Raw genomic sequence first — 137,811 nt, forward strand, 5'->3', positions numbered from 1 at the left:
TATCACAGCAAGGAAATCCCTCTCTCTGCCATGTGTGTCACTGACAATAATACTAAACACGAAATACCAAAGTTCACGAGTTATCTGGCACTAAAAACTACAACCCCCCCCCCCCCCCCCCCCTTCCTGAATTAAACAGGAACCCAAAATCTGAGACCCAGGACTGAATAACAGATTTCGCACAGCACTGTATCACAATGCGCAGCAAACATTCACAATCAATACATCAATAATTTCAGGTGAAATCATTTCTAGACGTCCATGTAGGTGAAACAATTAAAAAGAAATAAAAAATAATAAGCTTCTTTGACAGAAAGCTAGCCATGTAATTTTTTCATACATTTTTTTTACGAGAAACTGGTAAGTAAATCTGTTTCACACAGAAACACAGAGCTACATGTAGACTACACTAAGTGACTATCAAATATTTCTATATGGATCTACTGTACACGTTTGTAGTACACCTTGTAGGCCTACATATGGTAGTGGTATGACTTGTTTCATTTGCTGGAACGTTTAGAAAACGTATTGTAGGGTCTTATAGACCCTAGGTTTTCTAGATGTATGCAGGGCTGCCAACTCTCAGGCAATTAGCTCGAGACTATTCACAATTTGTCTCACTTTGATGAAAGAATTCTCATGCTAAAGTAAAAAAAAAAGAAATGCCCATTAAATCCCTGATAATCCCACAGACGATACACTTACACTATAAAAATGCATGTGTTGAAATTTTTACTGACGTATGATGCACCAGAGTGCACCATTTATCCTGTTGAAGACAAGATGACTTTGCCATACATGTAAGGGCCTACTTTTTTTATGCAAAAACAAGCATTTCCCATCTCACACATCTGCAGTCTCCGGGCTAGTCTTCCAACAGTTTAAAATGTAAAACTACAAAGCTCCCTCTGGTGGAAGGGGGGGGGGGGAAGAGAGACACAACCCTACATCATCCCCATCCCATCCACCCCCACCCCCATCAATGTCATCACTTCAATTCCTAATGCCTCAGCTCAAGTTTGGTTGCTCATTGATCACTCCCAAAGTGTCTCACTCCAAACTCTCATTCTAGGTTGGCAGCCCTGTACAGTGCATGTCTACTGTCATTCCGAGTACTGAAGTTTAGTGTCTGAATGAACATGACAATGTAGATAAGATTTTTTACTATTTTTTCCTGTGACAATGACATCTAAGTAAAGTTCTAAACTCTAGTTTTCTGTATCGTGCTGTTTATTGGATGTGTGAGAAGCTATTCATGTTTAATCTTGACAGAAGCAAAACCACCGGAGAGACTGAACAGCTGCTGTAAAATGACCAAATAAAAGGAGTTACTATATAAACAAACACAAAAAGGGGGCAAAAGGGGTCAAAAGTGGTGCTGGTGGTTATCTAATGCTGCCATGATAAACAGAGTTGAAGAGGCCAAGATTTAATTTATTCATAAAAATAAAATTATGGATGGATATGATGTCAATAAATCCTGACCACACAATTTCAAGTGGGTATTATAAAGCAACCTGGCTCAAATATACATAAGGATTAACTTGTGTTTGCTTGCTAAATGTAAGAATGGATGCTACAAGAGCAACACACGATGACATCGACAAGGGGTAGGCAAGGCCCTGTGTCTGTCTGTAGTGTACGTGTCTCGTCAGGGGTATATCGTCGCCAGTGCACCACACAGCACAGATACCGCAGATCACGGTGAGATACATAGCCACGGAGCTGGAGGGTGCCAGTGAAGAACAGAAACCAACATCTTTCATCAGTTATTCTTTGGTATTTACACTTAACGTTAGACAGCTCTCGCTCTCTACAGCAAAACTCTCCTGTATTTAACATGAACAACAGTCAAGGACCACTTACCCAAGATGTCAATTTCTTTAAGAGCTATAATAGGGCCTCGACTACATGAATCCCTGCAAAATGTCTTGACGAACATGAGAACGTATTGAGGATACCCTAGTCACCAGTGGTGGCCGCCCTAAACGCAGCGTCCGGTACTACGAAGACGTTCTTGCTATTTGGATCCGACACTCCACTGGCCGACCCTACGATTTCGTGCAGATTGTAGATGGAGTGCACGATTCAATCGAAACAATGAAGAGAGGCCTTGGCGCTTGCTGCTAGCTCAACATGGATAATGTATTCCGCGTATTGGCTTATTGGGCAGGTAAAGTTGCGCCAACGAACACCCCCATGCACGAAGGAGGCCGAGGAGATTCATAGGTAATAATATACTTGTACGTGCTGATGATTACCCCCACCAAAGTATATGCTGTACTGTGGTATTCGCTAAAACGATCAGCCGTGCCGCCTCTCTCGGCCGAATCCCAGCGTGTGTACAGTTGCGATCGTGTGTGTGTGGGTACCGGGTGGATGATGTGCGTGTATAAAGCATGGAGGTACATCCATGGTGTAAAGTATTCGCTTGACTGAATCCGCACGCTGCGTACTTCTGATCGATGGGGGCAGGCTAGGCCACGGAGGAATGTCATGCATGGGGATGGGCGGGGTTACAGAGAGAACAGCCGATCCTCATGCCTGCACCTATGGCCATGGGATGAAATCGATTGAAATCTATCAGGCAACTCTCGATATAATGATCAACATTGACATTGCGCAGGAATCCTCTCCTCACCCCGCACCCCTCGTAACATCACAGAGCAGAAGTCGTTCAACTTTACGAATCTCTATATAGGCCCTACTTTCATTACCCTTATCTTGAAAGAAGAAAAACAGACCAACAAACAAATAGCAAGCATGAGGGATCAAATTCTACCAACTATAATTATGTCGCATTTTCGTTTAGTTTTATTATTCTTATGCTCATATGAAGAAATGACAATTCCCATGATATACTAATATCGGTCGAAGCAAAGTAAAAAGGCGAAAACTTCATACAGAAAGTGCATTGCCATGTTAAAGTGCTTGTTTTTTTTTCGCGTTTTTTTTTTCAAGTTTATAACTGCATATATATCCAAGCAGGCTGGTAAGATTCATGAAGTATACCTAAATGTCTTTGCATATCCCTAAACAAACTTTTAAAAATCTGTCAGCACCCGCACTCATATCTTCTTCTCTTCCCCCCTATTTTTCTATTTTTTGTTTTAATTTTGGTTATTGGAATTGTAATGACATTATTTTGAATTAATATTCAATCAGCACCCAGTAAATTTACAATTGTTATTCTGACAATCTCTTAAATTTCAATGTATGTATGTTCTGAATCAATTTGTAATAAAGCATGCTAAGCCTTATTCATCTTGTAATAATCCTCAAAATGTATGAATTCCGTTGGTAAGCGTGATTTAACAAAAGCAGAAATAAAACCAAACGAACAAATTTATGTAATCATGTTTACTTTGGATTTTAATTTTAACCAAGCGGCTTCTTTTCTTCTCCAACTGTACTGTATACCACCAACTCTAATGTCCTTTTCAATACAGCACTCAACGAAACATTACTAAAATCATGCTATTCCATAAACTTAATTACCAGTAAGGCTAGACATTCTGGACCGAGGTCTGAGAGCGACGCGATGATGAATTTCATCTGCAGATATCACGCCGCTCTCGGTGTTTCCATTCAGGGTCATTGCCCATGGATGCTGAGCAGCGAGACGAAAGTAACGTAGATGGCGCAAGACTTCTATTATCGTTCTGTCAAGTAGTTCGTGCGTGACTTTTTTTTTTTTTTGGGGGGGGGGGGGTGGGGAATGGGAGGTAAACTCATGATGGTAACCATGACACATGTGTAAGTTTTATGACGCGAGGATAAATTCTCTCCACTTGTCTTTCATTGACTTACATGCAAATTTTCAGTAAATTACATTCTTTTGAAAATGATATAACATGCGTAATACAAGGAAAACTATAATGATTACTACATCTTAATAACAAAACAGTTATAAAGTAATTTTGGTGTGATAACTTTGTGGGGGTATAGTTGATATAGATTATTGACTCCCAAGCATTGGAGTTCGGAGACGGCATAATTCACTCTAATTGCATTAATTTTATCATACAATGACAGCCTATATAGTCCGGGAGCCAGCGGGGGTCAGCCTAGCTGAAAAGGTTACCAATTTTTATGTGTATAGCAATTTAGTACATATGCCCCTGAGTATGGAAATGCACGTCTGGCTGGTCATCGGTGGTGGGTGTGGCCAGGAGGGCCACAAAAAGGACCCCCCAAAATTAGGCTAGCCTAGCTGGAAAAGTAACCCCATGAAAACAACTGGAACTTGTTCGTTACACTTACAGGATAAATGAATGACCATTGCCAGACGTTTTAAGTGGTGGGGGGTAGCCGCCAGACGCTCTTAAAGGCCCAACTCCAGCTAGGCTAGCCTAGCTGAAAAAGTAACCTCATGAAAACCACTGGAACTTGTTCGTTACACTTACAGGATAAATGAATGACCATTGCCAGACGTTTTAAGTGGTGGGGGGTAGCCGCCAGACGCCCTAAAAGACCCAAAAATTTCCAGCTAGGCTAGCCTAGCTGAAAAAGTAACCTCATGAAACCTACTGGAACTTGTTCGTTACACTTACAGGATAAATGAATGACCATTGCCAGACGTTTTAAGTGGTGGGGGGTAGCCGCCAGACGCCCTTAAAGACCCAAATTTTTCCAGCTAGGCTAGCCTAGCTGAAAAAGTAACCTAATGTAACCCACTGGAACTTGTTCGTTACACTTACAGGATAAATGAATGACCATTGCCAGACGTTTTAAGTGGTGGTGGGGGGGGGGGGGTATAGCTGCCAGACGTTTTAAAGGACAAGTTCACCTTCATAAACATAAGGATTGAGAAAATGCAACAATATTAGTAGAACACATCAGTGAAAGTTTTAGGAAAATTGGACAATCGATGCAAAAGTTATGAAATTTTTAAATTTTTGTGTTGGAACCGCTGGATGAGGAGACTACGACAACTTGTGAGTCATATGCGTACAACAGTATAAAGAAAATGTAAAAGAAAATTCAACATATTTTCACTTTTTTCGCATAATAAAAGAGCACTTGACTTGCCTCTTTCTAAAGGCAGGGGGAATAATATTACCCATAACATGTGTCGGTAAGGAGTCAGGGGAATGTGTACTTTTTTCAAAAGATGGAATTTTGTGAAATTCTCTTTATATTTTCCTTATATTGTTGTACGCATGTGACATCTAAGTTATTCATACACAGCAGTAGTCTTCTCATCCAGCGGGTACTGCACAAAAACTTCAAAAATTCATAACTTTTGAACGGATCGTCTGATTTTCCTCAAACTTTCAATGATGTGTTCTACTAATATTGCTACATTTTCTCAATCCTTATGTTTATGAAGGTGAACTTGTCCTTTAAGTGGTGGGGGTAGCCGCCAGACGCCCTTAAAGACCCAACTTTTTCCAGCTAGGCTTGCCTAGCTGAACAAGTAACCTTGTGACACCCATTGGAACTTGTTCTTTACACTTACAGGATATATGCATGACCGTTGCCAGACGTTTTAAATGGTGGTGGTGGGGGGGGGGGGGTGGGCAGATGCTCTCAAAGACCCAATTTTTCCAGCTAGACTAGCCTATATAATTATAGCTGGAAAAATAACCTCCTGAAACCCACTGGAACTTGTTCTTGTGATACACTCAAAGGATAATTGAATGATTGTTGCCAGACAATAGCCGCCAGACGCCCCAAATTTTACCAGCTACAAGGTTCACATATTTCAGAAATGATAGCAGTGTAATTCCATAACAATACCGCTTGCTTGCGAGTTCACCTGTCTATAATCTATGCATGCCTTATTCTTTTGTTCTGCTTCCTTGAGCCCCAACTCATGCATTCTTATGGTGACTCTCCCATGTCATCATCCTTGTTCATTGCAATTTGTTCTATTTTTTGAAAATATTCTTATTCTTCATCCCAATTATCACAAATTCTGAAACTTTGTCCTGAGTATAACTAATTCATAGTTGTACAAATGTAAAAATCTGAGAATCACCCGGAGGTCTCCTTTAATGGGGGAGTTTCTTGAGCGCACAGAGAAACATGCTTTGAAATATCAATAGGGCAAGTGTTGAGACGAAATACTGTAGAAATATGAGAATATACAGTGCTGTGGTTTTGGTAGAAGAAATAGGGTATCTGTATTTGTCCTCAGTGTTAACCAAAAAACTTATTAGGAAAAAATAATAGACATCAAAAAAGAATTGCCCAATCAAACATGTCGGGATTTTTCTCAAACATCAGTGTTCTCATTTTCTTTGCAGTGTAAAACAAAAAAAAACAAAAAAACAAAAACAAAAAAACAGGGCCGGGTACAGTATCCGGATGGAAATTGGTGGGATGGGCGTAAACCCGCGGGTATTACAACATACTGACGTGAAAAAAAGACCAAAAACTACTTTCTTTCTGTGCCCTGGGGAGAAATATTCATCAATTGCATTTTGGAAATGTTGAAAATCACAACTTTTGATGAAATTGTCAGTATCTCTTCTTATATGAAGGCTTTTTTATAATTTTCTTTCCTCTATGACCATGATAAAACAAATCCCTGATGATTAAAACAAAAGACAATCAAAACTTGGCAAATGAACTCTTTGGACATTAGCAAAAGGGAATACATTAACAGTTTTTGCAAACACTTTATACAATTGTCTAATACTCCATCAAGCTCATAAAAAATACAATTCTACTGCAACAAGAAATCCATTCTGTAAGACTCGTCCTCGGTGTACATAGCTTAAAATGCGAACTTTTTAAAAATAATTCCCCAGCTCTTAAATTTACTTTAAAAAGGGGAAGTAAAGCTCAACACCTTTGGCCTATGACTTTTTAGGTACCGTATCACCTTACGGTTGAGGAGATGGGTAAAGAAAAATTATTAACGAAACAAAACTTATAGGAACATGCTTCACATGACCTCACCGTTTTCTTCTCTTAAGAAAGAAACGAAATCTGAAAATTGTTCAAGAGTGTTTTTGAACATAGTACATTGCAAAAGCAGAAAAAATCAGTGTTTTTAAGAAACATAACTCACAACAACAAGGAATTCCTGTCGTGTCTAGTATTGCACGTTTTTGGTTTGGAGGGTTTTGGATGCTAATATTTCAAGACAAGTTTATGCTCCGGCACTTCAATGAACTTAAATGTAAAGTAATGATCAACCTCTCTTGCCAATAAACTAAACATTTGCTGTTCTTCAGTAAAGCATATGACAGAAACATATGAGAAACATGTCTAAAATTCATATGAATAAGCTCACAGCAACAACAAAAATATTATGTTATCTATAAACTTATACTGCATGTTTTAGTTTCGAGGGATTAAGATGCAAAATGTTATGACAAAAGCCCCTACGTGGCTACCAGCAATTAAACATCCTTCAACGTCTTTAGCAAATGAGCTCATGTGTATCATCTTCTTGTTGAGAAGACGAAGATGAGTAATGATAAAATAACCAAACTATCAACTTTCCTTAACATGTTTTACATGAAATCATTATTGCCTTCTCGTAACGAAATTGAAAAAACCAGAACATCTGAAATTGTTCAAAATCGCTTCTTGATAACGATGAAAGCAAAGGAAACTTAGTGTTTGTAACCACTATGACACGTGTCTACAGATCTGTCATGCTCATAACTCACAGGAATATAATTTTATACAGTAAGTACTTGGTTTGGAGGACATTTAGATGCCAACTTTTCAAGAATAATACACCAGCACTGACATTAATTGATGAAAAAAAAGGAATGCTCAGCTTCTTTATCCAATTAGCTCATAGGTAATTCCTTGTAGTTGAAAAAAAAAACGAGTACACATAAAAATATAGACTTTCCGTAACATATTGTATCACAGGTCATGATCTCCACATTTGCTCCTCTTAACTTAAAAGAAATAAATATATATTTAAATTTGTTTTAAATGACCTTTAAACAATATGAAGAAAAAAATTCTGTGTCTGCAAAGGCTTGACACGTGTCTAATGCTGGGTCACGCTCATATTAACCGTAGCTCACAGGAACAAGGAATTCACGTGTGTATAAAATAATACTGCAGAGAGGGTGCAAAGTTGAACCCTTTATTGAGGGTGCGAAAATGTTCCCTTGGGTACATCTTTCCACCCACACTAAGTGGTGCTAGATTGCACCTCTTCTTGAGGGTGCATCTTTCCACCCACACTAAGTGGTGCTAAGTTGCACCTTTCTTGAGGGTGCGATCTTGCACCCTTTACCTTTCGGCGCACCTTTGCACCCCGTGTAGCCTTTACATCTTGGTGCAACTTTACATCTTTTCGTGAGGGTGCAAGGAAACACCCAAAGTTCCAAGATTGTGCCTTGTTTTGAGGGTGCAATCTTGGAACTTTGGGTGCTACTTTGTACCCGTAAGAAAGGGTGAAAGTTACACCCTCGGGAGCAACTTTGCCCCCTTGAAAAAGGCGCAACCTCGTACCTTTAGGTGCAACTTTACGCCCGAAGGATGCAAGAATGTACCCTCTCTTGAGGGTGCATTCTTGTGCCTTATTGGTATGATGTTGCACCTATGTGGTGCTTATTTGCTCCATGACTGCTGCAAAATTGCTCCTTTAAAGGAGCAAGTCAGTGTCACTGCCTGCTCCTTTATAGGGACAATATTGCCCATCATCTCAAGGTGCAACTTAGCATCACATAATCGGGTACGATTTAGTTCCTTAACTACTCTAAACCTTGAATAGTGCGAACTGATGTAAGCCTATTTGCTCAGTATATAACTTATGTTGTTGTTGCACTCTGCAAAGTAAATAGGATTAGTGTAACTTGAATCTTGAGAATCATGAAATGTGTGTGCGTGTGGAATTTGTGAGTTGTGAAAATGTTCATGTAAAAGTTAACTTAGTTGTGTTTGAATATTATACTGAAACCAAAAATTTACCCAATCACCTTTTCAATAAGGTGAGCACTATATCTATCAAACAGTTAACCTTCTCAGCAAGAGTATACATCTGCATGAAGGAAGAGGTGAAAATATGATATGCAGTAGTCTGGATACGTTTTATTCAAAACGTTCTTGAATGCGTACTTATTCACATAATATATAAGAATAACATATGCTTCTTACCAGTAGTCAAAGCCTCTAAAACAAGAGCATGCTTCTTACACTTCTAAAGTATACACCATTATCTTAAAAACAAAATGTAAGAGGATTTAAGAAGATGTTTGTATACATTCAAACGAATCCATATTTCTATCTAAAATCTAAAACGTGTCTTGTAAAATGGGAATTCGTTTTATAATGACGATGCCAATTGTTTTAAAGTCCTTATCACGACATGTCTTGGAGTTCACGCTTATTGAAAACATGAGATTCTTGGCACGTAGATTACAACTATGGTTTAAAGAGTTAACTGAGATACGCATACCGTATACGGGTATTTCGATGAAAACATTTAAATACAAGGTACTGTAAATAATATGAAAATCAAACTTGATACCAGCCCTTATCGGCAACCAATACAGACTATGGAGGACTGCAGTTATAATTGTGTTATTGTTTTGGGTGATACACGCATGCCGACTGATTTGGGATCAATTCGAGTCCCTCGAGCTGAGATTCCGGAACTGCAATGAGCAAACCATCATTATGCATAACAAAGTGACTGAGAATAATGCATGCACCAGTTTCTGTTTCGTTGTTCTATACACAGAAAGTTGTTTCGTTTTCCAATCCTGTGCAGGCACACAGAGATTTACAGAATTCAATCATCTTTGGCTATAACGCCATGGTCGCGTGCAAAATGAATGCAGCTTATCTCCTGTAGTTACTGAATAGGGGACTACTGTATATTCAATTTATACACTATTAATCGGATGATAGAACCTGTCAAAGAGTAAATTGCGGATATCATATACCATTGTCAAATTCACTTTCTGTTCTATACATAGTATCAATGGAATGTTATGAACCACTTTAGCATTACCAATCATCATAATTATTTTCCTGAAACGGCTGCATTTGTATGAGCGGGAAGAGTTTGGCATCATACATAGCAAGAGTCGTGACTACAAAACTAAATAGGGCCTACATGTATTATACAAGGTTTTAGGACACTTTGAATCATGCCCCCCCCCCAAAAAAAAAAACAACAACAACAACAAACAAACAAACAAACCAACAACTTAGTGAAATGTTGTACAATGTATGCCCTACTTCCATTAACCTATGATCTTTGACCTTTGAATACATGGCCCGCATTTTTTCAACGAATGGGCATTTGGATGCAACGTAGGTATTATATAAAAGAAAAAATGTTTTAGGAAAATACATTTAACCACTTCAGAAAAAATTATGGAACAAATAGCAAAATATTGACACGTTCACTTCTTCCGTAATGACATGACAAAAAACTTTCCTCACCGAATCGTTCTGCCGTAATTCATGAGCAAGTCATGGATATAATTATACTTAGTTCGATTAAAAGTATACATTGAGTCATTGCAAAAGCATTTAATGAAAAGTATGCTTCAGAACTACATCATTGTCATTTATTCTATAACACTAATAATATAGAGCTATTGGTCCGCCATATTGCCTAACAGGTCGTTGTCCTCCTACCACATTTGTTTAGCAAATAAGGCACAGAATTTAATTTTGCACTTGTTGCCAAAGACTCTAATCTTCTTTACCGCTATTCTCAGACATGTATGCTGGTGCTGTATGAATTAGAAACGGAAGCTTACAAATATTCACCATCTAACAAGGCAAAAGCGAAGTGATGTCTCGTCCACGTATATCGACTTTGTGATTACAGAGATTTTCAAATGGAATAGGCCTAGTTCATTGACTTTTTGACTGTTGTCGTAGTCGGACTTCACCAATATTAACACTTGACAGCAATCATTAGATGATCTGAGGAGTGAATTTGGTGGTCTAGCTCAAAAGTGTGGAAAGTTATTGAAAGAACACCAGAATACTATGTCGACAGTGTTTATCAGGTGAGATACAAACATAGAACAAGTTCCAGTGGGTTTCAGGAGGTTACTTTTCCAGCTAGGGCTATAGTCTATATAGCTGGTAAAATTGGGTCTTTGAGGGCATCTGGTGGCTACCCCCCCCCCCCCCCACTTCTTAAAACGTCTGGCAACGGCCATGCATATATCCTGTAAGTGTAAATAACAAGTTCCAGTGGGTTTCATTAGGTTATATTTTCATCTATATAGGCTAGCCTAGCTGGAAAAAGTTGGGTCTTTAAGGGCGTCTGGCGGCTACCCCCCACCACTTAAAACGTCTGGCAATGGTCATTCATTTATCCTGTAAGTGTAACGAACAAGTTCCAGTGGGTTTCATTAGGTTACTTTTTCAGCTAGGCTAGCCTAGCTGGAAAAAGTTGGGTCTTTGGGGGCGTCTGGCGGCTACCCCCCACCACTTAAAACGTCTGGCAATGGTCATTCATTTATCCTGTAAGTGTAACGAACAAGTTCCAGTTGGTTTCATGAGGTTACTTTTTCAGCTAGGCTAGCCTAGCTGGAAAAATTTGGGTCTTTAAGGGCGTCTGGCGGCTACCCCCCACCACTTAAAACGTCTGGCAATGGTCATTCATTTATCCTGTAAATGTAACGAACAAGTTCCAGTGGTTTTCATGAGGTTACTTTTTCAGCTAGGCTAGCCTAGCTGGAGTTGGGCCTTTAAAAGCGTCTGGCGGCTACCCCCCACCACTTAAAACGTCTGGCAATGGTCATTTATTTATCCTGTAAGTGTAACGAACAAGTTCCAGTTGTTTTCATGGGGTTACTTTTCCAGCTAGGCTAGCCTAATTTTGAGGGGTCCTTTTTTTGGCCCTCCTGGCCACACCCACCACCGATGACCAGCCAGACGTGCATTTCCATACTTAGGGGCATATGTACTAAATTGCTATATACATAAAAATTGGTAACCTTTTCAGCTAGGCTGACCCCCGCTGGCTCCCGGACTAATAGGACAATCACCGTTTATCAAAACATAATCAACTGTGGGGTTGCTTTGATGTTACCTTGCAATAATTTTTGTATTTGATTTTGGATATGGGAATAAATGAAATGAAAACTAGAATTAAATGGAACTTCTGTATATTTGTTTAGGTCCGTTTGAGGGAGAGAGGGAATTACTACTAGTGTTTGTTTCTCTTTCCCCTTTCCAGCTAATTCAATTTTAAAATTGAGTGATATTACAGTTTAAGCATTATTTAATTTCCTTTGTCAAAATTCTCAGCAATCGTCAAAATCCGCGCACGAGACTCTTTGATATAATGTTACATTATCAATTATGATATAATATACCAGAATGATACATACTACAACAGGATGTAGTATACCTTTTCATCATGCACATTAAGAAGGAAATAAATATTATTTTAAGTAACTAATGAAGAGAAAATTCAGGTTTCAACCATTAAAACACCGGACCGTGTCATGGTACTGATAATGACAATGATGAGGATGACAACGAATAGGGAATTCTCTTCAGAATCAGACTCTAGGTAAAATGGTGTCAAACTTTTAGTTTCATTGTGTTTGCACATCATCATAACTACAGTTTCTTTAATGTGATCAATATTATCATCATGGCACTATTGTTCTTATTCCTTTTCTTATGATCTTTATCATTTCACTATTATATTGTTACACGCAAGGTGTCAGTGAGACATCTTAGAAGAAGGAATAGTTATAGTCATAAAGAATTATGACGTATAATACCTTTCACGGTTCGGTAAATTACAAAGAGATATTAAGTGAAACAAGCGGTGTCGTTCAAGGGAAATGGATAAAAAGTTATGACTGGTTATAGTTATGTCAATGCCATAGCAGTATGATTTCTCCAGATGGGCACTCTACAACAATACGTGATATATACAGTAGTAGAATGATATTATCGAGAAAATGTAACAACGATACTCACAAAACAGTGTTACGAATAATCATCGAAAGAACTCTTTGGCCTCGCTCCTTCAGAAAGTGCCTGCCTGAACATACCATCTCAGTAACAGGTTCGACTTATATTCATAATGTATCATGATTTAATCGATATTCTCTTGCTTTTTGTGTATTTATTTCCGTATTAAGAAATCATGAGGTTTGGATGCCAGTGAGATAAGACGTTTTACATAGAAGGAACAATTAAAGAGAGAAAAATACAGTGGGCTGTATAGCAAGCCGATAAAGAAATCAACGACTGCTACTTCTGGCCCTTCCGTGCGTAGGGCCAGGTTTTAAAAATTATCAGTACACTCGTTGAACATGTTGAATAGAAAGTGTATGAGAATAGAAATTAAATACGACATAATGATGAGTGGAATGGAATATAAAGCATTTATGAAATTAGATGAACTTACTAGCTTTAGTGAGAGAGAGAGATAGAAAGAGAGATACTCCTGGAAAAACATGGAAACGTGAAAAATAAATACGTAAACTCATAGGCTTATATGCAAAGCGCAGACATTGGCAGTGCAGTACACAATTTATTATGTTATTTAACTTAACTTCATCTATATAGTTAAGCATAATTATGACGAAAAATAAGAAAAAAAAACCAAGAATACAGTCTTATTCGCATTAAGAAAAAAAAACTTGGCGTATTTATATCTGCATGCATCACAGAGTATGATTTGAAATATAAAATGAAATGACACAAATCAAACACGTATACGATTGAAAGGATAGTTTATGATTCCATATTTCATTTCTTTAGAAGTCAATATTGACGATTATACCAGATCGTTCAAACAATCAGTTTACATACTTGGACGATAGCAGCTGACCAACTGCACAAGCCTTTTGATCACAAGCAAAAGTGACTGATTTTCGGAGAATTAGCATGATTGGGGAAAAAACACAAATGTATGGGCACTTGCGTGAACCAGATAGACAACATCTATTGGAAGTTTTCAGAGAAACAAAAGTGAGTCAGATCATCCTGTAAACTTTCTGCTAGGAGGGTGGGATTTCACGGAGCACGCGAACGATTTGCGAAGGACGCGAATGGCAAAATCCAGCATTCGTATTTTAGTCTGCAAAAGATCGCCAAACGAACGTGATGGTTCGGAAGCGTCGTCAATTGTTCGCAAATGTCGTTTTTACTTCGGCGAGAATTTCAAAAAAGTTTGAAATTTTTTGCGAACCTTTTCCGCACACTTGGTCGTGATTTACTCGTGAAATGTTCTCGAAATTGTCTTTAAAGCCTCGTCATATGCGCAAGATCTTCGCAAGACACGCGCGATGTTCGCAAAATGTTCGTGAAACCCCAAACAGACTCCGAAACTTTGGAGAATGTCTTGCGTATGTTACGCGAAATCTGCAAAGTTTTTCCGATCATTTTACGACGTAAAGGCAAACTGTTCGCGTACATTTTGAGACATTCTCGCGAACGTTTAGCGCACGTTTGGGGGATGTACGACCTATATGTTTTCTACAAATAAAAATCGTAGCATACATCTAAACATCAAACAATTATTAACAACTATAGTAACAAAAGAAATTAAAGACTGGCAAAGAGAAAGAAATGTTTGATATACCAAAAAAAAAAAAATCGCAGAATACACTTAAAATTAATCTAAAGTATGTTAAATTTCATTTGAACTATAGAGATTATGTGTTGGAGGAACTGCAAAAAAAAAATCAAATGCTTTACTAGTGGAGATAGGTCCTAGGAAAAAAATGTAGGCAAGCACACGATAGAGAAATGAGAGAAAAAGAAAGGAGAAATAGTGGAAAGAAAAAAAATCAACTCAAAACAGCTTCCACCTCTCCTTGAGTGGAGATAGGTCCTAGGAAAAAAATGTAGGCAAGCACACGATAGAGAAATGAGAGAAAAAGAAAGGAGAAATAGTGGAAAGAAAAAAAATCAACTCAAAACAGCTTCCACCTCTCCTTGGGTACATTTTCTCCCATGATTATTGAAAATTTTTCGTTGTTCGCATTTCCATCGCGTGTTCTTCGTGTACCTAAACATGCTGTACTTTAGCAATGATACACACGACATTCGCACATACGTCGTGGAAACTTCGCACAAATTGCGCAAGAATAGTTTTCGGCTTCATTGTCGGAACACATTCGGAGAAAAACTTTTCCGAATGTTGGATTTTGTCATTCGCGTCCTTCGCAAATCGTTCGCGTGCTCCGTGAAATCCCACCCTTACTAAAGGGAAACGCGAACGATTTGCGAAGGACGCAAATGACAAAATCCAACATTCGGAAAAGTTTTACTCCGAATGCGTTTCGTCGCTCAGTAGAGAAGCCGAAAACTATTCTTGCGCAATTTGTGCGAAGTTTCCACGACGTATGTGCGAATGTCGTGTGTATCATTGCTTAAGTACTAGTGAGTACAGCATGTTACTTACACGAAGAACACGCGACGGAAATGCGAACAACGAGAAATTTTCAATAATCATGGGATAAAATGTACCCAAGGAGAGGTGGAAGCTGTCTTAAGTTGAATTTTTTTTCTTTCCTCTAGTTCAAATGAAATCGTACATACTTTAGATTAATTTTAAGTTTATTCTGCGATTTTTTTTTGTATATCAAACATTTCTTTCTCTTTGCTAGTCTTTAATTTATTTTGTTACTATAGTTGTTAATAATTGCTTTATGTTTAGATGTATGCTACGATTTTTATTTGCAGAAAACGTGTAGGTCATACATCCCCCAAACGTGCGCTAAACGTTCGCGAGAATGTCTTAACAGGTACGCGAACAGTTTGCGATTACGTCGTAAAATTATCGGAAAAACTTCGCAGATTTCGCGTAACATACGCGAGACATTCTCCAAAGTTTCGGAGTCTGTTTGGGGTTTCACGAACATTTTGCGAACTTCGCGCGTGTCTTGCGAAGGTCTTGCGCATATGACGAGGCTTTAAAGACACTTTCGAGAACAATTCACGAGTAAATCACGACCAAGTGTGCGGAAAAGGTTCGCAAAAAATTTGACGACGCAATTGACGACGCCTCCGAACCCTCACGTTCGTTTGGCGATCTTTTGCAAACTAAAATACGAATGCTGGATTTTGCCAATCGCGTCCTTCGCAAATCGTTCGCGTGCTCCGTGAAATCCCACCCAAAGTTTCGGAGTCTGTTTGGGGATTTCACGAACATTTTGCGAACATCGCGCGTGTCTTGCGAAGGTCTTGCGCATATGACGAGGCTTTAAAGACACTTTCGAGAACAATTCACGAGCAAATAACGACCAAGTGTGCGGAAAAGGTTCGCAAAAAAAATTTCAAACTTTTTTGAAATTCTCGCCGAAGTAAAAACGACATTTGCGAACAATTGACGACGCTTCCGAACCCTCACGTTCGTTTGGCGATCTTTTGCAGACTAAAATACGAATGCTGGATTTTGCCATTCGCGTCCTTCGCAAATCGTTCGCGTGCCCCGTGAAATCCCACCCTAAATGACTGGACATGAGCTACACTCTGCAAACTCGAATATGGCAAAGGGGCAATATAATTATGGTGTTGACATGCAATTGCATGGCACATAATATACATCATTACTTCTGGAGCCATAACAAATTATCTCCCTTCAGATTTACTCTTAAAGTACATCAGGAAGTCTACATAGAATATAGAGAACAAAAAAGCCGTCCACATGACATTGATTTCCTACTGTTTTATCATCCTGCGCATCTAAGCGCAGAAAACTTTACATTCATTCATTCATTCATTTATTCATTCATTCATTCATTCATTCATTCATTCATTCATTCATTCATTCATTCATTCATTCATGTTCATTCACTCATACATGTAAGGTTACAGTTCGTTATTCCGAAGGTTTGTTCTTCCAAAGATTCATTTGTCCGAAAATGAAGTAAAGGTTCGTGATATTCCGATGGATCGTCACTCAGAAAATGAAAAAGCAAGATTCGTTTATGCGCTCCGTCTTTTGATTTCATTTTTGGATTATCGAAGCTTTGGAGCAACGAACATTATTTTCTTTTCGAAATCAAGAACCTTCGGAATAAGGAACCCTCGGGATGTTCGGATTATAGAAACGTTTTTTTTTTTAATTTTTTTTTTAGGATTAACGAACTTCTAGGTATATCATGGAATTTGTGTGTGTTCGGATTAACAAACCTTCGGAATTACGAGCATCACCCACGTGGGATAATAATGGCCTAATAGCCTTGTGATTTGGCTCAAATTGCAAATATGTATAGCGCCACCTGCGGACCGGGCAGGCCCTGCGAATGACTTGCTCTTCACTGTAATACTACAAGACACGAAGTTATGTTTTATCCGAATCAATCTACTCAAGTTTATCCGTAATATTAACCGACTGAGTCGACATGATAACGTGTGCAGACATAATAGAGATCTATGCACATGAACCCCTTTTATGTGGAAAGCCACCACCCCTCTCACCCCCTCCCCCCCAAAAAATCCACCTCAGTCGTATCTCATCAGAATTACAAAGAATGGTAATAATCACCCAGCCTCTGCATGTTTTGTTTTGTTTCGTTTTTTTTTAAATGCCAATCTAATAAAGGGTATTTTTTCACTTGCTATTCAATGATCAGCACTATCTGACAAGCTTTATCAGAGTCGTCTTTAAGAGGTAAGCTTGGAGGTGTGGCGTCCTGCGAGCAGGAATACAGCTAATCAGGACGAGTAGCACAAACCCTTGGATTGTCTATGAACAAAAGATGATTGTCGTTAGTTTTATTTCATTCAATCTTTTAGGTTTTTGTAACTTTTCCAGGAACCAATCTTACAAAGAATAGGCCAATGTGTATACAAGATATGATGAAAATAAGAGTACAAAATGTGTTGTTTTTGTGATACAAGTTTTTTTTTTATTATCATACATATTTATTATCATTAAAGAGCGATAAAGAATGTGTTACATAATTATAATTATAACGGAATGCACGTGAAATGGGGTTCCTTTTGGTTGAGACAAACAGCTCGGGAGTGTGACAACCTCGGAAGAAATGTAAGTATATGCATCAGGGGGTAGGGGCGGGTCGGGGGAACTTTGTAATGGGTTATAGCAAACTGTACAACATAACTGGAATCTTTATAAAAGGTTTAGGCATGGAATATGATTATGCGAAAATTATAGTCAGTACAAAATAGAAGATCATTAAGATAGTTTATATGTTATATGTATTGATTCAATTACGTCCTAAGGGGCAGAGTGCTTTTGCCTCTTAGTAGAGGAGACAGTATGATTCCACACAACTTTGCCCAGTTAGATTTGGGAATCGAATCCGGGTTCATTGATTCTGGAAGCAGACGCGATACCGGCTGCGCCAAATAACCGTGTTTTATAGAGTATTATCAAGCCATAAACAAAACTACTTCTGTTTACTGTTCCCCAAAAGCGTTTGTAAAATTGTACAACTTTTATCTAGAAATCTTTGCTGTATTTGTTATCTTCCTTATGATCAGTCCAAAAATGATGTTTCTCAGAATACTTTCTGTTTTCAATAGCAGTGCATTCTTTATAAAATGTCTTTATTTCTTCCCTCATAGTTCAAAGATCACAAATTTTCCAGTTCATGCGGAAAGATTAGGCTGATGAAAATAATTCCAACACCCCACAAAGGAGCAAAATATAATCCTTTATGAACGTATGATGGGGCTGTTTGTACATGGTGATCAGTTATTGAAATATACTGCCTGATAGCAAATTGCAGCGGCCCGCTACACCATTTCTTGGTTGTTGTTTTTTTCAGTGAACTTAGACAATTTTCATTAACAATAATACATACAATTCAAGACTTTTGAAAGTGTATTTGAGCAATAAATCTTTTGAAAAGAAAATTGAAAATTAGAATCTGGGGTTTTGTACAGAAGAGTAACTGTTATAAAGGGGAAAAAAGTATTCCAGAAAATGTTGGACATTTTGACATGAAATTTTAGATTATAATGCCATTTATGTATTAATTGACCATAATATTGTTGATTATACAGAGGGTAATTAAGTGTTGTATGTGATATTTCCCACGTTAACGGTATTATCGTTTTCAAAATTTCGATTAATAACAATGGCCAACACTATTTGAGTCACTTAACACTCGGACATCAGATTCACCCGTTTACTGTAAGTTTCCATACAGGGACTGTACAGGGTGCGATACACTACAATTACTGCTATGCACTTATGATTATTATGAAAAACACTGATAACTACGAGTAACGGCATAATGACTATTAATAATGTCCACAACAATAACAGGCCTATGCTAATGACAACAAGCCATCAAGAAAATACTCATTTACAAAAGTGATACGTCTTAAAGCATTAACGAGTATGTAAAAGATGTGAAAGCCAATTTCTATACTTAAACATTTGAAATTATTTTCGACATAAAGAGTTACAACTGTACCATCAGTAACCTAGCTGTATACACAATGCTTAATTATATGGCTTTTCATTTATATTATTCTTATTTATCTGTTTGAAGGAGGTTGATTAAATAATCCATTTCATTTTAGACACCACTTACAGAGAGCATACAAGTTTGCATGAACTATTACATTTTATTCCACCGAAATAGCTCGTGCATATTATTACCCCAACAACAACCTGGTGCACCCTTACCACTCCAGTGTATGTTCTGATTTCGAAAAATGTAATATGATATTTGTGATTGAAAGCCAAATAAATAATAAAAATGATAAACGACGATACGATGAATTCAATCTTTTCTTGTTGAGAACAGTGCACTCTCAAAATACATTTTGTTTATACTTGCCCCAAAAGATGGATTGATTTAGATAATAATTTAAAAGAATTCCCTACATTTACTACATTCAAATACAAGCTTAGAAATATTTACCTTCGAGATATAAAGTGGGATAATTAATTCAGTTATGTGATAATATTTGTTTCCACCTCTCCTGATAATAGAATGGCGTATAAACATTATAATATTATACAGTTCTTATAATCATCCGTCTTTCTTCTCTCTTCTGTCCTTTCTTTTCGTCGTTTTGAAATACCATTGTGCCCTCGTCCTTTGTATGATGTGATTTTTATGATCTGTCAAGCTTATCTCTAGTCAAATTATTGTTTTTATTGTTCGGTTGAACAATATTTCCGCTGTCCGTAATTTATAATTACATTTTCCATACTGTAAGGTGTAAACGTCACGATCGACTCCGTGTCCAATGACTATTACTCTTGGTTCATAATCTGGCTCTGTGTGTGCTGTCGTGGAAACGTGGTGATGACAGTGTTGCATGTGATTAAACTATTGGCAACCATTTTATAAAATCACTTTTTACAAAATCACTTTTAAAATCAATCAATAAGAAAAATAAACTTTATCATAAATATCGCAAAGTACCCACAGTTACAAACAAGTCCAGATATACTCAGTATCGTAATATCCTCACTTCTGCATTACGGTCAGCCAAACGGATGTATTTTATGAATCAATTCGACAAATGTAAATTTGATATGAAGGGTACGTGGAGGGTGATAAACCGAGCGTTGAAACGTAATACTGATAATAACGTGCCTAGTTATATTCAAGAGGATGATGTTCGTATTGATGACCCCATAGATATAGCTGAAGTTTTTAATGATTTTTTTGTAAACATTGGGCCAAATCTGGCTGATAGAATTCCTGAAGCACAGCGAGAATTTCACTCTTTCCTGGGTAGTAGGAATATGGAATCTTTATTTTTTGTCCCAATTGTCGAAGATGAAATAATAAAGATTGTTGATAAGTTAGATAATAAAAAAAGTTCGGGATATGATGGAATCACAAACTTCTTGGTAAAAAATGTGATTCATGAAATAATCTCGCCTCTTACTTATATTTTCAATCAATCTTTGTCTACTGGTAAAGTTCCTCAAAAAATGAAAGTAGCCAGAGTTGTTCCCATTTTTAAAAAAGGGCGAAAAGACCGTGTCAATAATTATCGCCCCATCTCTCTTTTAACTTCTTTTTCAAAGATACTCGAAAGACTTGTGTATAAACGCACCCTTAATTTTTTTCTTCAGGCAAAAATATTTACTGAATCTCAATTTGGATTTCGGAAAAAACATAGTACAACTCACGCATTACTCAAGTTTATTGATAAGATAGCTCATGCTATAGATGATGTTTCTCACACTGTCGGTGTTTTCCTTGACTTCTCCAAGGCATTTGATACAATAGACCATGACATTTTACTTTATAAGTTAAATCATTACGGAATTCGGGGAAGGGCGCTAGAATGGTTCACTGATTATTTAACGAATAGAAAACAATTTGTAAGTATTCACGGTCACGATTCCCAACCAAAACTGATTTCTTGTGGTGTTCCACAGGGTTCCTTGTTAGGCCCACTTCTTTTTATTTTATATATTAATGATATCCAGAACTCCTCTAAGATTCTCTCCTTCGTTTGCTTTGCAGATGATACAAATTTGTTCTTCTCTCATCAAAATCCTGATGCGCTTATAAACATAATAAATAAAGAACTTGTTTCTGTCCAATCTTGGATTTTTGCGAACAAATTATCCTTAAACATTGATAAAACTCAGTATATGTTATTCAGTAATTCGCTACCTGTGTTACCTCTCTCTGTCAAGATAAACAACATTGATCTGTCACAGGTCAACAATACAAAATTTTTGGGTCTTCATATCGATAGTGATTTATCTTGGAGAACCCATGTTAATTATGTAAGCAGAATTATTGCTAGAAATACCGGGGTTCTTAACAAACTTAGCTATTATTTTCCAAGTAATATTCTACAGAGCATATATTCAACTTTGATATCTCCCTATCTCAACTATGGGATTCTGGCGTGGGGAAATGCTTCTAAAAACCTTATCGATTCGTTATTTCTTGTACAAAAACGAGCTGTTAGAATTGTTAACCACACTGGATATTTATCCCACACGAACGAACTTTTTGTAAGTAATAAAATTTTGAAAATTCCCGAGTTATTTTATTACAACGTCGGCCTGTTTATGTTTCAATTTTCAACTGGCCAATTACCAGACGTATTTTCCCAAATGTTTACAAGAAATTATACAGTTCATGATTATCCAACTCGTCAACGTTACGCATATCACCTTCCACGTACCCGAACAATTTTCGCGAAAAAAACCATTATGTTCGCTGGGCCCAAATATTGGAACGAACTCCCTATGGAACTTGTAAGTTGTACCACTGTAACCTCATTCAAACGAAAACTGAAGCAATATCTTCTTAGCAGCTACATTGTACGGCATGCATAGTGTATAGTTCTTGTTGCTCTTTACTGTTACCCCTTGTCTATCCCACCTTAGTCCGGCGGGATCCTAACCATGAACACTATTTTTGAACAGTCTGCCTATTGCGCTGTTCATGCACCTATTGTTCCACTCGGTTATCGAAACTCTCGCGCGTGACAGCTGTCGGTTACTATGGTCACACGGAATGCTTGGTTTTAGGACCCATGCTGGAATGTTACTCCTGAGCTTTCGGTATTGTTTACATTCACGACAAATCTCATTATCCCACCTTCTACTTATGTATTTATGACATACAGTTACGCCATTTTCTATACTCTGCAACACACCCCTTGAATCTCTGCAGTTGTTGTTCACTGCTGCAACATGTGACCTTTCAGCTTTCTGTTTTTCTGTATTTTTATTTAGTGATATATATTTAATTGGATTTTTTGTTTTGTTTGTTTTAATCGGTTTCCCCAGATATAGTTGGTCTTAAAAAACATCCGTACTTTAAACTTCCCCTAATCTGATTACTCACGGGACCTGCGGCTGTACAAGCTAATGCTTTTACGCAGGCCCCATCATATTTTTTTTTTTCGCATTATGACCACAGTGTAATTCGCATGCATACAGACCTCGTGTTTATACCAAATCAAACTTCTGTACATTCTGATGAAGTCTCATCTGAATTATGTTTTGTATAATTTTCGTATTTATATACTTTATTGTGATATATGTGAGAAATATGAAAATAAATTGAAATGAAATGAAATGAAATAAATAAGACTGTGCAGTACAGGCTTCTGTTATAGCCTACATTATATTTCATGACACTTGGTGGTTTGGGATTACTCAAAAAAAAAAAATCACCAATGACATGTTTTCAAACTTGTGGTAAAGTCATGTGTTCAGGACTTATAATGTATTGTTCCCAGATATACATTTTTTTTTAATGAAGAGGAGACCAAAGAAAAATCGTAAATGAACCCTCTATAGATTCCGTACAAAAGACTTCACCCAAATACAACTTGTTACGGCATGGTTCTCAAAGCGCTTTACATACATACATAATGAAACAAAGTTACAACTGAGAAGTGGCAAACCATATATCATAACGGAGAGGAAATCGCACTTAACTGCTTAAAGCGACACCAATGAAATCAATCTCAACACTATTAATCGTGTTGTCTAATTCCAAACTTTTTTATTAAGTGTTTTGAGCAAAGTACAAACAAGATTTCACGGATGACAAAATACAGACGACAATGACGTATAGAAACTGCAATACAAATGTATTGGTGATAAAATTCGACGAATTTATTACAATCGTAGCTGTTAAACAACCTTAAAGGGGAGAGGTAACGTATTTTAGCTTTAAAAATGTAGTCCTAAAATACAGTATTGATTGTCCAAAAGTCCACTGGATAAGTCATACAAAATCTTTAACTGCTGCCTATATGCACTAAGCTATAACATAGTCAAAAATATCTTAAATCATTGAAGTATAAAATGTCCTCGATTGACATGAAATCTAAACTTTGTAACATACTTCTAGAGAATCTTTTGACAAAGAATTATTAACATCTGTCTACATAATCTAAACATAACACCCCCGTCACACACACACACACACAGTCACACACACATCCTCAAACTTGCTCAGATCTCCTCCATATTCAATAGACTCGGTGATCTTTGGGGATAGACTGTTTTCCCAAATTACATTTGTATTCCACAAAAAGTGCGCTTCGTTCTATTTCGATTCTGAAAATGCAAAAGCTCCGCTGTCTGTATCTCTGTGTGTGTGTGGGGGGGGGGGGGATGTTATCCCCTCCCTAACCTCCCCAACCTCCATAACGCACGGTGATGACGAACGTGTTGGACAATAACTGAGAAACTGCTATGAAGTCATTTACATTTTTAATTTTCTCTGAATATTACTTTCTCATATCAGGAAAAAAGTTTCAATTTTTTTTTCAAAAGTGTATACCAGATCGCTGAATTTCAGGTCTGAAAATGCAAAATCTCCCTCGTGTGTGTTGGGAGGGGGGGGGGGGGGGGGGGTAACCACCGCCTAAACCCTCCCCTATTCGGTCGTTCCGCTCGCTCGCAAACAATCAGTTATAATAATCTGAAGTTTCCCCCACCTCAATAGTGAAAACGGGTCGACGCCCCCGTGTATACTTGTCATGATTGATGATACCCGGGGTCCCGTTTCATAAAGCTTGTCATCAGTAACAACTGCCACACTTCTTAGACAACTTGCTCTCAGCCAATCAGATATACAAGGATTTTATTAGCTTATAACAACTACTGTAACTTATTATTGATGACAGGTTTTATGAAACGGGCCTGGATATTCATCTAGTGGCCAAGAATATCATAAAATGTGTCACAATTTTATGACAGTTTTTGTGAATTTCTTCTCAATACTTGCCAACGAACAGTTTTCAAACCAAGATTCTGTCAATCACTGCTAAACTACGATTAACACAAGATAGTTGAAATGCACCTTCAAATTGACTGAGCATAATTTGCTTGTTTCTATGAAGTGTATTTTGATAATCATTGTACAAGTCATATATAGATATATAGATATAAAATGAGAAGTATAGAAGACTTAATTTATTGGATTGCTGTTATATGATGCGTAACATTCAGGACATCGCAGTCCAGTTCATGTGTCACCAATGAGGGCGCTATCATCACATCTGGCATCCTGATCGCACTCACTCATGACAGATGCTGAAGTTGTGGCACCCGAAAATGACTACCTGCAATTGCTATGAACTGTGGCTGTCATCCTTATTCAGATCTGTCGCCTACCAAAAGTGCCTTAACAGGAAGCAGCCTTGTACATGTACCTTCTCCCTGAAGGACTTTTTCACATTGAAGATGAGTGACGTCCACACATAGCCACCGGTATCCTCGCAGCAACTGTCAAACTAAATGTTGTATGTACTCTCTTGTTTGTTTATTTCATTTTCCATTACCGATGATGGCGGGATAGCCCACATTTAGCATGTGTTTAACTGCACTTGCTGGTCTTCCATGGGGTGAAGCTGGATGTGAGGCAGGGCCAATTCACAAAATGGTCACTGGGTGATACACCCTGCATGCTCGTTGCGATGAATAAACGAAGCGGGATCTTTTACGTGCAGGAGTTGTGACTGTCTCACACAAAGGGACCTCCATTTTACGTCCTAAGGGGCAGAGTGCTTTTGCCTCTTAGTAGAGGAGACAGTATGATTCCACACAACTTTGCCCAGTTAGATTTGGGAATCGAATCCGGGTTCATTGATTCTGGAAGCAGACGCGATACCGGCTGCGCCAAATAATCGTGCTTTGTAGAGTATTATCAAGCCATAAACAAAACTACTTCTGTTTACTGTTCCCCAAAAGCGTTTCTAAAATTGTACAACTTTTATCTAGAAATCTTTGCTCTATTTGTTATCTTCCTTATGATCAGTCCCAAAATGATATGTTTCTCAGAATACTTTCTGTTTTCAATAGCAGTGCATTCTTTATAAAATTTCTTTATTTCTCCCCTGATAGTTCAAAGATCACAAATTTTCCAGTTCATGCGGAAAGATTAGGCTGATGAAAATAATTCCAACACCCCACAAAGGAGCAAAATATAATCCTTTATGAACGTATGATGGGGCTGTTTGTACATGGTGATCAGTTATTGAAATATACTGCCTGATAGCAAATTGCAGCGGCCCGCTACACCATTTCTTGGTTGTTGTTGTTGTTTTTTTCAGTGAACTTAGACAATTTTCATTAACAAGGATACATACAATTCAAGACTTTTGAAAGTGTATTTGAGCAATAAATCTTTGGAAAAGAAAATTGAAAATTAGAATCTGGGGTTTTGTACAGAAGAGTAACTGTTATAAAGGGGGAAAAAGTATTCCAGAAAATGTTGGACATTTTGACATGAAATTTTAGATTATAATGCCATTTATGTATTAATTGACCATAACATTGTTGATTATACAGAGGGTAATTAAGTGTTGTATGTAATATTTCCCACGTTAACGGTATTATCGTTTTCAAAATTTCGATTAAACAATGGCCAATACTATTTGAGTCACTTAACACTCGGACATCAGATTCACCCGTTTACTGTAAGTTTCCATACAGGGACTGTACAGGGTGCGATACACTACAATTACTGCTATGCACTTATGATTATGATGAAAAACACTGATAACTACGAGTAACGGCATAATGACTATTAATAATGTCCACAACAATAACAGGCCTATAATAACCCGACTGTGCTAATGACAACAAGCCATCAAGAAAATACTCATTTATGTCTTAAAGCATTAACGAGTATGTGAAAGATGTGAAAGGCCAATTTTTATACTTAAACATTTGAAATTATCTACGACATAAAGAGTTACAACTGTACCATCAGTAACCTGCAACAATGCTTAATTATATGGGAAGTCATTTCATCACGTATAAGATATATTCAATATAATGTTTATAAAATCTTTTTGAACCAAGACGCCACAACTCTAGCATACATATATAAGCAAGCAAAGTAGTACTCTAAGTGATTGGTGGTCGTTTTTGTTGTATGGATTGAACCCTAAAGACATACAAACCTTTTGGACAATAAACACAATTGTATATAAAAAGAATCAACATACTAAAGCAATATTCTATCTTAATTTGTTACAGTTGTTGAAATGCTGCTCCATTATCCATCTTAAGCTCAATAGGATGTTACAAAAATGTATAACGTCAGTCAATTAAGCACGAAGAGGGCATTAACAGACACGCATCTTATAGCGTATCAAGCCACAATTAGCATCTACAAATCAAACATGTCATGATTTTATGGACAATGGCTTTTCATCGTTGTGGACCTCTAGACTGTTATATCCGCCACATCGTCATACAATTCCTCGTCCAAGTCTCGGAAGGACAGGTATTCCTGCAAAGAGAAAAGTAAGCCCATTTGAGTGGAAATATTCTCATTTTGATTTCATGTTACTTTTTTTTGATCTAATGACTTTTGATTTGAGATTACATCACAAACAGTGAAAAAGCAATAAACCGTTCAAACGTTTTTACTGATATGACATACAGGATATTGTTCTGCTGGTATATCGTTTCCGAATTATCTTGTATTTAATTCATCACTGTGTATAATAAATGCCGTCACACATATATGTTAGCTCCTATCAATTTTTACACAAATTATTATTATTATTTGTTGTTGTTTAACTAAACACTTATTTTCCAATATGGGATCTGAAGCACTGTACACATAGAACCTAGCTTGAATTTACATTATTGCACAATTGAACATTCTTTAACAGTATCTTTTTATGACGACTAACTGAAAACGCGCGTTTTGTTATTTGTATATTGGCTGGATTAACATCCATGAACTTTAACACCTGTATATATATATATATATATATATATATATATATATATGTTACGTGTGAATCTTTCTATTATTGATTGAATGGTTGTTTTGATGTTTTTAATTTGTTTTGCCTTGTTACCATGTTCATCATTGGGAAAATTTAATGACCTAGCCATACCTCTTAACCATTTGTGACGTACAATAATTATCAATCTGTAACGGTGAGTATAATTAAAAATGATAAAAAAATATTCAAATTACACAAATATACCTGAAAACGCCCCTACGCACACATACACCTACACGCATACACATACACTGAACATACTCTTTACCTCTTGAGACCAGCAATAGACTTACACCAAAATGAATAAAGGCCGTTGCTTTAAACAAGCGGTCATTTATTGTGATGCAAACCTCTTGATTAGTCGAGTTCTCTCGAGGTTATTTTTTTCTGTCACTTCTTTTCTTTTCTTTTTCTCCACGTAATCAAGACGAAAATGAAATTGAATCGGAGAATGTTTTGTGTTTTCAACAAGATACAACTGCATTTATTAGTAAGTCAAACAGTTCGTCAACTGCTCTGTTTACACTAAAATCACCATTTCATCAGCCTTCTATTATAACTTACTATGTAAGAAATAATTAATGCTATGAGTAGAATCTTTCACTCTGATGCTGAAAGAAATAATATGAATGACACCGATATGATAGCTTACATGATACACCCCCATTGTCGGTTCAAGTTTCTGCAGAATAACGTGATAAGCGCATCTTTCTTCCGGATCCATTTCCCAGCAGCTGGTCATTAAAGAGTACCTATGCGAGGTAAAGTCAACAAACAAGATTTCTTAATAATCTATTGATGTCCATATCGATCTGTCTTTGAAATAGATTTATCCCACAAACAATAATTAGGTAAGTGTGCCATTATCTCACAAGTGTCGCATCTAGTCTGATTCCGTACAGGGCAATAGTCTCAATTTTGAGAGACTGGATAGAAATGGTCATGGTGGAGGAGTTGGGTGTTACGTCAACGGCAAATTTTCATATGTACGAAGAAATGACTTAGAACGAAGCGAGAGTGAGATGTTATGGTTGGAAATAAAGCGTGAAAATAGCAGTTCATTATATATCAGTATTCTTTATAGAAAGCCCGATGCACACAAGTCATTTTTTGCCGCTCTCGAAGAGTCAGTTGACAAGGTATTATCCTTGTCAAATAACGTCATGATATTGGGAGATTTCAATTGTGATATGAGTACGAAAAATAATTTATCAAAGAATATTTTAGAGTTTTGTGCCACTACACAAATGAGACAAATCATCGAAGAAACAACCAGAGTAACACCTCGTAACACCTCTCTGATAGACTTAATACTTACTTCGCACTCAATGAAAATCGTCAAGTCAGGCGTACAGTGTATTGGCTTCATTGATCACTCTTTGATTTTTTTCAGTTATTCAAGGTAAAAGCCGCCCTTTTTCACCAAAGATAAGCAAAATTAGATCGTTTCGTTTCTTTGATGAAGAGATGTTCAAAAAAAGACTTAAATGGCCTGGACTGGAGTTCATTTTACTCAGGAGAAAAATCCGTTCAAGAATTATGGGATATGTTCATATCTATGTTTAGCTCATTGAGCAATAAACACGCTCCGATTATTTCAGTTAGAAGAAAACAAAGAGGAGTCCCTTGGATAACAGAAGAATATATAAAGCTGGCCCGTGAACGTGATTTCTACAGAAAAAAGTTCAGAAAAACTGGTTCCGAATCTGACTGGCAAAAATTTAAGTTTTATCGAAATAGAGCTAATAATTTGAATAAACGTTTAAAACAAGGTTAATATAAAGAAGCATTTTCATCGTGTGGCAATGATGTTCATAGAAATTGGAAGATTTTACGGAATCTCTTGCCAAATAAAAGAAGTGAAACAGAGCTCATGCTCCTCGTAAATGATGAAGTAGTTAATGATGGCAGTACGGTAGTGAATATTCTTAATGAAGCTTTTAATAACGTGTGTGAAAGGTTTAAAAATAACATCAAGTCCTCAGATATAAGTGTCAACACTATGGAAACTTTGGCTCAAGTAAGCACAGAGTTCCAATTCAAAGAAATATCTGTTGAATTTGTAAAAAAATGAACTGCTTAACATTAATTGCAATAAAGCTATGGGTATTGATGGCCTACACCCAAAACTGTTAAAATTGTCAGCTGGTTATATTTGTGAACAGATAACTTTTATATTCAATCGCTCATTACAAACATCTCAAATTCCGGCAGAATTTAGAAAAGCTCGAATTACACCGGTACATAAAGGTGGAACATATGATATTTCTAATTTTCGACCAATATCGATACTTCCCATTTTATCAAAAATATTAGAAAAAGCAGTACATGAACAGTTGTATACTTATCTAAATGAAAATAAATTATTATCTTCACAACAGTCTGGATTTAGGCCATCACATTTGACCGCAACGTGTGTAACTGATATAGTTGATTTTTTGTTAGAAAATATGAACAGGGGACATCTTACAGGGGCAATATTTTTGGATTTGAAAAAAGCGTTTGATGTGATTCCCCATGGTAAGATTCTGGAAAAAAATGACCTATTATGGTATTTCAAGTCGAGAGTATAATTGGTTCAAATGTTATTTTCATGAAAGATTGCAGTGTGTATCTGTGAATGAATATACAAGTGATTATGTAGTTATGAAATCGGGGGTACCCCAGGGGTCCATCCTTGGTCCTCTGATTTTTTGTTTGTATATCAATGATATTTGCAATTTGAAATTTAATGCTTCTACTAAATTGTCCTTACATGTGGACGATACTGCAGTGTTTGATACTAACGGACTCAAGTTTTTACAAATTCAAAAAACTCTCCAAAATGATTTTGACTTAATTACTCTCTAAAAAAATCGAGTGAAAATATTCACTCTTAATTGTGTGAATCATGTTACTACAAATGTATTTGTTGTTTTATTTTGTGTATATACAGGGCGCCATTGTAAAGCAGTTAGCAAACTGAATGTGCCTACCCTGTATTGTTTTTAAAAGAAAACATGAATAAATAATGATACTAAATAAATAAATAATTGGAATCAATGACAACTCTCGTCAATGAAAATAGGCAAACATATCACACAAACACACACACACACACACACACACACACACGCCTTAGCACAAACACACACACGCACACACACATACACACAAACGCACACACACACAAACACGCGCAATCACACATACATCCACCTAAAGGCAAATTTAATGCCAAGGTAAAGTACTCACAATTCTTCAGTACAGTGAGAAGGGCGTGGCATCTTGTAGCCGTTTATGACCAGTTGCTTTACCATGTCCATTGTCATTTTGGGGTATGGTCTTGCTCCTTGAATATAGGTTAACGGCAAATAAGATGAAACTAGTACTTCACTCATGTTTTAATACTATATCTAGATATAAAACAACCATTGTAGTCCCTAATATTATACTCCCTGTTACTAGCCACCACTCAGTTTCGATGTACATAATCACACAGATACGTGTGTTCATGTTTGTGTAATTTCATGGTATGTGTGTGTGTGTGTGTGTGTGTTGAGAGAGAAAGACAGGCAGAGAGAACAGCAGAGAAAGATAAATGATAAAGAAAGATAAACGTGCATTATGACGTGATGTACACTCACACACACACACACACACACACACACACACATATATATATATATATATATATACATATACACTCGGCAAAAAAAGTAAGTTCCCCCCTAGCATTTGTGGATATATCTCAAAAAGTATTCAACCGATTTTCATAATTCAAACGGAAATGGATAAAGAATTTTAGTACTCATAACATGAGTGGCAAATCATTGCCACCAGATATCATTATTGGTGTGAAAAAATGCATTTTATGTCAAAATGCATGGAAACAAAAGTTGCACTTTAATGATTTGCAATGACTTTTACACAAATAATCAAACAATCACTCATGATTCTGAACATTTAAGCATGGGTTATTGCCTATTTCTCTATCTCTTTCTTTTCATGAGCATATAGTGAAGTATGATAATTGATATGTCCACCACCCGCAATGACCAGCCGCCATCTCCTCCTCAAACTGTTAACTAAAGTTTGTACTTGGCGCTGCTCAATGTTGGTCCATGCTCTCTGCAAGATGCGCTGAAATTCTTGCAGTGAAGTGTCATCTTTCAACTTCTTGCTCGCTTTCCACTTAATGATATCCCAAAGATTCTCTGCTGGATTACAGTCAGGGGGTCTTACAGGCCACTCCATACGTTCGATGCCATTTCCCTCAGCAAACTGATCTACAACTTGAGGGCATGATGCAAAATGCCCACAGGCACATTAAAGGACAAGTTCACCTTCATAAACACAAGGATTGAGAGAATGTAGCAATATTAGTAGAACACATCATTGAAAGTTTGAGGAAAATCGGACAATCCGTTCAAAAGTTATGAATTTTTGAAGTTTTTGTGCAGTAACCGCTGGATGAGAAGACTACTGCAGTGTGTAATGTCACATGCGTACAACAATATAAGGATAATATAAAGAGAATTTCACAAAATATCATCTTTTGAAAAAAGTACACATTCCCTTGACTCGTTACCGACATATGTTATGGGTAATATTATTCCCCCTGCCTTTAGAAAGCGGCAAGTCAAGTGCTCTTTTATTATGCGAAAAAAGTGAAAATATGTTGAATTTTCTTTACATTTTTTTATACGGTTGTACGCATATGACATTACAAGCTGTAGTAGTCTCCTCACCCAGCGGCTCCAACACAAAAATTTTAAAAATTAATAACTTTTGCATCGATTGTCCAATTTTCCTCAAACTTTCACTGATGTGTTCTACTAATATTGCTGCATTCTCTCAATCCTTATGTTTATGAAGGTGAACTTGTCCTTTAATGTGATCAACCTGAATTGGAATTACAAATCACATGGCTTCTACCAATATTTTTATATTGAGAAGGCCTATTGTTCAAAAAGTATGCATAACATCTGTTTAATAGGGAAGCACATTGTACCTGAAGAAATTCCTGAGAATTACACAATTTAAAAAGATCATTTGATAACTTACATAGGAAATGTATACAATATGCTCTCTATGGCCTAAAGTGCAACTTTTTTCCCATGCATTTTGACATAAAATGCGATTTTTTACACCAATAATGATATTTGGTGGCAATGATATGCCATTCATGTTATGAGTAATGAAATTCCCTATCCATTCCCGTTCGAATTATGAACATCCGTATAATACTTTTTGAGATATCTCCAAAAATGTTAGGGGGGAACTTACTTTTTTTGCTGAGTGTATATATACATATATATATAGCAATAATAAAGTCACAACAGAGGAATGCAGGGAATGCATTAATAGCCAATCTTGATTTAATGAATAATCCGAATTTTCGAGGAACCTTCCTCTTCTTCAGGGATGACAGTGCGAAGTGATTCGCACTGTCATCCCTGAAGAAGAGGAGGGTTCCTCGAAAATTCGGATTATTCATTAAATCAAGATTGGCTATTAATGCATTCCCTGCATTCCTCTGTTGTGACTTTATTATTGCTATTTCTAGTACTGCCAATACGCGGAACAACTACAATGTTTGATACATACATATATATATATATATATATATATATATGTTCTCTGTTGTTCATACATTATAAAACATGTAAAATAACATTGCCTGGTTTAGACCAACGTTCATAAATTTCGTAATGTTATACGGATATGTTTATCAAACTATATATATATATATATATATATATATATATATATATATAATAAAATATTGGTATACCAAGAGTGACGATCTCCCAAAGAAGGATTCCGTAAGACCAAACATCGCCCTGTAGTGACAAGATGTTATTCTGCATTCCTTCAGGTGAAGTCCAGCGGTTTATTTCCTGCAAAGAATAATAAGCGAAGAAGAAGAAGAAAAAAATCGAGCGGCATATCGCATATACTATGTAGTAGGACCTACAAGAATCTACCTGTTGAATACTGTGTATAGTGTCTTCGTTGTCTTTAAAGTGATGGCCAAATTTTGGTTGAGATGAAGATTCAGCTTTTAACATTTTGCGAGTTACTTAGAAACTAGTTTATGAAATGTTACAGAGCGTATAATTTAAAGAAGAATTCGAGGTTTATTTGATGCAAATTGGTTTTGAAATGGCTGAGATATCCAAGAACAAAGTAACAAATGCGTAAAACAAGCCTATAACAGAGTGTATAATTCAAAGAATACTTCAAAGTTTATTTGATGCAAATTTGTTTTGAAGTGGCTGAGATATCTAGAAACAGAGTAAAACAAAGCGATCCTTATAAAAGGTGCATGGTCCAATCTTTTATTTGGATCACTTTGTTTGGATATCTCAGCCAATTTCAAAACCAATTTTCATCAAATAAACTTTTAATTTCTCTTAGAATGATATGCTCTTTCATATTTCATAAGAGGTTTCTCATTATCTCAAACAAAATCTTCATCAAAAAAGTTGGAAGCCTGAAGCCCCATTTCAACCGAAACTGTATCATCCTTTTAAGCTATAGTCGCAGTTCCTCGGACTTAAAAATAATTCAAATTTATTTCACATGCTAAAAAGAAAACATCACGTTCATCACGTTCACAATAAAAACAGAAGAGAAAATATATACAAACATAGCACGTGAGGGATCAGTAAAGGTCGTATGAAGCCTATCGAGGCCGATTCCCTTACAAACAATAAATAGGACGCAATTTCCATCAAATACAATGTATACATTAAGGAACAAAAACAACAAAGAAGCATCAAAACAATAAAAAAGGGGAAAAAGTAGCAAAATTATTACAATAATTATTCAATTGCACTTCGGATTAAAAACATTATGTATTTACGTTTAAAAGATGACAGTGTTGGATTCTCTTTGATAAAAGTTGGTAACTCATTCCAGCTTAATTAAGAAGAGAACGGAGTAGGCCTATTTCTCTTTTTGTTTTTCGCACAAGCTTGCTTTTTCGCACAAGCTTGCTTTTTCGCACAAGCTTGCTTTTTCGAATGGATTGAGACAGTATGTGGCATCAAAGTGATTCATTCAGGATTTATTTTCTATTATTTATCTTACTTTTTTTCAGGAGAAACATTATTTTTCATAGTTGTGTGTATTTTTCTTATTTATGATTATTTCAGGAAAAAGGAAAGACATCCTTGTTATCTGTGTATCTGTTCACTGTTAGTAATCATGTTCTGAGGAGCATATTATGTGATTCTTTTACTTACATTTCCAGCGGGTAAGATGCATGATGTCATCCCGTAGTCAGAAATCTTGCAGACTCTGTCTTCCGTCATCAGAATAGTGTGTGCACACAGGTTTCCATGGACAATCTAAGGGTGATAGTAAATTTTGATTACTTTGATGAGAAATCTATGAACTACAGACTTTTTTAAAAAAACCTTATTTTCAAAACACTGTCGGAAAGGTCAAAAATAGATAAAATGGGCCAAAGTTACAAGATACTCTGTAATTTGGTCTACAGAGTTATATCTTACGCATCTATGGACGAAAATGTGCGGGGGAATTTAACCTGCAGAGAAGTAGATGCTTGTGGGGGTAGGTTCCAATGATGGGAGTTATATCTGTTCGTGTGTGTGTGTGTGTGCATGTGTGTTCAAGGATAGGTTGTTAGGACTCGACGAATAAAGACAAAAACTGGATTGATGCAAATCTATGAAGGAGACGCGAAATGAGAAACACAAGCTCATCAAAATAGTACACCACGTCTCGTGTATTCACATTAAGTGAATCAATCAAGTCCGCCTCTCTTAACGGCGAAGTTGTCATGCACGATTAAGATCAAGCAAGAATAAAATCTAATCCAGAGAGGGCAATTTTACAAGGCATTTCATGGCATTGGTTAGGGACAAATAATCATGTAGGCCTACACAGAGAGCATATCATATAGGAATTGCAAGATATTTTGACAAATGTTTGGGATTAAAGAAAAAAATCATATTTGATATAGGCCTACTTCAGTACATTGTTTTTTATCTTTGATAATGCAAGGTTGCATTGCTTTTGTGTAATCATAATATTCAAATGCATGTATAATTGCACCTTTGCTTATTAGAAATGAAATAAAATGAAATGAAAAAGAAGAAGAACGAGGTTCAGTCTGGCTTGTTTTAAATCGCTCTGGCACGTAACTTGCGATATATTTTGCCTGTTTTTACTCAACAAAAACAAAAGGCAGAACTATTTCATTCACAATTTCCAATCGCTGGGGTTATGACAACGTCTATAAAGCCGTTAGGGGCCTACGATGGAAGCAAAATAAAAACGTTCACTCATTACACACTCAGAAATAATCGTATAAACAGTTTGTGAGTCTGCATTATATCAAAAAGATTAACGTTTGCCTTTTTTGTGTGTAAAATCACCTTGTTGGACGCAAGAAATTCCATCCCTTTTGCCACTTGCCAGGCGTACTTCAGTAACTGGGATTCATCAAAGCGGGGTCTTGGTCGCTTGATGTTGCCGTACGGAGATTTTGAGGACTGGAGATTAAACTGAAGAAAAGTCAGCAGTGTCCCACCGGAAACAAACTCGTATATGATGGTGCCTGTATGACGTCAGAATATTTGTATTCACATAAATCAATAAGCGAGCTCCCTCGTAGAGACATTATGTTGAATATCTAATAATACCTTTTGATTTGTTTAAGATTTATCATGGTCTGATTTTATGTTAGTATTGCTTGGGGAAAAAATAATTTTTTTAAAATAGCTGCCCATTTTTTGTTCTCTCTTCCTTTCCTTTTCTTTTTAGAACAACGCCTGTTCAGTTTATAAAAAGTTTTAGCTCTTATTTCTTGAATATTACTAACGTAATAAACATGTATGTAGCAAATCAATGACATCTAACGTTATTGTAATTAACTGAATAAAGAAATCAATCTGTTTTAACTGTTTTTTTTTCTAAAAAAACAACAACTGTACAGTGTATCGACTATTCATTCTTAGAAAAAAAAAATTGTGAGGAATGAAATGTAACAACCTGAGTAAATTGTCACTCTTCTCTCTCTTTCTCTCGCGCTCTCTCTCTCTCTCTCTCACACACACACACATACACACACATTTACTCTTTTAATTATTTAGACACAAGTTTGCATCAAATTGTCTTATTACAACGAAAAATATTACTATTGATACGAAATCTTCCGTTCAATCAACGTAAGTGGTATTTCATTGACTTCATTGGCTCAACTGATATTCTAACTCTAGTACAAACAAACAACAGTGAAACAAACAACAGTCAGGTCATCTAAGTATGCGACCATTAACTTGGCGGGAAAAATACGTCAATAATAATGATAGTGTTGTTACAACAATGTATACATTATCATACTGTTTGATTTCAAATTCTTCCTTACTGTTGAAAAAATGTGATTTTTTTTCTCTCATCTTTTTGTTTCATTGTAATGAATATTGTATGTATGTATTATCTTAAACGTTGATTGTATACCACATGTTTTTTTCCTGTATTTGATACGAACTTCCTGAAAGTACAAGAATTTTAACCCGTTTATAAATAAAGCAAACAAGCAAATAATTAAGAGGTAGCATTGGAAAAGTTAGAAAAAACGAACGAACAAAAAACCAAGCAAAACAGAAAAAAAAATGATTTATTCGTCCACGGCCAACTGTGTTCCTGTTTATAACCGCCATACAGGTGTAATTAAGGGTGACGTCCGAAAAATCCACTTGAACTGGCCATAACAGACGGTTTCAAAACGGGTCATTTTATGCTTGTAATCCCAGGTGACTTTTGTCTGTGTGTCTCTATTTATTTGGTGTGATCTGTATTTTTGTGTGTTTTTCTTTTCCATGGAAACATATTAGGAGTACTTACGATATTCGTTACAATATCCCAGACACCTCACAATATAGAGATTGTGTGGGAGTTCTTGCAAATATTTCACCACTTGCATAAGGTCTTGAATATTTTCTGCACAGCGGAAATACGACGAGGTAAAATGTCATTATGATGATTAGATATGCTGCATCAAACTTTCAGAATGAAACAAATATAATTGTTATCTCAAACCACTGTAAGAATGCACTATAACCGGAGAGATTAATATTTAACTCAATCAGAGAAAATAAGATTACTTTTATTATGACAAATTACCACGTTGTCCCTTCCCAACCAGTCGTTCATTTGTTATCTAGAAAATCCAGAACAATAACAATAACAACAATAACAACAAACATCTTCAAAAACATTAGAGGCAGGATGTCTGGAATTCCTCCCATACCCCGCAATCATAGACAATATAAATCTATCTATATATTCAAAAAGAGATTTAGAGATAATGATTATGAAATGGGATGCATGGCTGGCAATTGAATACGTGAATATAAGAACGACCATGTTACATATACATCATGTGCATGTACAGGAAGGAATGCAGTTTAAATAAAACTATTTAATCAATGAAATAAAATATCATGTAATTTCATAAAAGTAGTTATAGTCATAACCTGTGATCTGCCTCAGGGCTACCGAAGTCACTCCCTCTTTTGAGCGCAGTTCACCCTTCCACACGTCGCCGAACTTCCCCGTGCCGATGCAACCAAGCCCAGAAAAGAACGTCAAATTTTCAGATTCTACTGCAGCCGTGCTTGGTGTAAGTTGTTGATACACAGCCCTACCTGTTAATCAAAAACAAATACATCGTCATGTTTCTCTTGACAGTCTATACCTTCTTTTCTTCACTTTTAGTGAATTTGAATGCTCCGATAGTGAATTCGAGTAACCGGATTTTGAATTTGATTGCGGATTCAGTGCTGCGAGCGTGGAATGCTTGAAATCGAACGATGGGAATAACGAACTTGAATGAAAAAAAAAATATGAAATTTTTCGGTAAAACCTTTGTTATTATTCTGAAGGAACAAATACCTGTTTTCACGGATGCATTTTCTTTTTCTGAATCATAAGAAATACCTTGATTACGTTATTGTCTGTGAATTCGTACTAAATCAACACCTTTGCTAATTAGTACATATCAGTATGTATATATATATATATATATATATAGGCCCATTATTGATTTTCTTTCTCTCTCTCTCTCTCTCTCTCTCTCTCTCTTTTTGGCCTGAGTGAGCGTAAGTAAGAGGAGACAGGACGGCTTCGGGGATAATCTCCACTACTTCTTCCAAAAAAAAAAAAAAGGAAAAAATGGACGGCGACGATACAAGTTTTATTTCATGAAGTACTGTAATAACCTGGCACAACAAAATAGTACATATTAAAAGGCAATATATTAAGGAATGATGGGGAATGTTAATAGCAGTTACATTTTCTCTCAAGATCTTACTAGTCTGTAATAACCATGACCGTGCAAATTTTAAGGGAGGGGAGCAAGAATACCTAAAAATGTCGAGAAGTTAACACGCAAACAACGGTGTTTTTGCAATCTAGGAATCGGAGTATACTCGCGCACACTTTTGGCAATTTTTGCACAAACACTCACACATGCACACACAAATAAAGATCTTTAAAGTACCAGGGGGTTAGAGTCGGTAACTTACGCGATAACACATTAGTAACTCCCCTCTCGTATTACTCATTTCTTCATTTTGCTAACATCCGGATACCCTATTCAACTACGCCCTCTTCATTGATTTATTAAATAGATGGCGCTGTTCATTCTGTCGGTCTCGTGAGCCTTCTTTGCCCAGTGTCGTCGGTCTCGTGAACCTCTTTTGCGTGGTGTCGGTCTCGTGGGCTTTGTTTGCGTAGTGTTGGTTTCATGAGCCTCTTTTGCGCAGTGACGGTCTCGAGGGGTCTATTTCAGTATCGAACTCATGGGCTGTAAAACCCGTGGGCTCATTTTACTTGATGTCGAACTCGTAGGCTGTATGACTCGTGGGCTGTATGACTCGTGGGTGTCGGTCTCGTGACGTGTACTCGTGATTTATCATGTGTGTTCAGGGTATGCCAATAAGCACTAGAAACACATACACGTCCACACACACGCACGAATACACACACAAACCCACACTTGTATTATTATGTTAGCTGCAAAGCCAAGAATGATTAGATTTACTGAGAAGAATAATTGGCGCATTTTGTCTTAAATATTTGGTCTCCACTTGATATTGTTATCATGCATGCAAAAATGAAAATCAAATATACATGAACACGATGAAATGATGGCTGATAGCTAAAGAGTTATTGATTTTTATGCCTTCAAAACAACAATATTAATGTGTGTTAAAAGGCGACACTCTACCTTTGGTTCCGCTTTCGATCATCTCATACGTGCTGTTCTCGTTGTCTCCGGATATGCCTGTCCTATAGTACAAACAGGGGCAAAATGGATGAGGTGTGAATATTAGTGTAATTTTGTACTTATACAAGACAAGCGATACTGGAAACGTATGAACTTGATTTTGGAATCAATTGAAAGGAATTATACCGTATGCCATTTGCAGATGAAATAAAAATCAAGCTTTAGTGTTTCAAAATCATTCTAAGTGTGAGTTAGGGATAGAAACAACAAATGTCAAAATATTAATCAGTAAAATCAATGTTAAGTATAATTGCTAAAATGTACAAAATGTGAACCATGGTTATAACATTTTTTTTCTAGAACACTGTAGAATAAACCATCTACAGTTATGGTTTATTGAGAAAAAATAGTGATATACGCCTTATTGAGATTTTTCTGTTTGTAGTATATATGGCAGGGTGTTTCGTGAAGCAATTAACCTTCACATATGCATCAAATGTGATAACTTCCCTTCCTCCAGTTAGATCGCTTCGGTATGAGTACTGTATTGCTTCTCAATAACTTATTCATTATGTCATAATCATGTTCTTTATGTCTTCTTCTATCTTTCCCCGTTCATCCACCTCTCCGCCTTTCTTTCTCTGTCAATCTCTAAGTCTATACCGCGAATATGTAAATATTATGTGTATATAGTTTTATATCAAATATCATATTGTGTAGGTAACCTACGATGTTTATTGTGTATTTATAGAATATTTCCAAAGATACAATTTGACTTCTGATATAAATTGTCTGCAGGGAGAGTTTGATATCGCAATGATCTTTGTTGTGAGATCTTAACTGTCCGATGCGGCCACAGTAATTTGTAAACAATCTATACTCTGTATGACTTGCTATATTCTTTCCATCTCTTCTTGTCTGATTTCAGCAATTCTTAAGCAAATGTTCACGACCATGTCATGGTCCATGTGTTGTTCTTGTTTTAAATATGGATGAAATTGATTTATGTCCACATGAAAATGTCCAATGTCGGTATTATTTACCTGACGAGTTCAATTCAGAATTTAGCAATAATTAACATTCTTTCAGTGTATTACACGTTAATGCTCGCAGTCTTCTAAGAAATTATGAAAATATGCAACTACTGTTATCAGCGATTAATATGAAGTTTTCAGTTATTGGTGTCACAGAAACATGGCTTAACGACAAATCTCCCCCATTATATAACATTGATGGATATTCTGTTGTCCGTTCGGATAGAAAATGCAGACGAGGAGGCGGAGTCGCCCTGTTCCTTTCACACTCTTTATCGTTTAAAGTAAGGCCTGATTTGATATACAACGGAAATGAATTTAGCCGTGATTGCATAAGTGTTGAAAGTAATATGTGCAATAGAAGAAATATAATACTTTGTGTAATATATAGGCCCCCTCACACAGATAGTAATCTATATTTGGAAAATTTTGATGTTTTATTAGAGTTGATCAATCAGGAAAACAAAGATGTATACGTGATCGATTGGCGATTTTAATATTGATCTTTTGAATCAAGATAATAATGTTAAGAACAAATTTTGCAATATTTTGCAAGCAAATTTTTGTAATATCACAATCGATAAGCCCTCAAGAATTACGGTCAACTCATCAACATTGATTGATAATATTTTTACAAATATTGATACAGATTATTCAAAATCTGGTCTTCCGTGTAGTGATATTTCTGATCATTTACCTATATCTTTAATCTGTGACGACACACAATATTCCCATGTCAAGCAAACAGAACGTAAGAAGACGCGCAAATTCACATCAGGAAATATAAATCATTACTAAACGACGATTTAATCACGGGAAAATGGGATGATGTATTACTTTGCACAGACCCAAATATTGCTTTATGATACGTTCTGGAATATATTTCTTTCTTATTTCGACAAAGATATCCCCACAATTGAAAAGAAAAACAATAGAAAAATCAAAAATCCTTGGATAACAAAGGAGATCTGTCGATCAATTAAGAAAAAAAAAATGTATTATATAAATATAGCTTACGGTATTCTAATAATGATATTGTTGATCGATATAGATTATATAGAAATAAATTGACACAAATCATAAGGCTTTCCCGCAGAATGTATTACACGGAAACCTTTAAAAACGCTATTGGAAACATGTCAGCCACGTGGAAAGTTATTAACTAGAGAGGGGCCGTCAAAGGCGGCAGACCCACGCCTAAGTACAAAGTCGGGGTAAACATAATGTGCATTCGGTCATCTACCAGAATTCGGCCACTTAATTGCCAGTGTGCTTTATCACCAGCCAGTGAGTTCTACCAAAGATCGTACACTTCAGTGTACGATCTTTGGTTCTACAGTCACATCACACGCAAATCACATAATTACACATACGGTATTAACACTCATTCACGTACAGGAAAGTCCTTAAGTCTCCTCCAAAAATCCATCAAAAATCCCAAATTCCACCGTCAAAAGTGCAGAATCGGAACTTTTCCAAGCGCGCGCGAATTAAGTCCAGTTTTAAGAGTATTGTCTACGCGACGGGTCGCGGAAAAAGCGCTAAAAATCGAGAAATACGCCGTTTTCTTGCGGGATATTTTAATAGCAAGCCGAGAGTGTGATGATATCAAAGGTCGTATGAGTGTACGATCTTTGATGGTATCCACAAAAGCAAAAAAGAAAAACAAAATTTACGTACCCCCTAGGTCTATGATTAGTGTCTACGGGAATTTTCAAATTATGCGTGTACGGACAACGAGCGCCGCAACGTCCCCGGTGCTTGTGATGATCATTGACTGAGCACGCATAGCAGTGTGACTGCGACCGAGCGTGCAATGTTAATTTATCATTATCAAAGGTCGTATGAGTGTACGATCTTTGATGGTATATTTACGTATAGGCAATTACCCCTATGATTAGTGTCTACGGGTCAATGCTACAAATGTCTAACCAGTATTAGCGCCGACGTCCCCGGTGCAATTTTGCCCACAGTGTAGACAGCATTTTCATTTTTGAGCGCGCATCGTGCATTTAGCAAAATGCTCCTACGAAAAAAACAATCAAATTTGAAAAATCATCAAAATACGGGCCAGTTTGTGATGACGGAGAACGAAATATCTAGAAGGACATTTTAGGCCTAAACCAATTCACGAACATTAGTCGGAGTGAGTTTATCTTCGCAAAGTGAGAAACGGGAAATTTTTGTACCACACTTCAAGGTCATTGAAATCATCGATTCTTTCCTGTCATTATATTCCCTGAACATTTCGTTCCGGTCTTGTTATGATGAAATGCCGAGCGTGGGTAATGAGGTTATTGGTAACGTCTTACGTCTCCTATAGATGTGGCGTGCTATTTTAATGAGTAAATTGTCCTGTCAAGTACAGATTTTTCGCAGTATTTAGGTACGTCAAATGACAGATTACAGTGAGATCTTTGACATTGTACATTCATTGAAATCAAGTTATACACATGATGAAATGAGCACGTAAAGCAAATTGTTGGTACAACTCTCGACTCGACTGGTATATTTCCAAATGCATGTAAAATTGCAAAAGTTATTCCAGTATACAAAAGAGATGACTCCTCTCTTATATCCAATTCCCGTCCTCTCTCTATTCTTCCTAGTCTTTCTAAGGTAATAGAAAGGCTTGTTTATAACAGACTGTATGATTGTTTGATTCAGAATGATATACTTAATCAAGAAAAATACGGTTTCAGGAAATTTCATTCTGGAGATATGGCACTAGCCCAATTGTACAGGATTTGATAGAGTGTCGACTGCCTTAGCTGAACAAAAACATGTCATTGGTGTTTTCATGGGCCTAAGCAAGGCATTCGACACTCTTGACCACACTATCCTTATACGTAAATTGCATTGCTATGAAGTTCGTGGTATTCCACTAGAATGGTTTAAAGATTATTTATCGAATAGAAAGCAATATGTGTACTATGAATATATTAACTCTCAAGTATTACCTATACAATGCGGTGTCCCACAAGAACCCATATTGGGACCGCCACTATTTCTGGTGTATATAAATGATATTTCTAATTGATATAATGTTTGTGTTACTGCTATATAATGTTTACCGATGACACCAACGTATTCTGTTCCAATTCTGATTTTCATTCCCTTCTAAGAACTTTTGCTACTGAATTACCGAAATTATCTACATGGCTTAAGAGTAATAGATTATCATTCAACTGAAAAAAAAAAACAAATTTTATTGATTTTCATAATAAGAAGCATATAAATGAACTGCAACATTTGAATATTATGGTGCATGGTATACCATTGGAACAAAAAGAAAGTATCAAATTTCTCGGAATTTACATAAATGAAAATATGAAATAGAACTCTCATGTGCAATACATCTCTGATAAAGTGTCTCGTAACGTTGGTATACTCCATAAGCTTATAAGTATTATGTCCCTAAGAGTATTTTATTTATGTTATATAACTCGTTGATATTATCGTTCATTTCATATTGTAACATTGTATGGGCAACATCAAAAAGTCACATTGATGATATATTACTTCTACTACAAAAAAGCTATACGTATATGTACCAACTCAGGTTATCGAGACCATTCAAATCCTTTATTCGCAAAATTAAAAACACTCAAGGTAAATGACTTTTTTTTTGTTGCAAAATTCACTCTTTATGTTTCGTTTACATAATGGTCAGTTGCTATCTTCCTTCTTCTCACTATTTCAATCACACAAGGACATACACTCTTATCCCACGAGACAATCTGATAAATTTCATTTATATAATCCTAAAGCAGTGATGGCTCTAAAATCTATCAGCACACCGGACACGATGTTTGGAACTCTCTTCCTTCTGAAATTCGAAGTTTAAAGTCCTTGTATTCTTTTAGGAAAGCTGTAAAAACAATGTTACTTTTTCAGTATCAGTGATTTCGTTATCATTGTTAGTGTATAATACACGAAATTCCTTCGTAGGAGTATCGCCGCATTTCATCTATTATGTAATCATGTATCCAACCATGAACTGTAACTGTTCACCTGTACCTCGGTGAGAAACATTTTGTCATGCCTTACTGATCAGTGACCCAGGTGAACTAACTTTGTGTAAACCTTTAGTGAAAGCAGACATACCTCTCCCTTCCCTTTCTCCTTTCTACTATCCTACCTCTATGCAAGTCATCCCTCCCTCCTATTTTTCTACGTGTATTATGTACGAGGGCTGCACGCAAATCAAACCACGCTTAAACTGTGGCCCTACTGTATTATTAGGTGATCCGAGTATCCTCTCGGATCACCTTTTGTTAGGTGATCCGAGTATCCTCTCGGATCACCTTCTGTATCTGTACTGATTCTTTGTTCTTCTTTTTATTAGGTGATCCGAGTATCCTCTCGGATCACCTTCTGTATCTGTACTGATTCTTTAAGTTAAAGTCAAGTTCTATTGATATGTTTCATAAAATGTACTCACGTTCATATTAAACGAGCGCGTACGCGCGCGTTGAAATTTTAACATGCTCCAATCAAGCTCAAAATTGTTTTGCACACGTTTCAGGTCATTTAAAGTATTTCAAAAAAAAATCGACGGACGCGTACGTGCGCGTACATATACACACGCACAGCTCATATACAATGGAAATTTCCCGTTTTTTTACACGGATCGAATGTATGAAATGTCAAGGAATATTTCTACCAAGTTTCAAGTCAATCCGACTCAATATGACGTCATACGGGCCCGTCAAAGTTGAAATTCCGCGCGCGCGTCAATGGCGATATACAGTGCAACTATGCCAGAAAACCGCCAATTTTAAATCCGATTTTACTCGTCAGGATGGACGATGACCCCCCATTTTCTTTACATATTTTGAAAGCTGATGAGTTGTACATGTCATTTCATGGGATGGCAATGCTGGCAAAATGATTAAAAGATATCAAATTTCTTAATAAAGTAAAAAAAGTAAATTTTCAAAATGACGTCATCAAATTTCAAGTTTACTCGAGCGTATCTCACTTATCCTTGGCCAATTTTCACCCAGATTTCAGTATGCTGTAGCTTATTTAATGCTCTATCAGTTTTAATCATCAAATTTTTCGCTGGATGAAATCTTCACCTCGTAAAAATAGATTGAAGGTAACCTTGTCAAATTTGACCCATTTGCGAGGTATCTCTATAGGCGTGCAGTTTTTCTTGAAAAGAAAATTAACATGACTGTCTTTATCGAGCACTATCTCACTTATCCTACGGTGAATTTCTCCAGATTTTAATATGTTGTAGCTGAGACTTTGCGCTATCGGCAATGTGTCCTCTGTTATTTCAAACGCCGTCGAAATCACGTCGAAAAACTTCTCTTAAATTAAAGCTTAGCTTCGATTTATTTTCATATTTCTTTGCAATAACACATGAAAGACATTCCCTAGTACCCCATATGTTGCACATGTTTTGTTCATGTGACGTACATTATTTTATAAGGTAACAACTACTTGATCGGACACCATCTTGGTTATGTAATTTAGGGTCAAAGGTCATAAATGTTTCATCTTGTATCTTGGTGAATACCTGTCCTATCTTTCCCATATTTTGCACACGTATAGACGATGTCGCGAGAATCATTTCACAAAATGAACCCCTTTTCCTCAGATGCCATCTTGGGAGTGTAAAGGTGGTTCAAAGGTCATATGTATTTGTTGCTGTATCATCGTTATCTAGTGTATACAGAATTAGTACCAAAGGTGGCAGACATGACTCACTTTTCTAAATGAGAATCCAAACATCACACGGCCAATGTCTCTAAACACAGATGAAACCTGTTTGGTCATGCCTATTGCGATCAGGACTCGAATCATTGATAAAAAAACAATCGGATCACCTTAATTTGTCAGTAATGACAAATTACAACCACTATTTCATCAGGGCCCTGTTGCATAATAAAAAAAATTGGATCACCTTAATTTGTCAGTGATGACAAATTACAATCTCTCGTTCTTCTTTATTCATTTCTTTATTTCTCCCCAAAAGTTGTGCAGAGGTCAGCTCAGAAAGTACTCTGCCTATCAATTTCAAAATTATACCATGTACATGCATCATGTCCTAAAGACAACAAATCTAATGTATCATTGTGATCAGTCGACCGTGACGTCACTATGACGTCATTATATGAAAACACATTCTCAATCATATCTAATTAATGGAATGGAATTTTTCAATGAAATTTGCGTCACATATATTTCAACTTATGCGCATTCTACTCATATTCTCAAAATTCATATTTTTTTAAAAACGTGCGCGTACGCGCGCGTTGAAATATTTGCATACTCCAATCGAGCTCAAAATTTTTTTGCACACGTTTCAGACCATTTAGAGCATTTTTTGAAAAATTGAAAAATTGGACGGACGCGTACGCGCGCGCGCATATGCGCACGCACAGCTCATATGTCATAGAAATTTCCCGTTTTTTCACACTTATCGGATGCCTGAAATGTCAAGGAATATTTCTGCCAAGTTTCAAGTCAATCCGATTCAATATGACGTCATACGGGCCCGTCAAAGTTGAAATTCCGCGCGCGCGTCAATGGCGATATACAGTGCAACTATGCAAAAAAAACCCGCCAATTTTAAATCCGATTTTACTCGTCAGGATGGACGATGACCCCCCATTTTCTTTACATATTCTGAAAGCTGATGAGTTGTACATGTCATTTTATGGGTTGGCGATGCTGGCAAAATGATTAAAAGATATCAAATTTCTTAATAAAATAATAAAAAGTTAATTTTCAGAATGACGTCATCAAATTTCAAGTTCACTCGAGCGTATCTCACTAATCCTTGGCCAATTTTCACCCAGATTTCAGTATGTAGTAGCTTATTAAATGTTCTTTCATTAATGTAATAACAACATTTTGATTGGATGACGGCATCACCTCGTGAAAAGGGATTGAAAGTAATCTTGTCAAATTTGACCAGTTTACGTGTTATCTCTATGAGAGTGCAGTTTTTCTGGAAATGAAAATTGACATGACTATCTTTATCGAGCACTAGCTCACCCACCATTCGGTAAAATTCTCCCACATTTTCCTATGTTGTAGCTGAGACTTTACGCTATCGTGAGTGTGCCCTGTGTTTTTTCATACGATGTCGGGATCACGTCAAAAATTTTGGTTGAAATTAAAGCTTATCTTCGATGTATTGAAATATTTCTTTCTTTCTGCAACTTTCTTTGCAATATTTCAAGAAAACAGCCTCTATCACTTCCATATTTTGCACATGTTTAGTTCATGTCACGTACATTATTTCATAAAATAACAACTACTTGATCGGACACCATCTTGGGTATGTAAATTAGGGTCAAAGGTCATAAATGTTTCATCCTGTATCTTGGTGAATACATGTTCTATCTTTCCCATATTTAGCACACGCAAAGACCATGTTACAAGGATCATTTCACAAAATAACCACTTTTTGCTCAGATGCCATCTTGTCTGTGCAAATTGGGGTCAAAGGTCATATGTACTTCTTTCTGTATCTTCGTTATGACGCGTTATCTCTATGGGAGGGAATTTTTCTACATGTGAAAATTGACATGATTGTCTTTATCGAGGACTAGCTCACTTAACCTTCGGTGAATTTCTCTCAGATTTTAATATGTTGTAGCTGAGACTTTACGCTATCGTAATTGTGCCCTTTGTTTTTTCATACGATGTCGGGATCATGTCAAAAAGTTTGGTTGAAATTAAAGCTTATCTTCGATGTATTGAGATATTTCTTCCTTTCTACAACTTTCTTTGCAATAAATCAAGAAAAACAGCCCCTATCACCCCCATATTTTGCACATGTTTAGTTCATGTCACGTACATTATTTCATAAAATTACAACTACTTGATCGGACAACATCTTGGGTATGTAAATTAGGGTCAAATGCCATAAATGTTTCATCTTGTATCTTGGTGAATACCTGTCCTACCTTTGCCATATTTTGCACACGTATAGACGATGTCGCAAGAATCATTTCAGAAAATAATCACTTTTTGCTCAGACGCCATCTTGGGTGTGCAAAGTGGGGTCAAAGGTCAAATATACTTCATTCTGTATCTTCGTTATAGTGTATACAGAATTTGGTACCCTACCAAACATGGCAGATATGACTTCCTTTTCTAAATGAGAATCCAAACATCACACGGCCAATGTATCTAAACACAGATGAAACTTGTATGGTCATGCCTATTGCGATCAGGACTCGAATCATTGATTAAAAAAAATATCGGATCACCTTAATTTGTCAGTGATGACAAATTACAATCTCTAGTTCATTGTACGCTTATATTGCTGATATACGTTTCTGCTGTACAGTGTGTAAAGGCAATGAAGAAAAAAAATATTTTGTTAACAACTGATGATTACTAGTATGTACAATGGCTCCAACAATGTATGTATATATACATGTACATGTATGTTCATGTACAATGATAATACAGGAATCGACAAATCAAATCAATTTAAATCAAATCAAAACTCGAACATTTGTTTTATATCATTGCTCCCAATGGTAAACAGTATATACCTTTAAGTTAAACATAGTTTCTCATTGCAGGCGAGATCTAGCCCCTACCACCTTCATCGTGGCCACTGAAAGATAACTGTTTTTCTTTGGAATAACAAAAAGTGAAATGCTGGAGAAACAGGTGATGTGTACGTTTCTTACCTTGCCCGAGTCTCTGATGTACTTAATACTGGAAGAGAGAGAAAAGAACAGAAAGAGCTAGGTGCAATAATTTTTGTAATTATTGTATTCACATCGTATTAGAGTAAATTACATAAATCTAATTTATGCAATTCTTGTCATATAATTCTTGTAATTACGGAATGTCAAGGTAGGTCATGTACTCTATGAAATTTTATTTGGCCTTTGCCCGTGAAATGTTGTTTCATGACTACATGTATGTTGGTGTAATTGTAAAACCATATTATATTTTCATTTTCAATCTGTTTATAGGGCATATACTATGGTCAAGTGAAGGGATGGAAAGAGTATTTGCACAAAAAGGTGGACCAACACATACACAAACACAAATGCACATTGAAGTGGCACAATGTAGCCAATAGGCTACATATTTCGTCATGATCAGGATTGTTTTCCATTTTATCAACCTGTTAAATTTGTTTTAAAAAGCGACCACGTGTGTGCCAAGTAACGGTTTAAGTTATAAATACTCGACAGGCAGAGCCCAGAACAGTCATCACTACCCAAACTTATCGATTTACTATAGCTATAACAGAAATATGACATACAATTATAGATAATATTATATAGTATTCAGATAATAATGAATAGATAATGAAAAGTTTATGATGATGATGATAATAATAATAATAATGATGATAATGATAATGATATCAATAATAACAATGACAACAATGTATAAGATTATGAATCATAATTATGTAACAATACATTCCTATCAACCTTGACTGGATGCTTTGCTCTGTTTGTAGAACTGTAGAACATTCACTGTTATGGAAACAGCAAGCAGTACACCCATGATTGAGACGGCGGCTATCATACCAGACGAGGGGCAGTCACAAGCACACGCGTCTAGGTTACAAATATAACAAGCACACAAAATAGAAAGTGAGTATAATGTGTCACAACTATGATTAACGTTGTTGCTATAAATGCAAGTTTTCACTCTGGAAAAAATGGTGGCAAGTTCTACAAGTTTGTATTAATTGCTTGCTAGACAGTCTAGCACTAGCAAAGGAACATAGCCATTGTCACTGTATCTAGATCGTGTGGAAGAACAGTCATTATTTTGCAGATATGGCTGAACGGGCAATCCCCCGTTTCTTCATACTGTTACGTATATACAATGTATATGCAACTTCTTTTGTATTTATTTTTCTTCTGAAGACGGAAATAAAAACAAACAAACAGTCTCATTATTTTTGTTAGAGTGCTATTGACAAAACTGATTATTATAATTAACATTTGTAAATTGTTAGTTCAATAATTGTCATAATCGGATATTTTCATGATTGCAAACACAGGCAAACATATTTTTGTGTTCTTGATGATCTTTCCTGCTATCTCTAAAATTTTCCAGGATGATACGGCTATACTCTGTAATTTTCTTTCCAAATTTATCTCATTTTTGAAGATAGAGAGATTTTGTAATGTGCGATTCATCAATGATTTGAATAAGTATGTGTGTGTGTGTGTGTGTTTGTAATTTTTTTTTATTATCAGAATGGATTATTTCGTAAAAGAATTGCAAAATCGTATCCCGAAGGCTAAAATACATTGGAAAGACATATAAATACTACCAAATTGAATACAAAACATTGAACCGTCGTACATAACATCCGCAACAGAAATCACAATTAAACAATCATGAAATATATTGCACGAAAAATTACCACATAGTACTCCACAGAAAAGAGCAAAACAAATCCGAAAATCTATTCATATATCACAAGTGTATAAGTTCGTATGAGTATGTTTCAATCAATACTTATTTACCCCCCTCAAAAAAAAAAAATATATATATATAATATATATATATATATATATATATATATACTTAAAAATGGATTACTAAAAAAATGGATAACTGAAAAGCGTGTAGGGCACACTGATTTGTTGATTTGTTTATGCGCTATGTAGAAGCTCTGGTATCATTATAATTATTTTTTATTATTACAAGCTGCCATGTGAAACATCATGATAAGAATTTGTAGAGTTAACCCATTCGGGCGTGAATGGTCAAATATAGAATAAACAAATTGATCTTTTAATGAACACAAAGGCATGCCATCACTTTGATCTCAAATCAGGTTTTTAAGTATAGAATTAACATCAAAATGGTTTCAACATTGGATAAAAATGATGACTTTAAATCTCACTTTCTCTCTTATTTCGAGTCTGAGGAAGAGCGTTATACATCAATATTGCCACCTGTAACTTTCTACTGAAATGTGATTTGGAAACGTCTTATCCCGGCCTTGCATTTTACACCTTTATCGATATTATGTTTTGTATTATTTTATGTAACATTATATCATGTAACATTTGTATGCAAATGTAAATGAACATTCACAAAGCTAATAATGTATCGATGAAAAATAGTTGCATCTCTTTCTCAATTTGATCAAAGTATGAGTTTGAAAAGGGTAAGTACTTCACAGTCACTAAAGAATAACGACAAATTAATGATAAAGGATATAAGAAAGTCAGAAACCTTACTCCTACCTGGTGGTGATTCTGACATCTGGACTGACGTTTCCCCACTAGTGGTCGGTCTGACTCCTGTATCGGCTAGATGTATTGATGATACACACACCAAAAAACAACAAAAACACGACAGATTTATTTGCAATATGCGTTAATGGTTTGTGTTAGAATTGACACTTTGTTTTTATACCTGTACAATGTATAAAAACCTCCGTTTCTCTTTCACAAACACTGATTATTTCGAGGCTTTCAGCCAAACAAGCTTGCTTTCATGTAGGTCCCGTCATACTTCTTTTTGTACAATTCCCCATTTCGATTTCGACCAGCTATCATTACCATTACTGTGTTATTATCATCTATGCATGTTTTTTGTTTGTTTTGTACATTGTTGACAAGGTAAAAGAACTTGTGCTATTATCTTTGATGTAATATTGATATATGAGAAGTATGAAATAAAATGAAGTTTAACTATGATTGTAAAAGGATTGTTTACCTTTTGGAAGCAAGCTCTTCATATAATACAAACATTCACAGTATTAGATGTCAGGATAATAAACTTACAAATTGAATCTTGAGTGTAAAATTAATATTAGTATTTAAATACAAAGAAAGACAAAGAAATCAAACGTAGCTGATCATGATAAGTAATTCGACACCGACATTTGACTTACAGTGAAGATTGAGAAATACGCTCTGTCGCTGGTTTAGACTGGCCACCTGATACCCGGTGGTCTCACATCGTAGAGACTGGCCATCATTTTGCCTTGCCGCAGTGAAGGTAAACGTGCTCGTTGTATCGGTCAAGTCTGAATTACAGCTAGGAACACTTGTTGGCGGGTCAACTGTCTGCTGTACATTGTTTAGATACCATTCAATGTCTACTGCTGCTCGGCTTCCCTCGGCTCTGCACACAGCTTCATACGTTTCCCCAGCGATCAGAGTAGAATTCAACATTAACGTCAAAGTTGGTCTCACTATTAAATGATAAAACGTGATATCTGAAATTTTACCGTGGGGCAAAAGAATACTAGTCTTCATAGTATGGTATTAGTGATGACTCTCGTGATAAAAGACAATTGAGAATGTGATTTTCGCCTTTCCAACTCCGAAGCCTGAAGATTATAAACGGTCGTTTTCGAAGTGATCACTTGATTATATTGTGTGTCATGTTTTAGCGATGTTTTTGCTTGAAGATACGCTTATCATTATTGAAGTCTCAAAGTCAATATGGTGGGGAGGAAGACTAAGTCAAATGACTGGGGGAAAGTGGATCTAAGCAATATAGGATGTGACCATGACAAGGATGGTCACGACACTTCAGCCATCTGCCGGTCACGAAACTAAACTTCACCAGTGTAAAACTGGTTACAGCTCATTATTCCGAAGGTTCGTTATTCCGAAAGCTCTTTAGTCAGAAGATTCGTTATTCCGAAGGTTCATTATTCCGAATTTCATTTTCGGATTAACGAATCTCCGGAATAACGAACCTTCGGAATAACGCCACAAATGTTCGGAATAACGAACCCTTTTTCATTTTCGGATTAACGAACCTCTAGGTATAGGGAATTTGTGTGTTTTGCATTAACGACCCTTCGGAATAACGACCCTTCCGAATAGCGAACCTTCGGAATAACGAACAGCAACCTGCTACTACACTCTTTGTTAAGGGTTGTCTTCATTCTGTATATGATAGATAAAACCTTAAGTTTACATTGAGAAAGAAAGCAAAGTCTATTCCGATTTTCAAACCTATTAAATTGATTAAAAATAAAATGAGGTGACATTCATTCATCTAAATATTTTCAAAAATTTTATTGCACTTGTTTATCTCGTGAACTTCTCTCTGCCTCTCATTGGCTCTTCTTGTTCTTCGTTGTCTTGTAATGTCATTGTTCTCTCTTCCTTATATGACGTCGTGTCTCTTGTGTATTATCAATGAATGTATCTATTATACATGGGTATGTATGCCTGTCATAATGTACCATTGTGTTGTCTTTTCCGTGTACAAACGGCTCAACCCCTAGTGTCTGTAGCTTGTAACACAGTAATTGGTAGTGTCTTAATTCGGTTTTGTTGTTGTTGTTGTTGTATTCGGAAATAATTACTGACTATAATTATATTTTTCCATAAATGTTGATTTTTTAAATATATTAAACATGAATCAATTTCGGATGATATTTAGTACACATTAAGACTTAAGGTTGTGTCCCACGTCTTACAAGCTTTGATCTTATAAAGTGGGTCACTTATTCCATTCCAGAATATTAACTTTTCTGTCAGCCTTCAAAAGTGTGCATTGCTATTTTTTTTTTGTTTTTTTTTTGGGGGGGGGGTGTTATCGAAATTGTATGCATAGTTAATTACACTTTATGATATACTGTACTCTTATCATGTATTTCTTACAATAATTGTGTAATATAAGCTTTGTAGTTCGTTTAGATATTTGTGGATAAATGAAAATGTCAATTAACTGAAGTGAACTGAACTGAATTTGCCATCTTTGAACTTTTTTTCACACATTTCTGATTTTGCTTACGCCACACGCGTGATTTCAAACATGTTCTTTCAAATTCGTTAGGACAACAAGAAGTCTTAAAATGCTGAAACATTGACTGATCTAATTCACGTGCAGAATTAACTTATTTTGTCTGTAAAATTACTTGAACTTACACAACTTATTTTCTGTAAATATTTGTCAACATTTAAGTACATACTTCACATCATGCCATAGAATGTCACTTCCATCTTTGTCTTCATTATTTCACTGGACAAAGAAACATTGTTCTTGAAACATATTCATACTTTTTTCTTAGCGAATATATTCCATCTTCCTGATATGACAACTGTGTTAACATGAACACAGGGTTCCGATTGTGTATACTTCTTTTTTCTCCCGTTTTTTCTCCCAGCAACTTCTGTCATGGTTTTATCAAAACATGTACGTACTGATTGCTGCAATATGCATGATGTGACATTATCACATTAACAGGTTGATATTCATTATTTCATTGATTTATGTTTCTGCTATTATCATATCGTATGATATGACTGTATGAAGATCGAGATGCACCACGGATGGCAAATTATCAACAAATAATGACACTAATATAAGTTAATAGCAAGGATCAAATGATCTTATAACCAAGTGTTGACGATAATGATGAAAACAGGTTATATTATACTTAGCATTAAAAAAAAGCAATGTGGGTATCCTCCTCATATTTCATACCGCTCTCTTTATCGGACATTACGGCAACCTCAATTTGTACATACGTATATCAACTGGCAGCCTGTCCAAAGACTGGGAAAGGCTCAAACCTAAGACAATCTCGTGAAAAAACAACAAACAAACACTTACGATGAATGATCCGTGTGCATGTATCGTAGGTGTTCTTTGTTTTTGTTCGTGTGTTTGTTTTGTTTGGTTTCGTGTGTGTAGTGGGGGGATGGGGTTGTGTGCGTGCTTAGGATTAATTCGGTAACGACTACGAGAAAAACAACCAGGTACAATGTAAGCCGCATGAAGGAGCTTTGTAAACAACGCTTTTGCATGCAATATGTGGCAGTTCGTGTAGAAATGCCATTTTGTTTCCTTTTATTAATTTGAAACTCAAATCAGTGATTTAGGTACAACATAAGTTGTTCAATATTCTTTATTATATCAATAAACAATGTAACATGAAAGGCCTAGGTTGTCTCCTGGATTGAACAGGAGGCACAAGGCGAAGACAAAGGACAATACAGACTTAGGGTCTTAAGGACCCTAAGGCTTAAGGATGTCATAGCATGGTTTCATTTGACAAAAGGGATAAGATTTATTCAAAACATACCGAGAAAAAGTGCGGGTGATACGGACAAATACGACCAGATGCGAATACTTGCGTCCACTTGCGGATATTCTTACGAATTGGCACATAATAGTTCTGAAAACTTGCGGAGAGTTGCGGATATTTTCGGATAGTTAGGGATAGTTACAGATTGCTATAGATAATTATGGACAGTATTGTTTTCTGTGACGATCCCTGCTAAGTCAGTGTGTTATGACAGCAAGGTTATCACATATTATACTGTCTTACATTGTGCACTGGCATGACTGGGGAAAACTGAAATTCAATTACGTACAATTTGTGAAAAAATCGTAATCCTTTAATTTGCTTTGCAGTGATAAAAGATATATGAAATTTTGAACTTGAGGTTTAAATTTTATTTGTGCAACTCAAATATGAATAAACTTCATAAATGTAAAGAATACATAGCATAATTATACCACAAATATAATACAATATAGATCGAAGTTAAACATTAGAGTAAGAAAATTATTACTTACAGTCATGGAATAGACAAACTGTGATTACGCTGACGTTGTGCAGCGATATTCATGACTTATTGGGTTATGCTAAGGAGATTTTTATAATAAAGCAATGCTTATTAAATTTCAAGAAAAAAAGACATCAAGACATTAAAACACCCCTCCCACACCCAAGTACAATATATATACAAAAAAAAATGTAATATACATTCCATGGAGCGTAAAGTGGGTAAGACTATAGAGAAATACCAAATTCGTTCTCATTTTTTCAAGTTGATTTATTTCATTTCCATCAAACAAAATAATTAGAAATACAATGAAACACTCGAATACACAGATGTCATGAAATCAGTACCACAATGCGATGAACAGAATAACATTGTAAAAGAGATACAGGTAAATTATCAACAGAGATACAAATAACTGTTACGTCACTGTGGTGAATGCATAAACAATATTGCTGAAAATGGAGGGGACTGCTAAAAAAACAGGGCTTGTAGAATGCAGTCCCCTCATACAGAAAAACATACAATAGCAAAAACCAACAACAACAACAACAACAATTTCCCTTAACGGTAGTAAAAAAAAAGACAGACAGAGAAATACACACATACATGCACACATACCAACTCACATAAACAAACACAAAGAGGCTCTCTTGTAAGGAAAGATTGATGAGAGGATAGAAAGATAGTAAGGAAGGTAGGAAGTCCGAGGTGGACGGGGGGGGGGGGGGGGGGGGGGGAGGAGAGGGAAATGGTGGGTCATAACCAGGCGGCACTGGAGGCACAGGCTCGCTGATAAACAAAGAGTAGTGAGGTTACCAACGCAACAATAGAGATAGAGGGCGCTATGGACTGAGACGCACGCGGCAATTTCGTTTGTCTCGCAAAAGTAACAAAATTTCACCAAATTGGGACGTCTACTTCATTTTTTCGGGTCTCACATTCTAACAAAACGACAAAGTTAGAAACATCGCCTGAGGATGGACCAACAAAAATCTGCTCGGCCGCAACGGTTAGCCGCTACAAAGGCAAAAAACTATGGTCCTTCTGTGAGAAAACCCGCAACCCAGGTACGTGCAAACAGCCCGTCAAGTCCGAACCCGAAGGTCACTAACCCTGCACCCATGACTCCGGCCGCTTCCCAGCGAGAGTCGTTGGAAGGCCAAACAGCCAGCGATGCGGAATCTGTTGAACTGGTGCTTGATGACGTCACAAATATGGCTGTCGCATCCACGACGGTAACCAACCCAACGCACCCAGATCTTCTTCTTCTTCTTCTTCTGATTAAGTCTGCCTCCTTCAATAGACTGAAGATTCTTGCAGACTGGTGCTATTTACATTATAATACAATTTATTTACAGATATTTACAAGCACATAGAAAATTTGACGAAAATACTAGCCACTGTGATCAACCGTTAGACGGTTTCGAAATGATCCCACAGATGGCGCTGAAACAATTTCTGACGACAGGGAATTCCAGTTCCTTACAGTTCTTGGGAAGAACGAATGGCGATGCGATTCAGTTCTCGAATATGGTACCTGGTAGGAGTGTGGTTGCGAGGCTCTCGTTAACTGAGTAGCCTGTTTGATGATATAGTCCTGTGCTGAAAGAGGAGTGAGATTATTGTGTATTTTGTACATCATAATTAGCCTGTCATTTTCTCTGCGCTGTTCCAGAGTGGTCCAATTAAGTTCTTGTAGCATTTTGGTGACACTCGAGGTGTTATGGTGGCGATTTAAAGTGAATCGCGCAGCTCTTCTCTGGACCATTTCCACTTGGTGGATTAGGTTCTTGGTAGATGGGTCCCAAACTGTGGAAGCATACTCAACAATTGGTCGAACCAACGTTTTGTAAGCTGTGGCTTTAACATCAGATTCTATGCGAAGATTGCGTTTTAGAAATGCAAGCACGTTATTGGCTTTATTGACAGTATTGTTAATGTGTTGGGTCCACTTCAAATCAGAAGTGATGGTTACACCCAAGTACTTCACGGATTCAACAGATTCAAGAGGGGCGTTATTTAGATGATACACGTGTTGCACCTTACTTCTTTTCCTGGATATTGTCAAAACCTTACACTTATCTGTGTTCAAATCCATCATCCATTTTTCGCCCAGTCACCAATTTTGTTTAGGTCCTCTTAAAGATTTTGCGTATGATGTTGATTGTCGATGGTCATGTAAGAAATTGCATCATCGGCAAAAAGGCGAACCTTTGACGCGAGACCATCAGGCAAGTCATTGATGTAAAGTAGAAAGAGGCAAGGCCCAAGAACCGACCCCTGAGGCACTCCAGATCCTACCGCTACTGAAGAAGATTTAATACCATCCAAAACAACCCTCTGACTTCGAGGCACCACTATGCCCGCCGACAAGGAAGCACTGGCCTCTGCACCTCCCAATGTGCAAACCCCTGGAAGCTTGGACGCATATTTCAAGGAAGCTACCAGCGGATTCAATAAAATGATCCAAGACGCTGTCGACAAGTTCCTTGGGAAGTTGAGCGATCTTGAGGCCAACATTGAAGCTTCTATCCAATTTGAGAGCAAACGGGTCGATGATCTCGAAGTCAAACAAAAGGAAATGGAAGGTAGAATGAAAAGAATGGAAAAAGAAATTGCCAAACTCCGCTCCGAAGTATTGAAGAACAAAGCGGAAACAAACAAAACCGAAAGAATATCTAGGAGGAATAACATCCGCATCGTGGGAATCCCTGAAACACCAAATGACCAGAGGGAAGACTGCGCCCACATCGTCGAAGACATCCTGCGGTCCAAATTCAAGATGACCACAAAGGTGGAGCGAGCTCATCGTGATGGTCGCAAGGTGGAAGGTCGTCCCAGGCACATCTTGATAAAGTTTCTCTCATACAGAGAAAAAGTAGATGTCATCCGTCGTGCCAGGGAAATCCTAAAGGACGAGCGATATTTCATGATCGACGACTTGACGCAGACTGACCTGGAAGAAAAACAGAAATGGAAGAAACAAGTCCAAGAAATGTACAGCAAAGGTACCAAGTTGAGATTCTCTGCCGGAAAATGGCGCCAAACCGGAGGCGCTCCCTTTAATTTCGAGTGAGTAGTCATCTCCTATATACATTTCTTTTAACTTCAACTGAAGTTTTGTGTACCCTACAGAGAAGATCACTAACATTGGCCCAGTTGTACATGATTATGATATGACAGATACTTATTGTCCAGCATGAGTAACTCAGAAATCATAGTTTTAGGTATACCTATTGCACTAAAAAAATTCTTACAACCTCAACTGAAGTTTTGTGTAGCCTATTACAGAGAAGATCAGTAACATTGGCCCAGTTGTACATGATGATGCTATGATAGATACTTATTGTCCTACATGAGTAACTCGGAAATTATATTTTAGGTATACTTATTGCACTCAAAAATTCTTATAACTTCAACTGAAGTTTTGTGTACCCTACAGAGAAGATCAGTAACATTCGCCCAGTTGTACATGATTATGATATGATAGATACCTATTGTCCTGCATGAGCAACTCAGAAATTATATTTTAGGTATACTTATTGCACTCAAAAATGCAATGATGTTGGTTTAATTAAAATGTGCGTATTGGTTTTTCATTAGGTATACCTATTGCGCTCAAAAATTCAATGACGTTGGTTTGGTTAAAATATGCGCACTGGTTTCCTTATAAAAACACACCGGTTTTTGCATGATTACAAATATTCCGGTTTTCATTACACTAAATTGAAGTGGTAGAAGTAAATGAATCCAAAGTTTACTAGAATTGCTGTCAACGTACAGTGCCAAATGTATATTAAGATACTAAAGTGAAATGGTAGAAGACAATGAATCCAAAATGTACTAGAATTGCTGTCAACTTGCAGTGCCAAATGTATATCAAGATACTGTATTTTTCTTCTTTTTTTCTCCTTTTGTTCAGGATGGCATCTGCAAATGGGTACCATCCGAACTGAATACAATATCAGCCGAGTATTATATTTTTCTCTACTTATGCAATGAACCGGCTGCACAGTGTATTACAGCAGGTGTGACTTGCTCAAATTTGGTTTGTGTCTTGAACCAGCTGCACAGTGTATTACAACCCTTCAGCAGTTAACGTACGCAAGCTACATTTCACTATCATTAATGAAACACGCTTAAGCATGACTATTCAGTTTGTATAGTTGCCCAGGGTGAATTATACAGTCGGATCTTTTTGTTCAGTATGGCATCTGCAAATGGGTGCCATCTGAACTGAATTCAGTATCAGCCGAGTATCACATTTTTCTCCACTCACGCAATGAATCGGCTGCACAGTGTATTACAGCAGGTGTAACTTGCTCAAATTTGGTGTGTCTTGGTTACTAGTGTTGCCCCTGGCAACCTTGTTCTTATCCTAAATCATGTAAAGAGTTCCTCAGTGTTAGTCTTGTTGGCGCATAGGGAGTGGGTGATGTTTTGCTCTCCAACTGTGGGAGAGGAGAAATCCGTATTGAATGAATGATAAAAAAACCCGGTTTACTTATAGATGTTCCTGGTAAACAAGTCCATTACTGGTTTCCTCCAAATGGATTCCTCAAGTATAGGTTTCCTTTTAGGCTGTAGGAGTTTTACCTGGCCGACATGACGGTTGTCAAGTCACTTCATTGTGATTAGAGTCTGCACGATGTCATGATCCATCCCAACCAAATCTAAATGTATGAAGTGATAAATACATATATATATATGTATACACATATATATTTCAATCAATTGGTAGCTCAATTCAGAACCTTAACAGCCGATGTTTTGAAAATAGAGCTATTAGTATGCTCCCAAATTACCCAACCTTTTAGCAGTCAACGTACGCAAGCTATACACACTTCATTATCATTAATGCAAAACGCTTAAGCATTTTATGCAGATTGTTTAGTCAACTAGGGTGAATTGTCCAGTCTGGTTTTTTTTTTCTATTCAGAATGGCATCTACAAAGGGTGCCATCTGAACTGAATACAGTATCAGCCGAGTGTTATATTCTTCTCCACTCATGCAGTGGACCGGCTGTCTGTACAATGTATTTATAATATGTAAACCTGTATTTTGTTGGAATTTGGTGTGTGTTTTGTTCGCTATAGAGTTTTCCTTGGCAACCGTGTCCTTGCACCATATAGTGATGGTTGGCGGTACCAGGGTGTTGGTCTTCTTGGGGCATAGGGATGGGGTGATCTTTTGCTCCGTAGTTATGGAACAGGAGAAATCCGTATAAATGATAAAAACGGTTTATTCATAGATGTTCCTTGTGAACAAGCCCGTTGCTGGTTCTTTCCAAATTGATTCCTCGGGCAAGGATTCCCTTACGCTGTAGCTGCCTGAGATCTGTACCCTGCAGGCATGATGGTTGTCAGATCAATTTATTGTAATCTAGAGCCTGCACGGGATTAGGATTCATTGTAGTTAAATTTATGGTTATATCATAGTGTATGTGATAAATATATTGATATGATTGCCGGAATTTTATTGCGATTAGATCCAGCACGGGATATGGTCCGTGACAACCAAATCCACGCCTACCGCATTATCCATGTGAGAGATATTTGTTATGATTCTCAATATTCATCAAACCCACCTGCAATTAAAGTTTTTTCTTTGTTGTTGTTGATAAATACCCTTATGATATAATGATAGTAAGTTATATCCTTTTGTTGAGATATAGTTTTTTTTCTGATTAATTGACATCAGCCGAATGCTATATTTTTCTCCACTCACGCAGTGGACAGGCTGCACAGTGCATTATAATACAATTGGCGTGACAATAGGCCCTACATAATTCTGTTAACCTGCATTTCGTTCGAATTTGGCGTGTGCCTTGCGCTTTAGAGTTGCCCTTGGCAACCGTGTACCTGCCCTATGTAGTAACTGTTGGCGGTCCCAGCGTGTGGATCTTGTTGGGGCATACTAGGGACGGGGTGATCTTTTGCCCTGCAGCTATGGGTGAAGAGAAATCCTTAAAATAATAAATGATAAAAATGGTTTATTTATAGATATCCCTTGTGTTCAAGCCCATTGCTGGTTCTCTCCGAATTGATTCTTCGGGCATGGGCTCCCTTAGACTGTAGCTGTTTGAGATCTGTACCCGGCAGGCATGATGACTGTCACGTCACTTTTTGTAATCAAGAGCCTGCACAGGGTAATGGTTTATTGTAACCAAATCTGTGTTCATACCATAATTTATGTGATAAATACGCTGTTATGATTTTCGGTATTTTATTGTGATTTGAGTCTGCAAGGGGTTATGGTCCATGCAACCTAATCCACGTACACATTACAATACATGCGAGTTGTTATGATTTTAAATATTTACTAAACCTACCTGCAATTAATATTTTGTTGTTGTTGTTGATAAATACCCTTCATGATGTAATAATAACAAATAAAATATGAGTTTTGGGATTTTTTTTTCTCTTTCTCTTCTGGTCGAAATATTTTTCTGATAAATTGGCATTCTCAGTCAAAACTCCAACAACTGATGTTTTTTTTTTTAAATTAGAGGTATGCTCCCAAATTACTCATTTTTTTAGCAGTAAACGTATGCAAGTTACATTCCATTATCATTAATGCAACACGCTTAAGCATTAGCTTTTGATGCAGGTTGTGTATGGTTACCCAGGGTGAATTGTACAGTCTTCTCTTTATTGTTCAGGATGGCATCTGCTACGGGTGCCATCTGAACTGCATACAGTATCAGCCGAATGCTATATTCTTCTCCACTTACGCATTGGACCGGCTGTACAGTGTATTACAATACAGTAGGCCCTATGTTAACCCTCATCTTGTTCGAATTCGGCGTGTGCCTTGCGCTTTAGAGTTGCCCCTGGCAACCGTGTACTTGCCCAGCGTGTGGATCTTGTTGGGGCATACTAGGGACGGGGTGATCGTTTGCGCTGCAGCTATGGGAGAAGAGAAATCCGTAAAATATTGAATGACAAAAATGGTTTATTTATAGATATTCCTTGTGTTCAAGCCCATTGCTGGTTCTCTCCAAATTGATTCCTCGGGCATGGGCTCCCCTAGATTGTAGCTGTTTGAGATCTGTACCCGGCAGGCATGGTGATTGTCAGGTCACTTTTTGTAATCAAGAGCCTGCACAGGGTAATGGTTTATTGTAACCAAATCTGTGTTCATACCATAATTTATGTGATAAATACGCTGTTATGATTTTCGGTATTTTATTGTGATTTGAGTCTGCAAGGGGTTATTGTCCATGCAACCAAATCCACGTTCACATCACAATACATGCGAGTTGTTATGATTCTAAATATTTACTAAACCTACCTGCAATTAATGTTTTGTTGTTGTTGTTGTTGATAAATACCTTCATGATGTAATAATAATAAATAAAAAATGAGTTTGGGGATTTTTTTTCTCTCTCTCTCTCTTTTGGTCGATATATTTTTCTGATTAATTAGCATTCTCAGTCAGAACTCCAACAACTGATGTTTTTTGTTGTTGTTTTTTTTTAATGAGAGGTATGCTCCCAAATTACTCAACTTTATTTAGTAGTAAACGTATGCAAGTTACATTTCATTATCATTAATGCAACACGCTTAAGCATTTGATGCAGGTAGTGTATGGTTACCCAGGGTGAATTGTACAGTCTGTTCCTTTTTTCTTTTTTTTTTTTGTTCAGGATGGCATCTACAAACGGGTGCCATCTGAACTGCATACAGCATCAGCCGAATGTTCTACTCTTCTCCACTCACGCAGTGGACCGGCCGCATATACAGTGTATTACAGTACAATGATTATGTTAACCTGTCTCGTGTTCGAATTCGATGTGTGCCTTGCGCTTTGCAACTGTTACTTGCCCTATATAATATAATGGTTGGCGGTCCCAGCGTGTGGATCTTGTTTCGGCATAGGGATGAGGAGATCTATTGCTTTGCAGCTGTGGGAGAGGAGAAATCTGTATAAGAATGAATGATAAATACGGTTTATTCGTAGACATTCCTTGTTTTCAAGCCCATTGCTGGTTCTCTCCCCTGTTCTCTCCAAATGGATTCCTCGGGCATGGGCTCCTTTAGATTGTAGCTGTTTGAGATTTGTACCCGGCAGGCATGATGGTTGTCAGGTCACTTTATTGTAATCTAGAGCCTGCACGGGGTAAGGGTTCGTTGTAACCAAATCTGTTTGTATCATAATCCATGTGATAAATATGTTGTTATGATTTTCGGCATTTTATTGCGTTTAGAGCCTGCACGGGGTTATGATCCATCGCAACTAAATCCACGTCTATGCCATAACCTATGCAAGAAATATTTTCAATATTGACTAAAACTGACTGCAATTAATACTTTGTTGTTGTTGTTGATATTATACCCTTTACGATAACGACAATAAGTTAATAAAATGTGTTTGGGTGTTTTTTTTCTCTCTCACTCTCTCTTGGTCGAAATATTTTTCTGATTAATTGGCATACCAATTCAGAACTCAATCAGCTGATGTTTTAAATATCTAGGTATGCTCCCAAATTACTCAACCTTTTAGCAGTCAACGTACACAAGCTAAATTTCATTATCATTTTTGAAACACGCTTAAGCATCTTATACAGGTTGTATAGTTATCCAGGGTGAATTGTTCAGTTTGTTCTTCTTGTTCAGGGTGGCATCTGCCAACGGGTGCCGACAGTATCAGCCGAGTATTGTATTCTTCTCCACTCACGCAGTGGACCGGCTGCACAGTTTAATACAATTTATTACAACATACTATGTCAATTTGTAACTTGTTCGAATTTGGTGTGTGCTTTGTTCGCTATAGAGTTGCCCTTGGCAACCGTGTATTTGCCCTACATGTTCTTTTTGTCCAGGATGGCATCTGCCAACGGGTGCCATCAGAACTGACAGTATCAGCCGAGTATTGTATTCTTCTCCACTCACGCAGTGGACCGGCTGCACAGTTTAATACAGTTTATTACAATATATTATGTCAACTTGTAACTTGCTCGAATTTGGTGTGTGCCTTGTTCGCTACAGAGTTGCCCTTGGCAACCATGTATTTGCCCTATATAATATACTGGCCGTCGGCGGTCCCAGCGTGTTGGTCTTTTTGGGGCATAGGGATGGGTGATCTTTTGCGCTGCAGTTATGGGAGAGGAGGAATCCGTATAGAATTAATGATAAAAACGGTTATTTTTTTTTTCATTTCTTGTAAAATTGATTCTTCGGGTAAGGATTTCCTTCCTAGAGTTGCCCTTGGCAACCTAGTATTTGCCCTATATACTGGCGGTTGGCGGTCCCTATGAGACTTGAGATGTCTTCTCTTCTGTCATAACACAATACGTATTACATACATGACAATTGTGTTCCTTCTATTGATCGGATAAAGAACAATTACCGGAGTTTTATTATAACTTATTTTGAATATTAGTATTCATGCTTATGACAAACTGTTCTCTTTATGTTTGTGCCTACTTAGATCGTATTAATGTTATGTATAGGACGATCCTATTTTCCTTTGTAGACAACGTTATATTAAGAGACAACGATAAAATGTGTAACTGCAATATTGCAACAATCTCCACAGTCAAATTGTTCTATACTGCCCTCTACAGGTGCCCTCGTGGACTCAAGCAACGGACAACACGCTCAACCTTTAATACGCAATTCTATAGACACAGCATTCAATTCAATTAATGATGATGACTTTTTTGATTTGGCAGGACCTTCTTTTGAACAAAACGAATCAAATATCAATCAAAATGACAATTTTTTTGATAATTATGTTTCTGACAGTTTTAATTCATCGCCGCAAGAATTAGATTATGATTTTGACACAGAGAACCAATTGCAAAGTCCGTCTTCTGAATATCTTACTCAATCCCAATTTACCAATGTTGTCAAGGAATATGATAGTACTACTTTTTCTCTTTTACATTTTAATATTAGAAGTATTAATAAGCATTTTGAAGAATTGAGGTTATTTTTAAATAGATCCATCATGCATAATATCTCGGCGGTAGGTTTAACCGAAACCTGGCTCTCTCATGACTCCAGTCTTCCCTTCGCTCTCGACGGGTACGATTTAGTGGTTAATAGCAGACAAAATAGGGTAGGTGGAGGCGTTGCCATATATGTTAAACAAAATTATGATTATGTAGTCCGCGATGAGTTCACCAGTATGACTGATTTTTTTGAGTCTTTATTTATTGAAATCACAGTTCCAGGCAGCAAAAATATAATCATAGGTGTAGTATATAGACCACCAAACGCGAATACTAAATCATTTTTAGATTATTTTTCGGATCTGGTTAAAAACCCACTTTTCATCAATAAAAATTATTTTATAATGGGTGATTTCAATATAGATTTACTAAAACAGAATAATATGTCGCAAGATTTTTTGGAAATATTTTTGTCTGCCTCTTTTTTACCCTTAATATCTAAACCCACACGTATAGTTAATGAATCTGTTTCTTTAATTGATAACATTTTTTGTAACATTCTTCCTCCTCCTGATTCTTTTGTAGTACTCTCAGATATCACCGATCATTTCCCCACCTCAACTGGTTTTTCTTTAAATGAAACAGTTAATAATAAAAAACAACAATATATTTAAACGAAGAATTACTCATGAAAGTATAGCTAGGCTAGGTGCTAGCTTAGACACCGCAGACTGGTCCTGTATCTTTGATACAGATGATGTTAATTTGTCTTATGAATATTTTATGAAGATTTTTATCCAACATTTGGACATTTGTATTCCAAAACGTAGAGAAAAATCAGCTAATTACAAAAAAATACCCAGGCTCGCATGGATTTCAAAATCGCTCCTGCGTTCAATAAATAGAAAGAATAATTTATATTACAGATTTAAAATGAAACGTACTGAGCAATCAAAGTTGAAATACACTAGTTACAAAAATGCTTTGACGGAAATTATACGAATAGAAAAGAAAAAATATTATACCAATCAGTTACAATTTTACAGGCATGATATGCAAAATACATGGAAAGTTTTAAAGCAAGCCATGAATATATCAAATGTTAAGTCAAATATTACAAAAATTAGATTTGATGGTGAAATTGTTGATGATTCTCAACAAATTTGTGATATTTTGAATAACCATTTTTCTTTAATTGGTGAAAGCCTGGCAAGTAATATTCCTCCCTCCACGAAACATTTTTCAAATTTTTTGGGTCCCCCAAATTCTAGTTCAATATTTTTTAATCCAACATACACTCAGGAGATAATTAATATTGTCTCTGATTTCAGTTCCAAAAAAAGTGCTGGACACGATGACATCAGCAATTTTCTTTTAAAGGGGGTAATATCGTCAATTGCGGATCCCTTAGCTCATATATTTAATCTATCCCTTTTTAATGGCACCTTCCCCGAAAGTATGAAAATAGCAAAAGTCATCCCCTTGTTTAAAAAAGGTGACAAATTAGATGTAAATAATTACCGACCAATTTCTTTGTTAAGTGCATTGTCAAAAATTCTTGAAAAAATTATTTATAAAAGAACTATTAATTTCTTTAAATTTAATAATATATTTACGAATTCTCAGTTTGGATTTAGGGAGAAACATAGCACCACACATGCATTATTGAGTTTTATAGAAAAAGTGGCACATGCTATCGATAAATCTTCTCATTTGATAGGTTTGTTCCTGGACTTCTCCAAGGCCTTCGACACCATCAATCATGATATTTTACTTAACAAATTACACCATTATGGAGTGCGTGGGAAGGCCTTGGAGTGGTTCAGGAGCTACCTCATGAACAGGAAACAATATGTTTCTTTAAATGGTTGTAATTCACAAATATTAAATATTAAATGTGGGGTACCACAGGGAAGTTTATTAGGTCCACTGTTGTTTACTGTTTACATAAATGATTTTTGTAGATCATCAGATGTTCTTTCTTTTATTCTTTTTGCAGACGACTCAAATCTATTTTTTTTTCATACAATAATCTTTTTACCCTTGTTAATACAATAAATTCAGAATTAGAAAATGTTGCCCAGTGGATAAAAGCAAATAAGCTATCTCTTAACCTTCAAAAAACAAAATATATGCTCTTTAGTAATTCTACTGAGGCATTACCTGTTGATATTGTTTTAGATGGTACTCCACTCGAAAATGTTTCCCATATAAAATTTCTTGGAGTAACAGTTGACAATAAGCTGTCCTGGAAATTTCATATTGACAGTATATGTAAAATTATTTCACGTAATATTGGTATAATTAATAAGCTTAAGTTTTGTTTTCCTTTGTCGTCCCTGCTCGTATTATATTCATCCTTAATATTGCCATATTTAAGTTACGGTATTCTCGCGTGGGGAAATACATATAAAACATTCTTAGATAAATTACTTTTATTGCAAAAGAAATCACTCCGTGTTATATGTCATACTGCATTTTTGTCCCATACTGACCCACTATTTTATGAGCATAAAATATTGAAAATTAATGATTTGTATTTGTTTAATCTAGGACAATTTATGTATAATTATAATAAAAATAATCTCCCAAATATATTTGAAACAATGTTTCAAAGAAATCAATCCATTCATAATTATCCAACACGGCGATCAAATGATTTCCATTTGCCATTTCTGAGAACTTTGTTGGCTCAAAACACATTTATTTACGACGGGCCAAAGTACTGGAATTCACTTCCCAGTAACATTACTACAGCTCAATCTCTGAATTCCTTTAAGAATAAATTAAAATCATTTTTATTGAAACTTTACAACATCCAACAGAGTTAGTTTCCCTTTATCATCTCAGTCAAGTCATCATTATTTTTTACATAAGTCCTCCTATTAAACTATGTCCCTGTCTGTGTTCTAAATATAACGATGTGTTTTTTTTTTCTCCTGCATTCTTACCAACATAACTACGTATAAAAAATGTTTTGCATTACATTTAATCCAGCTTGTATTTTATCACTTATTTTACATTATGAAATCCAGATTGCTTGCGTCCACGATGGCACATGCTGTAGTTCCCTCTTTTTTTCTCCCTTTTTTTCCTCTCTTTTTTTCCTCTTTTTTTTTTCCTTTCCTTTTCTTTCTTTTTCCTCTTCCCAATCATTTTGATGTCAGTTGACATCGGTTCGTTTATTGTGTTTTATATTGATGTTTTGTGTATTTTTCTGAGGGTCCCATATCGTACAAGCTTTGCTTCTTAGTGGGACCCTCCACTTCCATCCTCATCCTTAGTTGACTTGTATTATATGCTTTATGTATTTAACAAAGATGTAATCACATCTACTTTTCATTTTCATAATTTTCTTATGTACCTTTTCAAGTTTTGTTCTGTATCACAAATATCCCGTGTATATGCAATGTACATAAATTTCTTTGTTCATTTTGATGGAGGTGAAAATAAAGTTGAAAGTTGAAAGTTGAACAACGATTTTGAAAATCAAAAGTAAAAAAAAAAAGAATTATTTATTTTGCTGCACACGAAGTTTTTGAATAATTCTTTAACTTTAAAGAAAATGTATTAAGAATTAAAGCTTCTTTTATATAATTATCAAAAGAATTCCAGAAGTTTGGTCCAGAAAAGGAGAATAAAGATTTTGCAAAAACCGTCCTAGTCAAAGGCAAATGATATTTATGGGATTGACGGGTTGGATATGCATGAACAGTTTCATTCTTTAAGAACATGGAATCAAACACAAGGGGGAGAGAATGGTTGGTGAGTTTATGCATGAATTGTCCTAATTGCAAACAATATAGGTCAAATTTTCAAAATATCATTTTCGTGAAATAAATTATAAGTATGACTTCTCCACGATTCTTGACAAATGATACGAAGAGCTTTTTTCTGTAATAATAGTATTCTTTCTGTATAAGTAGAAAAAGTGTTTCCCCATGCGAGTATACCATAGTTTAAGTAAGGTAGTATCAAAGCAGAATATAACATAAAAAGTAAATTTTTGGGAAGATAAAATTTAACTTTGTTTATAATACCTATATTCCTTGAAATAACTCGACACACAGAATCAATATGCAAACCCCAGGTAAGTTTATTGTCCAGAATCAAACCTAGAAATTTGATGGAAGAGACTTCGTCTATGACCGTGCCTTCCAGGAAAACGTTTCTCGGTAGATTTTCCAGCGAATTACTGAACAGCATGCATTTTTTCTTGCAGATTTTTGCAAATTTATTGACAGTTTGTTCGCTCTTATCCAATGGAGTAACTTCGTTAATTCACAGTTTAAAGTATCATGTGTTAATCGATCAGAATCAGAATCAGATAAAACACATTATTATCATCCGCAAATAATAAGAAAGAGAGGATGTTTGAAGAATTTGACATATCATTGACATAGAGAATTTTGACATGGACATAGAGAATTTCATATAGTTATCGCTGTCACTCACCTTTCCCGGCCAGAAAAGTGAATGAAATGCTCTCACCCCATCCCCTACATAGAGAATTTTGACACATCATTGACATAGAGAATTTTATATAGTTATCGCTGTCACACACCTTTCCCGGCCAGAAAAGTGAATGAAATGCTGTCACCCCTTCCCCTAATCAAAATATTGCCTTTTCGAAAAATATACATTCAAAGAGTGCAAGAAAAAAAAAAGTTCAGCACCAAGGGTCAACCGATGTCATGAGTATATGGGTGCCATCTAAAATGACAATTTGTGGTAGAAATGTCATAATTTGACCATGCGGTTCTGCCTCTCCACTGCTCCGACTGTATTGTAGCATTCCTTCAGGTAAATGCGCTGCAGCTTGGCAACACGAGTCTCTGTGTTCCAATGCGAGTGAAAAACGGAAAACGTCGAAGGACGTAATCTTCCGCAGCATCCGTAACTGTCCGCAAATATCCGTAAGAGGACGAAAGTGTTGATATACGTTAACTTACGATTACTTTCGGATACTTGCGGTGGACGTAAACGAACGCAAACGGACGGGAGGTAAAATTTTTTGCGGATGGTCTGCGTCCAGGCTACGGATAGTTACGTTCAGTTACGGATAATTACGTTTGGTTACGGTTACTTGCGAAAGTGTGCATCCGTAGAATCCCTCTGCGAAATTTTGAACATTTCAAAATTTCGCAGGCTTGGTGCCGTCATTTTGCGTTTCTTTACGGATGAGTTACGGACAGTTACGTCTACATACGTCCCTGCGGATGCCTGCGTCCACGCTGCGTCCCCCTGCGTTCACTCATTCGTATCTAACCGCGGCGGACGTAACCCATCGCAAAGCACTGTGTGACTGGGGCATGAAGGCAAATAAAGTTGTAAAACAGCATTAAAAAAAAACCACAAGAGATTTTAACTATATAGGATATACTTTATAATACCTACAATCCCTGCTAAGATGGCAGAGCATTCATAATTGGTCCACCCTGCGATCTACCTTGAGGCAACTCACCCTCTACAATAACTTGTACTGCTGGTGCAGGATCCGCCACTTCTGAAGCTTGGCAAAAATAAATCCCTTCTTCGGCAATCTGTGTAGCAGTGATTATCAGTGTAGACGACGTTGTATTATCTGATACAGTAAAGTGAACATATTTTGCGTTAGCGGTTTCTTTGTTCCCTCCACTGAACATGATGATAGGAGGGCTAACTGAGGCATCAATCCATGTGAAATTTGATGCTGTTCCTCCAGTAACAGTACATCTCAGATGTGTGCTAGTTCCAGCTTCCACCACTAATGATAATGGTAGTTCCGACGTCTGACAGCGTGTTGCCATTATTACCTGCAAGTAATGAGGGAGGGAGAGAGAGAGAAACTATATATCACCCGCTTGTGCTTGTTAGTGTAGGCTCATGCTGGTTAAAGTTGGGAGAGTATCTGTTCGGGGAGTTAAATATATAAAACAGATCAAAGATTTAGCATGCAAAAGAGCTGGGGCCGGAGTTTTGGCATTTTTTTTTTTAATTAATGTGGAAAGACCTGATGCACACTTTTCTTGAATTTTTTTTTCCACAAACACTCACAAACACAGACACAATTAAAATCTTGGGCAATACAGGGGGCTAGAGAGAGCAATTGACGGGGTAATACCCTAACAACTCTCCTTTTCCGTCTCTCATATCTTCCTTATGATAACATCTGGACACCCTATACAATTAATTGGTGTATAGGTGGCGCTGTTCATCCTGTCGGTCCCGTGGGCCTTCTTTTGCCTATTAAATGTCGGTCTCGTGAACCTCTTTTACTAGTGTCGGCCCCGTGAGCTTTGTTTGCGTAATGTCGGCCTCGTGAGCCTTTTAAGCGTAGTGTCGGTCTCGTGGGTTTTGTATGCATAGTTTCGGTCTCGTAAGCCTTTTCATCATGCAGGAAGCCCTATTCTATTTCATTTGTTAGTTGTTGTTTTTTCCTTCAGTTCTGCTTCATTAAAATAATTCAAACTGCGTTTCATTTAACATCCCGAAAATCTAATAATGGTGTATAAAGTTACTTGTTCACATCGTATTTTTTTTAGCCGTGTGGCTATAGTACCCATTTCGGTTAAAACGGAAAGAAAGAAAATAAATAAAGAATTAAAGATCTGTAAGTACCACTGAAGTAACCTTTTCTGTGTAGCTGAAAGTGGAACTGTTCGATCAATGTACTGCATGCCAGCCCATACAGCTATTAATGTGACAGCTAGGAATAGTCAGCCACACCATCCACACTAATAGGCGGGCCCATATCTTTGTCTTTGTTGGAGAAATGCTGGAATGAAAAAGGAAAAATCATTAGAATTTGCCGAATTAAGAATCGCGACCCAGAGAACAAAAGAAGCTTACACATTCCTTTTCTTTTACTTAACAGAATGTCACTGTATCATTAGGCACAAACTAACTTGACTGCTGCATGAAGAGTTGCTCATTCAAATCTGCTTTTCCCAGAAAAAACAGAACTTCTCTGCAACAACCACCGAGGTGTGGAGAGGAAACTGTGAAGGCAGGAAGGTGGTACTGGTAAAGATAATCTGAGGTTAACTCACCGTCTGCGAAGGTGAGGATACAGGGAGACTGAGGCCCACCGAGGTGTCTTCGATGCCCACGCACTCCTCTGAGCTGAATGGCAGCCATCTTGATAGCTTTTCCACGTGCATGCAGTCCCGGTAGCGAGTGCACCTGGCGGAAATGGATTGAATATGAAGTAGTCTGAGAGTTTGCTCACGAGGTCCTTCCTGTGTCTAGCGTCTTCCTGACCACTTGTAAAACTCTAAACTCCAAAAAAAAAAAAAAAAAAACTAAATAAAAGAAGCTCAAGTACGGGGAATTCACTAGGTGATATGAAGCATAGTCACACTCTGTATTCCCCCTACCTTGCTAGTAATGTGCACCATCCACAGTACGGGTCACCGTCGTCTGCTCCGCTCTCACCAATGCACTCATTGCACGTTTTGTACTGACAGCAATTTACCGTAGACAAACGCACCAGCTGCAGAAATGGAAAAAAAAACAAACAAACACACACATATTTTGTATTAAAAAAAAAAGGGTTTACGGCATATATTCATTAATATTTCAGGAGGTAAAATTCAAGTTGCTATACAGGAAGGCATGGGAGTGCACAACTATACCAAAACATATGTCATGAATGCACACAATATACCGGCCTTTATTCCGTGAGAATGTAATTTTTTATAGTTAAAAACAATAAAGACGGGTAACAAATTGATGAAGTGTCACTGAAAACCTTGGACAGATAAAAGAGAACCAGAACCATGTGAATGTCCACAAATATGAACGTGGCCCAACATGCGCATCTTCAGACTGTCTCCCATATCATGTGACCTTGATTTTGCCTGGTTTTCTTCTTTGTGTTTGATATGTGAAATGAATTTGATATCATATCTTTTCAAAACACATTGTGTATTCTCTTGGAATTTTGGCAGGAGGTAAGTAAAACTGCATGCTTGTCCTTTATCTGCATGATAAATACAAATAAATACACAAAGTTCAATAAAATGGTTACAATTTTTAGATTGTGAAAGAAGCAGTGTGCAAATGATAATCATGAAAGAAAGGTTACGCTATACACTCGTATGCCAGGTCAACTTTGAAAACATTGTATATTCACAAAATTACCAAACATCAAAATGTTGCCACCTATGTACCATGTTATCAACTCTGATGTAAGTAATCACAAGTGGTGATTTTAGAAGAATGATAGGGCCTATGCATATCAAAGGCAGCATATTTTGCCGTGTTTTTATTCTCATTTCTTTTTGCATTTTTTACCCGACAGATATTCGTCAAAATCGTGAAAATATTGCCTCACATAGCACAAGTGCATTCGTCTCCAAAACGAAAAATCCGATTTTTTTTTTGGAATTAATAGGACTTCTTTTGTATTTCATCAATGTGGTACACGATCCCGAATTCAACCACTCTGAAAATGATCATACAAGTCATAATCAGAGAAATACTTTACTTGCAAAGCGTATATTTAATTTCTTCTACTGTGGTACTCAAAAGTGAATTTGACCTTTCCCAAAATAGGCTGACAGGTCCCTATTACCAAATGCACGCGATAAAAATAAAATTAATCCAAATACATCTTCAATTCTCACCCTCGTTCCCGTGCTATTAAAGTCATATGAAAAATAACAGCCATCTGAATGTCAAATTTCACATGTTTAACTATGATATCGCTACCTCCATTTCAACCGTCTCCATGGTTTTCTCAAAATTTAATGTTGAGAAAACTTTTTTTTATTTCAGCCTGCAATACATCACATAATTGCAAATCGCTGATGCAAAAAAAAAAAAAAAAAACCTTCGAGCTATGAAAGTCAATGACCATTAAATCCTCTGCTACAATTAAAATCAGTGCCAGTATGACGTTAAACCAGGAAAATAGAATAGAGTTTGATATCAAGGTGGGATTGGTTATTTGCAACTCTGCAAAAAGACAATGCATGGCTCTCTGCTCTCTATATACATGTACAACCTTTCCTCCATTGCTTTTAACAACGATTATCTCTCAGTACACATTTGACATGTTAAGGATATTAAGATTGAGTTCTCAGTCATACCTTTTGCTCAGTTAGAACATAGAGCTGGTCATCGGAAGAATTGAAGAGGGTGATCTGTTTGATTGGTGTTGAGCCTACTGTAACTACTTCATATTTCCTGGCATAAGAGCTGCTATTGAGATGGGCCTGTAAAAGGAAATATCACAATATCACAAAAGAGAATACACAATGTGTTTTGAGAAGATGTGATATCGAAATAATTTCACATATCAAACACACTGGCCCGAAATCACAAAGGTGGTACAATTGAAACCATGGTTTAAACCATGGACAATTTGTATGGAGCGCCAAGTGTCGCATGGCCTATTTTGTTACGAAATTAGTCATTTTGTCGACGAAATTTTCGTTAACAAAATTTTCGTTAACAAAATGAACAAACTTTGGTACCCCTGTGCTGTAATTGTGCATCGATAGTCATGACTTACTGGGTTATGTTAAAGAGTTAATGCTCAATAAATTTCCAGATATAAAAACATTTGGACTTATAGAACACTCCACCCCTACCAAAATACAACATAAAAACATGACATGGAGCGTAAAGGGGCTAAGACTATAGAAAAATACAGTTGTTCTCATTTTACATAGGTTATCGCTGCCCACACCCTCCCCGGCCAGAAAGACACATACAATGCTGTCACCCCACCCCTGCCCAAAATAGTAACCTTTTACGAATAACATACATTCAAAGAGTGCAAGAAAAACAAGTTCAGCACCAAAGGTCAACGATTTCAAGTGATGGATGCCACCTAAAATGACCATATTGTGGGAGAAATGTCATTACTCGACCATGCGGTTCTGCCACTCCACCGCTCCGACTGTGTTGCAGTATTCCGTCAGGTATCAAGGGCGGGTTTTTCACTTGGAACGTTATTTCTGTTGGTTTTTAAGCTGTATCGATCATGCATTTTCATTAAGGGACCATGCACAAATAACAAATGTGATTCCAGTTGGAACTTGATTGCTGTTGTTTTTGTATCAATCATAAATTGCTATTACGAGATATGTACAAAATATATGTAAAAAACATTGAATATTAAAGCCTATTTTTTCAACTTTCATGTTTCCATAATTATGACATGAGTTCTACCTGTCTAAATGCGTGTGTTTTGGTCATAAAGACGTCATTAAGACGTCATAAAGTCGTCAAAAGTCGACATAAATTTTGTGTGGTATGCGAAAGCTAGTGGCAATTGCTGCTACCTTCGCAGCAGAATTTATATCGTTACGAATTTAGTATATACGTCCTTATCTTTTCCTCGGGCCGGCCATCTTTTCAAGCAATGCTTATAATGGCGGCCCTCTGCATAATCTTTTCTTAGCTATAAATGTTATTCTTATCACTGCTGCATAGACATGCATACTGTATATTAAATATCTGTCATATTGTTGTTTATGCAAGTCAAAAGACTGTGTTAAATTTATTTTATATATTTCCTACATGTTCACGATTATGTACTTATATGTATCGTGGTTTGTGCAAGTCAAACGGCTCTGCGTTGAATTTACTTTGTATATTTCCTGCATCTTCATGATTATGTAACTTATGTATATTGATTTGCAGAAAATAAAGTATCTATCAAACAAACAAACAAAGCAATAAGCATATACGTTAACCTATATTGTATTCATATTGAATTCAAAGTTAAAATGTGTAAGAAATTGTATACTTTATATTGATTTTCATTTTTTTCAAATTTCAACTAGTCTTTCAGGATAATTTTTCATATTTCAGCTGGCCTGATAAGAATGAAATCTAGTTTAGTATTCATGCCTTCAAGCATAAAATTTTTTGTACGTTTATAAACTGTGTGATGCATTGCATTTAGAAATAGGACGTAGACATAGAATCTACGATGTATGCCCCAGTCACATAATGCTCTGCGTCCGGCGTTTTTTCTGTGGACTCCCGCGGATCCTTTGCCGTCACCAGATAATTTGTTCAAAACATACGGGAAAAAATGCGGGCGATACGGACAAATACGACCAGATGCGAATACTTGCGTCCACTTGTGGAAAAAGTGAAAAGTTGTGAAGTTGTGAAAAAAATCGTAATCCTTTAATTTGCTTTACAGTAATAAAAGATATATGACATTTTGAACTTGAAGTTTAAATTTTACTTGCGCAACTCAAATATGAATACATAACATAATTATACCACAAATAAAATACAATATAGATCGAAAGGTTAAACATTAGAGTAAGAAAATTATTACTCACAGTCATGGAATAAACAAACTGTGGTCACGCTGTCGTTGTGCAGCGATATTCATGACTTATTGGGTTATGTTAAGGAGATTTTTTATAATAAAGCAATGCTCATTGAATTTCAAGAAAAAAATACATCAAGACTTTCAAACACTCCTCCCACACCCAAGTACAATATATATATATATATATATATATATATATATATATATATATATGTAATACACATTCCTTGGAGCGTAAAGTGGGTAAGACCATAGAGAAATACTAAATTCGTTCTCGTTTTATATAGTTATCGCTGTCCCACAACTTTCCCGGCCAGAAAAGTGAATAAAATGCTGTCACCCCATCCCCTACCCTAAAAATTGCCTCTTCGAAAAATATACATTCAAAGAGTGCAAGAAAAGTTCAGCACGAAGGATCAACCGATGTCATGAGTATATGGGTGCCACCTAAAATAACTATTTGTGGGAGAAATTTCATAATTTGACCATGCGGTTCTGCCTCTCCACTGCACCGACTGTGCTGTAGCATTCCTTCAGATACATGCGCTGCAGCTTGGGAACACGAGTTGTGTTGCTTCCCACGAGTCTCAGTGTTCCCATGCGAGTTGAACACGGAAAACGTCGAAGGACGTAATCGTCCGCAGCATCCGTAACTGTCCGCAAATATCCATAAGCGGGCGAAAGTGCTGTGATACGTTAACTTGCGGTTACTTTCGGATACTTACGGTGAACGTAAACGAACGCAAACGGACAGGAGGTTTTTTTTTTTTTTTAAAGGTTGGACTGCGCCCAGGCTACGGATAGTTACGTTCAGTTACGGATAATTACGTTTGGTTGCGGTTACTTGCGTAAGTCTGCATCCGTAGAATCCCTCTGCGAAATTTTGAACATTTCAAAATTTCGCAGGCTTGGCGCCGTCATTTTGCGTTTCTTTACGGACGAGTTACGGACAGTTACGTCTACATACGTCCCTGCGGATGCCTGCGTCCGCACTGCGTCCCCCTGCGTTCACTCATCCGTATTTATCCGCGGCGGACGTAACCCATCGTAAAGCACTGTGTGACTGGGGCATAGGGTGTGTGGGATAGGTCATTTACTTAGATACGGATGAGTGGGCGCAGGCATCCACAAGGTCGTATGTGGACGTAACTGTCCGTTACTAATCCGTAAAGAAACGAAAAATGACGGCGCCAAGCCCGCAAAATTTTGATAAGTTCAAAATTTCGCAGAGTGACGCTACAGATGCAGATTTCTCTCCGAAGCTTTTACGCTGACCATCCGCAAAAAAATAAAGATTGATGATAAAGAAATGATAGCAATAATAATAATAATTTACCCTGCCTTAAAAACGGTATCCGCAAAATGTTGCTCGGACTTCGCAGTAACTTATGCAAATTTCTCGGCCTTGCCATCAAGGGTAATTACCCCGACATTAACCCGACAACACTCCTTTACCTCTCATACACTCAACACGCATGCTTAAAATTGCAGACAGAAAACGCAGCGGGCCGATCAGGGGCATGGATTATAACCACTGATCTCTATGCAGTTGAGATCGGCTGTTGTAACCACGTTTTGTTTATCAACACGATTACCTACATAGATAGATACGGGGGCAATCTAGATCAACAGGCGGCGCTTGCCCATGTGCGGGGTAGTTGCGTGGACACATTTCTTTCGTGAAAACATTTCCGCTGTGTGAGTATTAAAGGGGAAATCCAGTTCAAATATAAATTAGTCTGATAAAAAAAGTAAAATCTTGCGAGTTCAACGGTAAAAATATAACTGAAATCGAATGAAAAGTAAGGAAGTTATGACATTTGAAGTTTTGCTAATTTCTGCAAAACAGTCCTTGCACACTGGATATGAATATGCAAACGTGTGAGCTAACCATGTCATAACTTCACACTTTTCCATCGAACCTGTACAAACAAAAGCAAAAAATATTACGAAAGTTTGATATTTCTGTCATTTGAAGTTTGAAACACGATGTTATTCCTGATTGAATAACTGCAGAATAGTGATCAGTTGGATATACCAAGATTTGAGCCTTGGGCATAATTGCGCGAAAAACTTGAATGAAAAACTGGAAATTTCAAAAATTTATGAACAAACTATAATATGTCAAGTTGTGAGGGTATGACAAGCTCAATTTGCCATTATTGACCATTCAAAGGAAAGGTTCAAAGGAAATCGATAAGACAATTATGACTTCACTCTCTTGAACCTCCTTGGTCAAATTATATCAGCACTTTACACGAAAAAAACATGTACACATATCTTATATTGCAGAGGAAGGCAAGCTGAATGATTTGTACCTTCAGTAAGTCGCCTGTCTCTGTTCCAATAAATGCCACAGTTTCCATTTCCTCTGTTGCTATGCTGATTGAAGTGGCATGAACCCCATTCAATTCCAGCGCTGCTTCAGCAGGGAGTGGCTCCTGGGCAGCTGCATAGTTGTAAAAAGGGTCATCTTCACACTGAAAATCTCTTGCTTGTTCTCTAGTGAACTGGAGAAGGAAAAAACAATAAAAAGATATATATAAATTTTTTTCTTTCATGTTTATATCCAATAATTCCTCCATATCAACTTTCGTGGAGAAATATGATAGCACTACATAAATCAAAGCTCTATGATACTGCCATAATCATATTCAATAAATAAGTGTATAATTAAAACATCCTAATATTCCCTCAGACGTGATACGTTTGTTAACACTATTCAAGATTTGCACAGGGAAAAAGCATTGAAGTATGCAATATACTGCTCCAGATGACTTGACCATTGACCAAAACCTAAAACAACAAGGATAGAATGGTACATGTACAAATGTATTGCGGGTATTTCATTATAATTGAACATATACGAGTTTAAGGCGTATTCATAACAAAGAAGTATTGATTGTGAAATAGAAATGAGATGTCTTGATCACAAAATCCAAAGTCTCAGACAAAAAATATACACATTTTCAAGAAATGTCTCTATCTTTTAAAGCTAACTCATGTAAAATAAATGAATAAATAAATAAATAAATAAATAAAATCTTGTAATGGTTACAAACTGCTGCTCACTGCGCATTATACAGTAGTTATCTGAAATGATGATATTTATGGAGGCTGAAGGCTGCGATAGTCAAGCGGTGGCTGTAACCATGATATTCATAATACTTTATAATAACCCTACAAACCGATAGGGCCATTATAGGACAGTAATACGTATACGATATTTGCTTCATCTACTTTACTTAGCACAGAAGGTTCCCATCAATGTCCCTGTCTTGTGGAAACTTGTGCCAATTTGTAGATTCCATAACTTTTCATTCATATTTCTACTTCCAGCGGAACTAAATCTTTTGTCCTATTTGAATCACCTTGTCAACGTCTAATTGAAGATTTGAAAGTTTGTTTTTTGTTCGTTTTGTTTTTGTTTTTGTTTTGTTTTGTTTTGTTTTTGTTTTGTTGTTATTTTTTTTTTTGGGGGGGGGGGGGGGGGGCTTGTCAGCCGATTTGGAACCATGGACCTTTCTTTCTTTTCGCTTGTTTGTTTGTTGTTGTTTATACATGTTTTTTTTTTTTTTTTTTTTTTTTTTGCTTGTCAGCTGATTGGGCACCACAAATGAGAACTCAATTTTTTTCTTCTTTTTTTTTGCACCACAATGCGTATCAAAAATATGAGGACCGGTTTATCTGCTATTTGTTTCGGGTTTTGTTTTTTGTTGGTTTGTTTTGTTTTGTTTTGTTTTGGTTTGGTTTTTTTTGGGGGGGGTTGGCTTGTAAGGCCATTGGGAAACAAATATGGAGCAGAGTTATTTTTCTATATTTCTTGGTTGATAATTGATGTAACATAATTTCCTGGCAATTTAAGATAATTTTAGGTCGCCTAAAGCACAAAACCATTTTTCACACTGCGCACGCTGCAAAGCCCCCGAATGAGATTCTTTTTGCCCGTCAACAAAGAACGGACAGGTTCGCGTTCCGCCTCTACAAAGGCAGTATCCCTTTTCACAGTCAACTTCATGTGCCATCCGACAATGAAAAATATCGATTGGAGGTTAAATCATGAACAGAAAGTGCGCTGATGGACTGACAAATTCTTTTTATTATACACTATAAGGGCACTCGAATGGGGTCAGCGAAAGTCAATGCTATCTGTTGAGCTCAGCCTCGATTGCTACGTACGTCATCATAAGAGTTTCGAAGTTCAACAATAACCATAAAAAAAACACTGACTGTGACTTGCAACAAGGCATTCCAATGACAGTTTATTATGCAGTAACCACCGACCTGACATAAGTATATCCAATCTCAACATGTACTGCTTATCTATGCTTCATGCACTTAAACTGCTGTTTGTCCACATTTTATGTTGTTATGATATCTCTATAGCATTACGAGCACCTGCTCACATCTAAATGTACTGGTTTTGTCCGGCTAATCGCCTAACATGCCTGATTTGGCTCGTTGAGTCGACATACTAATTAGTAGTCAGTTGTTATTTTGGCGCCCTTGCAGCGCTACCTTGTTGGTAGTCACACCTCCCTGGTCATCTACATTAATGGTTGGATGAGCTTTCTTTAATAGCTAGCATGCACTATCTGATGTCCACACAACAGCGGTATAGACTCTGCCTGAACTATTTGTACACTGGTTCCGTTCCTTTTGACTTTTTTTTTCTCTTACTGTATAACAAAAGTATACCAAAAGGTGTATATATGATTTGATATTTTCTATAAACTCGTCATTAAAGTAAACGCCATAATGATGTATTATGTTACTCTTCTGCCATTTGCTTCTGTGTATTTTTGCTTGCTTCTCAGGATTCCGTCGAGGACTCCAGTCAAACTACAACAGGACAACAAGATACTGCTACCCACTGTCCTTAACTACGCTACCTCCTTATCCCACCACTTCAGCACCTGATGTCATGCATTTTTGTTCGTACTCCTTTGGCTTTCTTTGCCACTGTTCTACATGTTGACGTCTTGTCTCGTCATATTGCTGTTCCTTTGTTGTGTCTCCTATCAGGTCTACATCTTAGTTTATCAAACTCGCACCAGTGGCATAATATAAACGATAGTGTTTGTCTCCTTTCATTATGGCTCAAGCCCTAAATTTCCCTTTTAATTTATTGAATAATGATGAATTTTTTAAAATAGTCAGGCAATATCCCACCACAACTGAGACGCAACATGAATTTTCCAGCTTTGAAGATTTTATTTCAACAACAGCTAACACTGCACCATATCTGGATTATAATTGTGGCCACGACGATTCTATTCATCGTCCACCTTGTTATTATTTTCACAAAGAATCAGTTTAAGCAACAAAATATTAAATCAGTTGAAAATGTTATGGTTTTACATTTAAATATAAGATGTATTGATAAACATTCTGATAATTTATTACATTTGTTAGAAAATTTAAAAGACAACTGGGCTGCGATTGCATTAACCGAGACATGGCTTTCACAACACTCTAGCAATTCATTTACCCTCCCTGACTATGATTTACGTCATTTTGAAGATTTGAAAGTGAAATTGCAAGTAACAAAACGCTGAATATTATCAGGACCATTTTTTTCTTTGGCCAGATAGAGTTTTCATAAAATGGCCTGCTATCGATCTGTTAGTCGACAAGACACCTCGGGACATTTGCATAAGGGTCTTGTTTTAGTTCGTAATTACAGTTCTACTGCAACTAAATGTAGATGAAACCAGTGTGCTCTTTATTTTGACATGTCGTACAGTATCCACTCATGCAGGAAATGGACTACACTGCAGGGCCCCATTTCATAAAAAGTCGATATGATAGCAACTCATACTGGAGTGGCAATTGTCATGGTAACGACAAGAATCCAGGTTCCTCATTGGCTGTTGCTATTGGAAGTTGCCATTCCAGTAAGATTTGCTATCCTAACATTTTTTTTTATGAAGTGGAGCCCAGATCTTTCACCAGATTCACAAAAGATTTTTTTTTCTTTCCTATAATCAGTTTGTTTGTTTTTTCTTCTTGCTAGATTGCTTACGGACGGTTTGACATTTTGTATCAATTTTTATGTCAGATCAAACCCCCTATGAAACGCCTCGTAGATGGCAAAAAAAAAGACTTCCGCAATTCGGCGAGACCCTTCAAAGCCCCAAGGTTGCCAGAGTTGGCATAATTATGCTTTCTGGCATTATCTTTAAAAGAAATACTCTTCAGCACGTAGCATTATGCTGGGCATAATTATGACCAGAAAGGAAATATCTATCCGTTTTGTTTATTTATTACCTGATTTGCTGATGAAATTGACAGTAAAAAGTTGTGAAAATCTGTTTTTGTTTGTTTGTTTGTTGATGTTGGTTTTGTTTTTGTGTGTGTGTTGTTTTTTTTTTTTGGGGGGGGGGGGGGTGGGGCTTGTCAGCCGACTGGGAACCATGGACCTTGCTTTCTTTTCGCTTGTTTGTTTGTTGTTGATTTTTTTTTTTGCTTGTCAGCTGATTGGGCACCATGGACCATTCTTTGTTTTTGCTCGTTTGTTTGTTTGTTTGTTTTTTTGCTGTTGTTGTTGTTGGTTGTTGTTGTTGTTGTTGTTGTTTGGCTTGTCAGCCAATTGGGCACCACAAATGAGAACTTTTTTTCTTTTTCTTTTTCTTTCTTTTTTGCACCACGAATGCGTATTAAAAATATGAGGACCGGTTTATCTGCTGTTTGTTTCGTTTTTTTTTTGTGTTTTTTTTTTTTTTGGGGGGGGGGGTTTGGCTTGTATAAGGCTATTGGGAAATAAATTGGGAGCAGAGGATTTTTTTTTTTTTGCTTTTTCCTTGGTTGATATGATGTAACATAATTTCCTGGCAATTTAGAATAATTTTAGGTCGCCTCAAGCGCAAACCTCATCACGCTACAAAGCCGCCAAACGAGATTCTTTTAGTCCGTCAACGAAGAACGGACAGGTTCGTAATCCGCCTCTACGAAGGCAGTACATGTATCCCTTTTCACTGTCAACTGCATGTACCATGTCGAAATATCGATCGGATATTAAATTATGAATAGAAAGTGTGCTGATGGACTGACAAACTCTTTTTGTTATACACTATAAGGGCACCCGAATGGGGTCAGCGAAAGTCAATGTTAGCTGGTGAGCTCAGCCTCGTTTGCTACGTACGTAATCATACGAGTTCTACTTCGAACAAGGCAATCGCCAAATTGTGTCTCGCCCATTTGCGTACAAGGAATTAATATTTTTTATAACTCCCAGAAGTTAATTCTTATGACCTTTGACCTTTGGTGACCTTCAACACCCTAAGGGACATTTACCATCCAAGTTTGGTCACAAACGGACAAAGGGATCAAAAGTAATGAGCTATAATCGAAATGCGCCATAAAAACTTAACATTGCGCCCTAAAAATTTGTTGACCCCTTTCTGTGACCTTTGACCTTGTGATGACCTTTAACTCCCCAAGGGACATCTACCGTCCAAGTTTGGTCACAAACGGACATAGGGATCAAAAGTTATGAGCCACAATCAAAACGCGCCCTAAAAAGATAACATTGGGCGCTAAAAGTTTGTTGACCCCTGTCTGTGACCTTTGACCTTGTGACGACCTTCACCTCCCCAAGGGACATCTTCCATCCAAGTTTGGTCACAAATGGACAAAGGGATCAAAAGTTATGAGCCATAAACAAAATGCGCCCTACAAACTTAACATTGAGCCCTAAAAGTTCGTTGACCCCTGTCTGTAACCTTTGACCTTGTGGTTACCTTCAACTTCCCAAGAGACATCTACCATCACCCAAGTTTGATTGCCATTGCAGCAACATGTGCTGAGTTACGTGTGATAAGAGAGTCTTGCAAGTAAACTTTAACGTATGACCTCAAATGACATTTGACCTTATCATGTGACCTCTTACGGCACCATAACATGAAGGTACCCCCAGTGCATCCATCACCCAAGTTTGATTGCCATTGTAGCAACATGTGTCGAGTTACATGTGATAAGAGAGTCTTGCAAGTAAAATTTAACGTATGACCTCAAATGACCTTTGACCTTATCCTGTGACCTGCAACGGCACCATAACATGAAGGTACCCCCAGTGCATCTATGACCCAAGTTAGGTTGTAATCCAAGCAACTTATGTGAAGTTATTTGTCAAAAGAGAGTCTTGCAGGTAAACTTTAACATAGAAAAGAGTCTTGCACATACTCTTTAATATATGACCTCAAATGACCTTTGACATCATCACATGACCTCTGACAACACCATAACATGAAGATACCCCTAGTGCTTCTATCACTCAAGTGTGGCTGCCATTGCTGTAACAGTTGCCAAGTTATGCATCATAAGAGAGTCTTGCAGGTAAACTTTAACATTTGTGACGGACGACGGACGACGGACGGACGCCATTTGGATCCCTTAGTCTCGCCTTCACATCCGGTGGGCGAGACAAAAAGGTAAGACAAATATACATGCAGGTTTATAATTAATACAGAAAATAAACAGATATTGTTCCAAAAAAATATATGTATGTTTCAATCACAGTCATTTTTCATGCCAGCATTACAGAAATAAACATGGTTTTAGGTTATAAATGCAGGCGCTTATGTTGACACTTTTTTGGAACTTGGTGTAGGGCCTACCAGGGCCTTGTATGAGTTAACGCTAGGGGAACCCAGCATACCAGGTTCCCATAAGGACTTAAAAATAATGTTACATCTCACCTGGAAAATGAAACAACTGCCCGGCAAGTGACTTATTGGTGGAGTTTGCTCTGTCAGGCACTCAAATACTGCATCAAGAAACTTCTCCTGTATGTCCGACATTCTGTAGATACACAGAGCAGATTGAGGCTCATCCACACCGTCGGGTACTTCTTCAGCTGTAAACACAGCGTATAACAGGGCTCCCCCAGATGAAGCGAAGGACTCTGCCAGAAGCATTCCAGGAACAGACACTTCCACAGCCTGGATCAGATTATAAGAGATTCTCCCCTCTCCTGAAGAGCAGGTTATAGGCAATTCAGTGAAGGAATCAAGTGAGGCAGTTGGTGACTGGCAGACTCTGCTCAGCATAGACACATATGGGGCATCATCAGGATAACTGCCCTCTTGCAGCTGCATCTGGGTTGTGACGAAGTAGGTGAATCCCTCATAGCTGAAGCCATCAAGGAAATGTACCTGAAATTTCAGTTGGGCAGCCTCAGGGGACTGCTGAGTTGTCATTGAACTGGAGGAAAAGGGAGGCTGCATTTCCCATCTGGTAACATACGGTATTTTTTCCACTTGATTGATCAGGAAGTTTGGGCCAACTCCAACATACAAGCATGAGCTTCCTCCACTTGTAAGAACTCCAACAGCGGAAGATCCAGAGTTGATGACGACATTCGGGTACCTCTCAGCGCTGGATATGTTTGCTAAGTTCCGCAGCTGACATGTCTTAGAGTAGTCTTCACAGGTGATCAGTCTGTCTATAGGATCTGGAGCAACAATTAAAATTCTGTTTTGATTATTGCATGGAATTTCACATGTTTCAGGGTCTGGAGCTGTACTGACGATGCGCTGCCGGTTCAGGTCTGTACTGAGCTGAAGGAGGGCCCTATTTGCCCCAATGTAGAAGTTCTCTGTCTTAGGATCCTTGGTAAATTGAATGAATTCGTGGCCTTCTACAGGATTGATGTACTCCAATGGGTGATATGCATTAAGTGAAGCTGAAGAAGTGCTATCGCAGTATGCAAAGCTCACTAGAGTGGCAAGGTTCGCCAATACTACCCAGCCAATAGTACTTGTTCTGAACATGCTAGTCCTCAGAGAAACCTGACTTTCATCCATCATGTGCTGCCTCATGTGCTGCCGGTCTCCTCCAAAAATCCAGACCTCAGGGTTGAAAAGGAAATGTGAAAGAAGCAGTAGCACTAGTCACATAATACATATACAACTATAGGGCAATATGGATATACAGCGATACTGGAGGACAACCAGCTTCCCATGCGCCAATCCCGATCATTTTATTATTTCGAGTAACTTGAGTATGATGTTTAGTTAAATTTAAACGAAATTTAAATCAATATTGATGTTAGGATCAACTAACTTCGCAAAAAGGGATGATATCATTGCCTTTCGATACAAAGGTTCCATTACACATAATTTTAATGATTTGTTTTCTTCTTTTTTTGTGGTTTGTTTGAAGCTAATGTGAGCTTTGTGAGAGGTGTTGCGCTATTGTATCTACCAATCTGCGTGTGTTTAGGACCTATATCACTGTAGTTAGTGAAAGCATGAAAAACTTAAAAAAATCAGTTACTTTTATATCTTTTTACTGATCAACATGAAACTTCCAGCATCTGTGCTTTCTTATTTTACTTTGTTTATCAATGTCAACTAAATAATGGCGTGGACTTGTACGAGTCAACTACCGGTAGCTCCAAATTTATGCAACTACTGCTGCAAATGGCTACTGCTAAGGGCCTCCTACTGGCTTTCCCCATGGACCTCTGCGGGCAATCCCAGCGACTCACCCTGAAAAAGTTTTGGTCATGCTCAAAACTTGGCTGCGGGTAAATCGAACTCGCGTGGCACCTCTTGGCAACTTCGGGCGAGATATGCGCTAGGTACTGTCAGGTGCCGACCAACTGCGGAGAGCTCCGGGTAGCAAATTTGTTTTCCCTCAAATCAACCCGCAAAACTTCCCCAGATACGGTATGACAAGGCCTTGGGCATGCTCAAAACTTGTTTCGAGTTCGGTGGTTTGCCTGCAGAGGTACAGGCAGAACACAAGAAGCAGACCATTACCGGCAGCACCTCGCAGGCAACTCCAACGCAGGTGCTTCGCAGTACCCGTAAGTCGCTCGTAACAGAAAATAAATCGGTTTTAAAGCTCTCACGCTGGTCACACGGAACACATGCAAGTAGAAGGTAAGTTATAGCACGCGTCTAGCAGGTAAGACACAAGTACAATACTCGCATACATTCTTGGCCGTCCGTAAAAAAAAATAAAATAAAATAAACATTCAACAATGAGGGGCTCTCATTAGGGCAAAGATCTCCTGCTGTGGTATTTCCAGGTGTCGTTATCTATTAATAGTCTGATAGTGTAAAGGTTTCTACATTGGTGGGTTGACTGATGATGATTTAAAAATGCAAATGATTGGTGATACATTTCATGTTGCACGTGTACAGCTGAGTACACCAGTGGCCAGATTCTGTTCCCTCCCTCCCTCATTTGCTCCCCCTCACTCTCTCTCTCTCACTCTCTCTCTTTCTCTCTCTCTCTCTCTCTCTCTTTCTTCCTCTTTCCTATCAGCAAATTGTCCATTGGATTCCTTGCCTTTGAGGAGAATCAAACACAAATATGTGGATTGCGTGAATGTACTAACAGGATACATCAGTGAATGTTGTGGAAATTCAGACAGTCTGTTCAAAACTTCAAAAAAAAAAAATCTTTTGAATCCAACCTTGAATCGAAGGGAAGTGTATGAAAAATACCGTAATTGTGCTACCCTGAAGACAAAGACAAGCTGAAAGAGAGTAGTAAAGTGGGAAATTTGATGAAGTTAAAGGTGATATAAAATATCTTTGGAAATAAATATTTTGAATAAAAGTAATGAAAATACAGTAATTCATTCTCTCCATTTCAGAAATAAAAGTCTTACCAACAGTCAAGATATTGTAAATACATTCTTATGATCAAGTTGCTAATAATGAGAATATGAGAATATTTTTTTTTCAAGATTATTAAAAAATTCCAAATAATGATGCTGTGTTTTAAAGTCGACAACAAAATGATGAAAATAGTGATTACCTTGCTGGAAAGAACATAGTGTCCCACAGTGTGAGAAACACAGAGTGAACACAATGTTAAATCTCTTCACACTGTTAAATTCGAGCGTTTTAACAGTGTAAACACATTGTGAATCATGCATTTACAGTGTGACACAGGAAATTACTATGTGAACACTGTTAAATTCGAGCGTTTTCGCATAGTCGACTAACTGACCACACTGTGTTCTTATTCCAGTATAGGGCCATGCCTGAAGTTGGTCCCTCTGTATGGGGTCATATATTCGGTGGAATGCTGTACTGATATAAAAACACTTTCATCATACTGTACGGATACAGAGGCATGCTTTTTCATACAACTATTGTTCTTGAATAGACAGCCTTGCCATACATACTGTAAAACTCGTCATTGTTTTTTGTTTTCGGCTTTTGTCATAGACAATGTGGCCGTGCTTTACAAAACCAGTATAAAAAGTCGCAAGACCTGGTTTTTCGTGAGGACTCAAACAGATATAAAGGAAAAACCTAGTAAATTTCTAGTATTTTATGTTTTCTGAATTTTCTTAAAGAAAAGAAGAAATAAAACGGCTAAAAAATTATTGCCAATAGTTATCTTTTGAAAGGGTGATGGTATTGTTATGTAAGCTAGTATCAGTTATAAATATAAATCTACTTGATAATGTGCATATCTTCATTCTGGTTTAATAATTCCTTCATAGTGGCTGTCACGGAACTGACATATCCTGTTCTTTGCTCCGTATATTGCATAGAGCACAGCGGGTGAATGCACTTGACTATCACCCTTAACTTCAAGGTCTCTTTTCTATTAACTGTACACACTTTTCCAGAGTGTGTATTTATCTTGTATTAATTGCATTGGTTTGGGAAGTCCCTTTCTATTGAAGTATCTATATCGGTTTAGAGCTTAGAGTCTGCTCTTAGAATCATCCAAGACTTTTTGGTACTTTTGCGATGCAAGGTCACATAATTAATAATACCGTTCGGCACAACTGGACTGTTAACATAATACGTATCAGTGGTACTTATCCCCTCAAAGAAAACAAGGAATAACAAATTTATACCACAGTTTCCAATTTCAAGCTTTCACATGGTAAATCTGTGCAGGCAATAATATCCGTTGGTCTCTTTTCCCATATTACATTTCAATGGAGCTACAGAAATAAACTGTGGAGAACTATTCATGGAATCAGATGACTGTGATATAAAAATAAAACTCAAAAGGATATGACATCGCATCACCTTAGTCTCCAATGTACGAATGATCCTTTATTCAATGTGTGATCTTGAGATCCTCCTTTACACAACATTTAGACTTCAACGATTAAATTGTTTCCGTTTTTTTTCTTTTTCTTTTTGAATCTGTAAATCACTAAAAAAATTGGCATAATTAAGTATTGCACAATTGACAAATAAGTCATATCTCAAAGTGCTTTGCCAACAAAACCAATAGAACCAAATGCTGTTCAAATGTAGGTTGAAACAAGATGAACTCGCTTTTAAAGGTTGCACTGTCTGGAAGTTACGGTTAAAGATATTGTATTCTGCCTTGATATCCACTTTTGTGTGCCATATAAGTCATGGGACTAGAAAATATACCATTTCTGAAGAAAACAATGTATTTTATATGTGAGAATTTCACTGAATACATCAACAAGAATTACAATAACGAAATATGCCTTGACCTTGTGCAGTTACCATGAGAAAAGGAAAAGACAAATCGCTAATGTTTTGTCATGAATTGTTAATGGACAGAAACCAATTTGAAAGAACATATTGACAAATCTCAATAATGTAAGACATGTTTCAGGAATAAGCGAATGCACCAGACAAATTCTCAAGAATATAAGAATGGCAGCCAATTTTTAGAAATTTTTTTTATAGCGATCCCAATGCTAATTCATCATTGTTATGACATGTTTAAAGTATATAATGAAAATATATTTTCAATATTTTACTTTCAAATCTTCAATTATAACACAAACATTAATCATGTTCCAGGCAGGCAAGTATTCAAGGCTTCGCTTCAACTTTATCAGGGTAGCATTGGTGACGAGTCACAAAGCATATTTGCACTGGATGTGCTGCTGGTTCTGATTCAGGGTCACAGAAAAAAAAAAGGGAGTGATGTTGTATTGTTCATGTATACTATTATGCGACATGGAATTAAGGCAATAATCTACAATATTGGTGCTGACAAATTTTGTTCCTAGTTGTAGTAAAAGCCATGACCACCCTAGTAACTATGGTTTTACAGTGATGCCTATTGTAGTCGAGTACTTTGATGGCTGACTTACTGAATTTGTGTGCTTATTATCATCTTCCACAATACTATTGTGGCAGTCTCCTTCTGTTCCACAGATAGACAATCCTGGAATCAGTATTGAAAGGATCACAAAGGGGAAACTGCATATTCCACATGTGGAGTCAGTAAATGCAGCAATATTGGTAGATCACATCAGTGAATTCAGTTTGAGGAAAACCGGATTCAAAGGTTAATATCATATGTTCGAGGTAAAATACCCGTTTAAAAGAGGAAATTCAGGCGATTTTCATCATTTTACATCATGTACATAAAAGACACCACCATGTTTACATTTGTGGAATTCATTGCCATCCTTGAGCAGAGAAACCAATAGGGCCTACTCTGAAAACCCAGGAACAAACAAACACTGAAAAAGGTAGCAGCTTTACCATAAGGATGAATGAGTAGGGGTTCACCATAAGATTACATGAGTGGGAGGCTCACATATTATTTCAGAAATGTAGCAATGAAATTCCATTGACAATACCGCTTGCTTTAAGGTCTCATGTGTAGAATTTATGCATGCTTTCTTCTTTTGTTCTGCTTCTTTGAGCACCCAATTATGCATTCTTGTGGTGAAGCTGATATGTCATCATCCTTGTTCATTGTGATTTGTTATAAATTTTGAAAAACAAAATCTTATTCTTTATCCCAATCACTATAAATTCTGAAATTCTGTACCCCGTATAAGCGGTTATTCATAGGTGTTCAAAATAACATGTTAAAGTCTGAAAAATCAGCTCGAGTTCATCTTTAAAGTGTAAAGCAGGTTTCAAATCATTTTCATTATCATCTTTGTTGTTGAGCTGTTTGGAGTAAATTACATCATCTCATTGGTAGATCTTCATAAATTATTTTGTCACTGAGACATTTGTCCTCCATTGCAATTCAACTGATATTTCTGCATGGGCATGATAGCAGACTTATTTCAGTTCGTCATAAAAGACTTTTTTCATCAATTAACTTACACTGTATAGTTCCCGGAACTGCAAACCCACTAAAATACTATTATTATTCCAATGAGCCTCAACTTGATCTACTAAATAGGGTAGGAAAAATAATCTTGGCCAATTAAAATGCCAGCCGATATGCATGCATGCTTGAGTGTGATATAATTTTTTTTTGATATCAAACTATACTCATATCGGCTGTAGGAATTGAAAAGGAATGTAATACTATTTTTTTTTATGCAATACATGTTGAATTGTAGAAATTTATCTCCAAGATTTTGCTAATTAACTAACTAATGTACAGCAATTCAATATCAAAAGTGAAAATATTTCCATAAATCTGTCTTAACTGTATGTATGACGGGCTATTTCTAGGAAGTGTGTGATACAAAGTTCATTGGAGCAGTATTTTCCAAGTCTTTTTTCTCTCTATTTATATAAAAGTATAAAATTTGTAATAAAAACTATATTAAACATTACACATGAGATTGGCATAGCTGCCAAGGACAGAGCAAAAAGTTGAGATCATATCTGGTTTTGACGGGAACAATATATTACATCCTGGTTTATGTGTACTAGGATCTTTGTACATTGTACATACATTTTGTAACCCTGCCAAGCAAATTTTGTGTCATACTTCTTTGAAGGAATATTACATGGGAAGATTCTTATATTACAAACAGCGGTTTCTATGATCAATATGAAATTTCTTTTAAAAGTTGCATTTCATACTGTATGAAATTTGAGAAGATACATTTTCTACTCATCCTCAATGAATACATCACTGACAAATGCAAATTGTTTAAATGTTTCATTTTTTGTTAACTGATGCCAATTCAACTGTTCTGGGGCCCGTTGCATAAAAGTTACAATTATGGTAACTTTGCCATCCAATGGTAACTACCATGGCAACAATACTCAACAGCCAATCAAAATCAAGAATTCAATGGAAGTTACCATTGGATGGCAAAGTTACCATAAAAGTAACTTTTATGCAACGGGCCCCAGGAAATTGATTCCAGTGATCTCCAAATAAAAAACAAATTGTACCTTGATACATTTGTACCTTATACAACATTAATGCACACGTTTAATGTGGACTGAACATGGAAAGCATACCACTCTCCTATCCAAACTCTCCCCATCCCCCCCCCCAAAAAAAATGGAGGAATATTAACAAATGATAAGGTTTACAATTTCATATACTTAAGCATTAAAGATATTTCGATGACCGGATAGATATATCATCACTTAACTGCGTGTGTGTGTGTGTGTGTGTGTGTGTGTGTTTACACTAATCGAACGCATCATTAACGTGAAAAGGCCTTATCATGATTCCTTTTTAAACCATAACAATATTCCCAGCCAACCTAGCTAAAAAAAGAAATGAGGGAAAACCTGGAAAAAGACTACGCCCTTTTTTTAATGTTAGGAAATATTCAGGGACAACGAGAGAAGTACCTTCAAACTGGGAAAAATCAGAAATACTTTTATTTTTGCAATGGACAGACTTCCTCGCTTTATATCCACACTTAAACAGTGAATCCTTTGGATTTGCACAAGTCACAAGTAATTGGACTGAATATGTCAAAATGACGATTCTGTAATCTTTAGCTTTCATTTGGGAAAAAGTAGGAAAATCATATTCAAGTTAAATGCTGACAAAAAGGAATCCTGTTATGGTAATCTTGATCTATTTCTTTAAAATCAAAACATAATCAGGCAAAAGTTTAGGCAATAAAGAAAACCTAAAATGTGCTTTGTCAGTATGTCACACCGTTACGTTTGCCTGTCACACCATCACGCTGATAAATGTCATATTTCTTGTCGTAACACCGGCTGACAAAATGACATTCATTGCCAGTGGTTAATTACAACGACGGTTCCAGCCTTTGATGGCATCCAAAACTTGGCACTTTCATGAGGGGGGGGGGGGGGGGGGGGCACGAATGTGAACTTGAGTACGTACCGGTATGTCCAACTTTAAAGACATGTCTTTTGCCTGTCACGCCGCTACTCTTCCCTTCACTTGCATATTAATATATCTTATTAGACAAGGGCAGAATCTCATTGTTGGCATAGTTTGGTTCTTTCCACTGGCATGGCGCTGGTTTAGGTACAAAAGTGCAGTCAAATACCAGTTATGAACTAGTAACAACACACTATGAAATACGGGTTCAAATTTGAACCACAAAATTGTCCCTGTACAACCACCCTAAAGGGTGCAACTTTGCACCCCAATAAGTAATTTGCACCATTGGAGGTGCAATATGCTTAATTTTTAACCTGCAGGGGTGCGAATTTGCACCCTCAGTTTTGTGCTAATCAAGGGTGCAAACGTGCACCATAAACATGAATACATTGTGAATTTAAAATTTGGACCACGAGTACCAAGGTTTTACTCGCAAAATCAAACTTACACTCTGATGGATATGTCTGCATCTTTGTAGATACGAATATAAATATTAAGATATATAATTTTCTACGTGCAAAATAAAAAGTGCCATTGTGCACCACAGGGTGCTGCTATACGGACTAATAGGGTGCCAATTTGAACCTTTATTTTGTAGTGTGAATAAGAATTATCCTAAAAAGGTGGTCAAATATCACACCGTACGTTACCATATCCAATTGCCCATAATTATATATTCGTATATTGCAAGAAGTGCTGTGCTAACTTTGATACTCCTAGATAGAGACACAATGTAGAGGCGAAAAACAGTATAATGCACCGATCCAGACGTATATTCTGTTTTCTGTTTCCTTTTACATCGAGCCTTCTGCCCCATAGGCATTCATCATGATCTAAACACAGAGTCACAAGATGATAAACTGTATGCCATTGACAGTGATATCGTCAGTAACAAAAGAAAATATTTAACAACATTTATGTCCATGAGTCATTATATTCATAGCGCATTGTACAGAACAAACACACATTCGGATATAATTCAGAACGTAGATACATACGTGTTGTGATGAGCTGAATGATGGGTGACATGGCGTTCCAAGGCGTGTGGATGGTTTCACTGAGTGTGTCGTTCAGACCCACTTCCCGATCCCACCAAGACAGGAAGTCCGGGTTCACTTAAAACTGTCCTTCAAAAAAAAAAATGGATCATGCATAGATACACGGAGGAAACAAGGAAGTTCAACAGTTCTGAAGCTAACCTGGAATTCTCAATCACGTCTCATGTAAACTGCAAATCTCAGTGGATAATCTACCTCATCACATACAAGAAGTGCAACAAACGGTACTTAGGTAAAACAAAAACACACTCTACTCTCTCTATTCTCGCCGCGAGAAGAGCAGATAGAGCACACCACAATTAGTACGGTCTGCTTTGTCGAAATATTGGATCCCGTGAGATTTTCGTGCAAAAATTGATTTTTTTTTTTAGCTAACTTGGTCAATTTGGGGGTGCTGAATCCAAAAAACTTTGGTTTCATTTTTTTCGACCACGTCTTCAGCCGCCATTTTGAATTTCAAAATGGCCGCCATGGCATTCTGTATTTTGACCCAGTTCTCATAATGTGAGCATCATAGAAGGTTCAAATTTGATGCAAAAAGCATGTCTATGATGTCAGACATTCTGATACACCATTTCCTGATATTGTAGATTGTTTTAATACAATTTGAGGGCTGCCATCTTGAAATTCAAAATGGCCGCCATAGCTTAATGTATTTTTACCTGTATCTCAGGTAGTAAGCATTATGGAAAGTATAAATTTGGGGCAAAAAGCGTGCTTATGATATCAGGCATGCTAATATATACATTTTTGTTTTAAATAAAGGATCATTTTGGTTGGCGGCAATCTTGAAATTCAAAATGGCCACCATAACAAATATAATTGGGCCTATATCTCATATCGTATGCAGTGTGTAAGGTTCTAACTTGGGGCAAAGAGCATGCGTATATGCTATCAGACTTTCTGAAACATCTTTTTCTGAAATGATGGTCCATTTTGATGTTATAGGTGGCCATCTTGAAATTCAAAATGGCCGCCATACCAGAATGTATATTTTGACCCATATTTCATGTTGTAAACATTACAGAAAGTTCACATTTCGGGCATAGACCGGGCTCATGATGTTGAACATTCAGATGCACTTTGATCCCCTCCCTAAAATTGCAGATCATTTTTGAGGCTGCCATTTTATCATTCAAACTGGCTGCTTTAAAGCTAATATTTGTGGTTACAAACAACTTTCAGGCATATCAATGTTTACGGTGGTACACTAATCTCTGTAATAAGGGATTATTCGCATTGGCTGCCACTCTTGAAATTCAATATGGATTTCGACCCATATTTGGTGCTGTAGGATCTTTACCCTGCAAACTCAAGCATGCTGGAGCACTTTCATGTAGGACCTATGTGTAAGTCAATCACTTCAATTCAATAGATAGTGTTATTATTGCATAGGCGGGACTGCTTCCTGTAGGTACACTGCCAAGTTGAAATACAAAATGGCTGCCATGGGAAACATTTCTTTAAGAGCATTACATTTGGGTAAAACTTGTGAATGAGAAATCATGCGATTCTGGTGTCAAAGCAAATGACTTTCAAAAGTGCCTCAATAACTGTGTCTGAGTGAATAAATGTCCCCATTTAGACGATTTGGTTGTAGACTTTAAAGAAAACAATAATTATTAGCCGTGTACTAGAAAATTTATCGGAAATTTACTTAGTTAATGTCATGTAGGCTCATTCCCTGCATGTGTTTTTGAAGTCACAGCACTTGTACAGGGCTGTACACAGGGGAGAATTGCTTCTAAATTCTTCAGAAACAATGACTTTGGCATTTCTTGCCACACTTTGTAATATGTATCACAAATACTATCTTTTAATGTATGTATGGTTACATTTCGTACGGCATTTTTTTTTCTTCGTCGAAGGTTACTCATACAGCATTTCTTTATGCATAGGCGTACCCAGGATTTTTTAGAGGGGGTGTTCAGTGGCGTACCGTGGGTCAAGACATGGGTGGGGACACCTCATGGAAGCAACATCAGAATTGCATAACTGTACAATTAAATGCGAGCGAGCGGAGCGAGCGAGCTTGAAAATTTTGACATTTTACAGTCCCCAAACTGCCGTTTGTAGCTATATATAATGATATATGTATATATATATATATATATATATATGTATATGTATATGTATATATATATTATATTTGCTTTGGAAATTAAGGGGGTTGCACCGGGTGCAACTGCTGGCAGTTGCTGGCAGTAACATCAGGAGAATGGCATAACGATTAAATGCGAGCGGGCGAAGCGAGCGAGCTTGAAAATGTTGACATTTTACAGTCCCCAGACTGCCGTTTGTAGCAATATTTTTTCGCTTTAGAAATTAAGTGAAGGGGGCGCATCGGGCGCAACTGCTGGCAATTACTGACAGCAACATCAGGAGAATGGCATAACGATTAAATGCAAGCGAGCGAAGCGAGCGAGCTTGAAAATGTTGACATTTTACAGTCCCCAAACTGCCGTTTGTAGCTATATTTTTTCGCTTTAGAAATTAAGGGGAAGGGGCGCACCGGGCGTAACTGCTGGCAGTTAATGACAGCAACATCAGGAGAATTGCATAACGATTAAATGCGAGCGAGCGAAGCGAGCGAGCTTGAAAATGTTGACATTTTACAGTCCCCAAACTGCCGTTTGTAGCTATATTTTTTCGCTTTGGAAATCAAGGGGAGGGGCACACCGGGCGCAACTGCTGGCAATTACTGACAGCAATATCAGGAGAATTGCATAACGATTAAATGCGAGCGAGCGAAGCGAGCGAGCTTGAAAATTTTGACATTTTACAGTCCCAAAACTGCCGTTTGTAGCTATATTTTTTTGCTTTGGAAATTCCTGCTAGATCTCAGTAGAGTCTACTAGTAATTAGTAGGGCCTACTAGCTGTTCTACTGCGTTTCCGACTCCTGCACCGAAATCTTCCCAGAAATGAATGAACAAACAGTGCATTAACCTGAGAAAAAACTATGGTTAAGCTTTATGCAATAGAAAAACTCTAGTTAAAAATTCTTGACCATAGACACTGACGTGCAGCCTCAGCATCCTGGGAATGGGTAGATATTCGCAACACAAACTGCCGGCCGAAAGGGGCGAAGGTTGTACAACAACAATTTAACAAACCTCTCAAACACTGCCCGCCACAGAGATGAAGAGGTATGGTTTAGGGCATCACAGGAATCAAATTTGGTAGGCATTATGGCCTTGAGGCATAGATGTGGAACACATAATTTTTGTGTTTGTCAGACAAAGCGTTGCGATGGCAACCATAATTTTACCAAAACTTTCTGGATGAATAACTTCCGCATCATTCAAGCAGTTAAGGTCAAATTTAATATGTATGATGATCGGGAGGTGTAGTTAGGCAAGACACCAATGTGTTAATATAAGAAAAAATGTGTTTCCATGGTAACCGCTCATTTTTGTAACCATTTAATCTATGAAAGTGAAATTTGGTGTGCATGATGCTCTTTATGTGTAGCTTTGCAAAATGTCCTTTGTATTTGTATCGGACAGTGCGTTGTCATGGTAACCACACTTTTTTTTTAATCCTGTGGAGTGAACTTCTTCCACAGTTTTCAAGCAATTGAAACCAAATTTGGTAGGCATTACATGGCCCTGAGGTATAGATGTGGAACACATAATTTTTGTGTTTGTCACACAAACCGTTGCCATGGTAACCACAATTTTACCAAAACCTTGCATATCGAATAACTTTTCCATCATTCAAGCAATTATAGTCAAATTTAGTATATATCATGATCTAGAAGTGTAGTTTTGCAAGACACCAATGTGTTAGTATAAGGAAAATGTGTTGCCATGGTAACCATTCATTTTTGTATCAAAATAAACCATTCAAGCTGTCAAGGTCAAATTTGGTGTGTATAATGGTCTTTAAGTGTAGTTATGCAAAATGTCACTTGCGTTTGTATCAGACAATGCGTTGCCATGGTAACCACACATTTTACCCAAACCTTGTGGAACCAACTGTTACCATATAGCACTCAAGCAACTGTGGTCACATTTTCTTTGTATGATAATTCGACAAGTGCACAAACTTGGTATTAACGCCATTGCCCTCATGACATCACATACTATAAAGCAACACTAGGGGCGGGGGTATTAATCACCTTCAGTGATAATTCTAGTTACTTCAGAATTGAAGCTTACGTGTGTTAAGGTCTTAAAGTGTAACCCGGTCTTAAAGTGTAACTCGATGCCTAGGCTTCTGAAAATGTGTCAGAGCGATGGGTATGCAGCGGTCGAGCACACATTGCGTTGTGCCAATCTCCCATGGGAGAGAGGCTCAGTGCCAGTGGTCCTGTGGTGCAGACTCATTTACGACCAACAAGGGTGTCTGCCTGTAAACTAGCGGTATATCATGATAAATAATACATTTGTCATCATCAAGCACGTTCATTTCAATTCAATTCAATTGAATTCACTTGTTCTTCAACATGATATAAATGAAATCTTTAAAGAATACAAAGGACCTTACCTTGTCACCAACGAAATAACAAAATTCATGTCAAACTATTACAGATTAATAACACGTACTGAAGAACGTAGGAGTTCACTAGAAAGCAATAGCTTGACATGTACTCCTCAGAGTATAACCTTTCTAAAGAAATAGATTATATAGAGGGCAACTGGAGAGAGGAAAAGAAAGGAAACAAACTTCTTCTTTTTTTTGCACAAAGAACTAAGGAATGAAAATAGTTACTATAGCACACCACATCTCGAGACATACGAGCACGGACAATATTAGGACAAGATGCCTGTACTTCAGAATATAATAGGAAGGGGGATGCAGACATTAGCTATAGGTTTGATACATTAAAAGAAAAAGAACAAAATGAAGAAAAAAGAGCAAAATCAACGATAAATAGAACAATTAAGATTTTTTCATAATGTATTTCTTATTTTGTTTGTAAGATTTTTGCTGGCTTGTAACTCTTTTTTTGTGGACTTTTATTTGCTCAATTTTTGCCTATAGCACATTCCTGACTGTTTTACATCCCAAGATGAGGAAGGTCCTCTGTGGTTTTTTCACTTTGAAACCCCAGATGGTGGCCACTGATGCAGCGAAGGAAAGTGATTTCATCATTTTTATTGTCTTTCTTTTTTTTTCTGATCGGTGAGGTATCTACTGCTTGTATGGTAAAATCCACAATTCTATCTGGAAATGCAAACTTCATTCCCCATGCTTTCACTTTTCTTTTTATTTTATCTCTGCTTTCTTTCTTGATGATTTCCTTATTTCTCATTTGCAAAATTAGCCATGATTAATGGTGAACAAATAAGTATGTTTTCGGAGGTGTTTGTTGATACATTATACATGTACCAAACAGAAACAATGATATGAAAAGAACTGCTCACATAGGACCTGACGTGTAGGCCTACATATTGATATCTGCTCCACGTAATGTGCGGTTTATTGCACATGATTGTTCTCGAAAACACCCCACAAAATATCCTGCATACAGAAATGATCATCCCTATTGTGATTATTAAGTGTACAAACATTTTGTAAGTCACTATGATAAGGAAAAGATGCTTGGTATATCAAATACTATTGTAGAGGTTTTAACATCTACAAGCAAGGGCGTAGCGAGGGGGGGTGTTTTGGGTGTTCAAACACCCCCCTTTGCCGAAATGGGGGTGTTTGAGGTGTTCAAACACCTCCCTTGGGCAAAAGGGAGGTGTTTGAGCTGTTCAACACCCCTCTTCAACAATGTTTAGATGTTAAAAAAATGAAACAAAAGCTGTCTTTACCGCTTTTATTTCCGTTTTGAATTCCGCCTTTCCTTTCTTTTGTGTTCATTTTCTTTCTCTCTCTCTCTCTTCCCTGCTTTGTTTTCTGGCCGAATCGCGAAGATACATTGCGCATAATGTTCACCGTTTACCGGTATTATACCGTACGCGGTACCATAAATTGTGTATGATGCATAATTATTATGTGTGTGCAATGCATGCTATACCGATTCTGTGACGCGCTTTGTGTATTATCGAAGCATCGACGTTTCTACTTCTTCTCTTCTTTCTTTTCCTCACCTTCTTGTCTTTTTTACTCCTTTTTTTCTTCATGTTTTTTTCTTTTCCCTTTTTTTTTTGCGTTTTGGGGGCGACCACACCCATCGTCCCCCTGGCTACACGGGTGTGGTCTGGGTCAGGTTCTCCCATTTGTTTATACACAAAATGCGTCGGTTACTAAATCTTATCCAATGCTGTTTTGCGCCCTTTTCCATAATTATGCATGGCAGGTGTCAGGATATGACATATTTTGTATTTGTCACGTAATAAATTGTCTCATTGTACTACAATGGTACTGTTTATTAGGTAGCTCATGTAAGAAATTGATGTTATCGCAATGGTTACAAAAGAAGTGCAGCTTTAAAGACAAAGCTTACATCAAAATAACCATATAAGGAGATGTTGCGATGCACAATCAAAGTAAAAGAGAGTGATTTGGAATTAAATGTTTTGGGGATGAGTAAACCCTACATGACGTCAAAATACGAGGAAAGGGTATCCCTGGTAGTATGCCTCATACTATCTGGTATGTGGACGTCATTCACGACGTCAGACACAAGTTTCTAGCTAAGTCACAACAGGACCACTTCAAAGAATTTTGGTTTCCGTGGACAGGAAGTGATGACGTCAAGCAGGGGCTTGACCAATGCAAAATTAGATACTCAGGAAAGTTCTGACAGACAGAAAACTCCATCCAATAAGGAAAAGGGGGCAGGACTTCTATGAAAACTTTCTAGGAAGTCACTTGATTTGATCAATTTTACATGGAGACCTATGGTCCAACAAATGTATAAATATGCAGTGTTTGGGCATAAAATTCAGATGCCACATTATTTGCGGAACACTCAGGACCAGGCTACGGTACTTCGAGATTGCGAAGTTAGAGTAGCAGAGTGTTATTTGGAATCAGTGTGATTCAGGGATTGTTGCATTTCGGCTTGGACAGCCTGACCGTCCAGCAGAGAATCTAGGAGGATTCGAGTGTAAACACCAACAACTGTTGGTGTTTAGGGTTCCAGGGAGAGAGCCACCGTTTAGGGTTCCAGCGAGGACCAAGTCTAGGGTTCCAGAGAGAGCCACAGTTTGAGGTTCTAGAGAGGACCAGAAGTAAGGGGAGACGACCCGCTACTTCAGGCAGGGCATCGTCGACAACCTAGAGCAACCAAGCACGGGAGCTTCTAGAATAAACCAACGAGCAGAGCAACCAAGCTCAAGATCAAATGGAATTGGATATCTGTATTCAAGTTTGTACTATGTTATTATTGTAAACGACCATAATTTGAGACGAGTATAATAAATCTTATTGCTTGTTACATTGTAAGAACACTGTGTAATTGGCTACTTATTTCGAGGCACTGTAGTTGCACAAGTCGAAAGAGTTGATTGAGTGAATGGTCTGCTAACAATCTGCTGCATTTAGAGAAAGTCAACCTTTGACTATAGAAAAGATCCCAGTCGCAGGGAGGACTTTCGTTCCCCACATTCAGAGGAAAGTACCCTGTGACAGCAGGCGTTACACCAAAAACGGCGATCTATCCGGTCTTCCCCTCTCCATTATCTTTTGTAAAAGTAATTCATGAAATTGGGGTCTTAAGTCTTAACTATACTGATGCTTCATACATTTATTACTAGTAGTAACATTGGTTATACGAGCACAATTTCGCCGGCGGAGGGGAGGGGACCTGAACCTTTCGGCTTTTTGCCAAATTATCAACTTCCTTATTTTCCCAAAATAAAGTGAGAAAAAACGCTACACAATGCACTGCCTCAAATTTTGATTTTTTTTGTTCTTAATAATTGAAGTTAATTTAAGCTAATTTGTGTGTGTGTGGGGGGGGGGGGGATCCGGACTATTAACACTAATATAAAAACAAAAGCCTTTAGCTGCCACTTCCATTTCCGGAAAGTGAATAATTTTTATTCCTCCAAAGTTAAGCTGCTATTACTCTGTCTCATGATTTGACCACAAATTTTGAAGATAAAATGATATGCAATAATTTGAATGAGTTTTGATAATATAATTATTAGACCCATTCATATCCGGGTTTTATTCTTTTCTTCCTTTTTTTTTGTTGGCGAAGGCGCACAAAACTAAAAGTTCCTAATTTTTTCACGATCGACACTCCTAATAGCCCTGTCATGACGTGCCAGTATCAGCAGACCTATAATAAGTTAGTTCTGTTCTGTAGTGTCTGGTGTGGGAATATTTTATTCGCCAACGCAGTGCATCTGTGCAAGACGAAAATGGGAAGTTGTTGCAATGAAAGATTTTTTTGTAATGATGATGATGATGATCCACAGCATTTGTATGGCGTGTATCGACTAACATTTTACACTTAATGTCTAAAATCATTTAATATCAAATTATTTGCATTTAATGTCCCTTTTTGAACACCTCCAATATTACCAGGGGATGCATGTATGTTCTTGAGGGACGCACATTGCACCGTGCATTGCCCCCCCCCCCCCACACACACACCATGGGCGTAAATCCCGGGGGATGGGGGGGATATATCCCCCCCCCCCCTGAAATGGAGGAGGGGGGATGGCCTGTACAATCATTCCCCCCCCCCCCCCCGAAATTTGAGGGAAAAAATGGAGGAAGCAGAAATGTGATTGCATCAATTTTGGCATATTGCATGACGTTCGTACGCCCGCCTCCAGACAGGTAACAGAGCTGAATAGTCTTGTAGGATAATGTATACATAATTTTCTAAAGCGCTCGCTCGCTTCGCTCGCTCGCAAAGACAGTAATATCGACATAAGGTATGACCCAGACGTTGACAACGTCAAATAGTATAGCCCTATAGGCCTACATTGTAAACATGTAAATCCAAAATTTCACCAAAAGTGTGCACCAGATCGCTGAATTTCAGGTCTGAAAATGCAAAATCTTCCTCGTCTGAGAGGGGGGTATCCCCCTCCCACACCCTCCCCCCATTCGGTCGCTCCGCTCCCTCGCACAGATATTCCAACTCCAAGTCCCTCCCCCACCCACCATCATTACAGAACGATGCCTCTGGGATGATTGCTTTATTGACTTAAATCAAGAAAATAGAAAAATACAATACCTACAGAAAGATAATACCGGTACGTTATTACATACAAAGAAATGGAGATCCATATTACCATTTCATTGAATATATTTGGGCATTATTCAGGGCTATGCTACGTTTTTAAAGGGAGGGGGGGGTCAAAATCACCTATCAGTCAAGAAGAAAGAAAACCAAAAGATAAGAGAAACAACAGCAAAAACTCCTCGTTTTTTCAAGGTCTGATATTCCACCAAAAGTCGGCTGACAAGCAAAAGAAAAAAAAACAAACAAAAACAAAAAGTCTTCATATTTTTGCTGCCACTTCCCTCATACTTTATATTTCATGCAAAACAGTGGTACATTCGATCCCTGTTAAGTGTGTGGGGGGGGGGGGGGGGGGGGGCGCCAAGCTTCCCCCCCCCCCCGCATCCGCTCGTAACTTACCAAAATGGTAATTCAAGGGTTACTAAACTGCTTTTGAAATCGACATGAAAGGGGGGATCAAGAAATAAGATATTTTTCTAAGATTTCTTGTAACCATAATTAAAGAGGTATATAACGTGAAATATTGTGCAAAAAGTCCGGAGCCGACAAAATATTGCGATTCAGCATGATTCCTGGTTGGTATTCTGAATATAAGCAGGATGTGTGCAGTGTACTCAGAACATCCGAACGGCAAAAAGAGTCGCTGTAACGTTGCGCAAGTTGATGTAGAATGTACACCTTTGTACCTTACGCTTCGTTTATTATATCAAAGCTAGATCATTAATGATTTTGCAGTGTTGCTTTACATACTAGTTTATATCAAAATGCCTTGCATTGCCAATAATAAGACTTGACCTGGGCTATTTCCTAACTTTTTCATGTATATAAAACACACACACACACAAACACAAACAACAATATTAGAGGATGTTCTAAAGTGCAGGTTTTGGATATCCTTCCCCCATTTGGTCACTTCGACGTCCCCTCGCTGGTCATACCTCCCCAAATCATGAACATAAACCGACACCATTGACTACCCTCTCAATTTCCAAAGCGTAAATATATAGCTACAAAAGGCAGTTTTTGGAGTGCAAAATGTCAAAATTTTCAAGCTCACTCGGACCGCTCGATCGCATTTAATCGCTATGCCATTCTCCTGATGTTGCTGCCAGTAATTGCCAGTAGTTGCGCCCGGTGCGCCCCCCTTATTATAAAGTATAGCTACAAACGGCAGTTTTGAGACTGAAAAATGTCAAAATTTTCAAGCTCACTCGCTCCACTCGCTCACATTTAGTTGTTATGCTATTCTCCTGATGTCACTGCCAGTTATTGACAGCAGTTGCGCCCGTTGCACCCCCCCCTTAATTTCCAAAGCCAAAAAAGTATAGCTACAAACGGCAGTTTTGGGACTGCAAAATATCAAAATTTTCAAGCTCACTCGCATTTAATCGCTATGCCATTCTGCTGATGTTGGTACCAGTAATTGCCAGCAGTTGCGCCCGGTGCGCCCCTCCCCTTAATTTCCAAAGTGAAAAAATACAGCTACACAAACGGCAGTTTTGGGACTGTAAAATGTAAAATTTGCAGGCTCACTAGCTGCGCTCGCTCGCATATTATAATCTTTTAATGTTGCTGCCAGTAATTGCCAGCAGTTGCACCCGGTGCCCCCCCCCCTTAATTTCCAAAGCGAAAAAATATAGCTACAACCGGCAGTTTTGGGACTGCATGTAAAATGTCAAATTTTCAAGATCGCTCGCTTCGCTCCCTCGCATAATAATCGTTATGTCATTCTCCTGATGTCGCTGGCAGTAATTGCCAGCAGTTGCGTCCGGAGCGCCCCCTAATTTCCAGAGCGAAAAAATATAGCTACACAAACGGCAGTTTGGGGACAGTAAAATGTCAAAATTTTCATGCTCGCTCGCTTCGCTCGCTCGCATTAATCGTGATGCCATTCTCCCGATGTTGCTGCCAGTAATTACCAGCAGTTGCGCCCGTTGCGCCCCCTTAATTTCCAAAGCGACAAAAATATCGCTACAACCGGCAGTTTGGAGACTGTAAAATGTCAAAATTTTCAAGATCGCTCGCTTCGCTCGCTCGCATATACTCGTTATGTCATTCTCCTGATGTCGTTGCCAGATTGCCAGCAGTTGCGTCCGGTGCGCCCACTTAATTTCCAAAGCGAAAAAATATAGCTATAAACTTTAAACGGCAGTTTGGGGACTGTAAAATGTCAAAATTTTCAACCTCGCTCGCTCCGCTCGCTCGCATTCATTTCAATTGTTATGTAATTCTCCTGATGTTGCTGCCAGTAATTTGTCGTTTAACACCGTCACTCCATAATCCATAAGGAAAAAAATGACTGTGCAGTGGAATGTATCATATTCCGTTATGTATTGCAGTCCCCATTACAGTTTCCAGACTGACAGCACAGGCACATACGCGCACACACACATACACACGCACGCAAGCACAAGCATGCATACACACCCTCAAAATTACTTTTCCACGAGGTGCCCCCCCCCTCCCCCTGTCTTGACCAACCCGCCACGGTACGTCACTGGCTGCACCCGTCCGGTTATGGGCTTGTAATCGTGGTGATGGTGACTATCGCCGATCACCCCCCCCCCCCCCCCACACTCCTCAGCACGGATTTACGCCGTTGACACACACACACTCGTTCAACGTCCGTTGGCAAAAGCATACGGATTTGGGAGCCCACAGACACGACGTAGCAATTTTAGGCTACTGCATGAGAAACTTCTGCTGCGTCCGGGCTGTGTTTGGGCCACGGATTCACTCCCCGTATGGATGATGCGCGTGCTCTCTACAGCCATCGAGCGCACAACGAATTGACACCGTGCGTCTTTTACGAAAAAATATAAAAGACGCCCGGTGTCAGGGGGGGGGGGCACATTATGCCCCCCCACCAGATTTTCATTTGCCACTCCTTCGCCCTTTATCCGATTTCAACCAAATTTGGTGACTTTTCCTAAAATCTTATTGCGAACATTTTGATATATAATTCAGCTATATTTGATGTTGTTGGTTGCCATGGCAACCATAAACTGACAACCATGTCAGTCAGATTTTGCATCTTTTTTCTGTTCCCATTTTATTTAACAGCATTACAGTGGATGAAATGGGTGTTTCTTGGCTGAAATTTGTTGAACGAGTAAAATTTGAAGTAATTATGGTCCTGGAAAGTTTTTCTTATCATTTCCTGTGTTTTTATGTGACAAAGGCATAAAACAATAGATATAATAGAGATAATTGAAAACAATAATACTTTCTAAAGATTGCCCTTTTTTGTGATATTTTGATTCCCTCACCCAAGCTATGCCTCTAACATCATTAGTTCTTCATATTTTCAATTTGTAATCTTGAAATTCCACTATTATGCAAATATGAAATGTCATAACTATACATGTACCCATCCCAAACATTTCATCTCAGGTCTCATAATGTATTATTATGTTGACACGAATAGCGCCCCCATGTGGTGACCTTGAGAAATTTCAACCATAACAAATAATAAGATTCCACTTGTTTATCACTTGTGACAAATATGAAAATGATTGGTCTATGATAAGACATATATAATGGGGATAAAGAAATTATGCAGAAAAATCATGTTTTTAGCACATTTCCTATGTATTTCTTTATATTTTGGAAACTAGCGCCCTCCATGGGTGACCTCGAGAAAATTCAAATGTACAGTCGTGTAGAGTATGAGTTACTCTACCCATGTGCCAAATATGACAATGATAAATCAAATAATAAAAAAGTTATAAAGGGGGGGGGGGGGCACAATGTGCCCCCCCCCCCCCGGGCCTGCGAGGGGTCAAAACAGCTTGGGCTTAATAGGGTTAAACACCCCCCTCTAAAAAATCCTGGCTACGCCTATGTCTACAAGTATCATATTGCTGCTTAAAGTCATACAAGACACTCGCACATCACGCGTTAACAACACACTGACACGAGGCACTCACATGCAAATTATACATAGATTAGCTACCAAACCAAATTGTGCAAATATAAAAGTTCTGATATAAATGAGTTGGCAAACTTTGAAAATATAGCGTGATTCTGCTGACAGTCGCTTATACACACTGCACAGTATACCAAATCCTTTCCGAGCAATACAATATTAAAATGTATCTTGACATGACGTGCATCATACATAAAGAAGGTTGGTCACCTCAGAGTGACAATATGTACGTTTTACAGTGTGCAATAATCTACTTTGATAGTTCAAGGGAAACATTGCACACACGTATGTTATGGAGCCCATTTCAGTCCCCTCCTGAGCATTGTTTGGGAGGGGAGGATTACCACACTATTCTTTTGAATTACACATCGACAGTATTGCGTCATATGCCATCACTGATAATGCCCTTTTCGACAATGCAATGCATATTATATGTTTCTAAATCTGCCCTCAAAGGCTCTAATGTGTAAGATTCCATTATGATTACTCAGTACTCAAAAGCTGAGAAAATATCTTTAGCGAATATTTATTAAGACACTGAGAACAAAAAGAGCAAAAAACAGCCTATTACAAATTCCGAATTTGCTTGTGTCTAATGGTAACAGTGAACATTTACATACAATATTTTTGCACACTAATGCATCAAATAAAAAAAGGAATTATATGAATAAACAAATACTTGCTGATAAAAAGCTGAAATACCCGTGAAATCGTGAAATAAATGACTATAGAAATGGCAAGATTGAAACCTTGTCACACTCCCAGGTACAATGACTCTCAAAAGTAGATATTTAACAAATGTTTAAATAGAAAACTTTTCATGGAGGATACTTTGGCAACTGAATGCAACTTACATTGTAAATTTTGACGATCATAGAATATGTACAGATTATTAGTTTATTTAGATACCGTCACACACTGCTACAACAAATACAATACTACAGCTTGGAATACCAGAGTGCTGAATAGGTCAACTGGCAGTGGAATAGCTGGAATGTAATTAACATATTATTATACATGCATGTATACATCAGAAATGGTAAGATTGGGAGACTTGTTACAGTCCCAGTCAGAATGACTTCCAAGTCACAGAAGTTATTTGGCAACTGAAAACAACTCAAGTTGAACAATCATCAATATGATTATAGTCCTATGTACAATCCATTGCTTTTTATATCATCACACACTACTACAACAAGTACAAAAAATGAGTCTGGAATGCTAACGCCGAGTAGGTTGGATTTGAAATACTGCAGCTGGAATCTGTATCACCACTGCCTCGACACGCAAATGACTGTCCATCTTCTTGCCATTCGCCGAGCCTTTCTTCGCCATCATCATTTGATTTTCTGCCTGGACGTGGTTGACACTGACACTCAAATAGCGATGTAAACAGGAACAAACACCACAATAACAATACTCTGCAATTCATTTTCGAAACTTTCAAAGTGCAATTCTTATAGCAAGCGAGCGGAAGACGGAAAGAACTGGCTGATAACGTACTCAAAACCACGGATGGTGTGTGAGCAGACGACAGAAAGAACTGGCCTATAAACTTATCCAAAACCACAGGTGGCGCTCTATATGTGAGGCACATTTTCAGAAGCCTAGGCACCGAGTTACACTTTAAGACCGGGTTACACTTTAAGACCTTAACATACGTGTCTTCAGTGATGGCAGTAACCTCAAATATGAAATTTATGTTTGGGTTAGTTATGCAGACGAGCTGGTATGAAATTATGTGCAACATTGTCCAATTTGTACTGGACAAAGTTTGTACGCTTAAATATGGAAGGTGGGGAGAGGAGTACCAGTCTGCACACAGTGAGCTGAACACCATATCAATTATAGGCGTTATGCCCAACTGTAGGACCTGTATGTCCTACAATGTTAGCTCTAGAGGCAAATGTACGGAGCCATCCCACGAGACCGACACCCACGAGTCATACAGCCCACGAGTTCGACATTGAAAAAAGTCCACGAGTCATACAGCCCATGAGTTCGACACTATATAGGTAAAAACAGCCCACGAGTTAAACATTACAACACCGGGCTTAATGTATCGGTCTCGTAGGCCTGGGTTGTTTGCGTAGTGTCGAAGTCATGGGCTGTATGACTCGTGGGCTGCATGATTCGTGGGTGACGGTCTCGTGACGTGCACTCAAATACACTCCCCAGCCATGTCCAAGCACCTCAGAATGTTAATGGCCCTGAATGTCGTCATGAATGACGTATTACGGCATACACAATGATAGCTGTAATACCCTTATGGCGTCACCAAGGATATACGGTACCAAGTATACAATACACCTGTAGTATACCTTAATGGTATTTTTTTAGATGCTTCGGTTATTTACCTCCCTCAATTTTGAAAATCTATAAACAAACTAGATAAATTGGAAACACAAATTCAACAAAACACAAATTCTACATCCAATTGATTTCCAAACTTTCTTCAATCCCAATATACTGCAAGAGATTGACAGTTTATATCAGGGTAATTTTTAGCATTTTCCACATTTGGCACTGCACGACACTGCCTTGTGTGTAATGATATGGGGGAAATGCATGGAATACATGTTTACGTATTTTACATGAAATCAGTTCCCGTCTGCTGTCTTGGCAGAAATGCATTAATCTTGCAATGTCGTTGTTTAATATTTTCCCTCTCCATCACGAGTATATATGGAATGTGTTGATCAAAGTTGGTGTGATGTGGGAAATGTGAGGCTGTATTGCAGATGGCCTTCAATTTGTTTTTCACATTATATTGATATGTTTAACAGACTGTAACTCACCAAGATGCCTCTTGAAATGTTTTGAAAAACTTCTGCTTGATTTCACATGAGCGAATGATTATCAGTTGTCTTTCTGCTATCATCTTGTGTGAAACAAAGTATTGTTTCTTTTCAAAGCGTGGCAATTAATCTGCAGTTACGGTTGGTGCTCTATATGGAGCGTATGTACAAGACATTCCAACCCACCTCCACCTTCAGACATCCGTAGGCGTTATGGTGTAGAGCGGGACCTTAAAGGGATCGTACAGTGTTGGTTGAGACCTAATTTCAGGTTTCTAACATTTTTTGGTGAGATAGTGAGAAACCGCTCATGAAATACGAAAGAGCATGTAATTCTATGAGGAATTGAACGTTTATTTGATGAAAATTGGTTTTGAAATGGCTGAGATAGCCAAAAAAGAGCGATTCTAATAAAGTGTGAGACTCGCACTTTATTACGATCACTTTGTTTTACTTTGTTTTTGGATGTTTGAGTAATTCCAAACCCGATTTTCATCAAATAAACATTGAATTCTTCTTAAAATGGCATGCTCTGTACTAAATCATAAGTGTTTTCTTGGTACCGGTATCTCGCAAAAAAAGTTAAAAGCCCAGTTCTCATCTCCACCAATACTGTACCATCCCTTTAACATCTCTCATGAAGCGAGGCTTTTCTTTTCTTTTCTTTTCCCCACCAATGACTTACAATTAAGTTTAGAAGGAAACAGAAGCATTGGCACATACTGTTTACATTTCCCCATTACATGCTTTTAACATTGGAATTTTCATGTACACATTTTGCCCGCGAAAGAATTACCAAGAACTTTTCAACACAATACATGTTCAAAAGAAACCATTAGGTTCATACATAATTTACTCGACAGAGTGATTTATACTAATCATCGTCCACGTACTCAGTTTTCGCAGTTTTTGCTAAACAGTTTTCGCTAAAGATACAAGTTTGCTTACAAGACTGCAAACAGTAGAATAATTTGCCCCGTAACAAATCAGACTACATCTCTTGAAATGTCTTCAAACGTAAATTAGAGTCATTCCTCTTAACATAACATATAATATGTACACGTATTGTCCTACTTTAGCGGGGGGGGGGGGGGGAGGGAGAGGCTGACAAATCACTCAAATCCTAGTTATTGATGTTTCCTGGAAAAAATATGGCGTAGAAATCAATCCTAATGAGATATGTCATTGGAATCGTCATCCACAATATTTTGTTCACTTACGAGAAATACATCGCATTTGTCACTTGCTGCCTTTTGCCAGGGTGGGGTGGTAGAGGTTTGACAGATTTGCGAGTGCATTACAGTATAAAGGCCGTGTCACACCTTTCCGGGTAAGCTACGCGGGCTTGTTGCGTGCTACTTACCTTCTATTTGCGTGTATTGCGTGTGACCTGCTTGAGAGCTGTGAAACCAATCCGTTTTCTGCAACGAGCGACTTACGGGTACTGCGAAGTACCTGCGTTGGAGTTCTCTGCGAGGTGCTGCCGGTAAGGGTCTCCTTCTGGTGTTCTGCGTGTACGTCTCCGGGCGAACCCAGCGACTTACTCGGAACAATTTTTGAGCATGCTCAAGGCCTTGTCATGCCGTTTCTGGGGAAGTTTTGCGGGTTGATTTGCGGGGAAATAAATCTGCTACCAGGAGCTCTCCCTAGATGGTCCGCACCTGACAGTACCTAGCGCGTATCTCACCCGTAGTTGCCCTTAGGTGCGCACGCAAGTCCGATTTACCCGCAGCCAAGTCTTGAGCATGACCAAAACTTTTTCTGAGTGAGTCATGGGGATTGCCCACAGAGGTCCACGCAGAACGCCAGTAGGAGGCCTTTAGCGGCAGCACCTCGCAGGCAACTCCCACGCAGGTACTTCGCAGTCCCCGTTTGCGGCCAAGATAATGACATTCTGTGGGACTTCTGCCATTCCTTCAGAGGAATTCCTTCACTGGGTTGTCAGCCCCAACGCGCCTGGCACGAAGGTCACACAGTATACCCGCAAGTAGAACTTCAGTAGAAGTCGTCCAGCAAGTAAGACATAGGCAAAACTCGCCCAAATCCTTGTCCGCCTTCAGAAATTGTCCGGTATGCTGGGAAATCCCCACATGTCACAAGCCCGCGTAGCTTGCCCGGAAAGATGTGACAGGGCCTAAACATGGCTGCGAGTAAAAAGGATTTGCGTGCGCACCTCCCGGCGACTACAGGTGAGATACGTGCTAGGTACTGTCATATGCGGGTCATCTGCGGGGACCTCTTTGCAAATATATCCATTTTTTTCCTGGATCCATCCCGTGGGCCTTCACAAAATCCAGCCTTCTGAAGTGTTGTAACCAGATTCTCTATCAATGGTAATCCACATAGTGTCAGTGCTCCCGAATCTGCCCTCCACATCATTCCTATCTCAGAAGGATTACGAGAGTGCGGTCATTCTCACTCTCAGCCTCCTGCATAGTTTTCCTGGTATCACCGATATTGATGACGGCAATTGAATCATTATTTATGGAGTCACTTTAGATTCAAACTGTTGTGTATTGTGGTGATGCCATTCAGATCATTCCAGACTTTATCTTTGTATTGGCTTCATCAGGCAAAGGAATACAATTTAGATTAAAGGCTCCTAATAATGATAATGATAATAATGATAATAATGAAAATAATGATAATAATGATAATAATAATAATGATAATAATAATGATAATGATAGTAATAATAACAACAATAATAATAATAATGAGTTCTTCTTTATCCAGGGTATAGCTTCTTCAGTGTTGCCACTGCTCTACCAGAGGGCCTTGCGATTATTACCCTATGGTATTGCCAGGTTCCCATTTATACACCTGGGTAGAGAGGGACGTGGTGGTTAAAACATCTCATTCAAAGACGTAAGCACTGGATGGGATTCGAACTCGGGTCCTCCGATTGGCAGTGGGGAGTTTTATCCACTATGACACAGCGCCCCCATATGCACCAGATTCCATTCATAAAGAAAAAAAAAAGACGATGGGCTCTTTCTTGCAAGTCAGCCAAGTTATAATTTTTTCTACAGCATAATATCATGCAATAAAATCTTGACCGCACATAACATTCAATGCCTCACGGAGGCTCAAATCATATCAACATTTAGGCATAATTATGTTGTCTTCTTTGTGTGTGTGTGTTTGTTTGTTTGTTTGGTTTTTTTTGGGGGGGGGGGGTGGGGGGTGAGGAGCAACCACCATTTCATAATTCAATAAGTTTCCATGTCTTCTATAATGAGCAAACATTAGCCCTATTGAATATATACAGTTTTCCCCGGATGACTTGCATCAGCTCTACATGAACACACAGCCGTAATCTATACGTACCTTCCCACCATTCGACCAAAACAGCCTCCAATTGACGTCCCTATCAAATTGACAACAATTGTCACATACCGCTTCATTCTGTAAGCAGCATGTAAGGCCTACATGGTAAACCATGTTCACAATCATACAATGACTGTGAACATTGTGCTAATACGCGCGCCTAGCCTTCGTTCGGTTAAGTTTACTGGTGGATATCTAAGTATTAAACCCAGCCGTGTGGGTCTATAAGTGATACGCAGTGAACGCTCTATATCATGATGGGGAGTTTGAGCGTTCGGAGACCATGAGGATGTCAAATACCTATTTAATTAGCAGGTAAGTGCTCTTCAAATAAAGTTAAAGGGACGTAAATCAAAAATTGTAAAGAGACGAAACATATGCTTTCAAATCAGCTGTTGCAGCGTCCAAAATACAGATTCATCATCTATGTTCACGTTTAATAGGAAAATAGTGATATCAAGACGTCCATAGACTGACTCCTTTGCTGATTGTTTTTTTTTAATAAGTATCGATTATATAGCTCCATGAAAATGCTGTGAATCATTGATTTAACTCATTAAAAAGAATAGACACACAAAAATACCGAAATTAACTGCGCTTGATTCAGAGTTGAACGATGGTCTAAGTAAATGTTTTCAATACACCAGTTCGTACTTTCACTTTGCGCAGGAGCAGAAAGAGGTCATTTGTACTATCAGGCATTTTTGTGTTCTAATTCACTAAGATAAGCATCAGTCATGTGATGAGTATTCATGTGTTCCTTAAGCCTGGTATTCGGCAATATCAAAAGAACAGGGTTGTTATTGCGCATTCAATACAAAACAGTGAAATTGATGCCTGCTAAAATGTCCATTGACGGACTATTCTGGTCATCTAGTTTTAACGCAAATTCATTCTTTGTTTCATAAATAAATTCCATAAATAGTTATGTCGGGCAAGCTTATGTATTATGCCACTTTGAAAACGGGTGAAGAGCCTAACCAACTGAGAAAAAGAAAGGTTATTTGTACCAACATGGACATCTAATTACGTGCTGGCTTTTGATTATGCTTATTACGCCTACAGAAAAGACGATGTTTTACTCTGCAACCGCATTTCAACATGGGAGACGCAGTAGATCACATCAGCAAGGCGCGCTTTGTGGCGACAGAACCGATTATCTTTCTGATATTGTCTGTCGAAGGAGCCCTTGCCACCCTTGGGACATTTTTCGTTCAAGAACGGCTAGCACAAAAATATGATTACTCGATCGACTACCGACTAAACGGCACATGTTTCGATGAAAACGGTACCGATGCTCTCGAGAAACGGATACAATCGGAGATATCTCTTTGGACCATGTGGCTTGATGCCCCCTGTTCTTTCTCACCAATTTTTACAGCAACATTCCTCGTAGCTGCCTCGAGCGTCATCGGTCGAAAGCCGATCCTAGTCATAGGTGTGCTAGGCCACCTTATTGCGTCTGTCATCTTTTTCTTAGTAGCGCTGTTTGATCTACCCTTGTTCTTAACTCTCTTGGCAGCCATTGTGCTTGGGTTGTCTGGGGGTGCAGATGTCGTCGAAGTGGTATCTGCGGCTTATGTTGCTGACTCTTCCGTGGGTAACTCTAGAACACAGAGGATGGTCGTTCTGTCACTTATGAGTGAAACGGGATGGGGTTGCGGTCAAGTGCTAGGAGGTTTGATTCTTGGTTATTCCAATAACTTTCCTGTCAGCTTTGCGCTCCCAACCATATTGGCTGCCGTCAACCTTGTCTACACAACCTTCCCAGGATTAGTCTTGGAAACAGTATCTGAGTGCAAGAAACTCCCAGCAGGTAGCCTTCTGAAGGAATCTCTTCACACTCTAACTAGGTGTTACACTTGCTTCGATATAAACAGAACAAAAGTTATTCTGATCGTCATCATTTGCATCCATCGTTTTGTGAGTGAGGGCATCTTTGACGTGGTCGTGATCTATAGCCTGGGAAAACCGTTTTGTTGGACGGCTACGTTTGTGGGATGCTTTAATGCCAGTGTTGCCCTGTTTCCTGCAGCAGGTAAGAACTAAAGGTATTAAAGGTCCTGTTTACCTATGGGAACAGTGATTTAAAAAAAAAATCAAGATATTACATTTCATGCAAATGTGTAGGTCTGTTGTACTACATAACATCCCATCATAAAAAGGGGTATTTTTCTCAATAAACCGTAACTGTCACATCTTTCCGGGCAAGACTTGAGTGCGACTTGCGAAGAACAATTGTTGTAACCCTGAGGTCCCCGTAGATGACCCGCACATGACAGTAGGCCTACCTAGCACGTATCTCGCCGGTAGTTGCCCGGAGTTACACACGCAAAGGCTATTTACTTAAAGTCAAGTTTAGGCCCTGTCACACCTTTCAGGGCTAGCTACGCGGGGCTTGCTGCATGTGGGGATTATCCAGCACGCAGGACAATTTTTGCGGGCGGACAAGGATTTTGTTTCAGTGCATTGGCATAGATCCACAGGCAACCTACGTACTTCTAGCGGGTCAACTACCTGTGACTGGTGTTCTGCGTGGACGTCTGGGGGTAATTCCCGCGACTCAACCGGAAAAAAAAAATTTGGTCATTCTCAAAACTCTGCTGCGGGTAAATTTGACTTCCTTGCGCACCTCCGGGCAACTACCTGCGAAATACGTGCTAGATAGTGTCAGGTGCAGGCCAACTGCGGGGAGCTCCTGGTAGCAAAAATTTGTGCCCGCAAGTCAACCCACAAGGCTTAATCCCCAGACAGGGTGTGACAAGGCCTTGAGCATGCACAAAACTTGATCCGGGTGAGTCGAGGGGAGGGGGGGGGGGGGGGGGGGGTTGCTCGCAGAGGTACACCCTGAACACCAGTAGGAGGCCCTTAGCGGCAGCACCTCGCAGGCATCTCCCACGCAAGTACTTCGTAGGTGTAACGCAGGTACTTCACAGTCCCCGTATGTCACTCGTAACTGAAAACGGATCGGTTTCGAAGCTCTCACGCTAGTCACACGGAAGACACTCAAGTGGCAAGTAAGTAGCACGCGTCTAGCAGATAAGACGCAAGTGCGAAACTCACCAGCATCCTTGTCCGCCCGCAGAAAATTCTCCTGCGTGCTGGAAAATCCCTACTGGCAAAAAGCCCGTGTAGCTTACCCGGAAAGGTGTGACAGCTAGGTCTGTAAAGAGTGCAGTATGTCCGATGATGGACTACATCAATTCATTCGGGGCTACGTTCTCATACCTGACTCCATCAATGGCGTTAAGCGCTAGTGTTTTTACTTACACACATCGATGCATGCACAACTTGGTGGCGAACTCCCCCAAAAAACACACACACACACACACACACACACACACACACATAGTAAGTTTCAAGTTTTGTTTTGCTTTGTTTTGTTTTGTTTTTGTTTTTGTTTTTTTGCTTATCCCTGCTGCCCGTAGTTTATAACTCCATTAATTTTGAACTTTACTTTTAGGTAAACTTCAGCATCGACTCTATGGCCAATTACTATAGACAATGAGTCTGGCTCTGCATGTGTGTGATGTGGAAAGGTGGTGATGACAGCGCAATTTTAGAGAATGCCGTACATTAGACTATTGGCTGGCATTTTATCAATAAGACCGGCTGCAATTCATTTTCGATACTTGGTAGGCCAACTTGGGGGTTATTAAGAACATCAATGATGAAACGTCTTAAAATTTTGTGGTAAATTTTTTTGAAAGGTTTATTTATTCATATCACATTTCGTAGCCCAAGGGCTAAATTGCGTATGATATTACATAATATACATACAAATTCAAACATTCAGACAGGTACAGAATAAAGCATTTGCACGTGTGGTAGAAATGAGTGGGAAAATATCCTAAGTACACAAATCAATAAGTTGAGCATTATCCGATATACATCACGCAAAATAAGAACATATTCCACATTTGTCAAAACAAGCAGAACTACATGAAAAATACTGTGACTGGTTTGCCTCTACTCCAATAAAACTACAAAACATCATACACAAGACATCAGGTTTTCATGACTGATAATAACCAAAAATAAGATAAAAATGTGATTGCACAACCCCAATATAATTATATCAACTGTTTTTTTTAATATTTCATAACCAAATCTTATTCTAACGACTAAATTATCACATGAAACATATACCCTAGCACCGACCCCTATAAAACCCCGTGACCCACAGTCTTCTTGAAACATCATCCAAATAACAACATCAAATTCACAAAATAGTTCCTCTATCTGTCAAAAAATATACATAAAAATTTCAGATTTCTTCATTCAAAATTGCAGATTTATGGAAAAAATAACGTTATCGGAGTGATTCTCAAAATAAGTATCAATACGGAAGAGATGTGGAGTAGAGATACGAGAGGGATAGAGGGAGAAGGAGAGATAAAGATAGGAATAAGTAGGTATGTGTATACGATACATATCCAGCTATACATAATACACACAAATACATAGCCATTTGCATGTGCACAAATATACATTGTACGAACCTTTGTATAAGGAGGGCAGGGTTAAAGAAATAACAAATTTATGTACTGCGTAACTTCCTCAGTAAAATACATATCATGAGCCACACATAGTTTTTAATGGATATTGAGAAAAATAGAAAAGTACTCGGTAATAAACAGCAACATAATCAGAAAAGAGGCCCCATCAAAATAATAACATTATCAGTGAAAGCTTTTGCCTGCCGGAGCAGATGGGAAGGACAAGGCAAATTGGATAAAAAAGGGGTCTAGCAAATATTTGGATGTGCAGATGTGTATATAATACATACATATACTGGTATACACATACATACATACATACATATACACAGACATATGCATGTACATACATAAATACAGAAGTTTGTATGGGGTGCAGAATAAAAAAGTGACTAATTTATATCCTATTTAACTTTCATAATAATACATATCATACATATCGTGGACCGCACATATAAAATTTGCAAAGATAAAAAGGTACAGCAACGTGATAGGGAAGGTGGCCCCATCAAAAAAAGAACAGAGTCAATGAAAGCTTTCACCTAGTAGAGCAGATGGGAAGAACAGGGTAGAATGGGTAAAAGAGGGGTCTAGTAAAGATAGAGAGGGAGAAGGAGAGATAAAGAAAGGAATACGTGAATGTGTGTATGCACACATAGGTATACATATACGAACACAGTCATATGCATGTAGAGCCTTACTCAGAAGTCCAATAGTGACGTAATCAGGAAAGTTATCCATTGAGAAAATAGCATGATGAAACTCATTTGTACACGTGTATTATGTAATCGGGTAATGATATAGAAATCATGACCTTGATAACCTTTTATTATCAGAAAAGGAGGAGGTTAAAAGGGGAGAAAGAATTTAAAGGCTGAAGGAGAGAGAGGAAAAAAAAGACTGTAAGGAATGAGTATGAGACTGAGGGGCGTGTCATCGTTCTGACCAGACAGAGACTTGTCAGTCATCTTAACCCGGGATAACAATTCAAATTGATTTACATTGATTTAGAATTCAACAGCCTTGTGAGGCAAGGAATTGCACTACTCTCAAAACGCTTAGTGCGACATCTTTTTTCCACGTAGCGCTTTGTGTGTCGTGAGTTTTCGAGAGGACGCATTCATGAGCACAAACCATTTCTGAAAGTGCACAGAGTTTGCCGACTTCTGCGCAAATTTCATAGACAACTGATCGCGTCTCACTTCTGGGCTGGAGATTTGGGCTGTTTCCAGTGCTACCTCGTAGTTGCAGTGCGGTAGAATGGTCCTCAGTGCCCTCTTCTGGACCCGTTCAAGTAGACCTGCCTGTGCGGCCGTGAGACCTGAGTGCCACACTGGGCATGCGTATTCCAGAAGCGGTCGAATGAACCCAACATACACAGACACACGATCATCAGTAGGCATGTTGAATGATTTCAACATTCGGAACAAATGCATGCGACGGTTTGCCCGCGATACTATAGTACGGACATGGCATTCCAACTTGAGATCACTTTGTATCATGACGCCTAGGAGCTTCACTGACCTGACTTCGTTCATCACTTCGTTGCAAAGTGTAAAATCGAAATCTGGGAGGCTTCGTTTCCCGAAGGATAGCCTCATGACATTGCACTTTTTGGGGATTGAGCTTTACGCGATTGTTGTCACACCAATCTTCCAAAGAGGTGAGGACCTCCTCCACGCGGTTGTATGGGTTGCAACGGCGATCAGAGCACAGGGCGAGCGACATGTCATCCACGTATTTCCATCTGCTGTCAAGATCACCACACTACGCGTCATTGATCAGAGCGAGAAACAATGTAGGACCAAGACGAGTACCCTGTGGGACGCCCGCTGTGATAGGTTGCCATGGTGACAACACTCCTTGGTATCGGACACGACATCTGTATACGTCTAGTGAGGAACTCACAGATCCATCTAATTATCGATGGGGATAACTGTAAGTCTATGAGTTTCCTCACCAGGATTGTGTGGTCGACCCGATCAAATGCGCGGCTGAAATCAGTTGACACCACAGTAATCTCTTGGCCGGCGGTCTCCATGTTCCTGTAGAGGAAGTCCATCAGGTCAACCAGGCAATGCGTAGTAGAATGTCCAGCACGTGCCCCGGATTGCTTTTGGTCAAGATGAGGAGCTAACTCTGACATAACGCGTCTGTAGACGAACAGCTCGAGGATTTTTGCAAAGTGGTTAGTTAGAGAAATAGGGCGTAGTTTGTCTACAGTTGCTGGTGATTGTTCTTTAGGAACTGGGCACACAATTGCATCCTTCCATTGGTGTGGTACGTAACAGCTTTCATATGACGAGTTTAGCACTTCGCACAATGGTTCAGCTAGTTCAACGGAAAAAGTCCGAATGATCCGAGCAGGGATATCGTCTGGCCCACCGGATTTGCCAGGTTTGATTCGCTTCAATTCCCTTTCAACATCCCAGGGTTGAACGGGAGGGATCGGCACATGTGAGGGAAGGAACGCAGGAAGACTGGAGAGATCAAGTTCAGGGATATCATCAGCGACATTTGCAAAGTGGCAGTTGACGGCATCGGCTATCCCGGCTTTGTCTGAGGATGAGATGCCCGGTACCTTGATGGTAGTCTCCTTCTTCTCTTGGGAGGTCATAACCTTCAGAAATTGTACCAGTCAGACGGGTTCTCGCGTTTTAGGTTCTGTACGCGATCGCGATAAAACACTTTGGCGCTCACGATTTCCCGTTGGACTTCGTTGCGTAGTTTTCTCCACTAGTTCTTGTTCTTGTGGCAGGCAACTTGTCTCCGCTGTATCAGTGATTTCACGCGTGGAGTAATCTATGGCTTGTCCCTTGTACAATTAGCAATTAAGTTCCCTGAGTAAAAAGAAAAATGAATCTTTGCATACGTGCGTACATGGACGAGTGGGCATAACGATTCAGAAGGAATAAGAGGAAGAGGTACAAGTGAAGCAACGGGACAATGGCAGACACACACATATACTCAACGAGCAAGCACGGTCACACCAAGGAGGTATGGCTGCGTTTATCAACTTTCCCCTGTTTAAACGGCTTTCAAAAGCCGTTTCCAAAGCCCTTTAGAAACGGCTTCCAAAATAGTTGCGTTTATCAACTCTTCGCGAACACGATAACTGGCCTGTCACTGCACAGCTGCATTGCGCAATTCGACCCGAGGAGAAGAGGTCATATGAGGCGTGCATGGTTCGTAACTGCAGTACAAAGCTGTTTCAAAACAGCTTTGCGTTTATCCGCTTCAAACGGCTTCTAGAAACAGGTTTCTGAAAATCTGTTTAGGAAACCTGTTTGGAAAGCCACAAATTTGCGGCTTTCGAAAAGGCTTTCCGAACAAAGGGCTTTCAAAACAGCTTTGCGTTTATCAACTCGTAAAAATTCCTTGAAAGCTGTTTGGAAAACCTGTTTCTGCCGAGAAAAAGAGTTGATAAACGCACCCTATGAGAGATGGAGTTACAACTGACTATGATTATTCAATCAGCTGTCAGTTTTCTATGGATGGACAAAAGAATTCCACAGTTGCATTTGTGCCTTTGATGTTCGATGATTGAAGCCGCCATCTTTCTAAGCAATCTGAAGATTCATTTTTGACGCTAACATAATATCGGGTATATGCTGCTCGTTTATATATCAAATGCAATGAAATTTCACCTATTGACATGAATGATAAAGCCGATAAAACAAAAGTCAATTCCGTTCGAAAATATGTGCAAAAGTGTAAATCTGAGCTGTATTTTGTGAAAGTGTTTGAAATTTTACCCTCATGGAAAGCCGATTTTATCACTTTTCTCCTTATTTCCGCCAAATGAAACTAATATGGCATCATCTTCAAGTATAGTTCTTTATGTAGTATGTCAGATTAGCGGACAGACACTTACAGTCGAGTAATTTTGATATCTATTTCAGCAATATTTGAGCAATTTCTATTCGCGCACCCCCGTGCCTTTGCCATTGTTTACCACCCATCGTTTGTAAGCAGGGATAGCGAAAAGTAATTACCATCACAAAGACATATCTTCCTTGGAAAGTGGCTGGTGATTATGCAATGAGACACGAGTCAATTGTCTTCGCATCTGAGCGGCAGATCCAGTTGACACATACTTCAAATATTTTTGAGTGGCGTCTTCGAGTATGGGATCAAAGCGAATAAGACTGTTGTAACCCCATTTCTCGAACCTCCTTGGTCACACAGACTCCGTGCAAACTCCAGCAAATAGACACAGGACAAAATTAAGGGTCATGAGACGAGGAAGTCGACGTACATTCAGTAGGCCTATGTCACAACAGCTTGTGTAACAGAATAAGATCCGTATTTAAGAAATGAAGACAATCACTTGACTTACAAGCATGGTTGTGCAATGTATTCAGTGTTTCAGTAACGACTGAATGAATATCTTTTATTCTCTTCGTCATCATCATGAGCCATGCATGACGTTGGAATAACGTTTTTCAGAGGCCACTCAAAGGCAGAAAAAAAGTAGAAAATCACACATGCATTTTACAGAATCGCATGTACGCCCCTGAACCTCATTTAATTTTCGGATTAACGAACCTTCGGAATAACGAACTGTAACCGGCCTTACACAAAATTATTTCGATGTCCCCGAAGCGGGTGAATATTCACCTTCAAGATATATAAACTTGTAGGCCTAATCTTGTTCCATGCTACACTTTATTCGTTGATATAGTTCAGTTCAGTTCAGTTTTATTCATCATCATTTCAGGAGTGTACAATAAAAAGGCACACAAAGAGACATAATCATATACAAAGTAAGCATAAACAAAACAAGAACAATTAAACTTGATGATAGGAACCCTAGGAGAAGCAGTGCTTCTTCTTCTTGCGTATGAGACCTGCTGCTATGCTACGTCTTGGAGGTGCCGCAGCCATTCCACAGTTGCTGGGCATGGGTTGGTCAGGTTAGTGTGGGATCCTAGAGGTGGTCCGAGCTTGGCACATTCCAGCAGGATGTGGTCCGCTGTCTGCTCAGGTGCACCACACAGACAAGCTGCTGAGGAACTGAGGCCCCAGCGATGCATGTTGGCCCCGAAGCGACCTACTCCAGTGCGGAGGCGGTTCAGGGTGACCCACTCTCTACGAGGGAGATCAGCTCCTGGTGGGATGGTTATGCCGGGGGGGGGGGGGGGATGGTGAACTGTGTGGGCTTTGTCGTCTCTTGCCAATCATGTTGCCATTTCTCCATAAGGTTGAAGTTGGATGTTGCTAGTGATTTTGCATGACGGCTGAAGGGTCGACGAGAGCGTATATTGTATAGGCGTTGGCGGGTGAGGTTTTGGGCTCTGGTGACGCGAGCATGTAGGAGGTGTGAGGTGTCTGGAAGAGCCTTCTTCACCAGAATGGCCATGTGGTGTTCTCTGCGGAACGCAGGTGGGGCAATTCCAGTGAGGACAGGGAGGTATTTCACTGGGGTTGGTCGTAGGCAACCGTTGACTATTCTCATGGTGTCGTTGAGAGAGCATCCAGTTTGTTGACATGGGAGCTCCCACACCATGCTGGGGCAGCATATTCTGCAGCACTATAGACGAGTGCGAGGGCACCTGTTCGGAGAGTGCTTTTGTGGGCTCCCCAGGAAGAACCAGCAAGGCGGCGTAGAAGGTTGTTCTTTGATGTCACTTTGCCACGTAGTGCCTCGATGTGCTGTTTGAAGGTGAGTTGCCTATCCAGTTTCACCCCGAGGTAAGTCGGGGTGGGGTTGTTCGGGAGTGTTGAGCCATCCAGCTTGACTGTAAGCTGTCTGTGTCGCAGTGGTTTTTGCCTAGCTCAGTCTTAGTCTCCATGTCCTCAGGTACTTGGCGAGAGCATCCATGTCATTTGACAGTGTGTTCTCAACCGTCTTCCAGTTTCTGCCAGAGTACAGGAGTGCATATAGATAGGGACCCCAATAATATTTAGATATTAATATGCACGTAAAACAAGCAAACAAAAGAATTAATGTACGTTTCAAGTTTGTACATATGGTTTGGTGGGAAGGATATATATATATATATATATATATATATATATATATACCTTGGCAAACAACAGCGGAAATCCGGGAGAGATGAGAAAAGAGTGGAAAACAAGGTGAGTAGGGCCTACATAGGAAAGGCGAGAGTAGAGTTTGACTTGAGACATGTCACATTTCCCTTGGGAGGAGCGTGTTAAATGACAATCTCTTAAATCGTGATGAAGTAGAACTATACTTTATGTCTGAACATTCCATAATTTGGGGAATTTTACTGAGAATGAGTTCAGGGCTAATGTGCGTGCCTTTGGTTGTCGCAGTGAATTTCGCTCGCCCATTAAAGCACTCGTACAGCGAGAGGGCGTTGGCAAAAAAACTAGACAACTTGGTGATCAAAGAAAATTCAGCAACAACAACAACAACAACAATAACAACAAAATAAAGAAAAATGGTCCATGACAGGTGATGAAAGTCTGTTCAGAATCTCCCAAATTGCTGGAAAATGCAGGGTATTTTTTTCCCCTCCCTTATTGATTTGAACTTGTTTTCTTGAAATGAAAACAAAATATTAGCATGAATATTTAGTATGTATTAAACGTAGATATTCACAGATGAATGACATGCGCCTTAAAAATAAAAAATGATAATAACAACAACAACAAATCGGGTAGTCGTTGTACAATTCAACACAGAGATAATGACGGCAGATATTGTTCGGGCTACCAGGTGAGGGCGCACCTCTACTGGAAACTCCACTGTAACACTGGAAGAACTATAGGGCTCACACCTGTAAATAAAATGGAATTTCGCAGACCCCTTCACAAATTCGTACCAAAGATACCAAAATAAATGAAAAAAATAATTAAAAATCGATAATGCAGTTTGGCATAAAAGTGAACAGCCGCAGATATTGAGTATGAATTCCTCTACAAACTGCATTTTGGTTTGAAGATGAAAGCTTTTCGCATGGAATTTGAATGGGCTATATTTCATTGGGTGCATACTTTATGTACAGAAAAAAAGGATATTTTTTGAGTGAAAAAATCTCGTAGTCTGGCTTTGCGGACCCGTGGACAGAGTTTGAGCCAAAGAACCCGTCTTGGAAATTTGATGGATGACAGGGTATAGCTCACTTATCCAGGTTAGTGAAGATGGTACACCTCATTTTTCCCAGCTATTTTACAGAATTTTTTGAATTTTGAATTTTAACACACGTCTCTATGGGGAATCATTTACCCGTGTGAGCCCTATAGCGAATGCATGCAATGCACACAAGTCAATGGGAAGTGTTCATCCCATACAAGTTCTGCTGGTTTATGTTGATCTATTCTGTCAAATCCCTCTCTCACTCCCCCTACCCCCCTCCTCTACCCCCCCCCCCTCTACCCCCACCCCCAACTCTACTTTTTGTTTCCTTATTATGTTCTTGTGGTACTAGATCGTAGTACTTATATAGTGGTCATCAGTATCACACAACTTTGAATGATTGTGGCATTTTAATGTATTTCTTTGTTTGGACTACCACTGAAACAGCTCAAAATACATTCTAAAGTTAATCTGTGTGATAAATCAAAGTGTTTTACAGTACTTTGTAGGCAACAAGGTGATGATGACACCCCCTTAATCAAGGATAACTGCCTGCATCTATGTATTCATATGAAAAACTATCATCAAAACTGCAAGATTTATTTTTGAAAAAAAAAAACCTAAAGGGCTTCATTTTCAAAAGTGTCCCTTTGAGAAGCTTCGCAACCCTTAAATGTGCAATTTCTCATATAATATAGTGACAAATATCAAAAACATATTAATGATGTTAAAAACTCAATTAGGAAACATGACCTCTGCTATAGGGCTCACACCTGTAAATAAAATGGACTGTCCCAGACCCCTTCACAAATTCGTACCAAAGATATCAAAATAAATGAAAAAAAAATTAATCAAAAATCGATAATGCAGTTTGGCATAAAAGTGAATAGCTGCAGATATTTAGTATGAATTCCTCTACAAACTAAATTTTGGTTTGAAGATGAAAGCTTTTCTCATGGAATTTGAAGGGACTATATTTCACTGGGTACATGTACAGAAAATAGGTGATTTTTTGAGTGAAAAGAACTCAAAGTCTGGCTTTGCGGACCCTTGGACAGAGTTTGAGCCAAAGAACCCGCCTTGGAAATTTGATGGATGACAGGGTATAGCTCACTTATCCAGGTTAGTGAAGATGAAACACCTCATTTCTCCCAGCTATTTTACGGATTTTTTTTTTTGAATTTTAACACACGTCTATATGGGGAATTATTCACCCGTGTGAGCCCTATACCGCACTCATTACATTCACCTTACTAAAGTCTACAATATGCGTTCTGTGTCCCGAGAACTTTAGTCTTTGACTTTGCATCAATTGAGAAAGAAGGCTAAATTATCCAGGTAAATATGCGCGTTACACGAATTGCATCAACCATGAGACAAGGATAAAGCCACATGACCTGTACAAACGGCTTGTGTCAGAATATCGAGAAACTTAATGCAACAGTTTTACGGTAGTCAAATGAATAACGAATGAGAACGCTGTGCGTAGTTGCAAATGGGCGTGTTCACACTTGCAATAAACTCGATAACACGGGACTGTAAGGAGGGTAAAGTCGGACGTGGTTAGGAATAGTCACTGTCTCTCTTCGCGTCCTGTCTTTTGATGTCTACTCTCGATTAGAGCAGGCCAAATCGTAGGTGACGTCGAAGGAGCGGTTGATGCCTGGGCGCCGTTGGACTCGTCGAGATCAATCATTGCCTGCAGGCTCCAGGCGATGTCGGGCTGGGGTCAGCGGCGTTGCAATAATGTGAGGCTCTACAGTGCGTATATGAAAAGTACTCCAGCTTTGGAGGGGTACTGTTTCATAATTGTCGGCTATGGAGAGCACAATGTTGGTTGGGAGGAAAGAAGAACTCTTCCTGGTACCTAATTGTGTTGACAAATGTTATGCATGACTGAGCACACTAACTTTAAAGACAGTATAATGTAACAACAAATTGTCACTTTTTTCCAAGTTTGTGTGTTATTGTGAAGGAACAATGCATGTTCCATTGCATGGATGAGATCTGTCAATGAAAGTAACCAAAAAGGCAAGCAGCCAAATAGGCCAGCCTGTACGAATGCAGGTTTGTGTTTAGGGTTTATGTTTAGGGTTTCTCCTAACATTTTGTGGTTCACAACCTTTAACATGGCCACCTGTTTGATAACTTAAAGTGTATCTTTGGCCAAAAAAAAATTATTTTGGATATGTGAAAGAGACACATTTCAGTACTCCATTGCACCATCTTCGAATGAAAATAGGTCATTAATTAGTGAAATAATGCATCTCAAAGTTTTCAAACACACTGTGTCTGGGAGATTCAGGAACCCACTACAAACAATAGGGTTTGCTGTAGTCTTGCCTCTCAGACCCATTGTGTTTAGAAATTTTCAGATGCATTATTTCACTACTTGAAGGGAACCAAAACCCAAAGAGAAATGTGGATTGAGTGAAAGCAGCATCATCAGTAGAACACATCAGTGAAAGTTTGAGGAAAATCGGACAATAGATGCAAAAGTTAAACATTTGTTAAAGTTTTGGTGTTGGAACCGCTGGATGAGGAGACTACTAGAGATGATGACATATGTGTGGACAACAATATAAAGAAAATATAAAGGGAATTCCACAAAAATTCACTTTTCTAGCATAATGAAAGAGCACTTGACTAACTGCTTCCAGAAAGCAGGGGGAGTAATTGCTCCCTTAACATATGTCAGTATCAAGTTGATGGAATGTGTAATTTTCATGAAAAATGAATTTTTGAGGAATTCCCTTCATATTTTCTTTATATTGTTGTCCACACATACGTCATAATCTCTAGTAGTCTTCTCATCCAGCGGTTCCAACACCAAAACTTTAAAAATTCATAACTTTTGCATCGATCGTCCGATTTTCCTCAAACTCTCACTGATGTGTTCTACTAATGTTGCTGCTTTCATTCAATCCACATTTCTCTTTGGGTTTTGGTTTCCTTTAATAACCCATTTTTTCTGAAAGTTGGTGCAATGGATTACTGAAATGTGTCTCTTTCACATATCAAAAATGATTTTTTTTTTTTTTTGGGGGGGGGGCAAAGATACACTTTAACTTAACTTTTGGATAACACACACACACACAGTCCATTTTGCAGTGAGACATGCATTGTTCCTTCACAATAGCACGCATGTATACTTGGAAAAAGTGCATTTTGTCACTGTTGTCTTGAAAGTTCATCTGCTCAGTCATGAATGACGTTTGACAACATAATTAGGTATCAATGGACCGAGGAAGAATCCCCTACCTCACAACTAACAATGCTCGCTCCATAGCTGACAACTATAAAATAATAGCCCGCCAACGTTGGATTACCTTTTTTCCCCTTTTTTTCTTTTTTTTTTTTTTTGATACGCACTGTAGAACTGTCTGTCCAGGCTGTCCAGAGTGTGTTGCTATACTTTGTGATGTCATTTATTCTGAGAGATGTGAGATAAATTTTAATTGACATTCGAATTGTATAACATTGAACAACGATATTATTTCAAATAACGCATATTTCATAATCAGTTGCAGCTATTGTGACCAAACTGCTACTTAAGTGTGTATCCGAGAACTGGTTGATCCATTTCGGATTCATCTCGTTTATCGCACAGCTGATCACCTGCGCCTTGGCAGCAAACACGATCCAGCTTGCCTTCATTGGTATGTAATACATGTATTGCATTAAATGCGACAGTCAATATATCGGATATTTGCAGACAACATTTCAAGATATCAGCATTATGGCCCAAATAAAACCTCCAGCCTACAAGTAACTTACACTTCTCGGAATGGGTTCAAAATTGCTAGTACACAGTCAATATTCGAAATCTGCTATAGACTGTATAAAGTATAGCGGAGACATTCACTGTTGTAATATGCATGATATACAATCAAATATTACGTGAATATTGCAATTGAAAATAAGTGAACGAATCTTTGGAAAGCTGACTCACAATCTCATCTTTGTTGACATTATTCCGAGTAGCGACGATGTATAATAGTATTTCATTTTCAAGTTTATTCTCCGCGTCTTTTTTTTTGTAATTACAGTACTTGTAGTGCATGGTAGTCAATATCTCCCTGTAGGGTTAGTGCAGTTCTTCGTGTACGAAATTGCTTTTTCAAACCTTTTGATGAACCATTTCTTGACAGGTCTTTAAAAAAGTGTCCAACTAGTACTTTCACCAGCTGTTCCGTTGATTTGTAAGCAAGCAGGCTCGAAGTTTGTCATGTTTCTATAATTTTTTATACACTCTAGCTTCTGCTCTTGGTCTTCTGCATTCTATTCCACCCCCTCTTTGTTACGACGTTCTCTCACGGCTAGACTCGGCTGAAGAATGGGGTAAGTTCCATTGGTTTCATTGCATTCACTAGTAAGTCGAATAGACATTGTAGCCACAGGCATCTTGCCTCTTGTTTTCTATTCAATTCAATTCAATTCATCTATTTCATTCTCATTTTTTTTCTTCCAACAAAATATAACACAAGGTACATAAATCAGAAAATCCATCATAAGCATATATACAGTACAAAGTGCGAAGGATAAACGATAGACAACAAACTAATAGAAGTAAATTATGTATACTAGTACATACGGGAAAATACAAGGTTATATTTTGAGGAGGAAAAAAAGAGAACTGAGAGGTCCACTACAAAGCAGTGCTTGTAGATTGTGGACCACTCAACTTACTCCTTGTGACATACTGAATACTGAAGATTCGTTTTTGTTCCTTCACTCTCAATCATGCGTTTCCATTCAAAACTTCAGAATGGTTTCATGTAATATATTACCTACATGTACTAAAATCCTTGGTTATCTTACGTTTGCATTACGTCGAGACAGATATTTATTGACGTATCATGACGTGGACGGTCTGTGGAATATTTTATTCACCCTTTTCGAAAATCAACAATTCATCCCATCACTATCGTTTTCAACGTTTATAAAAATGTAGCTACAACGGACATGAGACGAACTGGACAAGTGCTATTTTATTCATCTTTTTCGAAAATCCATCATTCATCGCCATCGTTTTCAGCCTTTATGAAATAGTTACAACGGACATGATATAAACTGGAGAATGTGCTTTGTATTGATGATACGAGAAATCTATAAAAAAAAATGCAAAGTTTTCTTCTTTTTTTCCCTCACATCCTTCAGATGGTCATTTCGGAGTGCAAAATGCCTGCCGCCCTCATCTTGTATATAGTTCGCTTCATTTCATCTTATTTATAGTTAATTTTCAACAAATCAACCAGTGCATACAATGATAGATACGACACGGTTATTTTAGTACAAAATATTTCAAATATTTACATCAGTAAGTGAATTGTATGTTTAAGGCAGAAAAAAAATTTAAACTCAGTGATTAATGTATGAAACAATGGATACGTACCTAATGGCTCTTGGATATGAAGGAATCGCTAGAAAATCTATATGATATATTATTTTGCAGTCCCCTTCAGGAAAAAAAAAATCAACTCTTGCTTAGATACTTCGTCTTGATTAGGTTCTTCATTTACTTGGCAGCAAGCAGAAACTGTATGATATTGTATCAGGGTTTTACATGTACATGTGTGGCATGCTGAAATCAACATCAGTGTAAGGTCGGATAATTGCGGAATAGACAGTATGTTTTGTAGGTATACTCAGCTCAGACATGTATATAATTATAGTGCAACGAGTTTTTAACCATTGCTTTTGCTACCTAGCAACCACTGCAACAGAAATGGGCTTTCGCAAAAAAAAAAAGAAAAAAGCAGGTGTCCGAAATTCCATTTTTGTGTTCATATGTATGATTATGGAGACGGACGCTAAAAACAGAGAGAAAATGTGACTGTTGTTGTTGATATTATCCTTCTTCATATGTGTATCATAAATAGTAACACGTTTAAGGATACAATTCAAACAACAAAACTCATTTGTGATCACGCGTATGTTACCAGCTCGAGGATGAATGTCGAACGGGGTTCAAATTTATTTATTAATTTATTTATTTCCGCACATAAGATTATGCACCAACAATATGTTGATCACGGGAGATAATTTGCATGAAAAGGTGCGAATTCTCTGCATAAATCTGTTCAATAGGGTTATGAAAAGTACCAAGCTCTATGTTCAAATAAAAATCTTAACAATACTTCAATGAAAGAAAACTGCATAACAATGATACCTAAAAGAAGTCGTGAAACGTAAATCCCCAAAACTAAAATGTATGTAACAAAACAATGGTGATATAGGTAGGTCACACTTACATTTTTCACTGTCCATAGCGTTTTCTACTGGAGAAGATTTGCATACAAAGTGTGATGAAAATTGATTTCTTTTTTTTTTATTGATTCATCATAGAAATGGATTAAGAATTTTTTAATGGTCCCATATCATGTCTAAATGCATGTACACTGTATTTCCAAAATGCATGCATGTAATAGTACACATGCTCACACCAGGGGGGTGTTTCATCAACGAGTTCGTCGGAGGTTTTCACCGACAAATTTGCTATCAGCCAATCAGACACAAGGATTTCAGTAGCTTTTAACAGTTGGCAGTACAAATCACCGACAAAAAGTTTCATGAAACGGTCCCCAGGACACAGACACACTAATTTCTAAATGATAGATTAAGTAGCGTATTACTTTCAGTGACTGTTATATTGTATATTGTTACCATACTTGTACTATTTAGAATGATAAATAGTCTTATCAAAACATGTTAGCTGCATGTCTTTTTGAAGACACTTTATACCGATGGACTGCATCCATTTGATTTGATTTATGATAGGTGCGGCGTTCGCCATGCTGGCTGTGGCACAATCATTGTCTGCCTTCTGCTCATTGCTGTTTATTGACGGGCAATTCATCTACACCGTGAAGATTGGCATGGCTCCTGTCACTTTTTACGTCTCTGCAGCCATTCTTCTCATTCCAATCGTATTAAACGGGTAATTCGAAACAATCTTATTTCCCAGAATGTATTGATTATATGTAAAGCTGTTTCCGTCTTCATCCCATATTTCTTTGAATTATTCTGATTGTATCATAATTTTCTAAATACTTGTGTGTTTTGGTATATTGTCTACTTTTGTGTGCATGGTACACTTTTTATGTTGTTGTTGTCGTTGTCGTTGTTGTTGTTGTTGTTGTTGTTGTTCTGTGTGTGTGTGTGTGTGTGTGTGTGTATGCGTGTGCGTGTTTGCATTGAGCCCGGGCATTGAGATTGTGGAAATGAATGGATGAATGAATGAATGAATGAATGTATGAATGAATGAATGAATTAATCAATTAATTAATTAATAAGTACACTAACTGATTTTTTTTTCCTCTCTCATTTGTATTTTCTTTCAAGGATTCTTCAGTCACTCTCGCTGACCTCGGAAAATGACGAGGAAAGAATTCCGTTGAACAGAATCAGCGAATCAAAACATGATTGAGTTTGCATTCTACAAAAACGTGATCTACGAATTACTGCTTGTGAAAGATTGGGAAAGTGCGGATCTATAGGATGAAGAAATAAAAACAATAACAAGGATGGTATACCCATGCTACCTACTAAAAAAAAAGCACATTGGATAGATAAGTTCGATAAAAAATGTCTCAAGACCCCACTTGATCCCCAACCCTCTCTCACAAGAAGAGTAGGCAAATTTCCTTTTGTGAGAAAGGTTATGGATATTTTATTTTTATTTACTTTAAGAGAAGAAAGAGCACAGTGTTCGAATCGGAAAAGCTCTCACTGTAAATATGGAGCCATGCAAACACTAACTCATATTCCCAGAGATATCCCATTATAGATTTGCTTGATATTTGCATGATTTATTACGTACGTATTGTGCGTCTCCCTGAGTACACCGGAGACTACATTTAATAAACGCACCTCCATGGGTGAGTTTCTTTTTTTTTTTTTCGGGCGTATCGAGATGCATGTTGATACAATTGATACAATTGTTTCTTCCTGATTGCCCTTTCACGCATCCTTGATTTTGAGTGAATGGCTTATAAACAATATATGTAGAGTGGTACTCCTGGATGGATATAAACATGCGTCAATTCTGTCGTGTATGAAAAGTCGAAATTCACGTAAGTCGATGGGTTCATTCTGATCGGGGGGGGGGGGGGGAGCAGACACTGACCTAAAAGACCTTATGTGCAAAGGAAATACAAGACATTACAGATTTTGGCGAAACAGAAACAAGTGGTAGGCCTACATGAAAATGCTTGGGGCCAGTCAGGAAAAGGTAATATCTCTATGAAGGAAAGATCTATATATTCAATTCAATTCAATTCAAATCTTATTTCATTTTTCATATATCAGCTCGTATCAACAATGATGAGCCTCAGATGAGATTTGGTAATATGGCTTGATTATTTTTTGAAATGTTATTTTGAAGTTTCTTACATCAAAGTGTATTTTTGATGTTCTTGTCCACGGAATACCAGAATATAAGTCAAATATAAAGACAAAAGCTGATTTTCTAAAAACTGCGCGTGTCAAAGAAAAATATTCGCTCATCTCTTGCTGTGGAGGGGTCTTGGGACTAGCGTGTTCTTGTCAACCGTTAATCGGAGGTTGCTTCAACATGGTTAGTTTGGCTACAACAATATCGACTTAGCAACGCGTGTTTCGTTAACGCTACGCTAAGGAGCAGAGACGACATCATCCAGACACTGGCGACACGTTGTGTCTCCACGGAAGAGAGCAGTGCTGTACATCATCGACGGAACAGCTGAGAGACATCGAGTTCGTCGACTACTCGACAAGAACCTTCGAGATTACTACCTGCACGACACAACTCAAAGCGATGGCGACTAGACCTGTGATGATGTGCACTGGTCATGAATATGTTTGTACGGCTACCCGGTAGGTAAAAGCGTCACAGGCGTTTCTGGACGGGGGCGTCAACGCCGACGGACACATGGATTATGGGAATTCCATGCACTGCCTTTCACATATTATTATGTAGGAAGAGTGCACGGGCATATTTCAGAACGCAGGGAGATAGTGCCTTGCAAGATCTCAGTTGTTGGAAACATACGTATATGGCACCTGAAAGAATTTCTACGGCCAGCTTGCTCGTCATATAATGAACCCCTGTGCGGATGCATGACATGTCCTGTAGACCTAGTGATTAACGACAGTTTGAATAAGAGAAAACATATCTTACCACAGGGCAGCATGTGCTTACACGCCTGTCGACGTGGTCTACAGTACAGTGGACAGCGTGCCACGTCCAACATCTGTGCCAGACACACATGCTATTTGCATGTTGGTGATTGAATAACAGGGACTTTTGAGAGGTGCAAAATTGACCCATTTAAACACCAAAATCTAAAGTAGAAAACTGCATAAGGCTTGATAATTTATAAGACTCAATGTCGAAGGATGTCAGTAAGACGCTATGATGTACAATAACACCATTGCTGTTCATTATTTGAATGGATGTGAATATAAATAGTATTGAGACAAAACACTTCTTTTCTGAAGACCTCTCTACACATACAATCTCAGGACTGCTTTTCTGTATGTTCATCCACACATAGAATATAGACATGGTGTACTATAGAGTGTTTAAAGTGTATTCTGTATAAACTTAAGTCGATATAAGTTCCTCTTTGTTGCTTCGTGGTCGAAAAGAGGGTGGAGGGGGTCTGTTTCTTGCTTGAGCTTCTCTTTTTGTGATGGTACGATCAGGAGGAGCAATGCCAGACAACACGTAGAGGTCGTCAACTCTTGGTGGTACGTCTTAAACACTCAGTCATGGCTCTGTAGGCAGCTCAGGACTGGATCAATCTAGGAGGCATGAAGCGACCTGATCCAGACTGGGGATGCATATTACGCAGCTGGGAATTATAGCGCTGATTTGGGTCTTGTCAGGGTTAAGTACTCCGAAGGTAATTGGTTGCATAGTATTGGATGAGATTTGCGAGATCATCACCAAGTTTCTTCTCTACTTCCTCAAAGAATTGAGGTTCAAGGATCAAGAACACTTCCTTGAAGTAATCTTGGGTTTGTTTTTTTCATTTTGTGCCATCTGCTGCGCTTTTTATTGAGGACAATAAAGAAGTGCCTGTCGGATAGCCTTGGCATCTTGAGTCATCTCAAAAACCTTCCGGACAAGGATTCTATGGTTTATGGTATCATACGTTGCAGAGAGATCAACGAAAGCATGCAGCACCAGTATGCCTTTCCCATACCCATTTTCAATAAATTGAGCGAGTGGTTGGCCAGAGCATGACTTTCCCTGGTCCGAAGCCTGCTTGTTCAGGAATGAGGCGTTCATCCACAAAGCAACGAGGGGCAATGCAGTTGAGGAGCAACCTTTTCAGTAGCTTGTAAGTATGGCATAGCAGGGAGATGAGCCTGTAGCTCTTGGGGATTTGGGGGTCCTTTCCTGGCTTCATCAAGGCGATGACCCTGGCTTTCCGCCGTACAAAGACAAAGATGAGGGCTGGGTTGTAGCCATGTTCTGGATCCATTTTGAACTATTTTTATGATGAAGGGAGCTTTGCATCATGTATGACAAACAGCTGGTTTGTATCTTGCCAGTGCTTTACAAATTCGCCATCGTTGGTTCTCCCTAGCAGCAACTTACGCTGTGACTGTTAAAATTATCTCCAATCATGATATGGATACTGCCATCTACTGGAGAACCTGAAAAGTCGTAAGGCTCAGATGGTGGCTTGTAGGCTGAGCTTTGATAGAGATGCCTTTTAGGTTGATGGAAAAGATCTCAGTGTTACTAGCGTCTGAGAGGGAGAACTTTTCCACAAGTAAAGCTATTACGGACGAAGACGGCACTGTCATAGTGGTCATGAGACCTCTTTACGATCAGACTCATACCAGCGATGCGAGGGCGAGTACGAGATGGCCCACGATGAATCTTTTGACGGCAGAGAATGTCTACAGTAATTCTGTCTGCAGATTTCAGCCGATACCAATGTTTGATTAGGTGATATTCAGGACCGGTCCTGACAAGGACACATGTTTTCGACTCCAACACCCATCAGCAGAATTATCACCATTCATAATGATAGAGGCTAGCTGCTTAGAGGTGGTAGTGGTAGGCGTGGATGTAGTGTAGTGTACGTGGTAGAAGGATTCGTAGGTTGCACCTGACAGGGCAGATGGGAGCACTTCCAGTTTTAATCAGCTGACAAGCAGAAACAAAAAACAACAACCATGGTTTAAGCTCAGTTTTCTTGTGCCACTTCAGCTGACCAAAAAAGAAAAAAAAAGTGGAGGGGGGGGGGGGGGCAAGTGCGTAGACCCTATGTATTCCTATGTTACACCGGCCCTGCAGGGACTACGAAGTGAACGCTCTTTCTGTGACCCCCAATGTAGCCGTAAACCATTCTTGTACAGTTTGTGCGTAGTTCTCACGACCTATGTACGAATGTCGTGTGTGCCGTTGCTGAACAGCGGCCAGTCACATACAGGAAAAAAGACGAGTTCAATGCGAACTACGCAAA

General features: G+C 38.1%; 2 protein-coding genes across 2 annotated transcripts; one reads left to right on the forward strand and one right to left on the reverse strand.

The window, feature by feature from the left end:
- Positions 1-26,996: 26,996 nt before the first annotated feature.
- Positions 26,997-120,701, reverse strand: LOC139724892 (uncharacterized). The gene is made up of 20 exons (XM_071636015.1): positions 120,501-120,701; positions 86,282-87,433; positions 79,901-80,092; positions 75,373-75,498; positions 73,657-73,772; positions 73,330-73,462; positions 71,763-72,093; positions 52,754-53,056; positions 52,101-52,166; positions 50,319-50,447; positions 49,557-49,584; positions 39,854-39,915; positions 38,100-38,270; positions 37,468-37,563; positions 35,997-36,178; positions 34,839-34,943; positions 33,383-33,488; positions 30,841-30,937; positions 28,259-28,358; positions 26,997-27,098 (listed from the first exon to the last, which is right to left on the reverse strand). The coding sequence occupies exons 1-20, from the start codon at positions 120,699-120,701 to the stop codon at positions 27,033-27,035; spliced, it is 3,762 nt and encodes a 1,253-aa protein (XP_071492116.1). The 3' UTR covers positions 26,997-27,032.
- Positions 58,759-59,475, forward strand: LOC139724878 (uncharacterized). The gene has a single exon (XM_071636000.1). The coding sequence runs from the start codon at positions 58,759-58,761 to the stop codon at positions 59,473-59,475; it is 717 nt and encodes a 238-aa protein (XP_071492101.1).
- Positions 120,702-137,811: the final 17,110 nt, after the last annotated feature.

The sequence above is a fragment of the Diadema antillarum genome, unplaced genomic scaffold, assembly GCF_040938485.1.
Source record: "Diadema antillarum isolate AM-2024a unplaced genomic scaffold, OU_Dant_1.0 seq00000002_RagTag, whole genome shotgun sequence".
Taxonomy (NCBI): Eukaryota; Metazoa; Echinodermata; class Echinoidea; order Diadematoida; family Diadematidae; genus Diadema; species Diadema antillarum.

Coding starts and splice junctions, on each gene's coding strand:
- LOC139724878 (XM_071636000.1), top strand. CDS start 58,759: ATGCCCGCCGACAAGGAAGCACTGGCCTCTGCACCTCCCAATGTGCAA.
- LOC139724892 (XM_071636015.1), bottom strand. CDS start 120,701: ATGCCTACTGATGATCGTGTGTCTGTGTATGTTGGGTTCATTCGACCG. Junction 73,773..75,372: donor ATGTTCTAACTGAGCAAAAG/GTATGACTGAGA, acceptor CCATTTCTGCAG/CTGGTGCGTTTGTCTACGGT. Junction 30,938..33,382: donor TTGGGAGATCGTCACTCTTG/GTATACCAATAT, acceptor CCTATATTCAAG/GAGCAAGACCATACCCCAAA.